The sequence below is a fragment of the Leuciscus leuciscus genome (genome assembly GCF_965113295.1).
Source record: "Leuciscus leuciscus genome assembly, chromosome: 9".
In the NCBI taxonomy this organism is placed as follows: domain Eukaryota; kingdom Metazoa; phylum Chordata; class Actinopteri; order Cypriniformes; family Leuciscidae; genus Leuciscus; species Leuciscus leuciscus.
In genome coordinates, this window is record NC_138733.1 from 16,712,450 (window position 1) to 16,856,628 (window position 144,179).

Consider the following 144,179-nt stretch of genomic DNA (forward strand, 5'->3'; position numbering starts at 1 on the left):
AGTGATAAGCTTTTGTTTCTGCAAAAGATACATTTTAAATTACTCATTATTTTGTGCATGCACAGTTTATGGGTTTATGGGCCCCCAAGACAAGGAAGTTAATCTCAAGTTTACTTAGAGGTAACTCTGTGGTTAGCCATTTTCAGGGCTGTCACATGCTTTGTGTGGTCTTGAAAAAAATAAAAAGAAACCACAAAAAACAATGCACTTATAAAGGCAACTTATAGTTTTAACTGGGGTGGTGCAGGGGTGTTTAAGACTATTGTGACCATCCCAACCACAATTGGATAAGAGAAATTTGTCTTAATAATTTTTATTTTATTTACAATAATATGAGGAGAAACTAAATGGATAGTTCACCTAAAAATGAAAATTCTGTCTATATCAGGACACATTTCTACCATTAACTTTCATTGTAAGGACAAAAACACAAAGAGATTTCTCAAAATATCTTCTTTGTGTTCCGGAAGACACAAAGTCATACATGTTTGGAAGCATATGATGGTGAGTAAATGATGACACAATTTTTTGGGGTGAACTAGCAATTAATGTAATTATAGACAAAGGCAGCTCTATACTAAGGAGCAGTGTAAGAGAAATGGAAAATGACAGTAGTAATCTACGGAGCCCTGCACATGACATGCAGAAAAAAAAATAGTAGGCTAAATCGTGTGCACGATTTACTAATTCGTTCCCTCGATTTATAAATTGTGCGCACAAACTGGGCCTCATCTGGGCCAACTATGGCATATATGGCTCAGTTCTGGCAGCGGCAAAGGTCACATGGGCCACATCTGGGCCACACACAGCAAGCCACACTCACACAAAAACAGAACATACAGTATATAAATGGCTAGTATTTCGGATGCTATCTGGGTTCCCTCGATTTGCTAAATCGTGCGCACGCTTTATAAATCGAGGGAACGAATTAGTCAATCGTGCAAACGATTTTTCTTGGATGTCATGTGCGGGGCTCCGTAGTAATCAATAATTGTGTGTTGTACTCACTTGTTTTACAACCAGAAAAATGGTTATACCAATAATAACAAATAAACACTTCTTTTGCAGTTATAGAGAGCTGGGCTAAGAAATCACACCTAGATTGTCACATATAGCGTGAAAAGCATTGTGTGCGTGTGTGTGTGTGTGGTTATACCGGAAATATCAAGTGACTAATAGACTTAACAGGTTCTTTGAAGGAGCCTTCCATTAGTTCTTGGTGGCTTCCAAAGACATCTTGCTTGACAAATATGGCACACATTTTACAGCTTTGGATATTTTTTACTGCTCTGGTGTCTTCAAATGGTAAGTTATAGATAAAACTATTTTTTTCAATCTCCATATCTATAGATTTACCTGTGAGAGATGAAAAGTTGGATCAGTCACAGTTTGATGCTCTTCCACTGTTCAGGTCTGGACCGCTGGAACACAGGATGGACAGAGGTCACCATCAGCGCCTCTCTGAAGTCTGAAGTCTTTCTCCCATGTCACTTTAATATAAGCCTTGACAATGAAACAGACACTGTAAAATGGAGCCACAAATCCAATGGAGCTACTCTTCTTAGGATCATGAGTAATGACAGTCTCTACTTTGATAGAACAGAAGGACGAGTGAGTGTTTTTCCCCTTCTGTTCAAAGAAGGAAACTTCTCCATCCTCATCCATGATCTGAAGCCTTCAGACGTCGGCCCGTACTTTTGTGAGCGGAGCAGTGAACGCTGGAGAGTGGAAATCATAGAATCAGAGCCTCCAGCTGAGAGTAAGTTCAGTCCCTGCATGGGAAAGTCTTTCAAATTCATTTAGAGGAGGAATCACAAAATGGTGTGAGGATAACAATTTATTAAAGATAAATATTATAATTATTATGACATCGATCATTTTACATTTCTATTTGTGGCACAGAAACTGTGGAGTTGAACTCTTATAACTCCTGGTTATTCTTTTTTGCTGGAGCTGGACTTTTCACTCTTCTTTTTATTGTATTCAATCTCACTGGTGAGCATTATACTTTTCATTCATTATCCAAAGTAAAAATTCAATGAACCAGTATTTACTTAGAATTAATGAACTGACTCCAATTTATTTGTTTGTAAAACAATATTCAGGCTTAAATAACCGTTGTATGAAATGTATGAGATCATCCAAATCTTGCTTTATTAATGAAGAACACAATGAAGGTAAGTTCAGTAAAAATTATTTGAATGAGATTTTAAGATCTTTGTTTGTTTGTTTTTCTGAAGAACGGATTGATAGATTTATTAATGGCACTTATGCCAGTTGATACTATGTTTATACAAAATATAATAAAATATGACATTTTCTTTTACATTTATTTACATTTAATTACAGTTTCCAAGTATGTTTCCAATTGCTGCTAATGTGGTTTGAAAAAAGCTGATAATGCAATGTGAAATTCCTGTTGATAGCCTATATTAATGTTGTATATATTATGATGTCATTCTCTTTTGTTTTTCAAGAACATGATTCTTCAAGTCAAAATCCAACAGAGTATTGATGGGCTTAGAGTGGTGCAGGTATGACATCACTTTGTAGGCCAAAACATAAAGGTTGTGTACATCTGTGATAATTATCTTGATGGACAAAACGTGCAAGTATCATAAACTTTTGTTAATCACAGAGCTTGTTTTTAGCGATAATCCAAAAGCCTATGGGAAAATCCTATTGGGTTTTTGTCGAGGGAACCAGTGTGATGCTAACTTCTGGTTGGCCTACAAAGTGACATCATACCTGCACCACACTACTGAGCTCAAATATTCTAATTAAGCAAGCTTAAAACATTTTTTTATTTTTTTATCAGCATTCAGAACTCCAGATCCAAAGGACTCTACCATAACTACGGTATATGGTAATATATAATGTATGTTTGGAAAACTGTTTCTATCATAAGGACGAGAATAACCTGCAAGATTGTTAAGTCAACCAGGCATAAAACTGCAAATGAAGAAATGCTGATAACAGTGGGAAATAACAACAGGATTCCCTATTATAGATGATCAATCATGTCATCTGTTTTGAAATATTTTTCTATTTATTGATTCTACTTTTAAAAAAGGTTGATAAAAAATTTAATAAATTTGTAAGCCACATAATGTAAATTGATGTGCAAATGAACTTTTCCTTTGTGTAAGTGCAATGTACAAATCATTTAAATGCAAACAAATAAGAACACTGTTCGGATGTACGATATTTTAGGTTACTGTATAGGCTATTAAATGTGTCAACTTCTCTATATTTTAGTAATCTTTGTCTACAATTTTTATAAAGGTTATTTTAAACTTGAGACTCGGGGGAAGCTGTGAAAAAAAAAAAATGTGTAGGTGAGGTGTTAGGTTTTGTTGCCTTTTTGTTTCCACGTGTTTGTCTTTTGTGTTTGCAGTTCAGTTTAGTCTTGATTAATCCCTAGTTAGTTCCCTTAGTTACTAATTACTTTCACCTGTTGGTCATTTTCCCCTCATTATTTCTTGTTTATTTAAACCCTCATTGTTTCCTCTGTTCATTGTTCTGTGTCAACTGAGTTTTAAGTTGTTGCTAATTCTTCTGAGTATTCTTGTTGGGGATCATTGAATTAAAGACTGTTTTTGTCATATTTCCCTTTCCTATTCACTGTAGCGAAGCACAACAGTAGGCTACATTTATTTAAAGGAACACGCCTACTTTTTGGGACTTTAGCTTATTCACCGTATCCCCCAGAGTTAGATAAGTCCATACATAGGCCTACGCTTTTCATCTCCGTGCGTGCCGTAACTCTGTCTGACGCACCCACCGCTAGCCTAGCTTAGCACAAATACTGGAGGTAAATGGCTCCAGCTAGCATACTTGCTCCCAATAAGTGACAAAATAACGCCAACATTTTCCTATTTACCTGTTGTGATTTGTATAGTCACAGTGTGTACAAATAAGAAGGTCACATGAGACACAGCCATCTTCTAACCGTATACATACTGGGAACTATGTTCTCAGAAGGCGAAGCACTGCTACTTCTGCGGAGTGATTTACTCCCAACTCTGAGCGAACTCTCTGCTCCTCACCACGGGGCTTCTCAAGTGCAAATCACTCCACCCAAGTAGCAGTGCTTCGCCTTCTTTGTCATTTGGTAATAAGATTACGTAAACACAACTTTATTCATATCAAATTTTCTATCACATATATTAAAGTAACGGTTTATGTTCTTATTTTCGGTCAAAATCTCATTTCCCACTTTACCTGAAATCTTCTGTGAGGACGCGTACTGGTACTGACAGAGAAGCATATGTCCTTTGGCTGGCATGGCTGCAAGTCGTCATTCACATCTGTCTACATTACTTCATTAGACCAAAAAATAAGGAATTTAGAGTAGGCTATTGCTAAAAAGAAAACATGCTGAGAGAAAAACAGGCTGAGGTGTCACATGGATATTGCTTGACTATTCTGTCCAGTAGGTGACGCTATTACTTTATATAGCCACAACTTTTAGCTTCAAGCTTTAAAAGGAAATCATGTATGCTAGGCCTATCTTAAACAGTCACTACATGAGGTAGAAAATTAAGTTTAAATAATTAAAAATAATAAAAAAATGCATTCAACATAGCTGCATTTTCTGAGAATTTATTCAGCAACATCTGACATGTAGCCTACCTTCTTTCTCTCCATTTTCTGAGATTTTATTCAACAACATCTGGCACCTCCTTTCTTCCCTCTTCTCATTCCATTTCATGTCTCATCTCTCTCTCTCTTCTTTATTGTTGGTTCATTAATATTAAACAAATTATTAACATACTGAGAGGAAATGTCAGTTTAAAAAGTAGTGCCTACTAAGCTACATCTCAGGATAGTCAGGATATCTTTGATCTGAAAAGTTACTAGTTGGCTTACCTAAAAAATAAGTTTTAGAGTTCTATTTTTTTCTTGACTAGTAATGTATAATTAAACACTATTCAATGAATTACTAGTATCTAATAAGAAGGATCTAATGAATCAGTACTGGTATCTTTAAAAGAGTAGACTACAAGTCAAGTCACCTTTATTTAATACACTTTATGCAATACAGATTGTTTCAAAGCAGCTTTGATAACAGGAAAATGATTCAGTGATGCAAACATTGATCAATGTTCAAACAGAGTTTATTTCAGCTGTACAGCAGCACTAAAAGAAAATAGTGTCATTGTTCAGCTGAAGTCAGCTAAGTGATGATTCAGTTCTGTTGTAAAGATGATCAATTATTAAAGTAGTTCATTTTATTTCAATAGGTACTACCTAATGGTATGGATATAGCTAAAAAATAATAGCCTATATTTTAAGGATTAAATGTTAAAATAGATTGTTATAAAACATGATTTATTTAGATGAACTTGTATAGTGAAGCATACTATAAAGAAAGGTAACAAGAAAATAAATAAAAAATTTATTTAGACTTGGAGATTTTTAAGGTCATTTAGAGGAAACACTTTCACATGCTCATGTCGCGGTTGTTGCAAGCGGATCTTAAAATAGCTTATGCAAAACATGCATACAAACACCTGCTGTTGTGGCTGGGGCACAATCCTCATTTTAGTCAAATAACTATGTTTACTTTGTTAACTTTAATGCGACAGCAAATGTGATTGTTTAAAATCAAGGAATTATTTTTGTGTTTATGAGGATGTATGATAGGTCTAAATGAAATAATTTGCAATCCCTTTACGCAAATTAAGGCTGAGATTGCATAGCAGTTATCCAACAAGATGTCATTTCTGTCGTAAGGTAAGTATAAACTATAGCCTATGACATCAGTGATGTCAGTGATTAAATGATTTGTGAATGAGTTGAACAAGAATCATCTCTGGCATACCATACTCAATTAGTGCAATTAGTTTTGCAACAGGGCATCCATCTAACTAAGAAGTTGATCTTACTTTGACTTTGCTACAGGATGTGGTAGTAGAAATGGAAACCAGGCAAGTAGCCTTGTGTTTGCAGCCTCAAGACACAATTATGTGATTATAGATTATAATCTATCTACCCTCAGCCTTTAATGTTGTCAAATCTATTACAAAACACATTATTCACTGTTTTGTCTTAGTTACATCACTAATCTGATAGTAAAATTATATTATATGCCAGTTACAGCATAAATGTCAAGTAACTTGGCTGTGAATTTGCAGCTCTAAACCACCACATAAAAAGAGGCTGTATGTGTGAACTTACAGGAAATAACATGTGAAGGACATCAGCCTACACTTTCTCTACCTCTGACTTGGTATTGCAAACTTTGACATCTTGAATGACATGCATCATGTACATTTCACATCTTTGGATATTTTTTGGTGCTTTATCTTCACATGGTAGGTTCAAAATACCAGTACTATCGAATATGATGTAGCATAGGCTAATATTATGGGCAAATTATTAATATTATCAATAATGATACAAAAGAAAGTCTCATTATAGCAGTTCTGATATATTTTTACATGTATGTTTTTAAATAATTAAAATCTTTATTTATTTATTTTTTTTTTTTAATTGATGTGTTGAACCAGACATTTCTTTAGAAACATTCTTTAGAACAATTTTTGATAGCAATCAACTCTTAAGAGATGAAAATGTGTGACTGTGTGATATGATACTGAATCAGTTATATTTCGCTGCCCCTACATTTTAGCTCTGGACCGCTGGAACACAGGATGGACAGAGGTCACCATCAGCGCCTCTCTGAAGTCTGAAGTCTTTCTCCCATGTCACTTTAATATAAGCCTTGACAATGAAACAGACACTGTGAAATGGACCCACAATTCCAATGGAGCTACTCTTCTAAGGATCATGAGTAATGGCAGTCTCTACTTTGATAGAACAGAAGGACGAGTGAGTGTTTTTCCCCTTCTGTTCAAAGAAGGAAACTTCTCCATCCTCATCCATGATCTGAAGCCTTCAGACGTCGGCCCGTACTTTTGTGAGCGGAACAGTGAACGCTGGAGAGTGGAAATCATAGAATCAGAGCCTCCAGTTGAGAGTAAGTTCAGTCCATGGAAATATATAAGAATGGAGCTTATTGTGACTGGGGGAAGTTGTCACAAGTATCTCAATGTAGAACAGTTATCACGTGTTTAAAGATGCAACTCTGTAAAAAAACAAACAAACGTTATAAAAAAAAAAAAAAAAAGCCATGTTGCCAGAAAATCACTAAAACATATGGTGGAAACAATATTTCAGGTATTACAGGATGGCGTATTGCTGCCTGTATAACTTAAAACAGTGTCTTTCATCAAGTGTTATAATGTTAATTTGCCAATCTACTTGAAACGCATATTTTTTTACATTAAAATTAACTGATGACTACCATAATTGGTACAACATAGAGCCACATCCATGATGAATCAGAGTTCATTGCAAGTGGCTTGTACATAAAACATGGCCAACACAAAACACCTGCAGGGCAACCCACTTGATGCTAAAATAATGCAATAAAGATTAACTAAATAACGGAAAAACACAATCTACATCACTGATAACAAAACTAAGAAGGACAAAAATATTTACCAAATTGAAATGCATGATAAAAAAATGATATAGTCAGTAAGTCAAGGCAACTCATGTTTTACATTACTTTAATTTAAGCAATTATATGAGATTGAGCTCGATTTTTAAAGTCAGTTTCATATCATTTAGATTACTTTTGATTACTTCTTGACTTGATGTATTCCTTCTGTAATGATTTGTATTTTTCTTGTATTCTGTAAAGAATCTTGAGAAGCTTGCTTTAAAGGTGCTACATGTGTCATGCAGGCACCTCTGGGAATGTCCTTTTACTGCTTTTCACCATAATTCTGGTAATTTAGTTTTTACTTGCAAAAACATATATTTGACAGCATTTTAATGTAAATTGGTGTTAAACGGGTTTTTACTTTGTCCTTTTTACAGTCTTTTTTTGGGGGGTAAAAATGACAGCCAGTTTTTGGTCACACTTTATATATCTTTAATTTATACTAACATTGTTATGTACTTATTGCGTTCATACTTTTGAGGTGGGATACGGATAAAGTTAGGGACAGGTTTGGTGGTATGGGTAGGTTTAAGTTTGGGTTAAGGGGTAAAGGAAGGATCAGCTGTGTAATTATGCAATTACAGAAATTAATTACAGCTGTAATTATATGCAGGTATTTAAGTACAATGTAAAAACATGTATGTATAAGCGCATTGTATCAAATTATTAATTTCAATGTTTTTTTGTTGTTGTTTTTTTATATATATATATTTTTTACAGTGTTTCATAAATGTCATACTGTTTGCATTTTGCTGAAATCCTCTAATAGGCTGTAATTGTCCATGTAGGAAGACCTGATGAGTTAAATCCCTGGCTCTACTTCGCTGCTGGAGCTGGATTGTTTATTCTCCTTTTTATTGGATTAAGTCTGTTTTCAAAATATTGTGGTGAGCAATGGTTCCTTAAAGTATAATTCTTGTATTTACACAAACCAATGTTACAATATCAGCTCTGTTTAAAAGTATTCTTTTCTTTTGGACAGCAAAGCACATAAATAGATCATCCAAATCTAATCCTGGTAATGGAGTTCAGAGTGAAGGTGAGCAGAGACGTTCAGTGAGTGACATTCTGTGGAGTTTATTGACCTTTATGAAAACCATTTGACTCTTAGGTAATAACCCCCCTGAGGAAACACAGAATACAGAAAGAAGTGAACAGAGAAACAGAAACAACCGGGGTAAGAAACATCACTTAAATGCTTTACCCACATGGTTTTGAAACACACAAGGTATACACTTAAAAAACAAGAATGGCATTGCATTATAAGAAATATCAAATGTGAAAAGATCTAGAATCATTTGTTTGCCACTTGGCTTGATGTTCGTTTGTGCGGGGACAGAAATATAATACAGATACAATACTAAACATGTTTGTCTTGATCCTATTTCTGAAGGTCTGAGACGGGGTTTCACAACTGTTTATGGTATGTGTTTCTCTTCTGTTCACCGTTCACTATAGTGACAAACTTGTGCAAACTGTAAGATTTTACATTAGCCTTCATTTTCAAGTTTGTTTCAAATGAATTATTTTTTCATTATGATTTTGGGTAAAATTATATAAATGTATTTTTTTTCATGTCAAGAAAATGATGTACCTGCTCCTCCAAAACGAAGTCCTGCTGTGCAGCAGGGGCAACATCCTCAGAGAGGTGACTCATCGATTCATTTATTATTACTTGATAAATCTAAGATAAAATGCTACAAATCTATAAAAAAAATAATAATAATTTAAATTCAGCTTTTAGAGCCGTTCCTGATCCACCTGCAAGTCATCTTTCAGATGCAATACCATACTATGGTAAGACAATGTTTGTGTTTGGAAAAACAGATTAGCTGTATATGTGCTAAGAATGGAAATAACCCAAATATCTGTTTTAAATATTTCAGTCAACCAGGCAGAGCTCTCCATTCCAGGCAATGTTGGCAAAAAACGGAAAAAACAAAAACGTAATTGTTCATTGTTCAGTTTAAAATGTCACTTGAATGAAACAAGGTGTATTGTGTGGCACTTTTTTAAGCCAAAATATCTTAATTGTCATTTTCTTGATTTTCTCTGGCAGATTTTCAGTTTAAAAATCCAATATATGGAGACTGCCCTGATTAGAAGTCAGATGACAGAATCCAGTTCCACAGAATCCACGTTTCAGTCTGTTTAACTGTTCATTTCAATCATTGCAAACAGTTCAATATCTCAATAAATGCTGATGTTTGACACTGATTAATGGAAATCATTCATTTCATTAAAACAATGTTAAGTGACATTATGAAATACTAATGCTTCAAATATATTATCCTGCTACCTTCCTTGTTTTGCATAATACAGACAGCAGTTGGTGCATTTTAGTATCAGTTGTTCAGAAAACATATTGGTGAGAATTGTTTGTCATAAAAAGCCAGGTCTTCACATTTTTAAGGAGTTGTAATATCAGTTTCCTGTTAGGCTAACAGATAGCCTATACACTGTTGGATATCTTAACTGAGGTCATTCGTTTTCTGAACATAATCAGTCATCATCATTTCAAATCATCAATCAAATTTCATCTAATGTGTTGCAAACAAAATATAGGCCTATACATCTAGCATTCCTTTGTAGTCCAGTCATTTTATGAAAAAAGGTTGAACAAATTGCAACAGAAGCAAACTCAACTGATTTTGTATCCTCAATATGTCCTGAGTAAGGAAAAAAAAGTCCCGAAGAATCCCATTAGGGGAAAGTTTGGAAAAAGACCCAAATATAGCCTATTCATACGCCTATTCATTCTTTTTCTCACGTGAATAGGGTAAAAATTAACCTTTAGATATCACCATGGAAATTACTGAGTCGATTACTTACATCAAGACAAACAAAAATTGTATTACAAGTTTTTTGAAATTGTTTGTTAACATGGACAAACGGAAACGGTGCATAATCTAATTATGTATGTGCTAATTTGCATAAATACAACTGATCTAAACATTGGGTATAGCCAGGTGAAAATGTCTTGTTGAATCTTGTTGACATATAACAGTAAAATACTTAATGTTAAAGGTTGTATCAGCGATTTCAGGCCCAAACATAAATGATCACATTCATCTATCTAGGCTCTGAGATCTGCACACAAAAACAATTGGTTGACCACTCAAAACCAAAATAAATAGTGTTCCAACCAATCACCGACACAGGCCGGGTGTTGTGAGGTTTTCGCGTGCACAAAACCTCACAACACCCACCCCCTGTCGGTGATTGGTTGGAACACTATTTATTTTGGTTTTGAGTGGTCAACCAATTGTTTTTGTGTGCAGATCTCAGAGCCTAGGCTGGCTACAGAGACACGTTTTTTTGACGGCCTGCATATGGGGCGGGCAGCTAGCGGATCGTATAGGAAAGATTATGAATGTGATCATTTATGTTTGGGCCTGAAATCGCAGATACAATCTTTAAGGTCTGAATGGAACACATTTAGGCTACCCATGAACATTAATACATAGAGGCAGGAAGAAGTACTTTAAACCAGCCTTTATTAATTATTATTGCAGAGATGGGGCTTGGGGCTGGGTCTGTGGGACTGTTTCTGGGGATTCACTTTTTATTTTACTAACCTGCATTCTCCTTACCATTGTCTCCTGTTCTTCCCTCAGACTCGTCCCCCAGAAACAGTCCCACTGACCCAGCCCCAAACCCAATCTCTTAAAAATGAATAAAGGCTGGTTTCTAAAGTAGCCTACTTCTTCCTGCCTCTATGTATTAAAGTCGACATGAAATCAAAATTGACCCTATTTACTTTGTTAGCGCATATTACTTGCACGGATTAATTGTTCACCACAAGACTAGTAAATTACTAGTCTTGTGGTGAACAATTAATCCGTGCAAGACAAGTTAATACACAGAAAAAAATTGTTTGCCGTGGTAATCTTCAAAATCAAAATCTGAAAAGTTACTTCCGGTCTGGAATGGCGTTCCTTTTCTGATGACGTCAGTTTGACGGCTTGGGTTGAAAATGCTTAACCACTCCCCTCAAACCGCTAGTCTGCTATGAGGAGAGATGGAGAGGAGGTGCGCTAAAGTAAAACCCTGCCCTCTGTTCAATATTCCGTTTCACTTGGAAATACGTCACAACACTGGAGAAAAGTTGTTTGCAACTTCCGGTTCACGCGGACTTTAATGCTCATGGGTAGCCTAAATGGGTTCCATTCAGACCTTAACATTAAGTATTTTACTGTTATATGTCAACAAGATTCAACAAAACATTTTCACCTGGCTAGACCCAATGTTTAGATCTGTTGTGGTATTTATGCAAATTAGCACATGCATAATTAGATTATGCACCGTTTGTCCATGTTAACAAACAATTTAAAACTTGTAATACAATTTTTGTTTGTCTTGATGTAAGTAATCAACTCAGTAATTTTCATGGTGATATCTAAATGTTATTTTTTTTACCCTATTCACGTGAGAAAAAGAATGAATAGGCGTATTCATAGGCTATATTTGGGTCTTTTTCGAAACTTTCCCCTAATGGGATTCTTCTGGACTTTTTTTTTCCTTACTCAGGACATATTGAGGATACAAAATCAGCTGAGTTTGCTTCTGTTGCTTCAAGGTTGACCCCCATTTTGGCTTAAAATGACTGGACTATTAGGCTAGGCTGCAGTAGCCTATATGGTTGTGAAGAAGTGCTTTAGTATTCTTATCTGTTTTATTTGTATTTATTTGATATTTTATTGTATTTATTTTGCACATACATAATATGATGCACTCCATAGATACTGAATTATAAAGATTTATACACATCGTTGATTCGTCGTGGACACACCATTGAAGAACCTCAGTGAACAGAGCGGCCTTAAAGGGATAGTTCACCCAAAAATGAAAATTCTGTCATTATTTACTCACCCTCAAGTTGTTTCAAACCTGTATGAAATTCTTTTTTCTGCTGAACACAAAAGAAGATATTTTGAAAAATGTCGGTAACCAAACAGTTGATGGACCCCAATGACTTCCATAGTAGGAAAAAAAAAATACTATGGAAGTCATTGGGGTCCATCAACTGTTTGGTTACCGACATTTTTCAAAATATCTTCTTTTGTGTTCAGCAGAAAAAAGAAATTCATACAGGTTTGAAACAACTTGAGGGTGAGTAAATGATGACAGAATTTTCATTTTTGGGTGAACTATCCCTTTAAGTCATCATCCTGTGCAGAAGGGGGCGCTAATGCGTTTTCATTAGCTGTGAGTAAGAACAGATATGAGTTCAAACGCTCAACTAACAACTTGTAAACAAGATGAAATAAGGTCTTCTGCGCCATTAATACGACTTATTAATATTCTTCTGAGCTTTTAAAAATCGTTTCAAGAGCTGAAATAATATTTCGTTGGATAAATAGCACGTGAACGGATAGACATGTCAAAAGCAGAGAAGAGCAGTGAAACGGAGCATCATGAATCAAAAAAGCTTCCTATTTATCAGCAAAAAGACAAACTCATTCAGGCTGTGAAGGAAAATGCCTTCCTGATCGTAACGGGAGAAACTGGCAGTGGAAAAACAACTCAACTCCCTCAGTACTTGTACAAAGCAGGTATGTATGTTATTGACAGCGAATGAACTGGAAAGGACGTGCATGTTCGTTCATTTACTGTGTATTGGATCTATCGTTCCTCTTCAGGATGCCTCTGTTTCTGTTCAGGTCTTTGCAGGAAGGGCAGGATCGGTGTGACTCAGCCCAGGAGGGTTGCAGCCATCACTGTAGCCCAGAGGGTGTCTCATGAATTGGGGGTCAGGCTGGGTGAGGAGGTGGGATACCAAGTGCGCTTTGATGACTGCTCAACACAGGTAACAAACACATGCTATCAGTGTTATCACCACTGTGTGTTATTATCACACACGTTAACACTATGCAGAAATCTCAATATACACTACCGTTCAATTGTTTGGGGTCAGTAAGATTTATTTTGGTGGAAGAGATAAATTTTTTATTCAGCAAGGATGCATTAAATTGATCAAAAATAATTGTAAAAATATTTATAATGTCACAAAAGATTTCTGTTTCCAATAAATGCTTCTTTTGAACTTTCTATTCCTAAAATCCAAAAAAAAAAAAGTATCACGGTTTCCACACAAATATTAAGCAGCGCAACTGTTTACAACATTGATAATATTAATAGATGTTTCTTGAGCAGCAAATCAGCATTTTAGAATTTATTTCTGAAGGATCATGTGACACAGGAATAAATTACATTCTAATATACATTTTTTATTGTCTAATATTTCCTAATAATATTTTTTTTTTAAATTGATCAAATAAATGCAGCTTTGGTGGGCATCGTCTTTCAAGTGCATTAAAAAAGTCAAACTTTCCATCGGTAGTGTTAGTGTACATCACGAATATCATTATATTTCACATTGGGATATCTTTGTTATTGATGCTGTGATTCTTTTAAATTAAAATCTGCATAATGTCAAGGAAGTACAAAAATATATTACCACAGTTCTTTAAAAATATTTAATATTTTCTTAAATAATCTTTTTCACATTGTGGTACTGTCAAAATGATTTTTTAAATTTTTTTATGGAACAAACATGTTATTTTATTTGTTTTATTTCTTACACCTTTATTGATTTTGACACAAAGTAAATTGAAATAATATAGTATTTTGTATTTGTTAGAGTACATAGTCTTGGTTTGTGAAAATAGCCTCTAACCAACAAGGTATGTGTAATTAATTAGTGTCATTTTTAATGAGTTGGGGGTTTTTTTTCTATCAGGACACTGTGGTTAAATACATGACAGATGGCTGTATGCTGAGGGAGATTCTTGCAGACCCCAGTTTAACACAGTATAGCATTGTGATCCTGGATGAAGCCCATGAGAGGAGTCTGAATACAGTATGTGGACTTTATGTGCAATTTTGTGCTTTTACTTGTGAAATTAGAATTAGTTTTTTTTTTGTATTGTGGTCTTCTTTATAGTTTCCACTTACAAAAAAAGCACTGCAGTGGCACCATGGTACATTGATTGTGTCAGATTGTAACAACATGGTACTCCAATGTACTTAAAATAATACTATAGCATTACCAAAAAACAATATATAAAAAAATAAACCTTGGTAATACTGTGGTACTTTGGTTTTATTGCTAGTTGCAGCTTCATAAAATGCAGAAGATATTTCACTAAATCTTTAATAAAATTGTTTGTTTTTCAGGATGTTTTGCTTGGGTTACTCAAGAAGACCCTGTCAAAAGGGTCCCATGGCCGCAAAACACCCCTCAAAGTGGTGGTGATGTCAGCAACATTAGAAACGGAAAAGCTCAGCTCTTTTTACGGACACTGTCCCGTATTCACTATTCCTGGGCGTACATATCCGGTGAAGGAGAAATTCTGTAATCTGATTGGTCCAAAAGACAAAGATAGTTCTTTCTATGTCAAAGAGGTGTGTTGTGACCATATACATTATTACAAACTTTATTACAAATAGTATGGTTGTAGGGAAACTTTATGTTTGAAACACTAGAATCTTCAAAGACTGTATTATGTGTTCTGTTTGTGATCCATAGGTGGTAAAGGTGGCTTTAGATGTGCACACAAATGAAGCAGCTGGGGATATTTTGGTCTTCCTAACTGGTAAGCTCAGCAGAGATGTACACTATTGTTCAAATGTTTTGGGTTTCTATTTCAAATAAAGGCTGTTTTTTCTAACATTCTATTCATCAAAGAATCCTGAAAAAAAACATATAACATGGTTTCCACAAAAATATTAAGCAGCACAAATGTTTTCAACATGGATAATAATAAGAAATGTTTCTTGAGCAGAAAATCAGCAGATTAAAATGATTTCTGAAGGATCATGTGACACTGAAGACTGGAGTAATGATGCTGAAAATCCAGCTTTGCATCACAGGAATAAATTACATTTTAATATATATTACATTTAAATATATTTAAATAGAGTTAAATGTAAAAATATTTCACAATATTAGCCTATTGTTTTGATAAAATAAATGCAGCCGTGGTGAGCATAAAGGCCCAGATATACCAGAATCGAAATCAAAGAACTGGTGTGACATCATTTCAAACATAATCATGAAGTTCATTTTGGGTTTGTTTCGGGACTTCGAAACTGCTTGCCTAAGCTAACTTTCCAGAAAAGTTCACTCCGGCTGGTAAAAACATGAACGCACTGGAGAGTAGAAAATGCTTTAAAAACTGCTTCATAGTAGAAAATGAAGTCATTCTAATTGAAAAAGATACTGATGCTGTTTTTTTCAAGTTTAATACTATAAAGCTGATTGCTTTTAAACATTCTATTGTATACAGTGAAGTGAATTTACTGGAATGCCGAATTGCAGAGATCGTGCAAACATCCACATCGCTGTGATAAGATGTTTTCTTAACTTCTGTTTTCTTTCACTGCTGTCATTTTTGTTGTGCGTTTATTTTGTTGAAAGGAAAGCGCGGAGCACATATTAACATATTCATCTAAACGTCGCCTACATCAGTATGGGAGGCGTCGGGATGTTCCCGAACAGTTTGCCGCTGCGCACATATTTTGAACTTCTTTTTACCTCAAAGCGAAGAACGAAAAAGAACTTCACCATGTATACCGTGCCCTTAAGAGACTTCTTTCAAAAACGTCTAAAAAAAATTTGTAATGGGAGTGTACAGTATTTATTTAAGAGTTTTACAGTAGGTTTGCAGATTTTCAGTGGTTAGAATACCTGTATTTAGGATATTTCCAATATTTGTCTTTAGTTTGTAGCTCTGTGCTTGTGTTTTGAACAGGACAGTTTGAAATCGAGAAAGCCTGTGACTTGCTTTTTGAGAAGGCTGAGATCTTAGACTACCGTTACGATGTCCATGACCAAACTGTTGAAGGCCTTCTCATCCTACCTTTGTATGGATCCATGCCAACAGGTTAGCCTGTCTTAAGATTTGTCTCAAAGCCAAAATAGAGTGAAATCTTGTGTATAATCATAAATTGATCAATACATGTTTTGTTATATTTTATGTTTTTTTTTTTATAGATCAACAAAGGCAAATATTTCAGCCTGCACCAAAAGGTGTGAGAAAGTGTGTGGTAGCGACGAATATTGCTGCAACTTCACTCACAATTGATGGAATCAGGTAGAAACAAATCTCACAGTATTACACAAGCATCAGTTACTCAATAATAAAACAGCAGAAATCAAAATTGCATGATTGTGTTTTGAGGAAATATTGCACTTTTTACAATTAAACTACTAAACAACAATTATTTTTTATGTTGTGTTATAGATATATCGTTGACAGTGGATTTGTGAAACAACTAAACCACAACTCAAGAGTTGGATTGGATATTTTGGAAGTGGTGCCAATTTCAAAGTATGTGTCATGGAAAAAAATTCTGAAATTTAGATTTTTTAATTAAGGTTTTAAAAAAATAATTTTTCATTGTTTATTCATTTTATTATATTTTATTATCAGTATAATTATTTCATTATTTATTGCTATGAATATAACTTTTGATGCTGATACTATGAATGAATGTATTAAATTAATTCATTAATTTCTAAATGAGTGTGGGTTATGCTACTTGTAAAAAGCTGTTTAGTGGGGTATTGGCTAGTTTGTCCAAATAATGAAAAACAGTTCCGTTTGGTTCCACTTTTATTCTGTTCTGATAATGTTTCCACACAGAAGCGAGGCTCAGCAGAGAGCTGGCAGGGCTGGACGAACATCTGCAGGAAAATGCTTCAGGATTTACAGTAAAGACTTCTGGGACAAATGCATGCCAGACTACACCATTCCAGAGATTCAACGGACCAGTCTTACATCTGTCATTCTCACACTGAAATGTCTCGGTGTCCATGATGTGATTAGGTAACACCGGGCTGCATTGTTTTTTTTGTATAGTTTAATCAGTTTTCTAAGAATTGAAATTAACACTTCTTTTTTTTTTATTATGGTATATTTAGATTTCCTTACCTTGACTGTCCAGAGGAACGGTTTATCCTGACCGCTCTGAAGCAGCTGTATCAGTATGATGCCATTGACAGGTGAAGTGATACTCTCCCACAAACTATTACCTGTTATACAAGTACATTGCAAGAAACCGTTGAGACTCTAGAATATGTCTTCAGCATTTTTCCAGAAGCCCATCCTAACCCCAGTACGGCTGATATTCACATTCACATGACATGTCAATAAAGGCACACACTGTTTATTGTTCAATGTGTCAGGTCTGTAATCCGAATTAAATACAATGCTAAAATCAGCTTTTTGTGACAGGAGAGGTCACGTGACCAGACTGGGGCGGTTAATGGTGGAGTTCCCTCTTCCTCCTAATCTTACTCGTGCTCTACTCAAAGCTGCCGCTCTCGGGTGTGAGGACATAATGCTGCCCGTGGCCGCCATGCTGTCAGTAGAGAACATCTTCATTCGACCAGGTAATAGTTCCTGTATGTTATGTCACTTAAAATGTCTGTCACTTAAAATTCATGTTTTAGATTTTGATTTAATCTCCTGTAGTGTTTAATCAAAATGTTATATCTCGATCTTCCGGTGAAAACTACAGACTTCTCTCTGGTGACGTAGGAAGGACTTCTCCAGTCATTTAGTCCTCTTAAACCCTGCCCCTTTCTTACTATAGACTGCAAGCTCATTTCCATTTTTGAATGCAACGCCCAGATGTCAAAATCCAATCAACAACCAATGCATAGAACCAAGTTCCCGCCCTACATACATTTTTTTCGACAATCCGTTTCAATTTGACGTACGCCACAATACAGAAAAAAAGATGTCGCAATTTCTGTTTCATTGTGAGTTATAAGTAGTTATTCCATGTCACATAATCCAGTCAACTGAGCATTTATAATGCTATTTTAAAGGCTCCTAATTTTGTTTTGGAGGTCTTCTACAATTGGTTTACATGTATCTGAGACTTACATTTTCTCATAGTATACATGGCATCATCATCTATTTTCTCACAGTGTCTGAAACTTTCCCATATCTACTCTGCTCTGATTGGTCAGATGGGCCAGTCTGTTGTGATTGGTAATCGAGTGTCGAAAACAAATTAACATTAATATCTGAAAAAGCATAGCACTGATACAGACTAATTATTTTCATATTATGGCAGAAAACCAATAAATGGCCCATATTAAAATCTTCTACTATTTGTCTAAATAAATGAAAAACGAAAGACAAATTAAATGCTACATACCCAGGGGGCAAAGGGGGTTTAGCAGACATGGGCTGCTGTAAAAGGTTGTCATATAAAAATGAAATCTATGATGTCTGAGGATCACAACCTGGGTGGACAACCCGGTCAACAAGCTGCTGGAAACTTGTAATTAGGGTCAAAACAATGCTACCTCAAATTCTGCTTTAACCCCTTATGCCCTGAAGGCATTTTTAGAGTTGTTTTGTCTGAGTGACACACACAAAACTAAAGACTCATAACTCCAAAACTATAACAAGGAAAGTCAAAAGGTAGGTATGGTTTGATAGAACTCTCTTCAAATTTTTTGAAAATATAAATTACATTACATTTGGAAATTCTCCTGCCGAGAAACTGCTGATAAATACAAAAAAATATATATAATTTTTATTATGATTTTGCATATCTCTCTTGTTTGACATGCAATAACTCGGGAAGGAAATACGGTGGTGGAAAAATTCTTTTTTGGGGAAGTCCCTCTACACATGAGCTGCATCTGGATACAATTTTGTGGTGATCAAATAAAGTAATCAAAAGTTACAGCATTTGGAACCAATATAGCCTTTTTGTTGAGACCTTGACGCCCCCTCATGGGCATTTTTTAAATTGTTTCACCATGAAGAATATCTTGTCATAAAAGCAATAGATTAAGTTCATTTTGGGCTCATTTTAATTGTATTAATATGCTGTAAAAAATTAAGTGCCATTTTCAACGATTTTTGAATGTTTCATGAGATGTATGATGTTTTTGACACATTGCAGTACATAGTACAAAAAAGTATTTTATAGATTATAAAAATTAAAAAAATCTATTTATCAGCAAATAACTCAGCAATACTTAGGAGTTTTTCAAATTGGTTTTCAAGTTTTTCATTCACTGTAAAGTTCAGACTCTAAGCTTTGAAATGATACCTATTTTGTGTTGTTCCATTCAGTGGTTGCTTAGTAATTTGATTATGAATTTTTTTCACGGGGGGGGTGTCCCGCCGGCGGGACATTTCGGGTTAACTCCCCAGTATCACCCAATGAATTAAGAGGCATTGTTAACTCTTACATTCTAATTACAAGTACAATCAAGGCATCAGATGAAAGCTTATCTTCCACTCTTTTGAAAGGTGTGCTCAGTTTGTTTCTAGCATAAAGTATCAGGGAGATATTTCTCAGGATTCATGAATATAATTAAACCTTTTTAGCATGTTTGGGTGATTCCGGGGAGTTAAAGCAGAATTTGAGGTAGCATTGTTTTGACCCTAATTACAAGTTTCCAGCAGCTTGTTGACCGGGTTGTCCACCCAGGTTGTGATCCTCAGACATCATAGATTTCGTTTTTATATGACAACCTTTTACAGCAGCCCATGTCTGATTTCCTAAAAAACAGGTGTTTTGCCCCCTGGGTAACAGGTGAAATTAGGCATCACAATATTATAATGTATTGTAGGCTAAATATATATAGAGATTTTCACCATAAGTTATATGGTAATTCATACTTTTCCCACAATACTAAGAATATTTTACAGTAAAATTAAATGTCCTGTCCCATTAAATCTAATATCGCCTAATACATTAGATAATTCCAATATTTCCTTTTTCTTTTTTTTTTAGGTAAACCAGAAGGACAAAAAGAAGCAGAGATTCGACACAAAGAGATAGCAGCTTCTGTTGGCGGATCCAATGATTTCCTCATGCTGCTCTGTGTCTTTGAGAAGTGCAGAGCAAGGTAGACCATGAAGTTTGAACGAATGACTAAATAAATCCAGAACTCTTTATGAAAATCATGTGACATGCTGGTATTCATTCTTATTTTGGTTCTTCTAATAGCGACCATCCATCCGCCTGGTGCAAAGAGCACTGGATCCATTGGCGAGCAGTGAAGTCAGCCTTCAGCGTTGAGACACAGCTGAGCGAGATTCTTCAACGTCTGAAGCAGGTAAATCAGATTTTCTCTACAACAGTAATTGCTCTTACTTTCATTATTTGAATTCTTACGACTTGTTCTTTGACTGTTTATGTAGCAGAAAGACTTTCCACATGAGACGTTTGAGGGCAGTAGGAATGAACTGCTGCGCCAGTGCCTTTGCCTGGGTTATTTCACCAATGTAGCCAGGCGGTGAGCGCCACACTGTCATTTTATTACATAAAATGTATTTATTAAAGCCAGTATTAAAGTGTTCTGTTTTCCTCAGATCTGTTGGGAAATCATTCTGCACCATGGATGGACATGGGTCCAGCGTTGTTATTCACCCTTCATCATGTGTAAGGAATTAAATCCATCCAAATGTTCATCCAAAAATGAAAATTTATTATTTAAAAAGTCATTATTTACTCACAATCATGTCATTTCTTAGCTTGTTTACATTTGTGTGTGATTATTTTAACCTGAAACCACTTTAACTTCTTGTATTCAGCTCTTTGGTCAAGAATTGCAGCTGGACTGGATCATCTTCCATGACGTGTTGGTCACCTCACGGGTGTACGTGAGAACAGTTTGCCCCATCCGTTACGAGTGGGTGAAGGACCTGTTGCCGAAACTGCATGAAATCGATGTCTATGAGCTGAGTAGTGTCGCAAGGGAAGAAGTAACGGATGAAGAGATGGACAAATGGGAAAAGAAAGAAGCAGCAAAAAGACAAGCAGGTGCGTTTGAAAAGGCTGTGCTACATTTTGCTTGTCATATATTTGTTTATATGACTTATTTTTTTGTTTAAATAGAGGCCACAGAGGATGCGGCAAAGAAGCTGGAGAAGAGGAATGATGAAAGCTCAATCACAGAGGCTCGAGCTCGCTACTTGGAGCGAAAACAGCATCGGCTACCAAGAAAGGGTACATGAGAGGATAACATTTTCACCACAGATTCTGAAGCCGCTGAATACAAATATGAAAGACTTTTTAATCTCAGATTTCAGAACATAATCCTGCCACAGCACTCTGGTCCTGTGGATTTTGATATGGCTTTTCAGTCACAATGTGTAATAAACACATATTTTAAATCTTTTACGTAAATAAATGTTTGTTTTTTTAAAAACTACTTTTTGATATTGGGTGTTATTTTATTACATCTTTAGAATTCAGACTAAAGATTTTAAAGCACAAAAAAAGAGAAATTTTTGATTCGTCCCAAAGACCCGAATCATTTTAGGTTTAAATTTGTGGCATTGAAAGGGGCGTTTCATGTGACCATGGAGGAAACACTGATCTGATATGTTCAAATCAGATCAGTCAGAAGAAATCAAGTCTGTAGCGAATGGTGTACAGAGAATACGCAACTTTGACAGTTTGCTTTGTGTACCAAAAACATTTAGATGTAATATGATGTTTAAATAAATGATAGAAATTGATATTTTTCATCATTTTGAATTCAGGTGCAGTTATTTACGTTTATTGTTCACATTCTTTGGTTTGTTTAGACTACTTTTATGTTATGTTTCCGACTTTAGTGCGTGACTTGTAATAACGTTCGACAAAATCGGAGAAATGTGTTTCTCAGGTCCACTTGAAGGCTGTATTTCTTTTTTACAGTCAATGGTCACAACCCGAATTAAAAAATTAAATGGTCTGCGATACTCAGAAAACGATTCAGTGAAGGATTCATTCACTTAATAGATTCATTTAAAAACAACGATTCGTTCACGAACGCACTACCACTAGAGCGTAGCCGGAACTGACGTACCTAAAATATGAAGAACTGAATGATGTGGCAAAAATGAAACGAATTATTTAACATTTTCTAGACTACTCATACTGTCGCTTATAAATCAAATCTAAATTATTAAATGTCCAAACGCTTACATACACCAAATCAGTGCCCCATTCATCGCCTGCTTGATTAACTAAATCCCTGAAATCGCGAATGTCCTTCCGCCGCAACGTCCGCGCTGCTGCTTCCGGATTGTCATTCTGAGCTGTTTCCGCCGCCATTGCGGGTCTGAGCGAGTCCCATCCGTGCAGAGAGGGGAGGAAAAAAACATCAACCAGCTGGCGGATTGGCTTGACACGACGAAAACACGACACTTGCATTCCCTGTTTAATATAACCATCAGTCCTGCATTTGATCTGTTTCGAATCGAGGGTGTCAGCGGAGAGGAGGTCGTCGCTCGCTAAAGCTAGGGAGAATTTTTGCGAGGAGTCCGGCCGGGAGGATTGAGAACAGAAAGCCCAAACCATGGCCCAGATCCTTCCTATCCGCTTCCAGGAGCACCTGCAGGTGGGGTTTCACTACAGCTAAACATTAACATTTTAATATTCGGTGGCTTTGCTGTAACAGAGGTGACAGTGCTAGTTAGCTTTAGCGCTAGCTCAATGAATGACCTCCCATCCATTTCAATGGCTGTGTCTCAAAAGCTCGCGAGCTGCTGAGCAACATCTTCGTATCAAATGCGCCTGTGGTTATAAAAATACTGTTTGTTCGAATCAAAAGTTGGAACCCGCAATTGAGACCCCGAAAATTCTAATGTTCATATCGAACGAGTTTATATGGTACTCAAAATATGAAGTATGGAAAGGCAGGTCACTAGGTTTTTTAGACACAGCCTATGCAGGTGGATTCAGTGATCGGTGAAAGGATTAAACCAGCTTTATAAAGCGGCATACATGCTGTGATTTATTTTGTCGGTTGAATAAAACTTGACTTTGATTGTCCACATTTACCGCTCAAAAACATTTCTGTTGCATGTCTGTTTATTGACAAATCTTTTCACCCTTAAAAACCCATATATAAAACGTTTGGTGAAAATGACGTAAAATTAGACGTAAATATGGCTGGGTATTGCCACAGATTTCCCGAATCGATGCTGATTAACAAGATCTTGTTTCGGTTAAATATCTATTCGTTTGGATAAATAAATTAGGTAACGTTACTCTCCATAGTAAACTGTTCCTTAAAATAAACGAACCTTTCGGAATAGTGTATAGATGGTGTTTATCAATATTGATGTATATATTTTAAGGGTAATTGACAAAGGTGTTTTAAAAAACTGATGAAAAAGTCATGATCAATGTGTTTACACAAATCTCAGTTGATAAATAACATTTATAAGTGTTTAAATAAATTTTAGCCTGTTTTTATGTCAGGTGGCACAACCAAATATTTGTATGTAGCCTATATACTGTACATGGAAAGTGTACCAACCTACTCATACTTGAAATTAGCTGTTTTTACCAGTATTTGAGAGAGATCTGCAAACCTTTTCACTCTGCTACAAGGATCATTTGGATGATGCATCATTGCGTTCACTGTTATTGCCTCGTCAATTCATAATAAAATATCCATGTTTGCTGTTGTGCCACCCTGACATTTGAATATACAAATTGCGGGACACATTTTTTACAATTATCTCAACCGCTTTAAAACTACTGTTATTTATTTAGTTTTAAATTTTTTTGTTTTCTTAGTCTGTTAAATTTTTCAGACAGTTGCGTCACCTGACATTTTGGGGATTTAACATAATACATATTTATGCATTATTTAAATGTGCTAAAAATGGATAAAACTAAACAGGTTTTATAGAATGGAGTCAATATAGGCTATGTCATGAATTTATCAAATTATTTTAAAAAGGAAATAATGCACTTGGACACAAAAATATGCACGTCATGTCGTTGACCCTAAACATTTGAATGCAATCTCATGGATAATTGTTGTTTAACTGGCTTGACTGGAGTCATTACATTGTATTGTGTCATTGCACATGTGCATCTCAGTGGGGGTAAATGATGGGGCTTGTGAGATTGTGCCCATATCTCCTTTTTTATCCCCCCATAAACATTGAAACAAACTTGCAGCAGACACATTTAAGACCTCCAGGCTGTGTATTAAAAATAAAGACAGTATTTTGATGCATTTTTGTACCAAAAAATGCTGTCTAGGTAGGCAGTTCACTAGGTTTTGAGAGACACCCTTCGTTTATAAAGGCTTCCAAATCTCATGTATAGAAGACAATACTAGTGCTGTATCTAATATTGATACATATTGTCTGTCCATTCTTCACAGCTCCAGAACCTGGGCATAAACCCAGCAAATATTGGGTTTAGCACCCTTACGATGGAGTCAGATAAGTTCATCTGCATCCGGGAAAAGGTGGGCGAACAGGCCCAGGTTGTGATCATTGACATGAGTGATCCCAACACTCCCATCCGCAGGCCCATCTCTGCAGACAGTGCCATCATGAACCCAGCCAGCAAAGTCATTGCTCTTAAAGGTAAGACACAGGGGGGCTTGAACAGTGGGGGGGACACGTTAAGGCATGGATTTTTGAAATGTAATGATAATTTTTGGGATGATATAGAAATTTCCATGTGGTACTTTTTCTGCAACCCCCTCCCACCCACTGAATGTATTTGAATGGGTGTTTCTCATTGAGACAGTTTAGTGTAACATAATGTATTACTTTTGTCTCGTCAAATGACATGGTTATCGTAAAATACCCTCCATATTTCCAACAAATAGGTTCATATTCTCAGCCATCTCTGTCTTGTTACAAATTAAAACTTCTTGTTGTAATTTTTTGGTTAAGAATAGCCTTTAAAATGCTCATTGGAAATGTTTTGCCGTCATAAATGCTTTGTCTGTTCTTGCTTGTTTTTGTTCTTTTTTTATTTTTTGTTTCTTACTGCTTTCTTATGTTTGCAGACGGTGAGTTCAATTTCATCTATCCTGAGTTGTGGGATTTGAATTGTGAAATGTGGGGCAATCTGAATGCATTTGATGTTGAATGATAGGTTAGCCATATATTAGTAGGGGGACGGGATTATGTAACATGCATGTAACTTGGCAAAAGCCTGTTTTCCTCTTGTTTAGCGTAAAATTAAATCTAGTTTGTTGTTGTTAGTTGAAACAATATACAGCTGAGCCCTTTAATTTTTGTTTTGGCACTTGTCAGTCTACTGTTAATGCAATGCAAAGGTCTACTATGTCTGTAAAGTGATAGATGTGCAAGGCAACGTTCTAGATATATTTAACTCTGCAAGTCAACTGTAAGAATGAGAAGTGGATTATGACCTTGAAAATAGCAAGATCACAATAAATACTGTATACTGTAAGATTGTCTTATAGTTGGAGTTCTGATTTGTATTTAATTATTATAATGATTTTGGAAATATTGTATTTAGCCAGGCTATAACGTATACACTACTGTTCAAACGTTTGGGGTCAGTACAAAAAAAAAGAAGAATGCAAGAATGCATTAAATTGGTCAAAAGTGACAGTAAAGACACAAAGTTACAAACTATTTCTATTTCAAATAAATGCTGTTTTTATTATTCATCAAAGAATCCTGGAAAAAGTGTCACAATTTCCACAAAAATATTAAGCAGCACAAATAATTTCAACATCGATAATAATAACGTTTCTTGAGCAGCAAATCAGCATATTAGAACGATTTCTGAAGGATCATGTGACACTGAAGACTAGAGTAATGATGCTTAAAATTCAGCTTTAACATGACAGGAATAAATTACATTTTAAAATATATTAAAATAGAAAACAGTTCTTTTAAAATGTATTATATTACAATATGACTGTTTGTACTGTATTTGTGATCAAATAAATGCAGCCTTTGTGAACATAAGATACTTTTGAACTGTAGTGTGTGTGTATATATAGATAGATATCGCACTGAGCACAGAAATTTAACTTTAGCTATGAGTTAATATAATATAGGCATACATTTATTTCACCGTAATGTGTCCTCCCTCAAGATATAATTGCTTAATGCTTACCAGGCCATATGTTAAAAAAATTTAATAAAATAATAAAATAACTAACAATGGTTCACAAAAAATTAGATAAAATATACAGTGACCCCAAAAAATATTTGGACACTTAAAATGTCTAAGGGCCTGTTTAAACCTGCTAGCTTCATGCGTTTCTACTGATCGGATAGCTATCTGATTTGTTAAAACGGTCCTATTTACACTTGGCCACATAAATGTGTCTTCGCAAAACGAATATAAATCCATCTTTAGTTCCCGCGTTACATGCAAATTTAACGGAGTTCAGTTCACGTCAACGAAAACAACAGATATGCGCTGCATTTTATTTATCATCAGCTAATTTCAAGATCAAAGACCGCAATAGGAGAGAGCGGCATCAGCACTGGTAAGATCATTAAGTCTCACTACTTTTAATGAAGATGATTGTGTGTTGAACATCTGGGACTTACTTTCAGTTTCATTTGCGGCAGTTTGCGCGTCGACTGGCTGAAGAGATACTCAGATACTCATCTGCAGCGTTGCGTGTTGCAGTAGCGATGTCATATCTGGCTATAACATGTGAGAGCGTGTTATAGGCTATATGACATGTTTATCTTTTAACATTTTGGGAGGAGTAAAATGTACATGTATGGTTTCAACAACCCGATACATTTACACTTGTCCAGTTTCGTCTGGAATGCATGTCAGACCACCTGAAGTGGTTTGAGTGATCCGATTTTAATCCATTTCGGAGTGCGTTTACACCTGGTCTTTTCATGATCGGAAGTGACCAGGTGTAAACATTTTACATTTGACAACCAGAAAGTGTCCACATACTTTTTGTCTTAATTTTAATTACATCAAATTATTTGTGTTGATTCTATTTTTTCTTTAAAATAAATATGCCACTTTGATATGTTAATATTTTTTGCAGTGAGATTGATACATTAAGTGTGGCTTTTATGTGTCCTAATACATTTTGGGGCCACTGTATCTCGATTAAAAAGTATAATTCAGATCTACAGAATTCAGCCAATTATTGTACACATTTTAGAAGAGAAAAAGCTTTTAAACATGTTTTTACATGTTTATCAAATTTTATTCCCACATACTTGAGGTAAGGTTATGATTCATGTTATTGCAGATGGGAAACACATTATGGTTTTGAGTTTTTCCCCTTCAAACAATCTGCATTGCATTTTTAGAGTAGAGACAGTTGTTTACTAATTAATAATTGATAAGCGTACTAGGTTTAGAACATTAGTAAAATTGTCAAACTAAGGGCAGATCAAAAAAACTCGGCTTGATGTTTGTAAATGTTTGCAGTGTTTGTCTTATAGTTGTTCCTTTTGCATTGTAACCGCTTTGTCATGTTTTCCATATTTGTCTTTACTTCACAATTACAATTTAACATACACATCATGTTATTAGCATTAAGCTGGATGTCTGTATGTTGACTAATTTAAATCACACCATTTATGATCTCAAAAAAAATATTGCTGTTTTATTAAAATGACCTCTGTTTCTGAATTTCAGCTGCAAAAACCCTTCAGATTTTCAATATTGAAATGAAGAGCAAGATGAAGGCCCACACCATGACCGAGGATGTTACATTTTGGAAGTGGATCTCTCTCAATACCGTAGCACTTGTGACTGACAATGCGGTCTATCACTGGAGTATGGAAGGAGACTCACAGCCCATCAAAGTCTTTGACCGACATTCCAGTTTAGCAGGCTGTCAAATTATTAACTACCGCACTGACGCCAAACAAAAATGGCTACTTTTGATTGGAATTTCAGCACAGGTAAAATAACGAATATTTTGTGGATTTAAATGGTCTTGTCCATGCGCAGTAACCTGCAATGTCAATGTGGTTATCGTTTTCCTGCTGAAATGCCTTTTTTAAAAAACCCTTTCCTGTCAGCAAAACCGTGTTGTGGGCGCAATGCAACTTTACTCAGTGGACAGAAAGGTGTCGCAGCCAATCGAAGGCCATGCTGCTGGATTTGCTCAGTTTAAAATGGAGGGAAATGCTGAGGAATCCACACTTTTCTGCTTTGCTGTTCGGGGACAAGCTGGAGGAAAGGTCTGGTTATTCGTCATAATGAACGTCAATGTTGAAGTAACGCTAATTATGTTTTAAATGCCACTCTTGTGTTTTCCCCCCCCCCGTGTAGTTGCACATTATTGAGGTTGGAACACCTCCGACTGGTAATCAACCTTTTCCAAAGAAAGCAGTCGATGTATTTTTCCCTCCAGAGGCTCAGAATGATTTTCCAGTTGCCATGCAGGTATACATATTTTAAAATATTTAATAAGTCTATTATTCACATTAGTCTATTGGGGCAGTTAGGTTAAACCACACAATTTCTATGACCAACAGAATACAACCCAGTTATATATATGTATATATGTGTGTGTGTGTTACAGTAACTCATTTTTAGTATTGGAGACTCACTCGTGTCTTTCCTGTCTTGTCTTATTCTAGATAAGCTCCAAGCATGATGTAGTCTTTCTCATCACCAAATATGGCTACATCCACTTGTACGACCTTGAGACGGGTACCTGCATCTACATGAACAGGATCAGTGGAGAGACCATTTTTGTCACCGCCCCTCATGAAGCCACATCTGGAATAATTGGCGTGAACCGGAAGGGACAGGTACCGACTATTTTATCTGCTGTTGTGGACAGTAAGACAAAAGTGGTGCGTTGGCTTTGTTTTTAGCTTTAACATTAAGGGTTGTTTAGTCAGCACGTTTGAATGGACCAGCCGAGCTTGTTCCAGACACACACCAGGGGTTTGTTTCCAGATAGTTGGCCCTGGTTTTTGAGCTGCCTTCGACATGTGCAAACAGACTAGCTTGTGTTCTGTAATCTACTGTAACAGGATGCCATCAGTTGATGAATTATTTTGGAACTCAGACCCAAGTCACATTAAATATGCAGAGAGAGCGTAGAAATGTGATCTCTACTCATTGTTATTCTTCCGTTTGTTTTCCCCTCCTCATTAGAGAAACCTCCCTGGTCAAACCACAAGACTGTCAGCACAAACTAGGATTGGTTGATATATTGAATATACTGTATATATACAGTATATAGATAGATAAAATGACATGGTTATGAATTTTGTGTTATCCAAGCCTGGAAGATGCAAATATTGTCTAAAAATAGCAAAAATATTTGTGTCTATTTGTTTTTGTTTTTTTTATCTGTATTACCTATATCACCCTATTCCATCCTAAGCCTTTGTGTGGATGCAGTCTATAATGCATTAGGATCCTATGAAGGAGTTCCTGTAAATAACAGTGTTTGTTGATGCCTTGACACGTACAGTGAGAGAACAGCATGTGACACTCAGTAGGAGGTAGATATAGACGCTGTAATCCGCTTACCGAGTCTGCGACGTGTTCGCTCGGCTTCGGTCGCTGACTGATGACCGCTTCAGCTCTGTCACAGGCTCTGCTGCAGACTTAAATAAGTGCATAATGGGATACTGGCCCATTCATCTTACCCTGAGGGTCGCTTTAGATGCTTATGGGTCCAGAGATCAGCATTATTTGGAGCCAATCAGTGCATAATTAGGTGCTTATAAATAGAGATTAGCCAGCCTTAGAACTAATGTGGTAATGCAACAGAGGTTATGGGCTGGTCTTGGCACAGAGATTTGTGTATCTCAAGAAGCCAAACAAACTTAACAACAAACATTACTGATACAGGAAAGACACGTAATATACAGAAAGGTAGCTCAGCAATTGCTTGTGGACGTATATTATGGGTGTTCAGTTAATGCATAAATAAGAATGTCATTGATTAAGCCTTTTAAATTATTGTGTTTTATTACAAAAAAAGTTAAACGATCAATTTCTTATTCTAAAAATGCTTCTTCTTCCCCCATCACCAATCTTTCGGGTTTTCTCCCTGAAATAAATACATTTTAAAATATATTAAAATTGAGAATAAATAATTTTTAAATTGTAATTATATTTCATTATTACTGTTTAAAAAAAAAGTTTAGTACTTTTGATCCAATAGATGCAGCCTTGGCGAGCATAAGAGATTTCTTTCAAAAACATAAAAAAACGACCCTAAACTTATGGTTGCGTAAATACAAAAATTCTGTTTAATTTGTTGCGTGACTGACACTGTCAGTGTCTGACACATTATGTTTGTCGTCTGCTGTTTATCAGGTACTGTCTGTGTGCGTGGAGGAGGAAAACATCATCCCTTACATCACTAACGTGCTGCAGAACCCTGATCTAGCCCTCAGGATGGCCGTCCGCAACAATCTGGCAGGTGCCGAGGAGCTCTTCGCCCGAAAATTCAACAACCTGTTTGCTAGCGGCAGCTACTCTGAAGCTGCCAAAGTGGCTGCCAATGCGCCAAAGGTACAGCAGACTGCATCACAATACCAGATGCTTCATTAGTCTTTGTCAGGCAAATATTGAGGTTTCTGATTGGCTGTTGGGTTCTTGCAGGGGATCCTGCGCACCCCAGACACCATCCGTCGGTTCCAGAGTGTTCCTGCCCAACCTGGTCAGACTTCTCCCCTGCTGCAGTACTTTGGGATTCTGCTGGACCAAGGCCAGCTGAACAAGTTTGAGTCATTGGAGCTTTGCAGGCCCGTCCTGCAGCAAGGCCGCAAACAGCTCCTGGAGAAATGGTTGAAGGAAGACAAGGTACATCCTCCACTGAAAATAAATATGTAGCAATAATAGATGATCCAAAGTATTGTTAAATACTTTATTGGCATGATAGTTAAACAAGCGGTGTTACCAAAGTATCAATACATCAAAAGCAGATATAAATAAATGACAGACAGATGTATCTCTTAAAAGAATAGTTCACCCAAAATTGAAAATTATCTCATAAAGTTCAGACGAACACAATCAGAGTTATATTAGAAAATATCCTGGCTCTTCCAAGCTTTATAATGGGAGTGAATTGTGCTCGAGTTTTTGAAGCTCCAAAAAGCGCATCCTTCCATCATAAAAGTAATCCATACGGCTCCAGGGGGTTAATAACGGCCTTCTGAAGTGCAGTGATGGGTTTTTGTAATACCCATATTTAAAACTTTATAAACTATAATCACTGACTTCTGGCAACGGCCGTAGTCACGTTCATGAGAATTGAGTTCCTGATTCATTCTATTCAGGTTCAATCAGTCTAAATCCAAATGATTTTTAAAAATCGATATCCTTTTATCACAAACAACCGGAAAGGTCAAGGAAATTAATTTGTCAAACCCCCTGATATCTTTATAACTAATTTAATTTTTGTTTCTCTTTATGATTTTGGGATAAAAACCTGCTGTTTTCGCTTTTTGCAGCTGGAGTGTTCTGAAGAATTGGGTGATTTGGTGAAGTCTGTGGATCCAACTCTCGCTCTTAGCGTTTATCTCAGAGCCAACGTTCCCAACAAAGTGATCCAGTGTTTTGCAGAGACCGGGCAGTTCCAGAAAATTGTACTGTATGCAAAAAAGGTGAGTTTAAATGTGTTTCCTGGCGCTATATTTTACACTGGTCCATAAACAGCTTTATTTGTGTGAGAGATTTCAGTTTTGAGCTCCGTCCTCTAATGCGTGGCCATCTGTGTGCAGGTTGGCTACACTCCAGACTGGATCTTCCTGTTGAGGAACGTCATGCGGATCAGTCCAGAACAAGGCCTGCAGTTCTCCCAAATGCTCGTTCAAGATGAGGAACCTCTGGCTGACATCACTCAGGTCTAAGAGCATATTATTACATTTCCTCTGATGTATATCTTGTATTTATTTAGTTTTATTCAGTTTTTGATTATGACTGGATATAATTACGTAACGTGAAGGAAATAAAATGATTCTTCAAGGCTCCAGACTAACATTTAAGAGCAGTGGCACCAGTGCCATCAAGTATCTACAGATGGTGGCACCAGCACCTAATTTGGTAGCACCTCACATGTAATATTAATAATGTTGCATGTTTAGCATCTCAGAAATGAAAGTAGCTTGAGTTGACAGTAGAGCTGTAGCGGTGCGTCGATGACGTCGACGCGTCGACGCCAAAATTACGTCGACGTCATATTTTTTGCGTCGACGCTTCTTTATTTATTATCTATTTATTTTTTTGCACCATTCCCGGAGGTACAGCTCGCCACACACACACGTCTCCTTTCTCTGCAGAATGCCACAAATCCGCTCAACCAATCACAGCACACCATTCCACGCATTGTAAACAGTAACGGTGGCGCTCTGACACCCGGCATCCTAGTTTTCCTTATCTACTTTGCACTTTTTGATCAACAAACAAACAAAAAAAATAATACATTGATGAACCTGTGGTGGATTCTGCCGTAGGGAAGAAACGTAAGCCATCGAAATCTAATCATTTACGTGAGGAGATTAAGAAGATGAGGCACGCGGGAGGAAGAGAAATGCCGACTGATGCTTGTTCTCACACGACAGCGTCAAACTTCTGTCGAATGCTGACACGTTAACCCCAGGGGATCTTTTAAAAAACTTTCAATTCTTGTACTCAAAGTCAACGAAAACCGAGCAGGACCTAAGCCATTTTACAGCTGATCGCCGTCAAAAAAGAAGGTCGCCGTCGTTCAGAAGGTATTTCTAGCGATGGCTGATTGAATGTAGCCTATGTTTAGTCCAGATTAGTATTGACCGAGTTCAGAGGCTGTCATATGTGGATCAACTTTCTTTGTTGTGTATTTTCAACAGTTTCAATGTGAAAATTAACTTTTATATTGATTCAATGGATTAATTGCATGAAAAAAAAAAGGATTTATCACATTTATACTATATTATTCAGAAGTAAACATTGTAGCTGACAGTGTGTTTATGTCAGAATGTTTATTTTTAAACCACAACCTTCTAAGTGCTTCTTTTACCAATATATTTAACATATCTTTTGCATTTCTCATCCAAACAACGTCAAACTTGGCACTGCACTTACTCGTGCCCAGACAGCTGTCGAGTTTGAAATCCATCGGAGTAACGGCTCGACAGAGATATGCGAATAACAGACAGGATAAATAATTCCAATTAGTCGTTAGATTAGTCGACTAATCGATAAAATAATCGCCCGACTAATCGTTTAATTAATAATCGTTTACCCCAGCCCTAGTTGACAGTAGCTTGAGTTGATAGTAGCAGTAGCTTGAGTTCAATGTGGATTTTTTTTCATTAAAAAACACCTGTAACTTAAAATTGGTCTTCCATAGTATCATACATTTGTAGATCATGATAATCACAGGTAAAGCCACGCATGGCTTTAATAAAAATGTGCAAAAATGTATATAGCTTTATAAAAAGTACAGTTTTTATATTCCATTACTACTTTAAAGCATTTAATACATTCTACATTAATATAATAAAATTGAATGTGAATATCCCACATTCCTGGCACAAAACAATGGTTATAGTTAGTGGTACTACATTAACACCATGGTAAATGTTTGAAAAGCCTAACTGGATCTTTGTGGTAGAACAGAAATGGCAGCGCTTATAAATTAGGCAAATTGGTAGTGCAACAGTGCAACAATTTCTTTTATTTACTAAAAGATTTTTTTTAATCCTACAGATTGTGGATGTGTTTATGGAGTATAACCTGATCCAGCAGTGCACTTCTTTCCTGTTGGATGCCCTGAAGAACAACCGCCCCACCGAGAGTCCTTTGCAGACTCGTCTGTTGGAGATGAACTTGATGCATGCCCCACAGGTGCTCACTACAAACAGCAGCAACGCACACCTCGCTTAAATATTTTTGCAAAGCTTTGTATCACAACATGTTTTTTGTCATTATATTTTCTTATTCAGGTGGCAGATGCTATCTTAGGGAACCAGATGTTCACTCACTATGACCGGGCCCATGTGGCTCAGCTGTGCGAGAAGGCAGGTCTTCTGCAGAGAGCTCTGGAGCACTACACTGACCTGTATGACATCAAACGGGCCGTGGTTCACACCCACCTGCTCAACCCAGAGGTTAGGCCTACAGTCTGCTTGAGGTTTTGGACCTGATGCTACTGTATCATTCATTTGGATACATTTCAGTTTTCTCTCTGATAATGATGGTTGTCTGTAACATATCTGGTTCACGTCTGATCATGGTGTTTAATGGTGGGTAATATGTTCTGCTCTGGTTGCAGTGGCTGGTGAACTTCTTTGGCTCTCTGTCTGTGGAGGACTCTCTGGAGTGTCTGAGAGCCATGCTATCTGCCAACATCAGGCAGAACCTCCAGATCTGCGTCCAGGTGGCCTCCAAGTATCACGAGCAGCTCTCCACCCAGTCCCTCACAGAGCTTTTTGAGTCCTTCAAGAGCTTTGAGGGTAACAATGCTAAAATCGGTTTCAATGCATCACAATTGATATGTTCTGAAATTAGGACAGGATAATATACATATGTGTATATTTTGTTATATAGGTGGATACTTTTATTAATTTTTTAACCAGGTGAGACATAATTTTAACCAAACAGCTATTTTTGCCAAGTAAACAAATATTATTATAATTGTTTTTACTATGGAGACATGGTATTTATGTACAAAATTGGTTATTAGGGTATTCAAGATTCTTTAATTTATCGGTGTTGTTTTATATTCTGTATTTTATTGTGTGTTTTAATTTCTCCTTGTTTTATTATTTATAAAAAATATTTTTGATATCAGACATTTATTGGTTATTAGCCGTAACATGATGGCTTGTCGGTATCGTTCTGAATTTTAATATCGGTACATCCCTATTTTTACAACATTAAACACTGGCGGAGTGAGTTTTAGTGATGACACCAACAAATCATTGAACAATTGTTTTAAATTGATTCTTTGAAATGGACAGTTTGAACTGAATCATGGAAATGAATCCGATGTCAAGCTCAGTATGTTCTATCATTAACTCTGCAGGTCTGTTCTACTTCCTGGGCTCCATTGTGAACTTCAGTCAGGATCCAGAGGTTCACTTCAAATACATCCAGGCTGCCTGTAAAACTGGTCAAATCAAAGAAGTGGAGAGAATCTGTAGAGAGAGCAACTGTTACGATCCTGAGCGTGTGAAGAACTTCCTCAAGGTACGACACCTGAAGGGCTCTTGAATTTCTTTTAAGGCTTTTAACAAGCATCTTAATAGTGCATTATGTTATTCAAAACAATCATTTACCTTGTCTTTAACAGGAAGCAAAACTAACCGACCAGCTGCCTCTCATCATTGTGTGTGACCGCTTCGACTTTGTCCACGACCTCGTGCTCTACTTGTACCGCAACAACCTGCAGAAGTACATCGAGATCTACGTTCAGAAGGTACTTGAGGCCTGATTATGACAACGATCATCTCAGCTCTCTGTTCCTGTAGCAGTGGGTAATGATGACTGACTGATTGAGTGATAAACCGTTTTTGTCAGGTGAACCCCAGCCGTTTACCCGTGGTGATTGGAGGGCTTTTGGACGTGGACTGCTCTGAGGACGTCATTAAGAACCTTATTCTGGTGGTCAGAGGGCAGTTCTCCACTGATGAGCTTGTGGCCGAGGTGGAGAAAAGAAACAGGTTCGATACGGCTGTTTTAAGACATCAAGTCACTGTTTAGGGATTTTTTTTCCTCAATGTCCATCATGTAGACAACAGGGTGGCCAATATAATACAGATAAATTCATAATGCAATTTAAATGATAACAAATGAGTAAAATATTTTACACAATGCAATTTATGGAAGTATAAAAAAAGTTCTAGAAAAAAATTATTGGAATTATTCGCTTAAAAAAAGAAGAAATTATTATTATTTATATAAAAGTATCATTTTATTCAGAAAGCCTTAATCATTAAAACAAGTGATAGTAAAGACATATATAATGTTTAAATACATTATTTTTATATATCAAAGAATGCAAAAAAAAAAGAAAAAAAAAAGAAGCAGCCCAAATGTTTTAAACATGGTTAATAATAAGAAATGTTTCTTGAGCAGCAAATCAGCATATTATAATGATTTCTGAAGGATCATGTGATACTGAAGACTGGAGTAATGGTGCTGAAAATTCAGCTTGGCCATCACAGGAATAAATAATAAATATATTAAAATAGAAAAGTTATTTTACATTGTTTAAATAATACAATTTCACAATATTACTGTTTTATCAGTAAAATAAAATCACTACAAATGTAGCCTTGCTGATCATAAGAGACTTTTTTTTTTTTTTAAACATTAAAAAACAACTTTTGAATGTAAGAGATAATAATTTTTTTTAAATAATATAGTGACCAAAACCAATATGATCAGTGTTTTATATTGTTGACGTTGATTTTGGCTGTTGTTTTGATCTGTATAACAGACTGAAGCTGCTTCTGCCGTGGTTGGAGGCCCGCATTCACGAGGGCTGTGAGGAACCTGCTACCCATAATGCTCTGGCTAAGATTTACATCGACAGCAACAATAACCCTGAGCGCTTCCTCAGAGAAAACCCCTTCTATGACAGCCGTGTGGTGGGCAAGTACTGCGAGAAGAGGGACCCCCATCTGGCCTGTGTGGCTTATGAGAGAGGACAGTGTGACCAAGAGCTCATCCATGTAAGGAACAAAAGCACTTTTGTTTTAGCGTTTGTTGCAGTGGAATATTTTTGTTCTGAGCTTGTTATTTGCATATTTAGTTTCTAAAACGGAAGAAAATTGCTATAAATATTTCTTTCTTTTACATTCGTAGGTTTGCAATGAGAACTCGCTCTTCAAGAGTCTGTCCCGATACCTTGTGCGTCGTAAGGACCCCGAGCTGTGGGCTAGTGTGCTTCTGGAAACCAACCCTTACAGGAGACCCCTAATCGATCAGGTGCAAATTAGAAAATGACAGAGAAGTCAACATGAAGCTCTATTCACAACCCATTTTATCTCCTTAATGTCACATTTCCTAGTAGAATGGGACAACGTAACAAAATATCCATTGAGAATTGTTTGGATTTTGAAACATGTGTTACACCCCAATAATGTAACCAAATGGTTGAAAGGGAGGGGCTAAAAAATAAGAGGGATTGGTGATCTCATCAGAAAATCATTGTTTCAGCGTGTTTGCAGAAAGACTAGGAATAGCATTGTTAATAAGAAAGAAAATGGGCCCAGTTTTGATTTCTAGTTGACTTTTAAGTACATTTATGAGTTATAATGGCAAAAAGTGCTTTAAAAGTAAAGCTTAAACCCAGTTTATCTTCTCACCCACAACAGGTTGTGCAGACTGCACTTTCTGAGACCCAGGACCCCGAGGAAGTCTCTGTTACTGTCAAAGCTTTCATGACTGCTGACCTACCCAATGAACTCATTGAGCTCCTGGAGAAAATCGTCCTGGACAACTCCGTTTTCAGCGAACACCGGTAATTTATTCTGGTAGAAACATTTGAGAGGTGACAGAACATACAATTAATTCCATAAATGCCTTTAAGGTTGTTAAACGTTTGCTTTTCCATTATTTGTGTCCCAGGAACCTGCAGAACCTCCTGATTCTGACGGCCATCAAAGCTGACCGCACACGTGTCATGGAGTACATCAACCGCCTCGACAACTACGACGCCCCGGACATCGCTAACATCGCCATTAGCAATGAGCTCTTCGAGGAGGCTTTTGCGATCTTCAGGAAGTTCGATGTGAACACATCTGCAGTGCAGGTACATCTTATCTCTTAAATGTCATCTGTGGCCTATCCTACAGAAGGACATGAACATAATTGCATAGAGTCTTACTTTTTGCTTCCTTGTTTCAAATCATTTGTTGTTTTTCTTGACTGTAGGTTCTTATCGAGCACATTGGGAATCTGGACCGGGCCTATGAGTTTGCTGAGCGCTGTAATGAGCCGGCCGTGTGGAGTCAGCTGGCTAAAGCACAGCTGCAAAAGGGGCTGGTGAAAGAGGCCATTGACTCTTACATCAAAGCTGACGATCCCTCAGCCTACATGGAAGTGGGACAAGCTGCAGCCCAAAGCGGTAAGTACCACAAAAAGTGCCTGCTTTATGACTAAATCCATAACGTTCAAGGTAAGGTGTTTATAAATATGGAAAATGGTCTAGTATTGAACTAATTGTTGTTTTCTCCTCAGGAAACTGGGAGGATCTGGTCAAGTTTCTACAGATGGCTCGTAAGAAGGCCCGTGAATCTTATGTAGAGACCGAGCTGATCTTTGCCTTGGCCAAGACTAACCGTCTAGCTGAACTGGAGGAGTTTATCAATGGGCCAAACAACGCACACATTCAACAAGTAAGAGTCTCCTACTCTTGTTGAGCTGATGGTTTAGAAATTAATGGGGCCGATTATGCCTCCAAAAGTGACACACATGTCTCTGAAATTCAAAGTGGGTCAAAATGACTCAATGAATTCATTTTTGTAATTTGCAATTTTTGGGATGTTTTGATATATTCAGCTGTTATTGTAATTATTTAGATATAAAGGAAAAAAATGAATTCTAATAAGAATAAAAGTATGAAAATATAAGGAAAAAAATAAGCCCTTCGAAATAAGGTAAAAAGTAAATATTGCCCTTAAATAAAAAGTAAATTTCTTGCACTTTTAAAAAAAATGTCTGATTGATAATGCCTTTTGCTCTTTTTCTGTCTAGGTTGGTGACCGATGCTATGATGAGAAGATGTACGACGCAGCTAAACTACTTTATAACAATGTATCTAACTTTGGCCGTCTGGCCTCCACTCTGGTGCATCTTGGGGAGTATCAGGCTGCTGTTGATGGGGCCCGCAAAGCCAACAGCACGAGGACCTGGAAAGAGGTCTGGTTATACATTTTGAGAGGATTTCTTGCACTTTCCTACTGTAACAAAGCACATTTTCAGTGGCAGGTTACCTGCTTTGTCTTTGAAAGTTTGAATCCCATTTGCTTTGCTTCTTATTATTCGGTGTTTTAGACATTTGTGATACATTAGCGACAAATATGTTCTCTTCTCGTAGGTTTGCTTTGCCTGTGTTGACGGGAAGGAGTTTCGTCTGGCTCAGATGTGTGGATTACATATTGTTGTTCATGCTGATGAACTTGAGGAGCTCATCAACTACTACCAGGTTAGGCTGAGAATTTGGCTATTTCATTTGGTTTGAGATGAAATATTAACCTGATTCCCACAGTCATGGAAAACCTGGAAATATTAAGGAATGTTCTTTAGTGAATATATTTTTTTAACTATAATATTTACTATAATAGTTTTCAATTTAATTTACAAACATAAAAAAACTATAAATACTATAGGATTACAAACAAAACAGAATGTATTAGTATAATAATTGCCATGATGTTTTTTTTGTTTAAAACCCTTATCCAGTAAACTCAAACAACATGAAAAACCATGGAAATGAATTTGCCAGGAGGAACATTTTAGTTTTTGCTTTCAGAAGAACCTTGGGCTGGGCAATATGGCCAAAAAATCATATCTCTGTATTTTTTGGCTGAATGGCGATTTACGGTATATATTTCGGTATTTTCTACATTTTTCTATTTGGATAAAAATAATAATAATCTGTATTTACTTAAAAAATGTTATTTCACATTCTGCCCAATGTTGTTCTACAAACAATGTTTTATATTGAAGGCTGTGTAAACAAATAGTCAATGTAATCATGTGTACAAAAAGGGTTAAAAATCACGTAACATTCTAACAACATTACAATCCACAAACAAACAACATTATTTTTAAAGCAGATGTTAAATCCACTGAACTAACAAAAATACAGACAAAATTTTAACTGGTAAGAGGAACACACATTCACTCATCTGAGCTTATAGTTACTATATTAGCCTTCATTTGATTACCTCATTACAATAGTCACGAGAGTTACTGCTAACATAAAAAATACACTTACTTTCAGGTTTAAAATTCTACAAATGGCACTTTTAATGTCCATCAACAAATATTTGAGCAAAATGTATATTTTAGTCAGAATTATTGCGCTCTATTCTGTTGCGCTCCGTGCGTTTGGTGCGCGTGCGCGCGGCGCCGCCCGTTCACTGAAGTCTGTGAGGTTTAGCGGAGACTTGCTTGCATAAGGCTCATCCAATCCTGACAGCAAAATGGAAATATTTGCATGACTTTCTAACATTTACAGATAGAGAATATACCTGTGGAATTTAAGTTATGCACTGAGGAAAACACCACACCTCAAATGCATGAAACGGCACAAGTATCTGTTAGAGCTTCTGACGGGGAAAGCCACGCTAATCTATATGCGATAACTATATCTTATGAGCTATTTTGAAGCCCTTAATATAAAGCATGTCTCATCATGTTTAGGACAAATTGGATTATGCGGTTTCCGCACAGCAGCTCGCTCCGTGTCCTCCGCTATTTTTCAGATGCAGTCATAATATCAAGCAACTGTATATCGATATAAACGGAATTTGCCTCATCCTATATTGTTTATAAAAAATATTGAATATCGTACAAACTTATACCGCCCAGCCCTAAAAGAACCTCCTGAGTGTACAGTATCTGTCCATCTTGGAGTCCAGCAGCGCTGATTGATGTTTGTTGTTGCTCCACCAGGACCGTGGCTATTTCGAGGAGCTGATCACCATGCTGGAGGCGGCGCTGGGGTTGGAGCGCGCTCACATGGGCATGTTCACAGAACTGGCCATCCTCTACTCTAAATTCAAACCGCAAAAGATGAGGGAGCACCTGGAGCTCTTCTGGTCCAGAGTCAACATTCCCAAGGTCGGTGAACTAAAACCATTCTGTAAACTCTGAAATGACTCTGCTTATAATATATATTGATCGATGTATATTGAGTTTATGTTTTTGGGGCCGAACAAACTATCATTAAAAATAGCAAACGCTTAATATCCATCTATTTAGGCACTCTCTATGTATTTTGCATATCTCAGTATTGATTTGATGGAGCAAATTACATTTGATGTATCTGTTCAGGTTTTGAGGGCAGCTGAGCAGGCTCACCTGTGGGGGGAACTAGTATTCCTGTATGATAAATATGAGGAGTATGATAATGCTATCATCACCATGATGAACCATCCTGCAGATGCCTGGAAGGAGAGCCAGTTCAAGGACATCATAACCAAGGTATTGTCTCACTTTACTTAGAGTTAGCCTTTTGTTCAAACTTTGTTTGCTTGCATTCATTTCAAAAAGTCGTTTTTTTAAATCGGCCACAGCAGCAGGTTAAGGAAATTAACTGTTTTCGTACATTTTTGTTGCAGGTGGCTAACGTTGAGCTGTATTACAAAGCCGTCCAGTTTTACCTGGAGTTTAAACCGCTGTTACTGAACGACCTGTTGATCGTACTGTCCCCACGTCTTGACCACACTCGTGCCGTCAATTTCTTCAGCAAGGTACTGCGTACAAACTTTTGCTTACTGTTACAACCAGTTGGTTGTTTTTAGCCAGGAAAGATCCAATCATTTTGATCTGTTTCTTTTAGGTCAAGCAGTTGCCATTGGTGAAAGCTTACCTGAGATCTGTACAGAACCACAACAACAAGGCTGTAAACGAGGCACTAAATAATCTCTTCATCACAGAGGAGGATTATCTGGTATATATCAATGGACAGTCATTTTATAAACAGTCTCTTGGTTAGCAGCTTTGTAATCTGTCGTCTTTTTTGTTTCTTTTTTTCCACAGGCTCTACGCACATCCATCGATGCCTACGACAACTTCGACAACATATCTCTGGCTCAGAGCCTGGAGAAACATGAACTCATCGAGTTCAGGCGAATCGCCGCCTACCTGTTCAAAGGCAACAACCGCTGGAAGCAGAGCGTGGAGCTCTGCAAGAAAGACAAACTCTACAAGGTCTCACCCTTAGCCAACCATCTCTTATACCAGGGATTTTCAGTATTTTAGATGTCATGAACCCCTGAAAGTGATTATATGTGAGGGGCCTCCAAGCTAAAATTTAAGATATATATATATATATATATATATATATATATATATATATATATAAAAGAAGGTTTTGGGTGCACCCATATATATATATATATATATATATATATATATATATATATATATATATATTTAAACATTTATATTACATATATTTGGAAAATATTTGGTTTCAATTAAGTAACATTATTATGTTCTTTTTCTACCTATAGTACTGTCCAGTTATGTTTGTTTATTTAATAACATTTTCATTTTAACTGTTTTTATTTATTAAAAAAACAAAACATTTACACTGTTTTACACTCTGCTTTTCTACAGACCTCCTAGCACTCCTTTTTAGCCCCCTGACCCCAATATGAAAATCCATGTGGGCCATTTTTATTTTTATTTTTTTTGCAGGACAGTTAACTAAATCCTTTTTTTTTTTTTTTTTTTTTGCTTTTCCACAGGACGCGATGCAGTACGCTTCAGAGTCAAAGGACACAGAGCTGGCCGAGGAGCTGCTGCAGTGGTTCTTGCAGGATGACAAGAAAGAGTGTTTTGCCGCCTGCCTGTTCACCTGTTACGACCTGCTGAGGCCCGACGTGGTGCTGGAGACCGCGTGGAGGCACAACCTCATGGACTTCTCCATGCCCTACTTCATCCAGGTCATGAGGGAGTACCTCTCCAAGGTGAGCCCCCATCTAGAGGATCCGCTGGGTCTGATGGTGGTCTTCAACGTTTTTCAGGGCAAGGACCCCTTAGGCGATAGAGACATGGAGCAGGGGCCCCCAATACAAAATGTGTAAAACAGAGCTACATATTTGGCATATAGCCTTCGATATTAATAGAAACAACCATATTATGATAGTTATTTTATGTTAAAGGCCCTTTCACACCGGACGCGTAACGAAAAAGCGAAACGAAAAAGCGATTAGTTCGCGTCAAAACCATTCACATCAGCTGTGACGTGAATTTGCGTCGTCTGTGATGTTCAGAGCTTCAACATTCCAAAACTTTCGCGCCAACAGCTGACAAAACATGGACACTTCATCATCATCATCATCATCATCATCATCCAGTGAAGACGAGCTTTTAATTTTCTTTAAAAGACGGAAAAGAAGGTTTTGGGTGCACCCAATCTGCATTATGCTAATGTCCACTTTCAGTTTCCTTTTCCTCTCTCCTTTTTCTCACATAGGTGTCCCTGAGTTTTTTCCACAGTTTTTTTTGCGTCTTCAACTAAACACAGTGCGTTTTGTAATGTCAATACACATTACATGTAACACACGAAGTAACAAGTTAAAATCATTCGACTAGAAACTAGATATCACACAAAGAATGTATAGTATACTAAAAGCAGCCCTAAATAGTCTCACTACATTTTTGTTACATTTTCAAAGTAAACACGGTCTCTGTCTCTATCTTTGACGATAATAGTGTTAGCTTTCTATCCCAAATGTAGTTTAGCCTGCTAGCCTACACAGCACAGGACTATACAACGACTAAAACTATCACACAACATACTCACAGACAGTCGTGATAACCCGAGTTGGTTGGCAATGCTACGCCACACATTGTCTTTCAAATCGTTGTCCTTGTAGTATGTGATTGGCTGAAGCCTTTTCTGTCGCCGCAAAAGTAAAAAAAAAAAAATCGACATTGAAATGAAAAAAATAAAAGTAGTTTTTTCGCCGCAGCACATTCACATTCGGTGTGGAAGCACTCACTACACAAACAGCTGATCAAAAAATAAACCCATCGCACGAATTATTCGTGCGTCAAAATCGCGTCCAGTGTGAAAGGACCTTAAGACAGTAGATTATAACTATGCATGTTATTGTTGTTGCACATGCATCATTGTCTGTATATTACTTTTCATTGTTAAAAATTAGATTTATGCATCATAACAAGCATAATAGAGATAAAAAACAAACAAAAAAACTTTAATTCAAGGTCATTAAAAATTCATATTTTAGTTTTACTGTCAGATGGACAATTAAACATTTACTTGAAACTTAGCTTAAAATTTACTAAAACTAGAAAGGGACAGTTAAGAATTAAATCACTGAGTATGTGAAATGTGTGTGGGTTCTCTAGTAATGTGCAAATGTAATTTGTAAGCAAAGCTGCCACCATAACCACAATAGCAATGCACAGTGAGTCATTACTTTTACAAAATAATTGGAATGGAATATCAAAAATATATTGATATGATTATTTATTTATTTATTTATCTATTTATTTATTTATCTATTTATTTATTTATCTGTTAGTCTGCATTTACTTGTATCTGTTTGGACATGCCATGTTTTTGTCTCGTGCTAGTCATCACTATGTCATTTGCAATTTTGAGAGTAAATCGCACATTTATATGTAGATTTCACTTCCAAAATTTTGGGCTGCCAGTCCTCTTAGCAGCATGAAAAATCAAACTTTAATTCAATGGATTATATATAGCCTCGAAAGCACGCAAAGACTGCTCCCTTTACAATCACTAAGAAGCTGTCACTCATTTCAGTTCACGATCTCCATTAAAATCAATACATTGTGTCTTTGTTAAAGGGTTAATTCCCTCAAAAATGACATTTCTGTCATTAATTACTCACCCTGTAATGTCTTTCCATGTCGTTCCAAAGCCGTAAGACCTTCGTTCATCTTCAGAACACAAATTAAGATATTTTTGATGAAATCCGAGAGGTTTCCGAACAAGCCATAGGCAGCAACGTCCTTGCAATGGCCGAAGATGAACGAAGGTCTTACGGGTTCGGAACGACACGAGGGTGAGTAATTAATGACAGAAATTTCATTTTTGTGTGAACTAACCCTTTAATGAGTGGATTCACGGGCGTGCTGAACTCATTTCTGAACAAAAAATCCATCATTTTGAGCGGTGAGTGGATTCTGACTAAATATAACGTCTCTGATTGGCCAGTGTGATCAAGAGATCAACAAACATGACTAATCTGTTTTGCCAGTATGATATTACAGTATCAACTGAGGGTACTCTTGTTTTAGGGTGCTTATTTAAATTTGATGTTTTTACCCATGTTTTAATGTAACAAATGATTTGTGATCAAACATTAATTGGCGGACCCCCTATAGTACCACTGCAGCCCCCCAGTTGAAGACCCTTGCTAGAACACACCCTAAAGCCCTGTTCCAAAACCTAGTGAGCTGCTACATGGAGCGGCTTCCTTCTAATAAATCTGACTCGCAAATTATTCCAATAAAGTTTGACGTTAGAATGCGTCTAAGCTACAAACACAGTATTCTAATAAACAAAAATACATAGCACCCTACCTGTTGGCTAAAAATAAACATTTCTCTTGAACGTTTCCCTCTTTTTCTCATCTTTTCCATCTTTATTTTTCAATTTATGATTGATAAATGACTAATATTACAATATTGTATTATTTTCTGTAAGTAAATTAAAAATAAAACACTTCAAGCTTCAATAATTTGTTTAAAATGCCACAAGTGAGTTTAGGCATCACAAATGTACAGGATGAAAAATGGATCTAGAGGGTATACACGTGATGTCACTGCGGTTACACACACTGAGTGGCAAAAAGAATGAGTTGCAGCATTGGTGTTCGGTGTGAATGCCGCGAATAACACACACAAAACACATCTAAAATGGAAAAGAACTGTGCGATTGACTACAAATAGATTCAACAAGAAATGTTGAATTTGCAGTTACATCTGCAGTTTGTGTCAGAGATATGTTGAATTTTGGGGTAAAATCATACCCTAGGTCATAAATTGTATTGACAATTCATCAATTAAATGCTTACCATCTTATATTCTGCGTAACTAAAGTTTTTGTCAGTGTTTATTAAAAAACATTAATTATGAGCCTTGTGTTCTAAGTTTCTACAAAATATATTGAAATAACTAGAATATCCAAGCATGAAGTGTGACCAAGCCTCAAATTTATTTGTATAGCTGTTCAAAATACACATTGTTTCCAAGCAGCTTTACAGAAAGTCATAATGTTATGTCTATAATGCCTTAGTGCTTTAACAAGTTTTAGGGCAGGGCAATATGACGATATATAACAACGATATAGTTGTATTTATAGTTTTGTCTAGCAAATTTTTTTTTATTTTTTTTTTAATTGTATTGACCACAAACTTTTAAATGATAGTGTATATGATGCCTTAAAATGCTGTCTAGGTAGGCTGCTCGCTCCTTCTTTCCATATTGAATAATTTGATGTTTTCTACATGCTACTGCATGTTAAGTTTTATGAAGTGTTAATTCTTCTATCATTCATGAACATGTTTAGACCAGACATTTATTCATAAAGAATATTTCATCACCATAACATTTAAAGTTTAGATCCATAGTTACACTAGGTAATGATCATTCATTCTTTTTAGACAGCTAATGGAGTAACAGGGAGGACATTTGATTTGTATCTTCTATGATTTCCCGCTGTAAATTTCTTTTAACATTTGTGCTCTACCTGCTTTTTGCAATGCTGGACTGTTAAGTTTGCTTTTTTTCTTAAGCTGCCACTCTTAAATTTCCTTTCAGGTTGATGCAATTAAGGAAAAGGTGAAGGTTCACTCTTATTCCATCTTTAACCCTTGTAGTTTGGAAGACTGAAACTTTGAAGAATCTGCATGAGTTCTTCCCTCCCATGTCACTCTGCTGCTTTTAAATACACACTTTAACTAGACTTTCCTTGAGTTTCTTCTAGATTACTGGCCATCCGTTTGCCAGACGCTGTGGTAGTTCGCCTCAGACCTGTAGATGGTAGAAAGCTGGAATTAGCTGATGAACGCATCTAAACGGTCCTTTCATAGATTGTCTTTGTCAACCATAGTTTTTTTTTCCCCATTAAATTTAAAATCATAGATTGTTAATGTTCATCAGCTAATTCAGTTGTAGGTAATTAATTAGGTTAAAAGGCGAAAAGAAGTGACCACATTTTCACACTTCTTATTTTAATACAGAATTGAATGTTATTTGTCTCGGACTGAGATATGCATGGCGACAGCTATGAGAAAGTGTGGTCCTTCACTAAAATAAAACCATTGTTTGCTGTAGATGCTTTACAAGCATGTGTTTTACCGTGTTAGTAGCACCCTTGTACGGTCAGGGATCGTGGCTGTTGGCTTTGCCTGCCTCTGGAAGCCGTGAATGGCTGAATAAACCATTTCTCACCCCGTCACACCTTCACTCTTACTCTGCCTTTCTCTCATGCACTCTTTTTAACATAGGAATAACAAACTACACCTGTGGCATGATTTCTCCCTCTCAACGAAACTTCGACCTACCGATCTCTTTTAAGCCTACTCAACAACAGAATTCTTTAACTTTTAAATGTTGACACCAGCTCTATGTAGAGAACTGAACCCAAATGTCTTTTTAACTTTTAAAGGGATAGTTCACCCAAAAATGTAAATTCTGTAATTATTTACTCACACTCAAGTCATTCCAAACCTGTGATGTTTATTTCTGCTGTGAAATTCAAAAGGAGACATTTTGAAGAATAATCCAGCTGCTCTTTTCCATAAAATAAAATGTACAATTGAAGTTAAATTTGGGTCCGTTCCTCATACAGAGTTATTGTCTGATTTCAGAAGACTTTTAAAATTATTTTTTGGAGCTCAACAACCTTTATTATATGAGAAAAATCAGCTTGAACATTCTTCAGAAGTATTCCCTATGTGTTCCATGGGGGAAAAAAACGGACAGATTTCAAACGAAATGAGAGTGATAAATAAGGACAGAATTGCACTTTTTAGGTGAACTGTTGCTTTAAATCATAATTGAAATCACTCAAGGATTGGTAAGACTCTAGCATTTGTAACTTGGCTTTTACTTGCTTATTGGTCATGTTTATCAGCCATATCAGATTATAATTTTTGGTTATTTTATGGTGGTAAGACACCTATAGGACTTTAGTAAGTTTTCTTTTATATCGTTTTTGCAATGACTTCCTTTTCCTCGCAGGGGCATCTTTCACAGAACCTGTCCAATGAGCAGCATCCTCCCGTATAAATATTCACTCTGCATTTCTTGGCACATAACATCAAGTTAGACCTTCGGTTTGACTAAAGGTGCGGTCACATTTACTGTTATTCGGCGAATTTCGCGGACGAAATCCAGTCATATTAATAGGAATCTATGCGTCTAAGTGAGGACGAAAGATTTCCCGACACAGATTTCGCATTAGGTCTAATTGGTCGTTAGAATTCACTGTACTGACCAATAGCTGCTTAGTTTATGTGTGAGCTGTAATTTATGCTTTGATACACTTGACAATGGACTCTTTCCCCGTGAAATTTCCCCGAAATTTTGCAAATGTGACCGCAACTTAAGAGGGTTCTGTTTTCTACATATGCACTGTTAAATAATAGGATACTGACTGACTGTATGGGGGACCATCTACTATTAGTACCATGTCTTTTGTTACTGACTGAATCATAGAGGACATATAAAGCCATAGTGTCCATGATTACATGTGAATTGCATAGACTAGTAGTACGTAATAGGATGCTTATTTCAGTGGTTTGTCGTCGGGTTTGGAGTGCCTTGGCAAGAAGCTTGTGCCCCGAGACCTGCTTTGAAAGCGTGTGCACCTTGTATTAAGCTTGGCTTTATGCATCTCCCATGAATGGTCCCATCCATCAGTCATTACCCCCTTTCTTCAGGGTATTTATCTCTTCTCACTTTTCCTCTTTTCTCCTTCTTTCTCACTCTTCTTCATTCAGGTTGATAAGTTGGATGCTTCTGAGTCTTTGAGGAAAGAGGAAGAGCAGCTCACGGAGGCACAACCCATTGTCTATGGTAAGACCCTTGTTGTGCTCCATCTAATTAAATTTTTTTATTTGAATTTTATATTTAATTTACATACTTAGTGTAATATTTCACTCAAAAATATCTGCAGTAACCTTAAAATACCAAGTATGCACAGTATCACTAGCTAGATTTACATGGACAACTTTTGTTTCAATCAGATTGAAATCATCCGACTGATGAATCTGAATGTAGTGTTCACATGAACGCTAAATAAGTTGATATTGAAGGTGATGTCTTGTTTATCTCACAAGCTTCAAATCAGTTTAATCTTTTGATGTGCGCACTGCACAGTACAGAGTTTCCTGTGGTTGCCACATACTAACCATTATCCTTTTTCTTTGTTTTAAAAAGCATACGTTTACACGGCACCAAAACATGCGTTTTGGCTGTTCATTTACATGACAGCAGCGTTTTGGGGGGCTGAAAACCCAAATGATTGAAAACTGGTTTCAAACAAAATGCAAGTTTTTTTAAAATGATACAGTTATTCGCTCAGTGTAAACTACAAAAACGGTGATGTCATGCACATGCATATTACATGTTCAGCCTATAGGTGCGTAGTTTATCTATACAAAGTGACATCGCCAACTACTGGCCTGGCATGAATAATACAGTGTTTTTAATCGTTTTTGCAAATCCGTGGACTGTGTTGAACGGGGATTGTTTTGACAAAGTTGTCGCCTGTATGCGAAAAACGCAAAGACAACGCAAACCGTTTTTAGTAGATCGTTGTAGTGTAAACGTACCCTTAATATTTATTTTCCGGTTTCTAATTGGGTGACAACTTTGTGCCATTGTGCTTATATCTATCAAGCAGTAAAAACACCTGTGGATTAGAGTCCAAAGCAAGCACTGGTAGGACGTTGTCCTGCTCCACATCACAAACGATGAGTGGAAAGAACAGCAGCAGCTCATTCTGTGCGTCACACATCATTACACATGCGCAGAACTTTCCAGTTTCAGCTTTTAATCCGATCATGTTTTTACATGTCCTGTCAAACTGAAAAGGTTTAAACCACCTCTTACAATCTGAATGAAATTGAAATCAGATTTGGCCAATTCATTCCGTTTTACGTGCTTACATGTGACTTTTTTTTATTCCAGCTGTGCTACTAATCCGATTACAAACGGATTATTTGGGTCCATGTAAATGCAGCTACTGTTACAAATGCTCAGTAGTCTGATACTAAACATTTTAAAAAAGAGGATCAACCTGATGTAGATTGTTTTTGTGATAATGCTCAACCGTTTTTCATGGTGTTTAATAATTTTTCCCAGGCACACCCCAGCTGATGCTCACTGCAGGTCCCAATGTCGCAGTACCCCCACAGCAGACTTACGGCTACGGATACCCCACGGCACCTGGCTACGGCCAACCCGCACAGCCAGGCTTCGGCTATGGCATGTAAAGCCCTCCTGCCCACAGCTGTCCATCCATCTCTCCTTAAGTTCCTTACTAGCTTATTGTGGTCTACACACAAGGTTATATAAAGTAAAAAAAAAAGAAAAAAAAAGTTACGCGTTTTAAATTATTTTCCTTAAAATGCAATGAAGGACTTCATTTTTATTTGTATTGTCAAAGAAAATAATCGGACCACATTTGTTTTATTTCACATTCCATATATTTAAGGCTACTTATATCACTAGTTTTTTTTTGTGAGCTGATTTTTTTTTTTAAGGGGGCAATGGGTTGTGTATGTAAATGGAGTGTTGAGAAGAGCAATTAACCTTAAAAAATGTCGTGAAGCATCTGATTTGCACTCTGTCGTGAGAGGAAACTAATGTAGAATCTCTTAATTTTGATGTATTGTATGTGAAGAGCTTACACTGTCAGTCTGTTTAATGCATTTCATTATTGTATATTATAAAAAAAGGTTAAAACAATATTTGAACATGAACGTATGCATCCATGGGTACATTTAGCTAACACTAAGTAATAATCTGATATTCTACACAAATATGTAGCTGTATGGACATTTTAAGCGCATACAGACGTAAATATAGTAAACGATTTTAATCCCTTAGCCTAAACGGGTTTCCCCGATTGACCTCGTAGTTGTTAACATCTCATTCACTCCATGTGTAACAGGTGACCTTTCCTTGTATTGAATACAGTGCTCTTTCTTGTGTGAGTCCATTTCCATAAATGAGCAAGGGATACATTGATTCTTCTGACTTCTGTGTTTACTCATTCAATTCTTTGTATTGAGGTTTGTGTGTGCCAGGTGTCGTGCTGTTCTAGCTCATTATTTGGAGTGTACAGAAGAATGAATACACAAATGGATACCAATGCTTGTCCACCTGTAAGATTTGTGCGTGATCTGCAGAATCAGAAAATAGGGAAATAAATTCAAAGGATTGTGATTATTTTGGTGGCTTAATTGTAAATTCGCAAAGATTAAAATGAAACTCATCCATTCTCCATCATATATTTTGCCACTTTATTTTTCCACAAAACACACAGTAGCCATTAAAGATCTGCAGTATTTTGTCCCTATGTTGTGCTGGTCAATATGGCAGACATCTTGGAAGAAATACCTAGTTAGTCATTTTTTTTATTCTGCAAACAAATGATATTAATCTGATCATGTGATCTCACCACGGCAGCCCCCATGAGGTGACCCCCCCTCCATGTATAGCAGATCCTAATGTGAGTGGGATCTTCACATCACTTACTACATATTTTTATATTTCTTTACAAAAGTGTTAATTTCTTAAACTTTTTTATAATGAGGGAAAATTACCAAGTGCACCTTTAAAATTGTATAAATTTGTAACTAGATATTTGTAAAAAAATGAAGACAAACCTGCTTGTTTGTATCAGTATTAAAAGATAAGTATAAGAAACGTTTAAAAATCAAAATACATTTTAGACGCCTATAAATAAGTCACACTGAAAAAGGACAGTACTTCTCGGTAATTCAATAGTACGGTGGTAGTGAGAAGTCTGCTACTCTACTGCACTATCTTGGCAGCGTAAAAGACCAACTTCGAAGAAATAAATTGCTTTCAGGGTCATCCTAAAATATCCTTTCTATTTTTGTCTCATTGAGGAAAACGATATCGACATAATCCAAAGCTGACGGGTAACGTTAATATGTTAAATTAAAGTATAATAAAAAAAAATGTCTAGGAAACTCTTGATAAGAGCTTGGTGAAAATGACGTCAGCATAAAGCTCGATGAATTTTAGTGTTGATGATCAAATCGTCCAAGATGACAGTGAGGCCAACCGGCAGTCAGCAAGGTCTTTTATTTTGAAAACACTGCACTGCTATACAGCTGAGCATGAGTCATTTCCTGTGGCTGTTGTTGTCGCTTATTGCTGCTGTCAGGACGGAAGAGTGGTTGCAGGTATGCATGTGTCCCTTCACTTTACCTTATCTCTGTTATGACACTTTTAACTCTTTTTAGCCTAAAAGTATGTAAACATCACTATGTACTCGTTGCCGAGTCTGAAATCAAATCTAAACAGCGGTAGTGGACTCAAAGCTAACCTAGACCGCTAATTCTTGCCGGTTCATCACTCACATGGGCTTTTTTAAATGAAACAGTCTGTAAATGGTATCTGAAAATGTTAATTTGAGATATTTATTGGAAACCAAACGAGAGCTAATAATTATCATATATTATAAACCCCCCTTGCTCAGTTGGTTAATCTTTTACTATGAAGTTCTGGCTTAGTTAGGATAGCTTAAGTGCTAGTTAAAGGTCCCAGTACAACATATATATAGGTGATCAGAGTCCTGTTGTGGAAATAAATTAATATACTGGTACTAGAACATATTATATCCTATATTAGTCAATACTATTGACAGTGCTGAGCTGTTTATGACCTTCAGATTTAAAAAAATATATAACAGCCATTCTCTAAAGATTAACATATAAGCCACTTAATGTTTTTTTGGAGAAGATTAACCACCATCATTACTTTTAAAGTTTGATTTGGCATGTTTATCTGCCTACAGCAAACTTACCAAGATCTCACTGAGTAACATTATACGTTTGTTTTATGTGTGCAGGTGTTTGAACTGTAAATAGTTGTGGGAGATGGATGCAAATGGAGCAGAATGTGAACAGCCACAGAAAAGACTAGGACCTAAAGACAAGCAGAATGGCAGTTCTACAGGTTTGTTAAGCTGAGAGGAAGCTGATGTAATTATCGTCTGGCAGCCACCGTGTAAGCCTCAGATGAACAGATCAAGGGTCAGGACCAGAGATAAAACGTCCTGTGGAGATAAACAGACCTGCCATCATCACTGATGGATTCGTCATTGATCTTAAAGTCCGCGTGGAATGAAAATTCACCCTATCTTTTATCTAAAGAAAAACATTTTGACCTCGTCTAATAAAAATTGCATAACAGCCTTGCATTCACCTCCACTTTTGAGTGCAACAGCTCATCGCAAAATCAAACCAATAACAGATGCATAAAACTATGTCCCCACCCTTCTTTTTTTTTTTTCAATAAGCCATTACACAGATGTATGTCACAATATGGAAGATCTGTCGGTAATTCTGTTTCATCTTGACTTTAATCATAATGACAAATCATACACCTTTATAGTATGTAATATTTGTTTTCACAAATAGTTTTTTGCTTGATGATGTTGAAATAATCAGTAGTGTTTGTGAACTCGCTTTTGTACTTGTTGCATGTTGTTTTAAAACATATAATAATGAAATCATAAGTTAAAAGCTTGTGTATTGTACCCACAGATTCATCTTTGAGAGAGAGAAAGCAGCAGGACAGGGAAGAGCGTCTCTCTTTAGTGTTGTGGAAGAGGCCTATTATCACACTACAGTATTTCTTCCTAGAGACCCTCGTTACCCTGAAAGAATGGACGTGGAAGTAAGCAATCAAACTTTTATTGTACACTCATAATTTAATTTTGAGTGTCTTTTTAGGTAGTTTATGGGAAGTTTAGCTAATGTATTTGCATCTGACATTGTATGGTGAAAATAAGGGTACGTTTACACATCAACCATGTACTAAAAACAGAAGTGTTTTTACTTTAGGTTTTTTGCGTATAGACTGAACACATGATATGCATGCGCATGGCGTCTCCGTTTTCACAAATTCATGTTTTTGTAGTTTACACGGAGACCATAACGGTGTCATTTTCAAAAACTTGCACTTTGAAACCAGTTTTCAAAAGATCAGGCCCCCAAAACACTGTTGCCACGTAAATGAATGGCTAAAACACAAGTTTTTTGCTTTTAGTTGAAAACAGTGTCATGTAAACGCCCCCTAGACGAGTAAATCAATGCTAGACGAGTGAAAAAATGTGATATTTTACAAGTACCATTCAGATTCTTTACTTAAAAGGCAACTGAATGCAATACACATTACCGTTTAAAGAGTTGGTATGATTTTTTTTTTTTTTACCTTACTTAGCAAGGATGCATTAAATTGATAAAAAATGACAGTAAATACATTTATAATGTCTAAAAAGATTTCTATTTCAAATAAATTGTTCTTTTGAACCTTCTGATTATCAAAGAATCTTGAAAAATGCATCACGATTTCTACAAATATATTAACAGCACAACTGTTTTCAACAATGATAATAATACGAAATGTTTCTTGAGCATCAAATCAGCATATTAGAGTGATTTCTGAAGAATCATGTGACACTGAAGCTTTGCCATTATATATTAAATAACTGTTCTCTATTTATATATAAATAAATAAATAAATAAATAGAGAAGTTATTTTTAATTGTAATAATATTTTACAATATTACTGCATTTATGATCAAATATATGCAGCCTTGTTGAGCATAAGAGACTTCTTTTAAAAACATTTAAAATATCTTACAGAGCGTTGAGATACTTCAAAACATATGGTTTATTGTGATTTTAATTCATTTACAGTCTTCATCACATCCACCTTTTAATAATGCATATTGCATCATTAATGTTAATTTATTTTATTGTATTTGTTTACAGGCTTTGGCAGAGAAAAGGTGTGGTATTTTTGACCATAGTCCTTTTTTCATTTTTCTCAATGGCTTACTCAATAGAAGGAACGCATCAGCAGGTGAGCTCACTATTTGCCTGTTGGTCACAAATCTGTTGCCAGAATCATGATTTTTCTTTCCTTATGATCACTTTTTTACAAAAAGCTTCTGCAATGTAGTAATTTAGCAGTTCTGTTTTGTTCACATGCTCTAATAGAGTAGCTTCTTAGCTACTCTTTAATGTGTTTGCCATTGTTTGTAGTATGTACAGTACCTGGAGAAGAAGTTCCTGTGGTGTGCCTACTGGGTAGGCCTGGGTATTTTGTCTTCGGTTGGTCTCGGAACTGGTTTGCACACGTTCCTCCTGTACCTGGTAAGAGTTTAAACAGTGGACGGAAATTTCGACTTAATTTCTCATTCTAGGGAGTGTTTTCTGGGTGTTGATGAATGTTTGTTTGATTTTTCTCTAAAAGTAAACTTTTACTGTATATATGTGCCAAAACACACAACAAAGCTAATAAACATAAAAGTCAAGTTTTGACTTTATTGGGTCTTTGAATACAGTAACGTCGGGTATTCCCCTAGATTAACTGTCAGTTGCCCAGTGCTCTGTCAAAAGGGAAGAGTATTTGTGCTGGATGTTCCACTGAAGTTTATTAATAGTGTGACAGTGAGAGCATGTGCCTCTCTCTGCTTCTCTGCAGCAGATCGTGTAAGCAGAACCTTTCAGCAGTTTCCACTGACTCAGATTGAACTGCTAGACAGCGGTCAGGAGTGTCCACTTCCACTGGCTGTGGTGAAGTCACACCCCTCTTTTGTCACTGGGGAATTCTAGTACTTTGCGCTCGGTTTGTGTGTCTATGGGTGGCATTGTGAAAGAATGGGATGTGAAAGTGCAAATACGCACAATGTTTCGCCATCAGACTTTTGTATAAAGATGAGCCATTTTTTTCACACATCAAGCTCTATTTTTTGTCTTTTTAATTGTTTATAGGACAAGATCTTGTAAAGGGGCTGTCAAAGCTAAAGTAACTTAAACCGTTCTATAATAATATTTATTTGATCAATTCAAAATCAAATTTTTTTTTTTTTGCCTTTATACACCTAACATTACTTGAGTTGTGGGAAAAAAGAGGCACCCTTACTATAAAGACAGTATTTTCTAGATAGTATTTTAATAATGTACTTTTTTATTTTTTAGTAGTGAAGTAGTTATAGTATATAGTAGTTATATAATAGTGAAGTATTTATTATGTCACATGATCCTTCAGAAATCATTCTAAAATGCTGATTTGCTGCTCAAGAAACATTTATTACTATTATCAATGTTGAAAACAGTTGTGCTGCTTTTCACCCAAAAATGTAAATTGTCATGTTGTTCCAAACCTGTATTAAAGAAACTCATACAGGTTTGGAACAACATGAGGCTGAATTAATGATGACAGAATTAAACATTTTGGGTGAACTATCCCTTTAATATTTTTGTGCAAACCATTATAATTTTTTTTTTCAAGATTATTTGATCCAAGTTCAAAATAACAGCATTTATTTTAAACAGATTTTAGTTTTTCTTAAAACATTTGTAGCAAAAACGCCAACGCCTTTTTTTTATTTATTTTTTTATCAAAACTACTTATCATCTGCATCTAATGATTGAGTTAAGGAAGTGGCTTGTGTCAGGTTTCAGTGCCTGGGAAATAAACTCAATTGCACTGAGTAACCAGATAAAACAGTTGCTGTTTTAGGCTCTTTGCTGTGACACCATCATGAGCTCATACCTCTGAATGTGATTAACCAATGGTGGTCCTGACTGGCTGACATCACATCTGACTGTAAAGATCCCAACAGTCAACAGAGTAACCTAAGACCCCCATACAAATTTAGACTGGGTTTAGGTTTAACAGGCTTTTTAGTGCAGGTCTTGGATATCTCTTTGCATTCTGTTCCTTATAAAACAACTTTTGATGTGACAATCTAAAGGTTTCTCTATCATTTGTTGCATCTGTGTAGTATTTCTTATTAGATTATGATTGATTTGGATAGAGCCATCCACTAAATGGTACCACCTGAGTCATTTGTGCCTCCTTCGGTTAAAGAAGGTTAATCAGAGGTTAAAAATGCTAGACATGGTATATTGTCCAGTCTCCTCTCCCACATATATTCTCCCACGGATCGACCGACTGTGGGAAGGTATGACATCACTGTCTGTTTTCACTTAGTAAATGAATTTTCATTTCGTCTTTGTGGTTTGTCCATCGCACTACATTGAGGTCACAAGCTTTTTGCAGTTGCATTGAACCGCACAGACATATGTGGTAGTTTTACGTAGTTGGTAAGCAAACCATTTTTTGCAAACAATTGTTTTTTTAAAAACAATTGTTTATTTTTTACAGTCGGTATTATCACTGTAAAGCTGCTTTGAAACAATTCATATTGTTAAAAGCGCTATATAAATGAATGTGACTTGACTTAACTCGTGAGGTACTATTCTTAGAAATGCATCAAGCTGTGCATGTGACAGCGCTAAAGCAAGAAATGTTCATGCTCACGTGAACATCTGTAAACATGTGATTGCATCATTTCCTCCAGGGTCCACACATAGCTTCTGTCACCCTGGCTGCATATGAATGTGGCTCGGTGAACTTCCCTGAGCCGCCCTACCCAGCTCAGATAGTGTGTCCGGAGGAGGAGGTCCTAAAGGAGAGCATCTCACTGTGGACCATCATGGCGAAGGTCCGCCTGGAGGCCTGCATGTGGGTGAGTGCTTTCACACCACAGTCTTGGCCCATTACACACAATGCTCTAGCTAATGGAGCTGTTGGGTTTCAGTAGAGCAGGGTTCGAACTAAACTCTGCTGGAAGTTGACCTTCTGGAATGGGATTCAGCTGGCTGAAATGGCAGCCAAAAAGTGTAGGTCACTCACACTAGTTTTTGAGCATGTGTACATATTCCAGACCCTGCAACAAGTACAATATTATTATTATTATATCAATATTATATATATTTTTTAATACATTTAAAATAATATAAATGTATGTATTGTAATAAATATAGATTTTTTTTATGTAATAGATTTATAATATAATAATTATAAATAATTTAGAAGAATATGCATATAATTCATTCTTAATTTAAATGTTAATTCTATCTTATCTATCATAAGCTTACTATGTACTGGGATCAATGCAGCTTCTTGATTGAAGTTTGCATTTTTTCAAAACATTTAATAATATGAGACTGCCAAAATGAGAAGATCCTCCATGTTTGGTCTTAAAGCTACAATATGTAAGAATTTTGTAATAAAATATCCAAAAATCACTTGCACAGTGTGATATATTTCCTTACAATATCCTAAAAGTTCCCAAAGATTTTTAATTTCAGAGAAATTCCAATTTTAAATAATGTCCCTGTTCACTTGTCGCCTGTCAATGGCGTAATATCCGCGTTATCCCTGGTTTCCGCTTGTACCGCCATAGTAACCATGGCGACAGACGCGTCATGGAAAGAAATTACATGTTGTAGCTTTAAGATGTTTTGATCCTTTGCTATGACAAACTTCTTTTTGGCATATAAATTGACATTTGGAATGGAATGGAATGGAAATTATTTTATTTGAAACAGGGACAGTGCACAAATAAACATTAAACTTGTTAAACAAGAGAATATGTCTTGGGCCAGGTTATAGCAACAATTGCTAATTTCCACCTGTAGTCCCTGGGCAGGTATGACACATTTAAAAAAATAACAATTTTAAAATAGAAATTTCACAGAATTATTAATAAAATGATGTTTACAAACAAACAAGTTTGAAAAAAAAACAGAACCAGGGAGGCCATCAGCCCATTTACTCTCTGTCTCCTCTCTCTCCAACAAACACACTTGAACAGTTCAGTAGCATCTTAAGCACACACCCACACCCACATACCCACACACCCACACACAAGTTTGTTGGGATGGTAATACTTTCAATTTCAATTTCCAAACCTGAACTATGATAAGCAGTGAAAGGCTTCTGCGTATTTGCGTGTTCTCAAAAACCTAGTATTACCATCCCAACATAACGTCTTGTGTGTGAAGACTTGCACAACTCAGAAGCTGTTGTTTATGATAGATCACACTTTTGTCTTCTTTAGGATCATAATGTGTGACTGTGTTTGCAGGGTGCGGGCACGGCTATTGGAGAGCTGCCTCCTTACTTCATGGCACGGGCGGCACGGCTTTCTGGAGCAGATCCTGATGATGAAGATTATGAGGAATTTGAGGAGATGCTGGAGCAGGCACAGAGCGCACAGGTCTGGATTTCATCTCAGAATCTCATGTCATTTACTGGACCCATGTGTCCAAACTAACAGTTAACCTTCATACGGACATGAGCTCATTAGGAGCTCCGGTAGATGTTCAAAGCTCAACTAACTATTTCCTTCTGGTGGTCATGCCTTTATGAAGCTGACAGTGATGCCCCCCCCCATGATGCAGCAGATACTGTATCCTGTTGATGGGAGGGGTCCTATCCTATTCCCATGAGTCCCCACTATTGTGGTTCACTTATGCTGGTCACATGATTTCTTGGAAGGGCTCTCCCCTGACTTCCAGTAAACCCTTTGAGCAGCGGGTGACTCAGAGTCAGAGCTTCCCTTTAATCATTGCCTCTTAGTGTCTAAGTGGGACCCCACATGGTCTGCGCCTTCACACAAGACTTTTAATTGGTCATCTTTAACAATGTTGTATTCCACCTCAAGGTCTAGTGATTAATGCCACCCTTTTTAGATATCAGGTTTTTTTTTTTGAGTAATTTTATATGACTGTTATTTTAGGCATAATGTTAAATGTTTTCTTTGTTTTTGCCTTAAAATATTGTAGAATAGCTGAAAGCTGATTCCAGAAATTGTTCTACTAAAATGATATAAAATATATTTTATGAAAAAAAAAAAAAAAAAGAGTAAATGTATTACATTAATGTTTGTATTATAATATTTTACCATATTATAATTATATTATTATTTTAAATTATTTAATATAATATTTTATGTTTTATATAAACACATTTTTTAAAACAATATTAAACCTATTTTACAGTATATAACAGTAAAAAAAAGTTGTAGAGATTTAGTCCTTGCAGACTTATGATCAGTTTTCCATGCCAAGTCTACATTTTTAAATTGTCACATTTCTTACAGGATTTTGTATCAAGAGCCAAGCTTGCAGTGCAAAACATGGTGCAGAAAGTGGGATTTTTTGGAATTCTGGCTTGTGCCTCTGTAAGTTTAAAATTTTTTTTTACTTGATTTCTTAATCATTGCTTGGTTTGTAATTGCAGAATTTAAATGGTTCACAGCATAGGTGTAATTTGATAGGTGACAACCCCCCCCCCCCCCCCCCCCCATGGAATTAATAATCAATTATATAGGCTACATCGCACGTTCAGAGCTTTTATAAGCGCTAAGTTCCCGTACGAACTGAACGAACCAATCAGCCCAATATGACAGAAGCCTGGTTTATTTACATATATTATACATGCATTACATTGTGATAAGTTGCACGAGTCGCTCCTATTGTGACAACGATGATAAAAATGTGCGACCCATTTGAATTCTGTTAACATTTATTAGAAATCTTTTTAAACTACTCATGATCACCCTTACTAGAATTTATCACATTATATTTTAGCTATTTATTGTGGTAAATTTTGATTTATAATAGATAATCTGTTAAGGGAATAGATTTTTTTTTTTTTTTTTTTACTGTAGATTTATATTACAACTGTGGCATGTTGTAGCTTCTCAATGTTTAGGTTGATATTTTTCATAACAAATGCTATAGATAAAAAAAAAAAATAAATTCTACATTGGCCTAAGCATGGTAATGAGGAGCTATCAATGGTCTTACTGTAATTATAGCCTTAATATAACAAATGCGACAGTTAAACAAGAATTATGTTACTTTTTCATAAGGGCAAGCGCAACATAGAATCAAGAGAATCAAAAGACTGGACCTTCTTGAATTGTTGATTAAACAATCACTTTTCCCCATGTGTAAAATCTGTGCTCTTCTAATGATGACTGATGTTCAAAAAAACCTGGCCTTCAGAAATTCTGAGATGACAGACTCATTAAGAGCTTGGTGAACTGTTAAGAAGTTGTAAATAAAGTATTTCAATATAAGAAAATCTTCCCATGGCACTTTGAAGTTGAACATTCTGTCAAACTGATAAGGTTCCAGGTGCTTAAATAATATAAATATATCCTGTAAACAAGTAATTGTTAACTATGCTATTACTTTTTTTGCAGTTATGTTATCAACCAACTTTGCATGCGAGGATGGTACCACAAAAGACCATTTTGCAAAAAAATACATAAATCTCATGGGACTATGCACTGGGACCCTGCTAACATGAGTTAGCAGGGTCAATCCCCCCCCAATGTTGAAACCAAAACTATGCCCTTTGTTCACAGTAGCTTATATAATAAATGTGTTATATAGTTGATGTTTAATGTACACTGGGTGTTGTAAGAATAGTTTTTTCAAATGCATTTGTCAGATTATTGTCTTTTGGTGCTTACCAGTACTTATGCATATCTGTTTCTCAGATCCCAAATCCCTTGTTTGACCTGGCTGGAATCACCTGTGGTCATTTCCTGATTCCATTTTGGACCTTCTTTGGAGCGACTCTCATTGGAAAGGCCGTTATTAAGATGCACATTCAGGTATACAGAGAGTAAAAAAACAAATGTTAAGCCCTTTTTGAGTGTGTCATTCCTAAAGAGATGATTCCCATTATTCTCAATGTATTTTGTCATTTGATCGGTGCCATTAGATCATCAAAGACAGATCTTTGCATGTGGCTCTTTTGAGTTTTAAATGTTGACTCAGCAGATTCTAGACAGCGGTGCATCTGATGTCTACAGAGCTGCTCATGTCATCCAAATGATCAAATCATGAGCGGGAGTGAGTCAGTGATCTCACCAGGTCTCCTAAAGACACTGTCTGCCTAAAGACACAAAACAAATCTGCTACACTCGCCTTCTTGAGGAACATCCCGTTGATTCATTGTCTGACAATGTTTATCCACTCTTTGTTTCTCTACAGAAACTATTTGTTATCATAACATTCAGCAAGCACATAGTGGAGCAGATGGTCTCTCTGATCGGGTGAGTAATGACACCACCGTGAGGTGAATATGGACACCCTGTGTAAACAATGGTAAACATTATAGTGAATAAACAAGAACTACATGAATCAAGAACACCTGAAATTATAGCAGTCGTGCAAATATTGAAGATGGTTTTGTTCTTATTTGGTTCGATGAGTGGCAATTCAAAATGCTTTTTAGATATACCAAAATAAATATATTATTAATCATTTAAAAAATTGTTTGCATGTGAATTACTTGTCAAATAGATAATAGCCTTGTTCCATATGACGATATTTAAAAAAATCGTACCAACCCTAAACTTTAAAACGGTAGTGCATAGATGAATAAAGAGTTTTTTTTTTCTCAGGAAGAAACAAATGTCATTGTAACATGTAAATGCACTAGAGGAAACTAAAAAAAGGATCTAGCAGAGTTTATTGAACTCTTTCATGAACTGTGGGCTGCTCAGCGTTACATGCAGACTCCTCTCAGACAGTCAGATGCTTACCATTGTTTATTCTGAATCATCTAAAGAATCGCATGTAGTTTCTGTTCCTTTATACCACTATATAGGACATGTGAATGGCTAAATATATCCAGGTTACATTTCACTCCAAAATCAGTAAGAAAGAAGATATGTTTCTTTATCTTATTTTAAGATTGAAAAGATCTTATCTTATTCTTTTATTGTGACATTTATTTTGACGTTTAATAGGTGTGTTCGACTTGAAGCGGCTCTGTGCAGACCGATTGGTGTATGACATCAAGCTGGTGGCTCCATATGCTTTCCAAGCCAAACACACCTAATGACAGAATTTTCCGTCATTTATGACAATGCTTCCCCGCCATTGACAGAATTTTCTGGAATTCCATGTTTTCACTGTTATACGGTAGGGGGTGGGCGCTATTACACATCTTCTGAAGTCTTCTGGATGAAAAACACAGGCGAAGGAGGAGCAGAAACCAGCGATAGAAGCATTGCTTAAGCGCATGTAAAATAATGCGATCATTAAACGGCATATAAATCAAAACTGCATAACATTACCGCATGAAATGTCAACCCAGGAAGAGGTAGGCCCGATATAGGACTGTGCAAGCATTAGGGGTGTTGATGGACTCAATCTATTCATCTAGTTAATTTCTTCTGATATATTGCATGTTCAGATATTCAGACAACAAAATATTCTGGGGGCCATGAAAGTTTTGTGAAAATGATCAAAAATGCTGGCGTTGGCGGGGAAAGAGTTAATTGTCATTAAAATAATGACGAAACCCTTAAGACTTTATTGCATTAAATGTCCTTATTAACCATGTAATGTTTTATGTTTGTTTTTAGGGTGAAATGTGACCATGTGATTGACCTTAACACTGTTATTACCACATACTGAGGCCACTTATTAGTAAGCCTGAGAAGTCTTCACCATTTATGGTGATGTCTGTGCACAGATAGTTTAGATGATGTAGCACAGTGACTCAAAAGTAGAGATGTGGTCTCCATGTTGGCACTTTCAACGGCACTCAAAAGTAAAAATGAAATGACTGTTCATCTTTGAATGAGGCACAATTGCAGCTTCATAATTAAGCCACATCGAAAGAACTTCATAATTACGATCTAAGAAGGTGGTCTACATGTTTCGTCACCAGCAACGTTCAGAATTTTTATTGTGGATCCTTTCAGTAGTATTTCTTTGCTTTTTTGATGTAATAAAGACATGGTAATTGCACCTTGAACTGGAAAGATGTGTGGTGCAGAAATATTATAATTGATCCTACATGATGGTTTGGTTTCACTGACATTCACACCCCCCCAAAACTGGGCGGTTCTTCCTCCATTGCAGTGATGACACAATATTGAGTCACTTCCTCATTAATTGCTTTAGAGCAGTTCCTACAGAAGTCTCTCTGCTATAAGTGAGGGTTCAGAGATCTGGTGCTTCATTCTTCTGGAGGCTTCACTGATGGAAAGCTGTTGTGTGCTTTGGGAGATCTTGTTGACTTCTGGCTGCTTCCATTCTTGGTAAGACTTTGCTAATCATTTCTTAATTGTTTTGGACAGTATTATCCCTGGAGTTGGAGCATCTCTTCAGAAGCCTTTTAGGGAGTACTTGGAAGCCCAGAGAGCCAAGCTTCATAATCCAGCCGGCGAAGGAACTGCAGCGGTAAAAATCTATGATCTTTTTTTTTCTTTGTTTACTTCTGCAATTTATTTTTTGTATTTTACTTTATTTTAACAAGAAACCAAAAATAATAATAATAATATTGAAGAGTTCAGATGCAAAAGCCTCTGAGTGCCATCTGAAATGTTCTTCTAGAATTATCATTTTTAGCAAGCTCGTATATTTAAGTTCAGTAATTTCACTTAAATGCCAATGAAAATTACCTATTAATTGTCATTTAAGTGAAATTACTCAACTTAAATATACGAGCTTGATAAAAATGATCATTCTAGAAGAACATTTCAGATGGCACTCAGAGGCTTTTGCATCTGAACTCTTCAATATATATGTTTGAAGTTAAACCTTGCTTATTCCACTTTTTTATTTTTGTATTTATTTTTCTTATTTTATTTTAATATAATATAGGTTTAACATGGCCTAGAAAAACACCTTATTTATTAAGACAAATTTAATTTGGCCTTAAAATCTTGTAATCTTTAAACCAAGTAATTCAGAAATTAAAAATTTAATTTTTATATACGTTTTTTTCCTCTCTCCCCCGTGCAGGGTGAAAGCTGGCTCTCGTGGGTATTTGAGAAAGTGGTGCTGCTCATGGTGTGCTATTTTATTCTGTCCATCATTAACTCCATGGCACAGAGCTACGCCAAGCGTCTCCAGCAGAAGAAGTACACAGAGGAGAAAACAAAATGACGGACTCACAGAAAAACATCTCACGCTCCTGTTTTGGAACCTACTAAATATTTAAGCTAAAACTGCAACATGAGCACTGATTTGTGTGTGCTTCTGTATGTTAACATTCATTCAGATCCCTTTAGTTACGTGAAGTCCCTCTTCATTTGTCTGTAGTGTGCTCTACTATTTAAAATCAGATTTAACATTTATAGAGAATTTTGTCTTTACAGAACCAAGGCAGTCTAGCTTAATAGGCTGTGTGGAGTCATATTTGTTGCAATGCCTTATGCAACATTTGGAGGTCATGCTTCCATTGAAGTGAATACAGTTCTTAATCAATAGATTGACTTATTTAATTTCTGACATACAGGTATGGATGGGCAGGGTCTGTTTTGCGAGGTGTTGTGATTGGAATTTTCAGGGATAGTTTTTTTTAATCAATATTGATGTCATTTTGTATTTCTTTAACTGTTTAAAAAGAGGATAGCAATATCAACTCAGATCATCGTGGTTTCTAAATAGTTCGCACATCTTGTAAATAATGTTTTGACTATACGCACATGATGTTTATTCTCCGGAGATCTTAAACCAAAATGTCACAAAACTAGTGGATGTAACTTTTAACCCAAGAAACTTAAGATGTGATATTTACATTTGTTTGTGCATTTCAACCTTTGACATTTTAACTAAAACCACAAGTTGATCCATACTTTCCTCTTTTCTTATTTTGGGCTGAAATATTTGTGTGGCTAACTATAATTTCTCTCAGAACCAACATTAAATTGATTAATACATCTGCTGTGTCGCATGCGCGTTTTACGTTGATCTGTGAATTATTATCCTTCCCAAAAAAAACTATGAAAATGTATTTCTTTGGGCTCGGACCAATGGGTGACCAGTTGTAGGATACAGCCCAAAAGCAGGTATGTGAAAGGCAATGAAATATCCATCTAACTCATTCTATCTGTTTATCGTTCTGTCTGTCTATCTGTCTGTCTATCTGCCTGTTCTACTTGTCTGTCGTTCTATTTCTGTTTCTCTCTCTCTCACACACAGCTTATGTACTCAGATGTAGCATGTTTTAGTATGCTGTGCTCATACAGCCACAAGTGTCCCATTCTGTCAGGTAGCTTATCAGACTGGTGTTGGCTGTCATTCATATGGCAACAGCAGTCTAATAGGCTGCCTGAAATTTTGGGTTTTGTCACCATCTGCATGTTTTCAGGGCTTAATTTTGCGCCAGAAATGTTGAACTGAAACAATATTTACTAACTGGTGAATGTTCTCTCCAGTCTGATGGGTCTGAGCATTTAATGGATTATCTCCTGGTTTGTGGAGGCAGATAGATCGCATGCAAACATATTTAAGTACAAATATTTAGCTTTTTATTGTAAACCAACTATAAATGTTGTGGTAAGATCAATCACTCTTCTTTTTCTCATTGCATTCAGCTATTTCTTTAGGAGAAAGATGTCAAGGCCAGTTATATATTTTACATTTCATAATATCACAATAAAAAGCATTGTGTTTGTCACACGTGTTTGAGTTTTTCCCCACTGATTAAAAAGCACTTTATAGTGTTAATACTGTTTTTTCCCCTCATAGTTTGTTTGAACCATCAGCAACAAAGCATAACAGTTGGATGGGGGCCATATGGGAACACTTCAGTGCGAATTCAAAAGCGTCATTAGGTTTTTTTATGGGGCCCTTTTGTTTGTGACGGGTCGTTTTTCCACTGCACTTTTAGATTAATTCAGGATCATGCAGATTCGATCCATCTATCGAAGTATTCCACCCTCTGCCGAACAACTCGAGTGTTCATTATCTTGTTACGTAATGCTGCAGAATGTATTTACCAGAGCCGTTGAACAATTGTGAAACTGCTGTCTATCCTGTTTTTTCAAAGAGATTGACAGCGCGGAGCTTTTAAACCATGTGACCGCGTGGCGGTTAAATCAAGATCAAAACATGTCGCAACTTTTCAACGGCTCTGGCTCAAGGTGAGCATTTAAAATAAAAAAAGTTACCATATCGAAATGAATCAAAAGACAAGACAGCACCAACTCCCCAAATCACTACTGATGTGATGTGTAATAAATTACATAGAGATGTGATATGAGAGGGCATAAATTAGGGTAATAAACAATCAGAGACAAATAAAAAACAGAAAAATGGTTGGCAATACTAATGAAATGCAGGCAATCTGTCATCATAAGTGGTAAGGTAATCATTAAACAAATCAGATATCAGATACTAGTAGTAGTAATAATAAAATAAAAGATCAGCACTAATTCTAGGTCTTCTAAATTATGGCCAGATGTTTGTGCTTCCGTTGAAGCTCAAGATGCTCTTTGAATCATTTTCAAATCTTGCTGGAGAAAACCCCCCAGGGGCAAACTAATACATTTTGAAAGTCTTATTTTTTCCAGTTCAACTTTCTTATGCTGACACTGCAGAATGGGTATTCATAAGTGGCTTGAAAAAATGAATAACCATCACAATTAAACATTGCTTTTATTTCATTAAAATATATTTCAATTATTCAAATACTTATAAATGATCCATGGAATAGTTAGTTAGAAAAATATTTGTATATCACAAAATGATGAATTTAACTTCCCTATTTTAACAAATATATTTCTCCAGAGGCCAGTTAAGTCATATAATATGGAATCATATGAAATCAGTATTGTCAAATCTTTATGATAGGTGTGTGTAGCTGGAGATGATCTGCTCTAGTGCAGTAAAACTGTCCAGAAAATCCTCCTCAGAGATTCCAAACTTTGTATACTGATGAACATAAGCCCTACAGGAAGAAAAAAAAAAAAGTATTAAAAAAAAACAACAAAACAAAGACACTACAGAAAATGTTCCAGTATTAATGCAACAGTATTTCTCACCTTGAGGCAAACATGTTCCAAGCCTTCCTGACTATATTGTCCAGTGGTTTTAAAAGGTACTGGCTGTTACTGACCAAAGTGGCAGACTTTTCATATCCATTGAAAGCTACAGGGGAGTTCCATGTGCTGAAACAATTTTCTGTTTTAAGCCACGGCACATATAACGCAGGATCCTTAAAACCATCTGTTGATTAAAGTATTTTTCATGTTAGTTTCCTATCCACCTTATGTGACCAAAAAAGTTTGAGAACCACTGTCTTACCCTAAATCACTATGGTAATCCTATTATAAGTGTTTATATTTTAGACCTGACTGGACTGTTTTCATGGGAAATTGTGCACATTCGTCACTTGTCCGTGCGTGTCTCGTCATATCTGTAAATAGAGAAAAGTTGTTCTGGCTACTTTGACGCGTGTATGATGAAGTGGCATAGTTGTCTAAACGAGACGAGCGAGAAAGGTTGACATGGAGCAGCTAAATCTCGAACCTCCGGGGAATCACACGTTTTAAACAAACTCAGAACAGAACAGAGGAGAGTCTGCTGGTAAAAAGAGAAAGCGACAGAGCTTGTAATAAAACAAGAATCAACAATGGCTTGGTTTTTCAGAGATGAAATGAACTGAGGGATTTGAAATGTTGTAAAAGCGACGTGGAGATGCCGTTTTTATTACTCAAAAGTTAAAGTATTTTATCATACAGATAAATTGCCAAATGTAGCTCTCTTAACAGATTTCATTGTAAAGCATTATCTATTGTGAAGGCTCATTTTATTATGGTTGTTGTAGAATTGTGCTGGAATTTATTTTCAAGAAAGTACCGTGTCTATTAAAGGGGTCATGAACTGGTTTTTTCATTTTTTTTATATTGTTGTCTGAGGTCAACTTATGATGTTCGCTTGGTTTTTACATTCAAAAACATCAAAATGAATAAGTAATAGGCTTTTTTCTACCCTAGTTTTGAGCAGGTTTTTATGGGCGTGCCGCATTGAAGACTTGGAAGTAAACACCCACTGCTATGACTGAATAACAGTTTTACATATTACAATGAGTTTCATTTAATGCGCTAATTGGTGGGCGGGGCTAAACAGGCAGTGTTGAAGTAGGAGTTGATAATCTTCTGCAGAGGCGGTGTTTGATACCCTTTGACGTCATAGATCCCCACTTGGAAAAACCTGTCGTTCGCAGTGCCTGGTGTCAATAAAAGCTTTTATTGGACTAACAAGGACGTTTTCAGTTCTGAAACGTACAGGATATTCTTGTAGTATGATGACCTCTTATATGTCAAAAGCTCAAGGAAAATTGTACTTCTCAGTTCATCACCCCTTTAATGGGTAAAGCTACAGTAACATCTTCAGTCAGCTTGAGATCCTTTTCATCTAAACTGGTTATATCTCTTAAGCCTAGTAGTGAATGTTTTATGAGCAGTAGGATAACCATGTTCATCTGCACAGTCACGCAGAGCTGAAGCACAACCAAAACAATAGGGCCAAAAGTTAGTGTACCTTTAAAAAAATGCTTGTTAAAGGAAGGAAGTACATTGAAGGGCTGCTTGCCTGTAACTGCAGTAGAGACGTCTTTCCCCCGCAGTATTAGAAGATTAGCAAGTGACGAATTGAAACTTTTATGCCTACTGTTTGTCACGCTCTCTGCTCCTGATGTGACGTTTACTGTCCAGTCAATTCCTTTAAAAAATAAAGCATTTTAGTTCCACAAAACCATTAATGTAGACAATCAATTAAGTAATATTTGCATTTCTTCTTATGTGTCGTATATAAAGCATCCTTCCAAACATTACATGAATATGTGACATCACAGCACTCACCTTCTTCCATCCTAGCGCTGGCGATGAGCATTTGACGTAAATGCTTGAGCAGACCAGGCCAGTTAAACACACTGTAGGCCAGAGACGTGCTGGACATCTGAGGAATGTTACTCAAGCTGAGCAGTTTGTACTCGGGGTGACACACCAGAGAACTCAGTAATTCCCCTGTAGACAGCAGATAAACACTGGTCATTTTTGCCTGATGACTCTCTGAAATTGTCAACTGTGAGGCATTTGTACCTATGGGGTTTCTGTTGTAATGGCAGGGTGAATCAGCAGTATAAGCGGGCTGAAGAACGCTGCCCAGCTGGTGAGCGATCACCTTATTAATATCACTGATGGACATGTGTTTGATGTTCATCAGATGGCTGCAGATTTTGTGCACAGTGTCATTCTCGTGAACCAGGATAGCATCAGAGAGCTGGTAGAGATGTGACAGCGTGAGCACAGAGTTGTAGTTTTGCACGATCACCTGGAAAGGAAAACAGAATCACAAAAACGGCGATTAAAATAAGGATCAATGCCAAATAAGAGTGTCCATGATAAAAAAAAGGAGAAAATCCAGTTCCAAGTTCTTAGAAATTCACTCTTTGTATTCATGTTGGTTTAATATAGTTTTGATGGCAAGGCAAGACCCCACACTTCCCAAGTCGATTAATCAGTACATTAAGATTTCTTTATTACAAGTTTTCTAAAATGTTGTTTAAATATGCAAATGCATCATTATCTAATTAAATATGCACTCATTTGCATACATTTCCAGAACAGACATCTGAACATTGGATGAAGCCAGGTTTAAAGTTCTTGTATTATTTTGTTTACATATTAGAGTTAAAGGTTTTTACAGAGGGGGATTTGGGATCTATGTTTATCACCCCATATATATCCATATATATATATATATATATATATATACATACACACACCATATATCAGAAAATACTGTAAATTCACCATGTTTTTAGGAATAAAATGTTATGTTAAATAAAATTAGTTAATTCAATTACTAATTAAATTAGTTATATTAAAAAGCTATAAATCAGGTGAATGATATATGAACAAACCACTGTGTAATAAAAAGTTACAACATAGATAAGAATAAAACAGTTTGGTGTATGTAAATGCAACTGTACTGTATTTGACTGCAATAAAATCAACACTTAATTTTAATTTGGATGTTTTCTTTCCATTAGTCTGAAAGCAGGCATGGAAGTAAATCTCAGACAGCGTGCGAATGCTGAATTGAGTTCTCTCTCACATCTTCTTGCAGTTGAATGGACAAATTCACACAAAATTAAGTCAAAATGCCCATATTGGCAAGTATCCTAGTAGCCTTAGCATTGAGACTGGACTATGCTAAACTACTTAATTTTTTCTTTTCAAGACTTTCATTCTTTTAATAAGGCTGTTTTCTTCATTATGATGTCATGGCAGTTGTTTCACCCTGACATTAAAAAAATAAAAAAAAAATAAAAAAAAAATCTAAATTAATTTTAATTCATAAATAAAAACATGTTTCAAATATAAGGTCTATTTAAATCATTGAATATATGGCTTACATTTTAAGGCATTTCTAAACAAATTAATAGATCTCTACAAAAACAATCGTCATGTCAATGACCAAACCCTCTACTACATCAATTATACATTAAAATACAAAAAGCTCACTACCTCACCAGCTCCATAGGGCCATGTTATCTGATTTAGGATGAAGGACTGGGGGTACAAGTCCCTCAAACGTTGAGTGATGTAGGTACCCACACCAGAACCGGTGCCACCAGCAACACTCATCATGGTGAAAATCCCTGCAAGACGATCACATCGCTCGATCTCCATCCGCACCATATCCTCTACAGCCTCTTCATGACGAGGTCCATGAACACAGAACCTTCAGAGAAGAACAGTAAACTGAACTCACACATGAAAAAACACACATTAAGAGCTCAAACTAAGAGCTGGTCTTCTTCTTACCCATTTGCCCAGTTGTTTCCAGAGCCCTGCTTCTGTGAGAAATGTGCTTTGTCTCCATACCTCCATCTTCCAGATTTTGAAGCCTTGGCTATTGCTTGAGAGATAACCTTGGGCTCCATATCAACAAGTACTGACCGCGCCACAAGTTCTGTGAGACATAAACATTGGGAACTTAATAGATATCATATTACAGAAGTATTAGAAAACATCAGTGAGTTGAACCTACCTCCAGTTGAGCTTTCATAAAAGAATCTCTCATCGCTGCATTGCTTGTACTTCTTTCTGTTCGGTCCATTTGAGTCATCGCTTATGACACTGAAGAGCTCGTGTCCGATCTGATTCCCACACTGACCCAACTGTAAGCTTACAACTGACATATCTATCTACGGGCTCTATCTGTCCACATTACCCATGAAACGATACGACAAACATCTCACACGATCTCATAGCATTATGTGAGTAGCCTACAAAACTCCCAGAAGTGTAGCTATAGCAACGTTTACCTCATGAGACAAATTCCCTGGATGTCAGTTTACTGTACGGAGAGTCGAAACAAAGCTATTAAATACACAACATCAAGTAGCATTAAGTCACTACTTTACAAAAAAACTTTTACAAAGTAAAAGAAGATAATTTGTGCCTACAGTTGAAGGCGGGTGCAGGTTTGTAAGCGTCGGAGACTGATGCATGATGGGACTGAGAGCTACAGTGAAATACATCTCTACAACCATCAGAGGGCGCACAAAACATACCTTTTGTGGGCTCCCTTGTTCTACTTGCGTACTATGTTAGATGTCACGAAAACACTGCGTTTAAACCATGTTGAAATTACTGTAATTTCGAGGTTTCAACTTGTAAAAAGCGTTCACGTCTTTGTAGAGCTCGTAATTACAGCTTGTAAGATGGGACTTTTCTGAGAGCTCCTACTTGTGTACCACGTGACCGCTGTACCATTGATTGTGGTCTGATGATCGCCATAATAGAAATGTGATCAGCTCCGAATAGAACGTCACGTGTTGTCATATCGAGCCTACCATAGACCTGCCATAGACATATACAATATTAATGTTGTCTATTGAGCCTACGGTAATTACGATATGGCTTGAACGCCCGCAGCGCATCTTTATGTCATATTTCACCACAAAATCAAACTGAAAATTAGATAAATAATATATTTGCAATGCATAAAGCATAAGATTTGTTAAATTGATAAAATGTGATAGCAAAGACTTATATTGTGGGAAAAGATTTCTATTTTGAATAAATGCTGTTCTTTTGAACTTTTTTATTCATCAATGAATCCTGAAAAAAAGCATCACAGGTTCCAACAAAATATTAAGCAGCACAACTGTTTCCAACATTGATAATAACTGAGTCTCACATCAGCATATTAGAATGATTTCTGAAGGATCACGTGACACTGAAGACTGGAGTAATGATGCTGAAAATTCAGCTTTGCACCATACAAATAAACTATATTTTAAAGTATATTAAATTGTAATAATATTTCACAATATTACATTTTTTTTCTGTATTTTTGATCAATAAATGCAGGCTTAATGAGCATAAGAGACTTCTATCATAAACAATAAAAACAGTAGGCTAATGTGTCCAAACTTTTGACCAGTACTATATATATTGTGTTTTTACTTATTTATTTATTGGACGTGTTTTTTGACAGCTGCCTAAACAGTTTGCAGTCGAGAGAGAGTATTTTCCACAGTCTGTGGTATTTTCCCGCATTCCTCCGCGCGGGGGTGTCGTCAGTCAGTTTGCGCGTCCATGCCGGTCATGGCGACTGTGCGTTCATGTCCATGAGGCGGGAAGCGCGAGCTCCTCACGCGGTGTGAAGTGATACCAGACGGCGAAATCAACGATGGCTGGCGTTTTCGACATCGATCTGGACCAGCCGGAGGAAAATGTCTCCGATGATGAGCTGGAGGAGGTAACGGCCGGCCGGTTTTGAAGTAAACGGCACGCGGGAGTGTCTTCCACCCCGAGCAATGTGTGCAGGCCTGAGGCCCGAGGAATACGCGTCAGGCTGCTTTATGTTATGCTAACAGGCTAACACGATTAACGTACAGTGTGCTTTGTGTACTGAATAACTTTGATATTCTGCATGTCATCACATGTGTCAGAGATATCGTAGTGTTACTACCCGAAATGTGTCTTATATGTACTAGTCGAAGATTGGAGCTGGAGATAATAGGGTTGTATTTAAACTTACTAACGTTACTTGACAGTACAGTGTACAGTTAAGGCCATTTAAAGGGCTGGACGTACAGTGTTGCCTTTCACATAGGATGTTGCAGTGCAGCGCACCTTAGATATATTTATTTTTGCATGCATATCGCTTTAAATCGTTTACTGACTTTAATAAGTCTTGTTATATTTACTAGGATCAGTCAATTAGGAGTTGCAACGCCATAGATGGTGCATGTCACCTTTTGGGATCTCTGGGAATAGTATTGCGAAATCCGATCCCTTACGCTTTCATGTTCAGACTAGAAGTGCTGCCAACTGTACAACTCTTCGTGTACCGATCATCTTCCACCCAACATAACGCTGTTCACCATTGCAGTGAATTGAGCTTTTATTGATCATGCATTTAATGCTTCTCTTCTGCAGGCTCAGATCAATGACCTTATAATGGATCAGTGCAGTGGCTTTGAATTGTGAGTATATGTAGTGGTTGCAATTGAAATTTTTAATTTTTTTAATATTTAAACTTAAATTATTAAACTAAGTTGCGGATTGATAGATTCTAAAAAAAAGATTACACTTGCAAAAACAACAACATCAATTGTGTTGATGATTGGAATAATGCACATTGTCATTTGTCATTTTTGGTTCGTTCTTATAGTAACATGGACGACTGTGAGAAGATCGAGATATCGGAGGACAATGTGAACCAAGGCACTGAGAACATCCGTCCAGAGTGCTTCGAGCTTCTCCGTGTGTTGGGGAAAGGTGGTTATGGAAAGGTATTTTTTTAAATTAAACATGGTTATTATATACCAACTAAAACTATTAAAAGCTCTTTTGTTAATTGAAATAAAGCTGAAATAAAATACAGTAGAGGTAAATTAAAGGGTTAATTCACCCAAAAATGAAAATTCTGTCATCAATTACTCACCCTCATGTCGTTCTAAACCCGTAAGACCTTCGTTCATCTTCAGAACACAAATTAAGATATTTTTTTATGAAATCTGAGAGCTTTCTAACCCCCCAGACTGCAACGTTATTACCACTTTCAAGGCACAGAAAGGTAGTAAATGCATCGTTAAAATAGTCCATGTGACTACAGTGGTTCAACCTTAAACTCTTAGAAAGCTCTCAGATTGCATCAAAAATATCTTTATCTGTGTTCCGAAGATGAACGAAGGCCTTACGGGTTTGGAACGACTTGAGGGTGAGTAATTAATGACAGAATTTTCATTTTTTGGTGAACCAACCCTTTAACCAAACATTTGAGATGTTGCCTGAAAATAAGTTTGTTGAAGCAAAAAAAAAAACTGGAGATTAAAAAAAAAAACTGAAATTAAAATAAATTGAACCTAAATATTAAAATTTAAAAAGAACGGAACCTAATAAAAAGACCAAAGCACATTACAAAAATACAAAAAATTAAATAAAATGAAATTTAAAATATAAATAAAATATAATACAGAATACTAAAATAACACAATTTTATCTTTTTCTGTTTTTTTATTTTATGACATTTTTTATAGGTTTTCCAGGTTCGGAAAGTATCCGGTGCAGAATCGGGAAAAATCTTTGCAATGAAAGTCTTAAAAAAGGTTAAACAAATTCCTTTCATTTGAATGCAATAGTTAACATTTGTCGCAATGTCTCAGTGTCACCTTATTCTTCTTGTAGGCTATGATTGTACGCAATGCCAAGGACACAGCGCATACTAAAGCAGAGCGGAACATCTTAGAGGAAGTCAAGCATCCTTTCATCGTTGATCTAATCTATGCCTTTCAGACGGGCGGCAAGCTTTACCTCATCCTTGAATACCTAAGTGGTTCGTGAATCAAGAACAACCTTTGTTTCTTGGAGATAGAAAACTTCTCATTCCTTCCACTCCCCTCCTGTTGCTGTGGAGTTGCTAAAGAATATATTCTGCCATTGGTGGCATTCCTACTTTGAATGTCTTTTTGTTTTAGTTTTTTTACATAGAGGGAATTTGTTTAAATTTGCTTGCTAATGTTAGATATGTTAAAGTAAAACTTTTGCAGTGCGATCTTGTTTTGAAATCTAATGTGGTAAAGCTTTACTATCAGTCCATTTCCCGTGTTTGCTCTTAAAACTGATGTTTGTGCTAAAAACATTTTTTCTTTTGCAGGTGGGGAGCTTTTTATGCAGCTTGAGCGAGAAGGGATTTTCATGGAGGACACAGCCTGGTAAGATTGGTTTGTTCGATTTATTTTTGTAAAACATTTTTCTAGGACACATGAACACAGACACATGCATTCAGTAAGCCTTAAAATCAACATGATGAGATGAACAAAGATTATCATAATGATGCTCAGGGCTTTTTACATGCAGCTTTTACTTGGCTGAAATCTCTATGGCTCTCGGACATCTGCATCAGAAAGGCATCATCTACAGAGATCTCAAACCTGAGAACATCATGCTCAATAACCAAGGTTTGGGCGCTTGCCGCGCTTCTTTTTATAATTAAGAAAGGAGTAAATTGACAATGGAAGTAAAAAAATGTTTAATTTTGATAATCTGTTTTCTGTCTTATCACAGGACATGTAAAACTGACTGATTTCGGGCTGTGTAAGGAGTCGATTCATGACGGCACAGTGACCCACACTTTCTGCGGCACAATTGAGTACATGTGAGAGACGTTTAAAGAAGTCCTTAACATTCTTGTAATGTCTGAGTTGCTAATTTCCTGTTTTTCAAATGTCTCTTCATTGCCTGACATGCCCGTGTGACATGCATTTAGATGAATTCTACAGTAGCGTGAGAATTCCTTTATTTCAGGGCTCCTGAGATCCTCATGAGAAGCGGACACAATCGGGCTGTTGACTGGTGGAGTCTGGGGGCTTTGATGTACGACATGTTAACAGGAGCAGTGAGTATAGGCTATGGTTCTTGTGAATGTGTCTTAGTGCAGTGCACTTGTTTTTCATATCTGCATTCTGGCATTTTAAGTTCCATAATTAATTTACAGTACACTATGTATATTTTGGCCTTCTAGTAGTTAAAAAACAAAACTGTTTTGGTTGTTCTGTGATTGTGCAAATGAATGTGGTTCTTTCACATAACTAGAAAAGAAAAGAAAAGATTATCTTACTACTCATAAAATATTCACTACTTGGCTTAAGAGATAAAACCAGTTTAGATGGAAAGAATCTCAAGTTGACTAACTGAAGATGTTACTGTAGCTTTACCCATTAATAGACACAGTACTTCCTTGAAAATAAATTCCAGCACAATGGTAAAGCAACCATAATGAAATGAGCATTCACAATAGTTAATGCTTTACAATGAAATCTGTTAGAATTTATCTCTTCAAGAAAATACCTTACTTGAGTAATAAAAACGCATACCTCAGTTCTCGCCATTACCGAAAAGCAAAGCCAATGTTGATTCTCGTTTTATTACACATTTTGTCGCAATCTCTTTTTGCCAGCAGACTCTCCTCTGTTCGACGTTTGTTTAAAACGTGTGATTCCCCGGAGGTTCGAGATTTAGCTGCTCCATGTCGATCTTTCTCGCTCGTTTAGACAACTATGCCACTTCATCATACACTCGTCAAAGTAGCCAGAGCAACTTTTCTCTATTTACAGATATGACGAGACACGCACAGACAAGTGACGAATGTGCACAATTTCCCATGAAAACCTGAGTGTCCTGTATATATAAATATAAACGCCTATAATAGGCTTACCATAGTGAATCAGGGTAAGAAAAAAAAAACTTTACAAAGTATACCTTTAAAGGTGCCATGTGGATTATCTGGCAAAAAAATCAAGTCATACTCCACATTCCATAACAGATGGGGGCAGTATACCTCCATAAAGTGAATTGGTCTACTCTAGAGTAACAGACGAGAAACGGCATAGTCTCTATGCTCCGCCCCTACCTTCACAACAACCCTAGAGCCATAGCCGAAGCCTAATAGAGGACGTTTTGCCTCCAGAGGAACGTTGTGTGATTTTGAAACATGACATCTTCAAGCTACTCCCCTTCACCTTTACCAGTGAATATGTTCATATTCGTTTTGTTCATATTACATTTTGAGTTGTATATACACATTGTTTGAATTTAAATTAATTTGACAGACAGCATTCTGTCAACATCATTGGTCAACATCAGACAGCGCACGTGAACCGATCATCTCTACTATAGTAAAAAAAAAACACGAACACTGTTGAAAGATACAGTAGGCTACAAATGACCTGTTCGCGCCACAAATTGTTCTGTCCTTAGCGACCGAGTCATTGAATGTGAAACAGCCGGCTGCTGTCGTCAGCGAGCAGCAATATTCAGACAACGAGGGCGCGCGCGCCGCGTTGATGCCTCCGTTTCAGTTTCTCGAACCCGCGCAGTGCGGCGGTCAGAACACGGAGACCATTCTGCCCCTAGCTATGCGTGCGAAAGCATGGGAAGCGATCCCGGGCGTGTCAGAATGGGTGCTGAACGTTGTAAAACAGGGCTATGCGCTGCAGTTCGCTCGCCGTCCCCCGCGCTTTCGAGCCCGGACTGTGACGAGCGGTCCTTTTCTTATCTGATTTGATTTGTGCTTCAGAGCGCGTTTTTTTCCCTGCAGCGGGTGGTGGTGGTAGGGGTCTCTTGCCAAGGGCTTCAGCCATCCTTCCGCTCTCTTCCCTGAATTGAAATGAAGTAGTGGGCTGTACTTTCCACACGATTGACATCAGGTTCAAGTACGCCCACAAGCCGTGCGAGTTATTCGTGTATTGCATCTTTGGCTGGTGGTTATGTTGCCCACATACCGCCTCCCATGGCCGAAACTGGTATTACGACACCTGTCGGGCCGTGGCTAGTAATGCTAATGCTAATTAAGGTTGATATCTCTGCAGAACTATAACTTGAAATTTTTTTAATGACATCATCGCCCTTATTTCTTCTCATTCTTTTGATGCGTGTAGCTCATTTTTTGGATATTTTTACCTCAATTTTTACACATGGCACCTTTAAGTGTGATTCGGTGACTACTTATTTAGGCAACGCACCAGTGAATCCGCTAGGGGGGCACAAGCGTTGGTAGGGGATCAGTGAATTATTATTATTATTATATATTTGTTTTACAAAATATATTTTTAGGCTGTCAAGGTTAATGTGCTTTTAAGATATTAATGAAATATGTTAACAATTAATTCACAAAATGTAATTATATGTAAATCTGTTTTCTAAAGACTGCTCAGAAATACATTGTGATTTTTATTTTTTAAATGTCTTTTTCTCAATTTGTCCTTTTACTAAATATTTAGATAATATTTTTGTTGTTAAAATCTTTGAAGAAACCAGTATTAATTTCACATACACTGTCAAATAAATTCAAAGTAAATATTTTCAATCTAGCATTTTAACAGTTTTAGTAAAATGACAATGTAAAAGCCAGTTATCTAATGTTTAGACCAAAATTTTTATTGTTTAATATTTTTATATTTATCAGCGGGGTTCCTTACAAGGTGATCATTGTATTTGGGGTCCTTGGCATTAAAAAGTTTGAAAACCCCAGATCTAGTCTAAGTTTTTGATCATCCCTACTTTAAATGGATGTGGATGTTTTTTTGTCTTTCTAGCCCCCCTTCACAGGAGAGAACCGGAAGAAAACCATTGACAAAATTCTTAAATGCAAACTGAACCTCCCACCCTACCTCACACAAGAAGCCAGGGATCTTCTCAAAAGGGTAGGCTAACATTTATTTTTATTTTTTATTTTTTTCCCCCCAGTTGAATTCTTTTTTCATTTTTGTAATTATTTGTTCAATTTGTGTTCAGCTACTGAAAAGAAGTGCCTCATCTCGGCTTGGGGCTGGACCTGGAGATGCAACAGAAGTACAGGTCTGTTTACAGCTCATATATCTAGCAATATCAATATTAAATTCAACATGAAATCTTTGCCCTTTAAAGCCTTACATATGAAATAATGTACACCATGTACTCTCTCTCTCTCTCTCTCTCTCTCTCTCTCTCTCTCTCTCTCTCTCTCTCTCTCTCTCTCTCTCTCTCTCTGTGTGTGTATATATATATATATATATATATAAAATGCCCATTTAGTATGATATTGGAGAATATGGGGAATTCTAAAGCGCCTCAATTTTATTCAGAGGCTCAAACTGTGCAAATAGCCATCTGGAGCAGTTGCATAAATTTTCATGACAGTGTTTTAATTAAAATATTTGTATTATTGCCATGATGGACACGCCCCGCCCCCTGAATACCAGAGTACTCGTTTTTGAGACCTGTCAGTACTCGAAGTGAAAAAATAAATGACAAAAATGCACAAATGCAAAATTTTGATCATGTTGATAATTTAGAGGCCTCAGAAATTTGCATATCAAATATGATTCAGTAGGATTTTTTTTAGGGTTAGAGTTTTTGGTGCTTTTAACTGTGATTTTTATTTTGCTTCAATTTGTCTCCTAGACTCATCCCTTCTTCCGACATGTTAATTGGGACGACCTTCTCGCGCGTAAAGTAGAACCACCATTCAAGCCTTTCTTGGTAACTATTGTTGCTTTCTAGCATCTTAAGGGTTAATTGAGTATATATGAATTACATAATCTGTTGACTCATTTCGACAGCAATCTGCTGAGGATGTGAGCCAGTTTGATTCAAAGTTCACCAGCCAGACTCCCGTTGACAGTCCTGATGACTCCACACTGAGTGAAAGTGCAAATCAGGTCTTTTTGGTAAGGCAGATAATCATGATTTTATTGTCCTGTATGGAAGCTTGTTTCTGCCACGGAATGAAAAAGGGTAATTGCGACTTTATCACAATTCTGACTTTTTTTCCCCCACAATTGCGTTTATATTCTTTATAAGTTAAACTGTATTTACGAGTTCGCAATGTTTCTGCCGCTGTCAATTCTGAGGGTTTTTTTTCTTCTCAGAATTGCGAAAATTGTGGGATAAAAAGTCGCAATTACCTTTTGCTTTTATTCAGTGGCGGAAATAAGCTTCCTTAGTCTTCTTGGTCTGTTTTGAAAACAATTCTGTGCATTTCTTACCTGCTTTTAAATCTTACAGGGTTTTACCTATGTAGCTCCATCTGTGTTGGAAAATTTAAAGGAAAAGTTCTCTTTTGAGCCAAAAATTCGTTCACCTCGCCGTTTTTTGGGAAGCCCTCGAACGCCTCTCAGGTAATCAGACTTTTTTGGCTTACAAGTGTAACATTTAAAAAAAAAAAAAATCAAATTCAATTTGAACCTCGCTGTCTTTCGTCTTTCAGCCCTATTAAGTTCTCAGGAGATTGTTGGCCACGAGGTCCCACCTTGCCCGAACCCTCCTCCCTCCAGTCCCCAACAGAGCTCGCTATGGAGGTGTCCACTATGGATCAGATGGATGTTCAGGCTAGTGCCGAGGCCACCGCCCCTCTTCCCATCAGGCAACCCACTGGTTCCAACGCGGGCCAGTTTAAGCAGCAGGCCTACCCAGTCATCTCCAAAAGGCCAGAGCATCTACGTATGAACCTATGACCATTAGTCCAACTTAGAGTTTTCCTTTGCTTTCTCTATTTCTTTTATATGGACACTTGGGGAGAAAAAAGGTCCCCACCATCACTTCCATCTGCTATGTACTGTCCTTCACATCTGATGAGCATGTGTCTTTCACTGAGTTTGAGAAACTGCTACAGTTTCTCACATCCCAAAAACAAAGAACTCATTCTTAGATGATTCCTGGCATTACATATCAAATGGATTATCAGGATTGGGCCTTCTTTTGGATTATCGACTTTTTTTTTTCTTTTTCTTTTTTTACATGATTTTACCATAAAAGGAACACACACACACACACAAAAAAACAATCACAAAAAAAGACACTATTTGCAAATGTGCAGATAAGTAGATGGTCCCATCAAGATGATCAAGTGATGTTGAGGAATTGCTTCCAATGGGATGCTTTAAGTTTTTACAGTATTTCCAAGGAAAGTTGAATTGCTTTCCAGCTGTTAATGAATTGTACAAATCATTGTGGATTGCAAACTGAGATGCATTTGTGGGAGTTTCACCCAGTCGAGGTTCGCAACCTGACTCTGAAGTCTTATACATTTTTAAATGAGTGTATCCCACAGTGCTTTATAGATGATGGATTAATACACGAGCCTCAATAAAAACAAATACATTGACTTTTGTAACTTTATTACATGCTGAGATGTCAAATTAGTTGAACTGGAGAGTTTGTAAGATCTCTGCAGCCGCCAACAGTGGTAATGATGTGCGGTACAAGATCGTGCATTTCAGAATGTTGGGCGATACGTTGTTTTTTTTTCTTATGCTCAGCAAGGCTGTATTTATACAGTCAAAACTGTAATATTGTGAAATATTACAATTTAAAATAACTTTTCTATTTCAATGTTTGAATTTATTTCTGTGATGGTAAAGCTGAATTTTCAGCATCATTAATCCAAAGTCACATGATCCTTGAGAAATCATGCTGATTTGCTGCTCAAGAAACATTTATTACCAATGTTGAACAATAGAAAGTTAAAAAAAAGTTACACTTTATTTTAAGGTGACGTCGTTACCTTGTACTTAAAGGGGTGGTTTATTATGATTTCACTTTTCTAACTTTAGTTTAGTGTGTAATGTTGGTGTTTGAGCATAAACAGCATCTGCAAAGTTACAATGCTCAAAGTTCAAAGCAAATGAAGATTTTTTTAAAGAAAATATTAAGAAAAGATTTGCTTTTAAAGAAATTGTTTTTTAAGGATTACAACAAACGGCTGGTAGGACGACATTCTTCCCGGGTTAGTGACATCACTATGAGCACATTTGTGAGTCTGCTCAAGCTGTCGCATCCGTCTTTTCTCATGCAATACAGTACGTAACACAAATGCAATAGCAGGCCACTCTAGGCATCTTACAACAGTTCCCACACTAGCGATTCATAGATTATCATGACAGAATATGCTAATCAAAGACTTGAAGATAGTTAACTCCACATCAGCTACATAAATTCATCAACTAACCATTCAGAAACGTCCTGTTGCATTCTACGTCACTTCTTCTTGAGTCTCTCCATCATTGTCCGACTCCAATTTAAACATAAAAGGCAGAACAGTTTCTGACATTTTAGTGTGTATCTGCGTGAGGTAATTGGAGCTACACACACACTCTTGAAGCTGTGCCGGGAATAGCATTTAAAGGGACACACACGAAACAATGCGTTTTTACTGACCCTCAAAAAGGGACAATTTTAACGTAGTAAAAAAAAAAAATTCCGAAAAGTTTTTTTACTCAATTCGGAAACAATTCGGGAACATTAATGCATTAGTTATCATGACCTAACAATGTAAATGCTTTAACCTAGATTAATACATTATTTTAATAAATGTATATAATATAGCGGTTACACGCATTCTAAACGAACATGAACAATAATAAAAAGAAATATATATAAAAAATTATAAATTAACCTAGATTCATGTAAAAATTTTCATTTTTAGTTCATAATGCCTAATGAGTTTATTGTACAGTGTTACAGAAGTTTATTTTAAAAGGTTTTGTACATCAGTGGTTCTTAACCCTTTTGACTTCAAGGCTCCCATTGTCCATAACAATTTTCATCCTCGTGACTTTTCCAGTTTTTCATGATTAATTAGATAAGCATTTAAATAAAAAAAAAATACTTTACAGATTATTTGCACCTAATAAAATATTTTAGAGCTTGGCAAAAAAAAAAAAAAAAAAATGTATGTTTAATATCAAATTCCCTGGGAGATTTAGCCTGGGGAAACCCAGACGAACTTCCGGCAAATTTAGATTTGCTCTTCAAGTGAGTCTGGCCAAGAGCCCATTCAAGCCCATTTCCAATCTTTCCAAATCTTGGCACCAATCACAAACATTGAGGCGGGCTTTACACGATGAGGATCGCTCTGATTGGTTTTAGGTTTATCCAATAATTGCGCCTAGAGGCATTTGAGCGACATCCGTTGGTGACACGCCCCTTTGGAAATGGGATGTGAATGAAGCTTCCCCAGACCCACTCTCAGTTACGACTGAGAAGGGTCTGGTGCCAACCATGCTATGGGAGATTATTAATTTACGTGACTTTTCCATGTCACAAATCTTACTTTTAAAATAAGGCTTTCTCGTATATCCAGGTTTTCCAAGACCTTAGGAATCTTGTTTCTTGAAAGAAAATACTTAAGGAGGTGAATTAAAATATGAAATCTTTTATTTTTAATTGTTTTAATGCCTGTTTTGTCTTATTTTAAATAGTTTTAAGTCATCTTGATTCTTCACTCTTAAAAATAAAGGATCCTAAAGGGGATTTTCTTAGCGATGGTATAGACAAACCGTTTTTGTTTCCACAAAAAACATTTCAGTGAACAGTCCTTAAAAGAACCATTTGTTTTTAATGTGCAGATCATTTTTAAAATCCTTTTATGGAATGGAAAGTTTCCATAGATGTTCCATGATTTGCATGGAACCATCAAAGCCGGAACCTTTATTTTTATGAGTCTTTAGGCCCTCTGGGGATCGAGATTTTCCCGATCCTCCCAGCAAATACAACTGAGCAATGACTGATCATAATGACATTTAGTTGGTGTAAATCATTTGAATATAAACACACAAAAAAATGTCCCTCAGGATTCAGCTGTTGCAGAAAAACTCTTTTGTATCAACAGAGGACACACTTCAAAAAATTGTACCTGGTGGAAACAGTCTCGAATAGCCGTATCTGTGTGTTTGGAGGGGCGTATTGAGGAATGGGCACATGTACATCACTTCTGTGCTCTTTTTAGTCTGAGCCAATCAGAATAATCTGCATTATAGGTCACTGTCCAGCTGGACGGGATTCAAATAGCATTGCAGGACTGGCTGGATCAATGAGTTCTGAAAGAAAGTGGCCCTGTTTACCCCAATTCACCCTATTCATCATAAAAGCTGCGCTGTTGCTTTAAACGCTTACTGTAAGAATCATGTGATGGCTGTAGAGGAGAATTCTTAGTTGCATACGCAAAATATGTATTTCAATCTTGTCTGTTGCTTTCACAGTCGATTAGAGGAAGTGCAATCTGGGGAGAACAATAATGATATTTGCATATGACAAACTATATGGTTATCTCATCTGCTTTTTCGGGGGATTTCCTAAAATTTACAGCATAACGGAAATAACTGTCTGTTTCTGAGGAACATCAGTTGTAGAAGGCCTAACAGCTTTAACAGCACTGGATGATTCATCCATGTTCAAATAGGCAGCTGCGGCTGTTTTCTGAATTATGATTTGGGACTTCAGCTCAAGGTTAAATAAAAAGTTAAATAAAAAAAGAACATATATAATAGAAAATAGAAATTGTTTGCAACAATATACACTACCATTCAAAGGTTTGAGTAGTTACCATTCAACTTTCTTTTTTTGAAAGAAATTAATACTTTTATTCAGCAAGGATGTGTTAAATTGATTAAAAAAAATGTATTGTAAAGATTTATATTAGAAAAGATTTATATTTTGAATAAATGCTGTTCTTTTTAACTTTTTATTCATCAATGAATCTTAAAAAAAGTATCACAGATTCCAAAAAAAATATTAAGCAGCACAACTGTTTCCAACATTGACAATGGAGACTGGAGTAATGATGCTGAAAATTAAACTTTGCATCACAGAAATAAATTACATTTTAAAGTATATTAAAATAGAAAACCATTATTTTATATTGAAATAATATTTCACAATATTACTGTTTTGTTTCTGTATTTTTGATCAAATAAGTGCAGGCTTGATTAGCATAAGAGGCTAAAGTATTCTTAACCTGTACTATATACAGTATATTGATTGTAGTTCATCATGGTTTCCACTAAAATATGAAGCTACAAAACAGTTTTCAACAAAATAAAAATAAATGTTTCTTGAGCAGCAACATATTAGAATGATTTCTGAAGGATCACGTGACACTGACGACTGGAGTAATGGCTGCTTTGCCATCACAAGTATATTCATTTTAAATTGTAATATATTTCAAAATATTATTGTTTTTACAATATACATACTTACTGTTAGCCAGAATGACCGTCTTCTATTCACTGTCATTGTGTGGGGGGAAAATGCAGAGAAAGTGAATGGTGACCGAGGCTGTCACTGCTGTGTTGACGCAGGGCGCTGCAGGGATCGGCATGACCTCTAGAGGGCGACAAATCGCTGAATGCAGTACAGCATCTGACGCGGAGATGACGAGGAAGAAGCTGTCAAAACACTGCAACAAGGCCGTACGAGTCGGCGTTTTAACATGAATTGGTTAGGCTCCAAATTTGCATCTTACATCTACCGCCTATGTTGTTGAGGTAAGTTAATTTTAACTCAGTAATGTTTCATTGTACCATATATTGCATAATCTTAAGTAACGTTACGAAACGCCAGCTTGATAGGCTAACGTTACCCATCAAAACATACAGTAAAGACATACAAAATTGAAGTCATGATAACTAGATTAGTTAAACTAGTCATTTCTGTTTTGTTTTTTAATAATTTCAACTATATATCTACTATTTACAGTTTTTATTTTTTTTTGCATGAAATCGCTGATCATTAGACGCCCCTTACAAACAACTGTCATGGTAACCATAGTTAAAGGTTAACTTACCTGCTGTAAAACCATGATAAATTATTTAATATTTCATTAATATAACTGTTATATTATAAATCAATATTTAAAGATGACAGTGGTGGCTACTGTCAAGTTACTTCAGTTTTATTGTAGTATAGAGACGCGTGACTCCCAATGTTAAGAATACCTGTCCATCAATTTAGGCCCTATGCTTTTTCATGAACCGATTCTTAAAGAAACAATTTTCCCCTAAAAATGAAATTTCTGTCATGATTTACTCACCCTTATGTTGTTCCAAAACCGAATGACTTGCTTTCTTTAGTGGAAGAAGGAGATATTTTAAAAAGGTCATACAGGTTTGGAACAACATGAGGGTGAGTAGATAACTTAGGCCGATGGAGGGGGTACTTGCAGGATCAAGTAAAGGACTTTGGAGTCATTTTTGACTCATCTATCATATTTGATTGACAGATAAAGACGGTGGTTCGTAATTGCTTCTTCTATTTAAGAGCAATAGCCAAATTGAAACCAATTATCTCAGCCAGAGACCTGGAAAAAGTTGTCCACGCTTATATTTTTTCCCTTCTAGATTATTGTAGTGCACTTTATGTCGGGACCTGTCAAACACACATTGCCCGCTTGCAGCTAGTACAAAATGCTGCTCTAAGGTTGTTAATGAATGCTGGGAAAACGGATCATGTTACTCCCTTGTTATCTTTTTTAGGTTGGCTACCAATACATTTTAGGATACAGTATAAGATTCTGATATATGTTTTTAAAGCAATAAAATAAATACTTAGCTGAGCTTATTAAGCCCTACAGTTCAGGCGTAAGACTAAGATCATCAAACAAGTTTCTTCTAACTATTCCTCGTGCGGGTCTCAAATTGAAAGGTGATCGCGCTTTCTCTGTCGCTGGTCCTAGATTGTGGAATAATCTGCCATTGGATGTTAGATCTTCCTTGACTCTTAATGTTTTTAAGGACCGCTTAAAATCATGGATGTTTTATGTTTTGTCTTATTGTTCTGTTGATTTTTATTGCAATGTACAGCACTTTGGAACTACAGTGGTAGGTGCTATATAAATAAATAAACGAAATTAAATTAAATTAAACAATGTAAATGATGACAGAATTTTTTATTTTTGGTTGTCCCTTTAAACATTTACATTTGGTCCCTCAAGTAAGGAGTATTTGACTACATACTTGACAGTAATTGTAGAATACTATGGCTATAGGGTACTTTTGTAAAAAATGGTGCGTTTCTCCATTTTTCCTCACAGAAGCATGTAAATCTCTGCAATGTCTCAGCCTGAGCTTCTCAACCCGAGCCCCTGGGGCTTGTCTGAGTTGTTGGTCCAGAAGAGGCTTCTTGGTTTTGGGGCACTGCTGGCATGGATGCTCTTGTTCCACCTGCTGGTCAACGTTTGGCTCCTCTGTGTCTTCACAAGCCTCTTAGTGGTCTTAGGCGGTTGGCTGGGTTCCAAGGCTGTCCTGGACTCAGACAGCGTTTTTCATCTGGAGAGTTTTTTTAAGCTGGAGGAGATCCCACATAGTGCAGAGGGCGAGCAACAACTGGAAGATGAAATCCAGAAGACAGTTGGCAAGATCATACGTGACTTTGTCACCTCGTGGTACGCCACAGTTTCCAGAGAACAGGAGTTTGAGGATGAGGTGCACAATGCCATGATCTCCATGGCGTTGGAGCTCAAGGGTAGAGCGGCAAGGGTCGACAGGAAAGCCTTAGCCCAGAGGGTGTTCGATCTATCTGGATGCCACCTTCAGTGCTACTTCAGTGCCAAGGAAGGACAAAAGGTGGATAAAGATGGAGATCTCTGGGAGGCGTACAGTAAACTCTGCCCGCCTCATCCTGCTCTTCAGAGCTCTGCTGTCGAGGTGAATTACGTACGGGCCATTGTAGATCTCCTTCTACATGCTCTTGTACCTCCTCCACATTTAGAAACCCGAACAGGTCGGTTTGTGGTGGGCGAACTTATCACGTGCAACGTTCTTCTGCCATTAATTACAAAACTGTCCGACCCAGACTGGCTAAACTTGTTGATTGTAAGCATCTTCACTAAATCCAGCGAACCAACCCCAGAACCAAAACCAGTCGAAGTTCAGGCTCCATCTCAAGTTGTATATACTCAAGAAAACGCACCACAAGAACTTAAGGTTCCTTGCGTTCTGACCCTAAAAGTCACTCCAGAGATGCCCACAGTAACGGAGGCCCCAACGCCAGAACTTGCAGCTTATGATGTCGTTGATTCCACTGAACTTTATTCTCCACACAACCTGGAGGAAGACGAACCACGGCTGACAAAACCGTTTCCGTTGGGTTTTAGCCCCAGAGATTATTTGCGACTCGGCAAGCCCAATCCGTTCTATCAGGAAACAGACTCTGATTTGGAATCCCCTCTGACGGACTTCAAGCGGAGCTCTCTGGAATCGCTGGTTATGATTGGCACAGAGGAGACCCTTTCGGAAAGACTCACCGATAGCACCACTCCAGTCGACACTGTGTTAGATCTCGAGGATGAACTTCCAACTTACACTAATTCAATAGATAAGGAGCTATCGGTACATTCTGCCGGTGTACCCGTGGAAGAGTCATCTGGACTCTTTTGCACTCTTCAGCCATTGGAGAAAAGTAACTCAAGTGTAGACCAGCCTGGCCTGGTGAACCCCACTGAGCTGGCTTTGACTGCGCCCATCCAGGTCTCTTCACCAGCTGGGATGGCGTCACTGGCACCTTTCAACTTCGAACCCCTCGGTAGCCCAGAGGGTCCTGTCATTATCCAGAACCTCCGCATCACTGGCACCATCACTGCCAAGGAGCACAGAGGCACTGGCTCACATCCCTACACTCTCTACACTGTAAAGGTGAATTAGCGCTAGCTTTCCTTTTTTGGCTGGTATTAGATATTTAATTGTTTATGCTCATTTCTCCAAATTTTACATTTATATTCCCTAATGCTGTCATCTAACGCTCACTCAAAGTTCATCTTTATCGGCCATAACATGAAAATAATTAATTACTCCAGTCTCTGCAGACAGATAGGACAAGGTATCCAATACATTTTTAGCACTTTATGAGCACATTTTAGGGGAAATCATACTATGAAAATCATGAAAATCTCCAGTTCTGTAAAGCTTAGCAAAAAGTCATTATAATGTTTAATGATGATGTGTTTGTCTTGCAGTATGAGACAGCTGTGGACTCAGAGAATCCAGAATCTTTGCAGCCCTTTGCCTATCACACTGTCAACCGACGATACAGCGAATTCCTCAACCTTCAGACCCGTTTGGAGGAGAAACCAGAATTACGCAAAATTATTAAAAGTGAGCAGAGCAAATTAGTCCTTTCGGTGGCAAAGTTTTCCAATACAGTGTTTTGATTAGTTGTCTTGTTTTGCCAAATGTAGATGTGAAAGGACCAAAGAAAATCTTTCCTGAGCTTCCATTTGGAAACATGGACAGTGACAAAGTTGAGGCCAGGAAAAGTCTTTTGGAGACATTCCTTAGAGTACGTTCTTTGAATTTTTTTTTTATTTTAATATAAATTATGTAAACCTGACAGTTTTTAAGTAGTATTCCATTCCACACAACTTATTTTAAGTGGTTATTCCTGTCTTATTTTATTATAGCAACTTTGTAGCATTCCTGAAACGGCCAACAGTGAGGAAATGCAAGAATTTCTCGCTCTAAACACTGATGCAAGAATTGCTTTTGTGAAGAAACCTTTCATTGTTTCACGTATTGACAAGGTACTTTTCAAAATGCACATTGGATGCTTTGACTGAAATACTTACCAAAAATACCTTTTACGATTTGTTCAATACGTCACTTGGCAGATTGTGGTGAATGCTATAGTGGACACCCTGAAGACGGCCTTCCCTCGCTCAGAACCACAGAGCCCTACTGATGACATGGATGCAGAGCCTGATGGGAAATTGTCCACTGACAAGAAATCCAAGTATGGCAAGAGAGCTGCTTGTTTACTGTCTTTCTGAATGTTCATAGCTGTAAATAACAAAACACAATTCTCTCTTCATTTCCAGGTCTAGAATGAGGTTCTCTAGTAAAATTTCCCCTGCTCTCAACGTATCCGACATGAAACCCAAAGTGCTTTACTGCTGTGATGATAGCAGCACTGTAAGTAGCAGTCATTATTAATTGTTCTTTTTAAGAGCAGGAAGTGAACAAGAAATGGAAATGTGCTTTTCCTCAATTCCACTCTGATGCTGTGCAATAACAGGGAATATGCATTGATTTGCTGTTGTTTTTGAAGATTTTCAATGGTTTGTCGTTGAATGGACTGGAGAGCTTCATCTCCGAGAAGGAGCGATTCGAGGTTAACGCACCAGGGTTTGATGCTGATGCAGAAAGAAGCGGAGGCCTGGGACCCAGATGGGATATGAAAACCTGCACATGTACCAAAGCACAGTTACAGATTGAACCTGCCTTCTGTGACTCTGGTAATGACTCTTGCATAAGAGTAATAATTATGATTATTATAATAATACTTGAGGTCAACTCGATGTAATGATGTAATCACAGCTGTTCTTGTGTTAGCGGCTTACTTGAGAGGTTTTCTCAAACAAAAACCACTTATATGATACTTTTGCTGTTTTTTTATAACTCTCCTTTTCTATTTGAAAGAATAAATTTAATTAAATATTTGGAATGTCATGAGGGGTTACTAAATGGTTGACTTTTCCTTTAAGCCAGTGGATCTCAAGGTTTATCTCAAATAACCCCCCACCCCACCCCCTTTTAACCCTCAATACTCCCAGAAATAATTAATTTTGTGACTCTAGAAGTTCTTCTAGAAGAACTGTGTGTTTACAATAAAAATTATTGAGATGAAAAAAAGAGATATGATTTAATTTTATATCTCCATTGTGTTTTTTAGCATTTTAAATTAGATTAGGGTTAGATTATTTTAATATACTAATAATAATTTATTCATTTAAATACTGAACCCCCCTTGGTAGTTTGTGGAGGTGGAGAATCACTGCTTTAAGGACATTGTATAAGTAGAACTGATCTGTGATATTACAGTATGGACAGCAACTCTAGATGGCAGCATTGTACTTTCATGTGTGTCCCTTGCATTGACAAAAACTGACACAAAGCTTTCATAGTTCTGTTCAGGAAAAACAGTCATTTCATGTTCCATTTTAAAAAATCATGTTAATGATTGCATCTGTATGTGTCCATATTTTGTATTTTAGTTTACTCGTTGGACATGGAACAAGCTGTGCTCTTTTTCATTCATTCATTCTGGAAATCATTTTGCAAATACATTTTCAAAGATTCTGACCGACGTCTCTCATAGTCATTTCCAGCTGTGACTAATTAATTTCTATCACGTGTCGTGTACCTGTGTGTTTGTGTACAGTTAGTGAGACGGCTCTGTCTGACCAGGCCCTGAATATCCTGTGCATGCTCTTGAAGGATCAGTGGAGCTGGCTCTGCACAGAGAACATCCAGAGGACCATCAGACTGCTATTTGGGACCTTCATAGAAAGGTGGGTCATCCCTAATAATTCTCTGTGTCATTAATCTTTGGTCAATCTTTCATCAGCTGAGGACGTTCAGTGCATTCACCCCCCCCGACCAGGATCATTTTAGGCCATGATTGGCTCGAGGCGAACCTTTCATTAAACCTTTAACTCTATAGACTGGAAACACTGGCTCATTCAAAGAAGTTTTGCATTCTGCTGCGTTCAAAGTTGGTGGAAGTTTGACTTCTTGAATTCAAAGAAAACAAAAAATTTAAAGTTGCAGGTGTACAATGTTGCAGGAAAGTGGAGTAGATTGTATATTTTTAGTTTCAGATTTATTGTTATATGTTTATTTATGTTTTAAAAAACACATGTGAGATCGTTCATTGCATTGTCAGAAGAAGTTTTACATGCTTAAGTCTAGTGTGATTATGACACAATGTTTGAAATAAAAAAATGGCTTATTATTAACGTTATACATTATACATTACCGTTTCAAAGTTTGATCTGTAGGTCTGTAAGATTAATACTTTTGTATGTCGTTTTTTTAAAATAATTTATAATTATATATATTTAAAAAAAAAAAAAAATTTGTGATTCACTTTTTATTGAAAGTTAACAAACATAAACATAGACAAAACAGCACTCAAACACTGACGGTCACCACAATAAAAAAACATATGTACACACTTAATACCAGTAACATAAAAGACAAAAGAGAAGATGGGCCTATAAAATTAAAAAAGAAAACAAATAAACACATGTTATAGTCCTCTAAGGAGCATATTCAGTTCAACAACCAAATATCCCCAGTCCGACACAGTTTGGGGCTTTGCATTTAAAAAAATTATTTAACAGTATTACTGTTTTTTGTTTTGTTTTGTTTTTTACTGTATTTTTGATCAAATAAATGCAGCCTTGAGGATCGTAAGATACTTCTTACAAAAATCTTACCGACCTCAAACTTGGCTACTATTTAAAAAATAATTTTGGGAAACAGAAGGCATTATTTTATAAAAATTTTGTAAATCTGTAGTATGCTAGATTATAAGCATCCACTTATCTTGGAAATAAAACGGTTCTTTAGCAATCCAATTTAGTATAAAAATGTCTTCACGGTTGGCTGTCCGATCAAATAATTAGTCAAGAGAGAGATTTCATGTAGTATTCCACGCAAGTTTGTTGTATACTGCTTATTTTGGTAAATATAGTAGGCCATCCTTATATTTGATGCATATTTAATGTATACATACTGTGCACATACTAGTCTGCAGCATGTAGTATGATGGATTGTTTTTCTAAAGATAGCCACGACGCTCAACAGGGCCTAAAGACAGACACGGCCGACAGATGGATTGACTTAATGAGGTGTCACCTGAAGGCATCACTCATTCCGTCCCCAAACTGCTGTACAATTGTGTGATCATTCTTATTTTTAAGCATGGATATAAATACTTTATTAAACAAGTTGTGTTGCGGGGACCGATGACAACTTGATGTAGGAAGTGAGAACTGTGTGTTTTAAAGCTGTCAACAGGTGGCTTTCCCCCATCCTCTTCTCCACTTCTCCTGGAGTTAATAACAATCACGGGACATCCCACAGAGCCACCTTCGGTTTCAGCTCGCTGTTGTAGCTTTCTTCTTTCCTTTAATTAAAGCTCTTGGAGTTTTTGCTACTCTGTTTAGCGATGACCGCATGTCTGCGATGTGCAGATTTATCCCGTGGCACTGTAATGCCTTTCTAATGCAGAGAGGTTACTGAAACCTTGTGCTATAAAAGAAACATTTTTTTCTTAGTTTCTTTGAAACCATCCCGTCCATCCTCGAGGATTCAAGCTGAAAGGTCAGGCCTCACATTAAATCACACACGCAATCCCTCAGCTTCATACGCATCTGTTTTGCAGATCCTCGTGGTGTGATGTCTAGCCATTTCAAATGACTCGTTTGTGCGGCGGTGTATTAAACACCTGCTAGCAGACCGGCTTCCTGCAATGTTCTGATGGCCAACAGCCATCAGACGGGAAAGCTGGAGTGAGACCCGAGTCTTTCCTAAACAGTTGGATAGACCCAGTGTCTCAAAGGTGTGTATTTTGTGGGTTCAAGCTAATCAGTATAGTGGTTATTTGTTCTCTGTTTGAAATCAATTTTCACAATGGTGCCATTTATTCCAGATATGAACAGTGTTTTTTTTTCTTTTTTATCAACACATTTAATCTTCATTCTGCTTTAAACCTGGGTTTCTTCAGCCTTTTTTCAGGACAAGGACATTGGTGGATCACGTGTCTAATTCAGTTGCAAAGTTTTGTGGAAGTTTGTGTGGTTCCTTTTCTCAAACCAGTTTAGCACAATTCTGTACAGCCGATTCGAAAGATTTCATTGGTCATGTCAATCTTAGTGCTGATTGCCTACGCAACGCTGAAACGAGTACTAACCCCTAACCCTAACCTACACCCTAATCTTAGTTTCCACCTTATTGTGTACATTGAGCAGGCCATTTGTAACTTGATATGCGAGGCTTCAATTGTCTTCTTGTAAGCTGTACAAAAATAGTTTGTTATGCTGCTTGAAATTGCAAACTGGTATTTGTATGTGTTGTCGTAGTTTTAAACACACTGGTTTGTAGTGCACAGTTTTACCCTTTACTGCAGTGGTTCTCAACTCCAGTCCTCGGGACCCGCTGCCCTGCACATTTTGTATGTCTCCCTTATTTAACACACCTGAACCAGATCATCAGCTCGTCAGGAGAGACTCCATGAACTGATTTGAGTGTGTCATATAAGAGAGACATACAAAATGTGGGTCCCGAGGACTGGAGTTGAGAACCACTGCTTTACGGCACGTTGTTACTTCTAGTTGTTTACCTAACCCAATTTCCTAAAACTTATATCTGAACAAAGTAATTCCCCTATTTAATTATTATGTTCATCAGATTAGAGCAGGTTTTGGACAGAGTATCTTTTTGTTCTTTTTTTTACCTTTGGCTTGGTTTAGACATTGACCTTTTGAGTTCGATTATTTGATTGTAATAATTTGTAACTGCCATAAGATCAGTTTAGAAAATCACTACTAATTCACTTGAACACCTTAACCGTTTGGTCCTGCAAGAATGTGCAGTTACTAACAAACTAGAGACATGTAATTCTGTTGAGCTTTAGTATGGAATCACAGTCATGTTGTTGAGCTTATGAAGACACATTTACGTCAATATTTTGTTTTGTATTTGGTAAGATTAAAGCAGTTGCCAATTTGTGTCATCAAAATTATGCACATCTGCATTGTGTTTACAGTCATTACTTGTTACACACATTACTTTCAAAAACTAGAACATTCTTGAGCAATTCCCCATTATTGTTTTTTTTCCCGGAAGCGTGTAAAAATGTTTTTATTCTGTTGTTTGTGTAGGAAAAAATGCATGGCACATGTGGGTGTAGCCATTATAGAGGATCAATTTGAAATGTAGTAACATTGGTGTACATAACATTGTTTTTTGTTAATGACCTGCAGAATTTATTGACCAGTTAAGCAGAATTAATCATTAATATTTTCTCTTTGCTGATAGGATTTTGAAATCTGTGAAAGTAGGCTCAGAGAAAAGATCTTTTATCAACATTTGATACATTTCATATTATTTATATTATTTTCTAGTTATGGGTTTGGTATGTTTTGAACCCTGTTAAGTTATTGTTAAAAAAAAGTAATTTATTATTTATGAATACATTTAAACCAATTTTTCTTTTTGTAACTTTTTATTTAATGTGCATTGATAGAAATGATTTAAAACACAGAAATCAGGGGTTTAAACCATATTGAGGCATGTCCCTCATTTTGATAACAGGGTACAAAAATACAAATCTTATATAAGATATTCAAATAAAAGTAGAAAAAAAGAAAAGAAAATAGCTCGACTTCATGAGGTAGACAAGCATCATTTTCTGAAGATTAAGGACCTCCTCGTGACATTTGCCTGGGAAAAGAATTACTTAATGTAAGTCAGGGGTGTCCAACCCTTCTCTTGGAGGGCCAATGTCCTGCAATTTAGCTCCCACTTGTTCCAACACACTTGCCTGGAAGTTTCTAGTAATCCTGAAGACCTCGGTTTACTGGATCAGCTGCGTTTAATTGGGATTGAAGCTAAACTCTGCTGGTTAGTGGCTCTCCAGGAATAGGATTGGACACCCCTGATATACGTTTCTTAGCCTCAGCTATTTGTTTCAGCAATACAAAAATGTCCTGAAAGATACTGTACTTCCGAAAAAAGCAGTCCCACAAAATATTCAGGTACTGGGCACAGTCTATCAGACAATTTTGCTAAAATCGTTTAAAAAATCACCCCCGCCACGTGAATTGGCCCACATATTAGATGACAGATTGTGTGCAGTGACACTACATGCCGGACAGGTCCTGTTGAAATGGCAGCGTGTGATTGTGTGGATACAAGGGAGACACGAGGGGGCCAGCTGCTGCTCGTGCCTCGGTGCAAACAGACACATCGGACATCATCTGAGGGAAAGAATTAGTTTACTTATCCGGCGTCTGCGGCTCTTCTAGCACCGAACTGGATGTCTTTGTCGGGGCAAGCCATTTCCAACTGGAAATTTACACATTTTGCCACACAAACCTCGGGTGATGAAGGCAGCTGATATACATTTTTACAAAGTGACCCAGAATGAAAGGAAAAGGACCTAGATGAAACATTGTTGCTTTTATTAGCAATAGCTCAATTATCATTTCAGTACAGTCACACTATGGTTGTGGTTATATCATTCAGTTGCCTGATGAGAATTATTTTTAAACATATGCCTGTGCCCTTGATAACAGCAGTGGAATGCTAACTATGATCGAGATTATTGATCCCTTATTTTAGACCGCTGCTCGGAAATGACTGCAAAAAACCCACACCGGCTTTGACTTAAAGTAACTCCTGAGACAAACATGTGAACTGTCTGTTCTTATATAATGGATTCCTGCTCCAGCACTAACACACCTGTCTGTAATTTTCTAGCAGACTTTAAGACCTTGATTATCCGGCTAAGGTGTGTTTGATCTAAACTTTGCATGAAGGTTGATCTTCACAAGAGGAATCGAGCACCGTCTGCTTTACATTAGTGATCATGTGTGTAATAAAACCACTTGGTGGCAGTATATACTGTCAAATGCTGATTGAAGATGTCAAGAAATGGTTGTAGAATTTATGTTTTGATTGGCTGTTCTCAAATGTTCTTTTCACAACATAAATGTCATATGTTGTGATAGTTTTACAGGACATGTTCACGATAGATGATTTCAGTTGCTATTTTTTATAATGGTATTACATGGAGGTTTTCCATAAGTTTTCCAAGGAATAGTTTACCCAAAAATTAAAATACTGTCATTATTTACGTAACTGTTCAAAAGTTTGGGGTTGATAAGTCTTTTTTAATTAAATTCAGCAAAAATAATTATTCAGCAAGGACACATTCAGTTTATCAAAAGTGACCGTAAAGAATTAATACATTTTACTGAACAGTAGTGTACTACCCTTTATTTTTGGCTCAAACCTGCATGACTGAAAGAAATGAGAAATTCAGGAAAAGTCAGTGTGGTTTTGGATTTCCATTATATGGACAAAAACATATTTTAAAGATTTCTTTATTAGCATTCTGCAGAAGAAAGAAAGTCATACAAGTTTGTAATGACACATGCATGCCTTTTCATTTTTGAGCGAACCATCCCTTTAAATCTCTCTTTCTTAGTGTACCCTTAAATAAATAGTTCACTCAAAAATTTAAATTATTTACACATTTTTTTCACCGATTTTAAACCTGTTTGACTTGCCTTCTTCTGTTATATAAACTACTTGGATGGGGCTTTTTTGAGTGTTGTGAAAAAGGCTTTCTTATGACGGTGCTAAAGATGCTATGATAGATTGTTCTGCTGTGCCTGCCTATATTTATTTCATAAACAGGGATTTTGGAAAAGGCTTGAGGTAAGAAAGGCTGCCAACCATGGTTTTATTGCACAGCAAAACATTTGTCTTTTGCTGTTTCGTTCTCTTCCTATGATCCATCATTCTGCAGACTTTAATTTTGGCTGGTTGTACTGCACACTACTGTACTGTAAACTACCCGCAGTCCATCCTTGGGTTATGCTTGGTTATATCCATATTAAACAGGCAAGACACGAAAACACAGTCTGTCAATCGTTCCTGTTTTTTAAACAGTCACTCAAGCTTCCGATCTGATTTATTTCCAACAGCACTACAGACTGTCCATCAATAAATGTATGTACAGTCATGGTTTCTCATATTTTTTATTTTTCCCAAATGTGGTGGCAAGAGCTTCATAATTTTCTGATTTGTGATGTATTGTTTTAGATTGAATATTCTTTCTAAAATCATCTATAGTAGGCATAGTGAGAACATGTCTGTAACAAAGGAATTTTTTCCATCCAGGTCTTCCATAACAAGACTGTAAGGAAGAAAACAGTGTTGGTATTGTACTCTTTGTGTACACTCAAAAATATCTGATTGGAGATATGCAAGTTCAGTCAGTGCCGAAAGAAACTGAACATCTTCACTGCATTCTTACAGGATGAGGTGGATTGATTAGAAAAGCCAGCATTCATCATGCTCCATCATTACAAGATGCTCACGGCACGGTATAGACGGATCTACAGATCACTTAGAATATGAAAGATTATAAATATTGGTATGACAGCACTTTATGATTCTTGCTGAAGATATAACGCCAACATTTTTAATGAACCTATCAGTAGGCCCATGTGGAAAAAAGACCACACAGCCTTGTTATCGTGTCCCTATGGAAAATCTCAGTGATGACACCTTGATCTCATCTCACATCACATCTCATCTCAGTTTATGTTTGTCATTTTTTTTCTTTGGTAAATTGCATTAGAGATTATTCTTTACAAACAAATGTACCCGTACAAGATGCTATCCGTGCCAAGAAACTATTTCTAACTTCTGGCTTCCGAGGTGAAAGTATTTGCTTGTTTTGCAAAAGTTGTGCATGGAGATGGATTAGTCTGAGATAAACCAGTTAATTTTGACTTGAGAAAGACAATTTGTTTTGGTCCAACATTCCTCTGCGTTTTGAAACAGACTGCTAACTTGTAATGGCTTGTTTAAAAAGCTGGCCCACAACCCAGAGCATTTGATTATTTCACAGCGCAAATTGATGCAATTTCAGCTCTTGGCTGCTCATAAATGTCATTATGTTCCATTTGGTAAGAAAGAAGGAGCTGAATTGGTCTCCTTGTTACCTCTATTTGGACAAGAATCTCTGAATAATCAGTCTGCACAGACACCTGTTACAGACACCTGCACTAGAATCAGTTTCTGTCTCTGCTATTTCATGATCTTAGACTTTTTAAAGTAAAGATTTAGCTTAGAAAACAAAAAATATTTAATATTTATGTCTGTTATATTTACCTTTTTAAATATGTTTTAGTTAGTCATTGACAGTTTATATGTGATAGTTGAAAGTTACATAGTTGGTAGTATATATATCTATCAACTAACTTTTAGGAACTAAGCAACTACAAGGTGATCTAAAATAATTGTGAATCTCCTGAGTATAAAAAGTATTCACCCCTTTTGATATGATACCCCTTAATTATTACTAGTGTAACCAACTGGTTTAAGAATGCACAATGTTTTCTGTTGATTATAAGATAAATGCACCTGTATCTGGAAGCTCCAGTGACTGGTGAGGCAGTATCGCGGCAGAACTTAAACTGAAAAATTATTAAAACATATCAGTGAAAAAATGTAAAAGTAGTACAGGGCATGGATACAAGATAATTTCCCAGTCATTGATCCAATATCCATTGGAGCCAAGTTAAATCAGTAATTAACAAATGGAAAGTCACTGTGTAAGAAGGAGACTGCTCAGGGAGGCCACCAATGACAACTCTGAAGCGTTACTGGCTTTATATAGAAACCACTTAAAACTACTGCTTCACCAGTCACAGTTTAATGAGTGATTGGCGAAGAGAAAGCCACTGTTGAAAAATGTCATATGACATCTCGGCTACAGTTGGCAAGAAGGCATGTGGGAGACTCTGAAGCCAGCTGGATGAAGATTCTGTGGTGAGACCAACATTTATCTTTTGGCCATCTGACTAAATGGCATGTCTGGTGCTGAACATAAAAACACATCATCCTGACTATGAAGCATGGTGGTGGCAGCCTCATGCTGTGTGGATGCTACTTTTCAGCAGGCCCTAGAAGGAATATGAGAGTAAAATAAACAGGGAAATCATGGAGGAAAATGGGATGGGTGATGGAGACTGCTGGAAACCTGTGATTTCGGAGATTTGTTTTCCATCGAGATAGTGCCCACAATCATAAAGCCATGGCTTCAAAACAATGTTAATGTCTTGGAGTGGCCAAGTCCGAATCCAGTTCTCAATCCAATTGAAAATTTATGGCTGTCCGCTCACAATCTCCATGCAATCTGACTGAGACAGTTGCCAGATGTGCAAAGCAGAGACACGTCTACACAGACTCTGACTGTCTATCAGTCAGTCGTTCTATCGTTCTGTACATCATTCTGTCAGCCGTTCTATCAGTCGGTCTTTTTTTTTACTGTTAGGAGCTTGCCAAGGCAGTGTTAGTTTATAAAATTTTTTGGGATATCCTAAGGTTATAATGTGGTGTCTCTTGATCTGCTAGCAAATGTCTTGTATTGTATAAAATACAACCTCTTCATTCATTGTCTTTGTAGGACCGCAATTGTTGTTTTGTTTTTTGTTTTTTACTTTTTACATCTGTCTCAGGTAGCACAGTCAGTTTATTACATCATAATTAATGCTCCATGTAAGTTCAGTTCCTACCGAGTCTTCCAGCACATCAGTTTTTCCAAGTTTATTTGAGATGCAGATCAGGCAAGGCTGTGAATGGAATATACTTATCATGTTTATATTTTTGGAGCGTCAGAAGAAATGAAGGCTCACAATAAAACCTGAAAAGGGTAGTTTAAACTTAATTGGCTCCAGTGAGCTCCATGCACCCTTGTTTTCCACTCCTGTTGGCTTGAGAAATGTCTTCCTCCACTAATGCTGCACGTCTCCGTCAAAGGCCTTGCCAGTCCACATTAACTGCCCTTTATAATGGCAGAAATGCCATTAATGGAATAAAATACTCCACTTGTTGTTTTGGAGCAGCTGGTTTTTGTTCCATCACCTTACATCAGAGCTTCTCGAGGATTACGTATGTTCTCAGTCAGACCGGTGCAAGTCCTTTCAGAAGCTCTATTAGATCCGCAGGCCGACTTGGTACTCTTGTTTTGGGGAACAAGCTCGAATTTTGACCGAAACATTTATAGAAGTGAGCCTTGAATATCATTCCAGGAAATAAAACCTGTTCGACTTAATGGCAAGCCTGAAATGAACCTGTTCGATGTAAAATCTACTATTTAAACCTACTGCAGGCTCTAAAAATATCATTTTGTCATGGAACAGAATAGCAATCCTGTGTGCAAACACTGCATATTGATGGTTTTGTACTATTGAGACTTTTATCAACGTGCACCAACATGCAGTCCATAAAAAATCTCTGCTGTAGGTAAATATCCCTATATATTCCTCAGACAGGCAATGCAAATGAAACTTGTCATGTTGTTACTGCATGGGTCATTGAAATTTGACCAGAATTGTAGTTTAATGGCCACTGGGAAATCCATCATTCTGTTTGAGAGTCTAAAGGGAGCTGCTAGACACTGTAGTAGCCTTGAAGTAGAGCAGACTTTGGCATCCATATGTCTTCCACACACACCGTGATAATTCCCTCTGACATAAACATAAGATATATGCATTTTGGACTGAAACCCCCATTAGGGACAGCTCAGATACTTCAGATACTTAGGAAACTGATTTGTTTTTTGGCATTGAGTAAGCATGACCATAAGAGGTTCTCTGGATCTCAGACTCTGTCACCAAGTAGCATCTGTGGCATTTCAAAGAGTCAGGACCAAAATAAACCAGCTATGTAATCGAAGAGCAGGACAGATTTAAATCAATGACACAGGAAATTCCTGGGTCCACTTCATAGTATTCATGAGAGGAGAAAACCCTCAGGTGAGGGCACATGCTTTACCAGTTGGTTATGTGATTTGAGCCCTGATTGGGTTATATAATTATAGCATTATAGATTTTCTGACTATTTGTCACTTGTTTCCAACATAACTGTTGACTGAAGTTGCTCAGTTGTTTTTCTGCTGCATTAAATCACCTGCTTATAAGACACAGAACACTTCATTTATAAGAAATGATTGTAAAACAAAACAGACACTAGATAGTCATGTTTGACTGTTGTACTCATATCTTTTATATATATATACATATATATATATATATATATATAAGGACAATTACTAAAACTTTAACTAAAAGAAAAAAATCTAATTCAAAATGTTAATAAAAATTATAATAGATTATCAGTGATACTAAAATAACACAGGATAGATCATCATATCATGTAATTATTTTTTATTAATTTAAATTAATCAAATTGCAATCCTAGTAAAATGGACATTCTTTTCCAGCCTATTGGTATTCTATTTATTTTTTTATCCTATCAGCCTCTCTCATTAAAATTGAATGCCTTATAATACTTTTTTCCACATATTTTTCTCAGTTCTTTTTGTTATGCTGACTCTGCCAAAATGGTAGTGATTATTAAAAGATTGAACAGTCTCATCCACAGTAATGTCATGCAATCCCTCAGTTATCCGAAAGTAATTTTGCAGAATTGATTCTTTGAAATGAGATGCTATTTTTAAAGGATAAACTGTATCCATATGTGGCCCGTCACAGATTTTAATCGGAATAGACAAAGAACTTTGCAGTGGCACATGTGAACTGCGACTTTGCTGAAGGACGTTCGTGAAAGATGGAGTCCAAACACATGACGTTCTTTTTGATTGCTCCTTTCCATTTGGTAGAATTATTAAATGTATTTTGATCACACATGGTTTGTAGCGTGTTTTCTGCTGTTTGCATGCAGCACATCAATTTGCAAGGGGGGATTTACTTGGAAGTTTTACAACGGAAAACTTTTCATGCGTTTTGGCCGTCATTTACAAGACAATGATGTTTTGGGGGCCTGAACTTTTGAAAACGGGTTTCAAAGTGCAAGTTTTTGAAAATGATACCATTATCGTCTCCATGTAAACTACAAAAACACCAATTTGTGAAAATAGTGACGTACGTTATGCATATTGCCTGTTCAGGCATGTGCGAGTACTTGACGACAAATACAACAATGGCAAACTACAGGATCATGTTTGTGCTGCACAAGATACTGATTTATGAATGCTTCTCCAGCAAAGTGTAGATTTACTACACCACTACTACGACCTGGGAAGATGCATTATTTACATACATTGAATAATGTGTTTGTGCAGAGGTGCATGACATTGCCAACTATTGGCCTGGCATGCATAATACACAGTTTTTAGTCGTTTTCACAGATCCGTGTGAATGGGGATAATTTTGACAACATTATCACCTGGCCAAACTTTTCAAACACGCAAAGGAAAAGCTTCAGTTTTTAGTACATCGTTGTCGTGTAAACATACCTAAAGTGGATTTCATCAGCAATCCTGAATTTTTGTTCTTGTTGCATAATATTAAATTCTTTGTGTTGCTGTGATTGGCCTATAGGTGGCTAGAGGTGGGTGTGGTTAACCTGACCTGTACGCAGTATTGGGTGATTTATCTGCGGGCACTGCAGGAGGCCATCTGGCCTGGAGGAAGTCTGCCGGCTCAACCCCGACCCCTACGCAGCCCGCAGCAGAAACAGGAGAGCAGAAAACAGGCTCTGCAGTGCCTTATGAAACTACTGCCAGGTGAGACGCCTCATAATATTCACACATACTCGCTTCAACGCGTCTCCAAAACCACACCTCCTCCAAAATACATGAACGAGCACAGCCAGAGCAGAGTCTGCAAAGCGTCACTAGGAAATGCATTAAATTACCTCATGTCTCAAAGCACATAACTTTACTATAATAATGCACGTAAACAACTTACAGAGCTCTTACTTGTATCACCTGACTGCTGCAGATTCATTTCATTGTTGATAGTGTTGACATAGAAATGCATAAATCTGAGTCTGAGGACGTGAAAACAGCTCAGAACGTCACGGGTTGCCAACTCGTAATTACGGTTACGACATGCTGTGAATGCAGAATAAGTTCGTTGTCTTGGTTCAGGAGGAACTGTAAAAGCTGGCTTCAGTTTGTTTTTGGCACTCGGTGGCTGTCTGTCTACAACACTGCATAGCCTAATGATGACGTGGGATGTCTGCGCGAGCAGGGTGCACGGAGGTATGGAAATATATATGTTGACAGGCAGGTAGGACATCGTATCAGACGGAATGCAATGATGGGACAGAAATTTTGTCCTGAGATTTCCACAGAAGATAAATGTACGTTTATTATTTAGATTACATCTATTATTGATTGCTGTCAGGATGTGAAGAGAGTTTCAACCAGCATAACAAAAAGTGTTTATAAAAAATTGCCTACCCTACCTTTAATTTCTGATGGATGATGTGACACAGAAAATTCAGCTTTGCCACATGTATATATTACATTTAAAAAAAATTTTAAGATAGTAATACTACTTCACAATATAACTGTTTTTACTGTATTTTTAATCGAATAAATGAAGCCATGGTGAGCGTAAGAGACTTCTTTCAAAAAAGAAAATCTGTACAATTACAGAACTGAATGAATGAATGAGTGAGGCATTTATATAGTGCTCTCATATGTACTACTGTACATCCAAAGCGCTTTACAATTGTATCAGGGAATCTCTCGTCAAGAGATCTCCACTGACACACAATTAAAGGATAGATCAAATGTAATTGGCATAATCTGAGATGTTTTTCACCTCTTTTCTAAGTGACTGACAGATCAGTAATTGATTGATCTATTGGTTTTTCAATAAAAAGGGAACTGGGTGCATTAATGTGGTGGTGCAATGGATAAGACACATGCCTTTGGTGTGAGAGACCCGGGTTCGAATCCACTGTGAGACACCAATGTGTCCCTGAGCAAGTGTCCCTGTGTCCCTGAGCAAGACACTTAACCCCTAGTTGCTCCAGAGGCGTGCGACCTCTGACATATATAGCAATTGTAAGTCGCTTTGGATAAAAGCGTCAGCTAAATGAATAAATGTAAATGTAATGTGTTAAATATGAAGAAAATTAAGAGATTAATCACGCTTAAATATTTGTATTGATTGATTTGTAACTTTTGAGTGAACATTTTCGATTTTGTATCTTTTTAGCATTTAATAATGTGTTTTGGATGGAACAGGTAAAATTTGACCTTTGAAAAATAGGGTTTACGAATAATTGTGTGATTGAGACAAAAAACTGTTCAGTAACACCATTGCTTTGAAGCTGAATCAAAAAAGTAAGGGAAGGTCAGAGGAAACCACCTCAACAGAAAAGGATTGTTCTTTATCAATAGTGTAGTGTAGTCTAGCAGATCTTCATCTCTGTGTTCCTTGACTGAGTTTATTGTGTGTTTTTGTGTTTTTACAGATCTGATCTGTGATATGCTGGGCTCTGAGAAGTACAAGATATCTTGGCAGACGGTTTTGGATTCTTTTCAGGACCCCACCATAAACAGGTGTGTTTGAGCACTAAACACAGATGAAGATAAAAATCAGCACCGCAGCCATTTATGCAATGTTCCTGTATGCATATTTACGAGATTAATAACATTGATTAGAAATTCCAAATTCCGTGGAAATGTCAGGACGTAGATGAAAATGTAGTCAGAAATATATTGTAGCATCTTGTCATCACTGTTCAACATTTTGAACTGTTTCTAGCAGCAAAAATCACATAAATATTTCATGAGGCAAGCAGATATGGCCTAGTGAACATATGGCTTTAATGGTTAAAGTGGTCAGGTTGTAATTTACTTGACTATTGTAGGAAACTCAGAAGCGAAGACCAGGAGACTTGGTTGTATCTTCAGCAGGAGTCTTTATTGAGAACACGAGCTATCGGTAGCTGCAGTCATCAAGTCTGACTAAGGGAACTTTACATGGTATCTTATAGGCATTCAGTGGGCTGTCCTTAAAGGTGCTGACATTCTTTGAACGTGTTTGATCTTACACAGCCTAAGAGGTGACCACTAAATCAAATCATCTAAAGACAGTACACATTCAGTGGGCAGTCCTTAAAGGTACTGACCTTACACACAGCCTTAGAGGTGACCCTTGAAACATATCATTTAAAGACAATAGAGACAATTACCCCTGACTGAAGATAATGGTACCCCCCAAATTGTATAAACATCACATGGTCACAAGAACTAAGACTATGTAATCAGTCACACATAGTTTGACTCTCAGCAGGAAGATCAAAGACTTCAAAAGGAAACTATAGTGACTCTAATCAGTAAATTGATGCCATCATGTTCACCTTGAATGCCCAATACAGTGTAGTTCACCTTAGTTTTTCATGTGATGTTATGTAAGCATGTAGGATCAGCAGATCTTAAACATATTCTTAAATTTGTAATCCTACACTATTAACTACTTTACTATCATTCTTTTTATGGCACAGTAAGTAAGCAATGCCGATAAAAGAATGCAAAAATGTGCTTTCAATAGATACATCGCTGTGTTGTGTTATCAGGACACCTCGTGACATCTTTGTAGACTGTTACCACAGTGGGGATGCATGATTTATTCTCACCAGCTTGGGTTTTGAGAGCTGCTCTTTGATTTACTAGAACATGCTGTAGTCTGCTGTAGATATCCAGATGAAGCAGATGCTGTTACAATCAGTTATACATTGACTTAGTATCCTTTGCTTTATGAGCTGTTTGTGCTGTATAAAGAGGGGGGAAGGCAACAAGGAATGTCCAAATCCAGTGTCTGCGTGACATCCTGTTTAGGATTTTGAGGTTTTTGATAATACAGTGTTGTTGGATCTGTGTGCAGGATGTACTGTAGCAGTGCTTGTGAACTCCTGTGACTGTTTTTTTTCAAAAAAAAATTTTTTTTTTGCAGACATCTTGTGTACTGCATCTGGGATCTGCTAATCGAGTTTCTTGTCCCTGAGCTGTCTGACGAGGACTTTCTGAAAACACTTCTGCACAGCCTGTCCAAAAATGCTGAGAAGCTTCCACCATAGGTGTGTGGAGACATAAAACCGCTTGCATACATACATTCGTATCGCATACAAACGAGTGTGAGGTCCGTTGCAGTGTTAGGTGGAAATACAGGCAGGAATATGCGATCAAGAAAGTGTGGATTTTATTCACTTTAGCCTGTGTCTGGCACCAATTTGGTCTCCCTGTTTCTGGGACACACTACGTACATCCGGATGAGCATTGATTAATGGACACCTGTTTTGTGTTTTATCAAACCACAAGTCCGATCTCAAAAGCCCTACATACCGGATCTGAATTAGTCGCAAGTTCTCCAACTTTTATCCACCGTGTTCTCACTTCAGCTTTGGGCAATGCTCTTACAAATGGACTGCACAGATCATTTCCACACCGTTCCTATCACTTGTTTATTGCCTTTCAGTCGTGTTATACCTTGAGTTTACACACATTCCCTCCCAATGATTCTTCAGACGCTGTCCCAGTTTGATCTCTTTAGCCTTCAATTGGAGGAAAGCCTCTTTGAGTATGAAATTTTGTCACATCTGCTTCTGGTGTCACGGTAAAGTTGTACGTGCTTTGTGTGTTTTCAGCCAACTTATGAAGCCTTTAAAAATAATGTCACTCTTCACAACTTCTAATTAAGTGGTTGGATGCTGACAGAATGCCTCTAAAGAAAAGATCATGTTGATTCATCAAAAACGGCCAGTTTTCAGAACATTTGTCTTAATATTTATTTACCGTCTTATTGAAGTATGTAAGTTATCTTAAAGTGTTAATTCACCCCAAACTTGAAAATTCTGTCTTTATTTAGCCTACTCGTGTCATTCCAAACCTGTATTACTTCTTTCTTCTGTGGAACACGTAAAAGAGGTTTTGATAAATGTCTGAGGACTTTTTTTGTCCATATAATGGAAGTCAATGGACATCAAAACTATTGGGTTACCTTTGTTTTGCACAGATAAAAAAAATATATATATATCATACCAGTTTGGAACAACATGAGGGTAAATAATGACAATGTTTATTTTTGGGTGATCTATCCTTTTAAATGTTTAATTTATTTAAATGTTAATTTCCTTGTATGCACATTATAAAAAGACAAATTGAGTTTTAACAACAAATAATAGAGATTTACATGGTGATGTCTTTATTGCCTTAATGTGTGTAAATAATCTAATTCAGTTAAAAATCAGTAACAAATGAATGCAGATGTGATTCTTACCGTCAGTTTTCATGTTTTATTAGTGTCATCTTGTCACCATTCTGCTTGCACAAACTACCCAGTATTTGTGTAAAACGATCCTGTCCTTTCCGTACGTGATCATGTGAGCTGTGTCTCAATGCATGCTGATTTAGATTCAAGTTTTGCACTGTAAGCCCTGTTGCCCAAGTATGCATTACAATGGCTTTGTTACACTGTACTCGTGCGAAATGCGCTGAATGTTGCACTATTTGTAATTTTGTAAGTGATCTGGTGTGTATATATTGTAGGCCATATGTTGTTTTATTGTATATTGAAATAATAGTATAAAGCAGTTGATATTGTCATTGAATTCAGTTGTCACTTATTTACAAAGTGCTTTCAGTTTCGGGTTAGCATGTTACACTTGTTTGAAACAACTTACTCAACGTAATTGTTATTCAATTTACATTTAAAACAGGAAAACAGCTGGTACCAAAAACATACTTGGGATTTATATATTAAATGATGCAAACAAATCTACCAAAAGAAGCTTTCTGCTTCTTTAGGTCACACAGACCCACAGGTCACGTTTAGTTGAGATGGAATGGAACCTAACGGAAAATGATGTGTTAAAAGAATGAATAAATGACATCAACAACAATGAAATCTAAAATTATTGACTTGTTTTATTAAATATTTCGACAATATGATCTATAGTTGTCAGTAATTCATAAGCTTCACATGATAAAAATGAACATGTTGTGTTGTGAATAAGTGAAGTTGAGTGAACTGTGATTTTAAACAGCACTTCTCAACTAAAAATTATGTAATTCTATTGGCAGCATTTTTATGAATAGAATTTGTTAGCACTTACCCTACTGCTAATTCTTTATTGACACGCTGTCACTTTAATGGACCTGTCAGTGCTTTTATTCCATCGAATTAATACATTTGTTTCCGTTATTGAAATGTAACATTGTGTCATCATGCTAATACACGTGGTCGGTCGAAAAGAACAAGGGGAAGCGTTTGCCAAAACACATCACTTGCTACAGTAAATCCTCCTCATGCTAAATAATTCTGCACTGCTGTTTCTATGATGTGAGATTACAAGCACGGACATCTTGGAGCTAAACATCCAGATTTTCCTAGAATTTGGTGGAAAACATCTCTAAACCTTTGTTCAAAGTTTTTGCCCTTGGAAAAATAGGTCTATCTCCAAAATCAACAGAAATGGATTAACAAAGAGACGTTGGGTTATTGAAATCAGATCTAGTATCTGGGACTAATTCAGGGGTCGACACAATGAGTCTGGCAAGTTGGCGAGTCTTCAGCGTGTGTAGTCATCATGACCCTTTACCTTCTCTGATTTCTGTCACAACAAAAAATACTATCCATCTATCCATCTATCCATCTATCCATCTGTCTATCTATCTATCCATCTATCCGTCTAGCCGTCTGTCCGTCTGTCCGTCTGTCCGTCTGTCCGTCCGTCCGTCCGTCCGTCCGTCCGTCCGTCCGTCCGTCCGTCCGTCCGTCCGTCCGTCCGTCCGTCCGTCCGTCCGTCCGTCCGTCCGTCCGTCCGTCCATCTATCCATCTATCTATCTATCTATCTATCTATCTATCTATCTATCTATCTATCTATCTATCTGTCTGTCTGTCTGTCTGTCTGTCTGTCTGTCTGTCTGTCTGTCTGTCTGTCTGTCTGTCTGTCTGTCTGTCTGTCTGTCTGTCTGTCTGTCTGTCTGTCTGTCTGTCTGTCTGTCTGTCTGTCTGTCTGTCCATCCGGTCGTCCGTCTGTCCGTCCGTCCATCTATCCATCTATCCATCTATCTATCTGTCTGTCTGTCTGTCCATCCGTCTATCCGTCTATCTATCTATCTATCTATCTATCTATCTATCTATCTATCTATCTATCTATCTGTCTATCTGTCTGTCTGTCTGTCTGTCCATCCGTCTATCTATCTATCTATCTATCTATCTATCTGTCTATCTATCTGTCTATCTGTCTGTCTGTCTGTCTGTCTGTCTGTCTGTCTATCCCGTCCATCCGTCCGTCCGTCCGTCCGTCTGTCCGTCTGTCTTTTTTTTAATGCAGACTTCTACTTTATTACATGATATCAAAAGGAAACCCTTTAAGCTTTCAACAGGTATGACATCATTTGGTGTACAAGCACCAAATATCATTATCTATTAAGTAGCCCTTTCTTAAACTTGCATGAGTATCCAAAATGTTGTTAACTGGCTAACACTCAGTGCCACTGGATCGCATAAAGGAAAACAGGTCAAGTGCTCTTTAAAGGACATTGGCACTAACCTGAAAATAACTTAGCTGGAAATAACAGAAATACAACCTCATCTCAGAAAAAGTGGAATTTTAAAAGATTAATGATCCTTAAATCATTCTGTGTTCTCTTCAGGAACTAGTGATGTGCTCATGGAAACTAGAAAAAAAAAAAAACTAAAAAGACCCCTAATGCTCAAATACAAGCAAATTAAATGAGCAATCCGACAGGCTTGTTTTTATATTAGTAGTTTTGAATGTGCCTATTTAAAGTAATCACATGTGACAAAATTACAAACTAACAATTTAATTTGTAATAGATTAGTAATTATTTTACTATGTTATATTAGATTAGTAATTTAATTAGCCTAATTGTAAGCTTTGTAAAACCGTGTTCTTTTGAATGTGCAGTGTGTGAAATGTTTATATGCCAGTAAATCCCACACGCAGTTCCTACAAATATTAGGAAACACTCAACAGAAAGGTAATGCTGTGAGGTTAGACCACAGACAGAGCACAGGAATGTTCCCTGAGGTGCTACAGACCTGGAACTGCTCACAGACTTAGTCATCAATGACATCTAGCTCAATGAAAGAAGCAGGCCTGTCAATATCCAACGTTCACAGCACGCTTGACAAATAAAACAGATGCAAATGTTTCATATTTAATGTTTTGCACTAGTTTCTTAGTAATATATTGTGGAGTGATATGGCCCAGTGGTTAAAGATTTGGGCTGGTAACTTAATGATTGTTGGTTCAAACCCAGCAAGTTGTAGCTGTTCATTTCCACACAGTGAAAGTCAATGTTGACCAAAGCTGCCTCACAGGATGTTCGGGTTTAAAGCCTGTTTAGGATGTGCTTACAGCCCTATGTGTAAGAATGTTCATGTAGGCTATTAATCGCTTTTTTATTGCCAGTGTGTGAACAGCTTGTGACAAAATTTTATAAAAACCTGAGAACTTCTCTGACTTCCTAAAAGCCTATATAATTTTTATTGTGAAGATCTGGACGCTTTTGTCAGGGAAATCAAAAGAATGTGACGTTAATGCATGCGCTCCTGAGAGCCTCTTTCGTTATGACCAAACTCTGTATATAAAGTCTTTATGACATATGAAGCGAAAGCTTATGTTCAGGATAATACCGAAAGAGCTGGCTGCAGTTCACTTAGCGGCCACCGGTGTCGCTAATAACAAGGATTTCTGAATTCTACATATTAAATCCCCTTTAAAGCGGCAAAGAATATTTTGAATACTTTTTTATTCTTTTCTTTTTTTTTAAATACAAAGAAAGTTGTTGTTTTGGATCCCATTAAATTTGACTTAATTTAAACACTTCAAACCCTTTTCAAAATACACTACCATTGAAAAGTTCAGGTTGGCAAGATTTTTTTTTAATGTTTTCAAAATGAGTCTCATGCTCACCAAGGCGGCAATTATTTAATAAAATAATTATTACAAATTAAAATAACGGTGTTCTATTTGCATATATTTTAAATGTAATTTATTTCTGTGATGACAAAGCTGATTTTTTTTCAGTATCATTACTCCAGTCTTCAGTGTCACATGATCCTCCAGAAATCATTCTAATATGCTGATTTGCCGCTCAAGAGACATTTATTGCTATTATCAAGCATTTTTGTTTGTGCAAGTGTAGGCTATCTTGTTTTGTGCTCCACAGAGGAAAGTAAGTCATAAAAAAGAATTTAATTAATACATTTTTGGGCAAACTATCCCTTTAAAATTGCAAAAATATATTAGCTTATTACTTCAGATAACTTAGTGCAAAAGTTGCAAAGGCTACTTTTATGATAATTATTAAGTAGCCTACTTATTATGTGCTTTTTATCCATTTAAGAGCTTGACAGCTATTGGTCCCCATCCACGCTCATTGTATGGAAAAGAGGAGCTTGGACAATCTGTTAAATATCTCCTTTTGTGTTCCATAGAAGAAAGAAAGTCATATGGTTTACGCTCCATTTCAATGCAAGACAGGATGAAAATGTCAACACCTTAGAATAGGTAAAGATGAAGAGAAACCTGATGGTGTGTCTTTGATTATTTCTGGCTCAGGATATCGATATTTTTGAGTCATTTCAAAATATTTTCGTTAGACTACATATTATGTTACATCCTGCTCAAGCTGGCTAGCAGTAGCGTTCACTTCATCCATGTGGCGCGTGAGGGCTTCAGTAATTTAAACCAATAAATCATCAGCTGTACTTCATGACAAAAGGACACTGATAAATTGATCCTGCCTTTTTGTATCTTTGGCCATGTTGAACATTTTGGCCCTGCACATATTTCTTTAGTAATAACTGATTTCACAAGGCCTCGGTTTTTTTCTCTTTGTAAACTTGTTGAATAATTAAAGATTAACATGAACTTCAAACCCATCCACATCTATGTTGAAAACACATGGCTTCACTGAAGATATGCAATCATTTGCTGAACGTTTATTCTCTAGGACCGTTTGACATGCTTTAGTTTTGGCAAAAATGAGATGCATATTTTTCTATATTTCTTTTTTCCCCCTCCCCCTATCTTATGCAACAAAAAATACAAGCAAGCATGCGTTCAATTAAGACACTTGTGTTGAGCCAACGAAAAGTTTCATTTGGTCTCTGGTTTGTGTTATCCCGCGGCTTTAGTCGTGGCCAACAAGACGTGTTTAACACATCACTCACTGGATATGTCAGGTGCTTTTAAATAGTGTCTTTTTATATTTGTAATTATGCCGGACAGTGTAATGTACTGTCTTGTATTAGGGAAGAATTTTTGTGATGTAGTTCTCTCTCACAGTGCCTCCTGGTGATCATCCAGTTCTTACTGTATATTCAGTATTCGCTCATGTTTATATATAGTCAGCAGTGTGAAAATACTCAGCAATTAATCTTTCAACTCGCAGTTGTTTATTCAGTGTATACTTGAATTTACAGAGTTCATAGGCCTACTATAGGCCTACTCTTTTGTTCTAGTTCTGCCAAAAGAAGGAGCCCTAGAGCTGCTGGGATTTTTAGGATAGTTTGGTTTTCAACCACAAGGTGGCAGTATAAGCAAAGACTAAAACGTTTAGTTGAGGTAAAAAAGACCCCCCAACACACTTTTGGACACTTATACCACACTTAAAGGACAAATGTCATTCTTTAGATAACAAAATATCAAACCAAATGAAAACAAATGATGCTATAGCTTTTCTCAGGTTTTTATTTATTTATTTATTTATTTATTTTAACCAGTATTTGACAACCACGGAGTGTCCAAATACTAATAATATAATATATGCAAGACCATTCACAAATTTGAGATTAGTATAATCTTTTTAAATGTTTCTGAAAAGAAATTCTCCTCACTAAGACTGCATTTATTTGATGATAAATTACAGTAAAAACATTGAAATATTGTGAAATATTACAATTAAAATAACTGTTTTCGATTTGAATGTATTTTAAAATATTATTTATTCTTGTGATGCGAAGATGAATTTTTTTTCAGTGTCACATGATCCTTCAGAAATCATTCTAATATGCTGATTTCGTGCTCAAACAAATTCGTATTATTATCAATGTTAATGTTATTCTTATTATTATCAATGTTAATAATGTTAATGTTAATTGTTGCTGCTTAATATTGTTGTGGAAACTGTGATAATTTTTTTCAGTGTTGTTTGGTGAATAGAAAGTTCAAAATAACAGCATTTATTTATTAATAAATGCCTTTCCTTTCACTTTTATCAATTTAAAGCATCCTTGATTAATAAAAGTATTATAAAAAAAAGAAAAGAAGGTACTTACCCCAAATGGGAGTGAACGTGTGTTTGTGTGTGTGTGTGTGTGTGTGTGTGTGTGTGTGTGTGTGTGTGTGTGTGTGTGTGTGTGTGTGTGTGTGTGTGTGTGTGTGTGTGTTATCATTTAAAACGTAAAACAAGAAGTAGATTATGAAGTGTAATTGTGCTATCACTTTTCAAAATGTGATATTTTGTTATATATATTACTAAGACACTGATACTTTTTAAGTGTGGCTTAAAGGGATAGTTCACTTTGAAATTAAATGTTGGTATGTTTTAGCTTACCTCAAGGGCATCCAAGATGTAGGTGTCTTTTTTTCCGCAGTAGTTTCAATTTTGATATTTTTAGGTCAAACCGTTCTTGTCTGTCAGTCATATAATGCAGGTCTATGGTCACCACCTCAAAGAGCATGCACAGAGTCCAAATTAAAACAATTCCCCGTCGTCCAAATTAAACAATTCTCCATCGTAAGTACACATTGATGGCCTAAGACACGAAACGAGCGGTTTGTGTGAGAAAACGAACAGTATTTATATCGTTTTGTACACAGCCACGTCCAAGTGATCTGAGAGCGCGGGCGGGTATAGATATATACAATAGAAGTTCCCTTGGCTACGGCAGTTCATTGGAACGAAACCGTAGCCAAGGCGACATCTAGTGTATATATCTATACCCGCCCGCGCTCTCAGATCACTTGGACGTGGCTGTGTACAAGAGGTAAAAAACTAATCTATATTCATGGGTTTCATCAGGTCCCTTTCCACAGGTGTATAAAATCAAGCACCTAGATTATGAATGCAGACTGCATTGTGCTTGATTAATACACCTGTGGAAAGGGACCTGATGAAATCCATGAATAAATACTGTTCGTTTTTTCACACAAACCGCTCGTTTCGTGTCTTAGGCCATCAATGTGTACTTACGATGGGGAATTGTTTAATTTGGACGACGGGGAATTGTTTTAATTTGGACTCTGTGCTTGTGTTTTGAGACCGTGACCATAGACCTGCATTATGACTGACAGACAAGAACGGTTTGACCTAAAAATATCAAAATTGAAACTACTGCGGAAAAAAAGACACCTACATCTTGGATGCCCTTGAGGTAAGCTAAAACATACCAAAATTTAATTTCAAAGTGAACTATCCCTTTAAGTTTCCAAATACTTTTTGTGGTCTCTGCTTGTATATTTCATATTATCACCAGCTGTATTTTCACTGACCTGACCTGACGATCTTTCAGAATCTCTATTTATATCCAAACCTTCAGCTGTAGTTATATGCACAAGGTGCCATTGATTCGTTTCATTAGCATCAGTTAACTCTCCCACTCTTGATGTAAACAACATTGAGAGTAGCTTTGAATCCCAACTGATTGCGTTACTTTTAGATCAATGACTTGTTTTGAGTGCAGGAAACACAACGCGTCCAGATCCTCGCAAACACGGACTTGAATGTGCTTGCTTGAAGTCTGCTTTAGGGAATACAGAAAACAACATTAAATCATAATCTCTGCTATCCTTGCAGTTAATATAAATCTTTATTGTTTTTCTCCTTTTTGCTGTCCCGAGGGAATTTGACCTTTCTTTTCTTTCTCCAACATCTCACCCCACACCTAAATGAAAGCTCAGCTTTCATGATGATGCATTCATTTTTAAGCAGAACCACACTGAACTCACGCTGGCTAAGAAATATGAAGGCGTCTAATAGTAGAGGAGTGTTATGAGAATAGGGAGGTATCCAAGTACCTCATGACATGTCTTGGACAGCGTGTCCCTAAATGACTGCGCTCTTCAGGTCAATATGTCTCCGTTTAACACAGTTTAAAGGGGCCGTGATCATGCTCGGATAGATTTTTTCGGACGGCCCCTGTCTGTACTGTGCTTTACATTGGCGCGTGATCAAAGGCTGAACCTGTTTTGACCTTCCATGTTATAGGGGACATTTACATAGCAGCATTTACAAGCAGATTGAGAGCAGAATTAGCCATTATCTGCTGAGGGGCTTGTAGGGGCCGTTCCAGGATACGGACACTGTGTTCTGTTCTGCTCTTCCTGCTTTGAATTCCAGCAGAGCCTTTGGTGGTCTTTGTGTAATAACAAAAGAGCGTTCTTCCATTACAGTAAACCATACAGATGTTATCAGTGGAAGCGCAGACAGAAACACGGTGGAGATATTGCGGATGATTTATTACCACATGAAAGTTATCCATTGTGGTATTTTATTTATTAGCCAACCCCAATTAATATGGTCTAGTTTTGCGCTGCAATAGACGCATGTTTGAGTCATTTTCAAAAACACAAGGTCACATTGACATGCTAAGCAAAGCTAATTCAAGACAAATTGATGTTAGTCTAAAAGCTGAATATCATCTAAAGCAGTGTTTCTAAACTGGTGGGTCGCAGAGTCAAAGAAACAACATCAAAATGTAATTCTAAATGTTTTTTCTGATTCGAGACTTTTATTTTGAAAGACCTGCTGATTCAGTAATATCTGCGGTCAGACGAAATGTCCAGCTAAGCTATATGTCTGGCATTATTCTAACGTTATTTTCGTAACTTGTTATGAAATAGTCTCGTACCTCTGAAAACGAACTTTCCCTTCAGTTAATTAACTTGTCAATTAGTTGCGAAAACATGAAAATACCAAAAAGTAGCAGTCATTTAACTGGTACGTCGTGTTTTATCTGGGAAGGATTTGCATGCAGGTACGATGATCAGTCTATAATGAGGGTCCCATGGCTAAACCATGGAGAACCACTGATCTAAAGCAATCTAATTATCATCAATTTGATGGTTTTTCACATTTAAGCTATATCTGAAAATCAACATTATTGCAAATGTGAAATTGCTTTCATAGAACAATTCTATAGTTCTAACAAGAATTTAATAGTGAGTAATAAACATTTCAATTACATTTTAGCAATCAGTTTTCCATATGTATTGTCCATAAACATTTTTACTAGTATTATTTTATCTTTTTTTTTTTTTTGTCCCTGTACTACTTTAATTATTTAGATTTTTTTTTGTAACAGCCATTGTATTAGCAAGATACAACATGAGTATTGTAGCCTAGTTGGTGATTTCGTATGAATTTGTGCAATCTGACTCATATAAATAACATATGGTTTATCGGTAGTGTTACGTGACTGTGGTACTCAGAAATGCTCATGACGAAGGAAGACTTTAATGAACAAACACATTGGAACAAGGGAAAACACAACCAAACGTTAACGAGAACCGACAGAGACAACACAGGGTTTATGTACATGAGACAAACAAAGAGAACTAATGAGATGATTAAGGACACAGCTGAACCAAATGAACTAATGAAGACGGTGACCATGGAAACAAAGGAGTGGCGGGAAACTGAACAAATGCAAACAGAAAGTGCAAACACAAACTGACATGTAACAGGTAGGACGTCACCCCTAAACCTCAAAAAAAAAAAAAAAAAGTATGATTGAGACTGTATGAATTCATACAAAATTGCTAACAATTTCCAAAACGTAAAATAATTAAATGATTTAGTTCATTTTAGAGTTGAATTATTTTGTTGTTATTTACTTTTTTTGTTAATTATTTAGCTAAAGCTAACCCTCAATGAGCAGATAATAAAAAAGTGTGAATGAGACTGTACAACTTCATACAAAATCATAAAATACTTATGAATAGTCAAGTGACTGTGTTGGCATGATAACATAAGCATGCTTGTGGACTTACAGTCTTTTTTGAAAGGCATAGTGTGTATATCTAGTCTATCATTCAGGAGAGGACTTTCATTTCCGGAAGACAGCTGGTCAGCTGCGGAAAAAGCAATTGACAATACCATCTGTTTGAGAGGAAAGTTTCTCAGGAATCTGATGGAATGTGTTTATTAAATTCCCAATTAATAGCAAACTTCTCAGCTGCAGCTGCTGTTTGGTTCAATCATTTTTTCGTTCAGTAATTCTCTCTTTGTTGCTCATACACAAACAAAAAACCCAGTCCAAGAGCAGTCTGCACTATTTGTCTTTTCTTTTTTTTCTTATTCTTTTTCTTTTTTTTTTTTAATACATGTAGTTAGTTCAGCTAGTAGTGTATTTCGTAACAGAATGTGAAATAGTGTCCTAGAACATCTTAATTCAGCAATAAATCTTTTTTATCCACACAAAACCACCAAGCCTTGTTTCTTTCCCTCCTCACAGAGCGTGAAACAAGATTTGTAGGGTTTGCCGTCTGATTAAAAACAAGTGCACGTCTTCCATTAGTACTTCTCAGTTAAAAGCCCCCCTAAGTAAGCCGAGGTGTAACCTATTTAATAGTTTTCCAGTACAAAAGCAGGATATTAAAGCAATATGAACCAGTCAAATGCTTATATTTATTCAGGAAAATGAGGAGATTCTCAAGAGTTTAGTTGCTACAACAAAACTGTATTTATAATCATTTCCTGTAATTTTCCTGTAATAGTTTCATACCGTCACAGTGAATAATGGATGTCAGGTTTCACTGAATGTATTGTTATGGCACTTTGCTATTACAAGGAACATGAGAACACTTAATAACGGTCCACGGCAGAAAGTTCTAACGCTACAGTATGTTACAACATTCGCAGTGACATCATGCTTTCTTCGGGAAGGAAACAAAGGCTGTCAGATGTTTCAGTGATTAGCGATCCATCTCTGGCACATGTGCAGGGGAACTTTGGTGCCTTTGCATCACTTTTGCATGGATGTGCTGTTTTTTAGATGCGTGAGAGCGCAATGGAGATGTTACTCTGATTACTGAAGAGCGAGAAGCGGAGCTCCTGAGAGAGGAACACACACACACACACACACACACACACACACACAGATGCAGCGCTCCAGCACGTTACATTGCTGTGCAGTGAGGCAATGAAAGACAAGATCCCTCACAGCCAGGTTTCAGAACGTCAATTCACTCATCAGTTTAAAGGCAGTATGTTTGAGATGCCCTAAGAGGACAAGAAAAGAAGTAATTACGTATTTCTTGTGCTTTTTTTTTCTTTTCCGGTTCATTTTGGTCTTGTATTGCACTAATCAGTTCAGCATATTTACAATATACTGCTGTTGTATCATTGTGCCGGTAATTATTGGAGCTTTGAAAGGCTTAAAGGAGATTTACAATTTTTACACAGAAAAAAATTAAATACATTTAAAAAACAAGACAAAAGAAAATATTTTAAGAATGTTGGAACAACATTGGACACCACTGACTTTCATGGTATGTGGACAAAAAAAAAAAAAAAACACATACATTTTCCATAATAAATGTCACATAAAAATTCCACGAAGAAAGTAAGTCACACAGGTTTTGAACAACATAAGTGTGAGTGAATGATGACAGAATAAAAAAAAATGTGGTTGAACTAAACCAATAGCTCAAATATTTACTTGATGTTAATATTTCAATAATTTAACAACACAAAATATTTATAGATAACATGTTTTTTTGTGTTTTATACATAGTCATGGTCAGAGTTATTGGCACCCAGATATGAACAAAGCAGCTTGTAAATATAAATCCTTTTGATCTTTTATTTAAAAAAATCACAAAAATCGACCTTTTCATGGAAGTAAAAGAATTGAAAATGTGGGGAAAATCTCTTTATGAAATAATTTTTTCTCCAATACACATTAGCCACAATTAAGGGCACCCTTTTATTCAATATTTTGTGCAACCTGCTTTTTTCCCAATTTAACACTTCTGAGTCTTCTCCTATAATGCCTGACGAGTGTGGAGAACACCTGATAAGAGATCAGAGACCATTCCTCCTTACAGAATCTCACATTCCCAGATCCATGTTGATATGCTCTCCTCTTCAGTTTCTATTGGGTTCAGGTCAGGAGACTGGGCTTTCATGCTCAGTGACCCATTTTTGTGTAGATTTTGATGTTTTTGGTTTTTTGGGGGTGGGATCATTGCCCTGATGGAAGATCCAACCACGGTCCATTATAAGATTTCTAGCAGAGGCCGTCAGGTTTTGATTTTTTATCTGTATAATAGAATCAATTATGTCATGTATCTGAACAAGATGTCCAGGACCTCCAGCAAAAAAACAGGCCCACAACATTAAAGATCCAGCGGTATATTTAACCGTGGGCATGGGGTACTTTTTATCCCTGTTTGCCCCAATCCCATCTGGTGTTTTTTTGTTTCCTCTGACCATAGAACCAGGTCCTGTTTGAAGTTCAAGGAGTGTCTGACAACTGAATATGCTGGAGTTTGTTTTTGGATGAGAGCAGGGGATTTTTTTCTTGAAACTCTCCCAAACAATATGTGGAGATGTTGATATTTTCTTAAGGCTTTCTGACCCCAAGACTCAACTAATTTCTGCAAGTCTCCAGCTGGGATCCTTGGAGAGTCTTTGGCCAACTTTTTACCACCACTGGGCTTACAACCACTTTCTAGTTTGTAAAGCTAAACAATCTTTTGCTGCACATCAGAACTAATATTCTTTGGTTTTACTCATTGTAATGGATGATTAAGGGGATTTGGTCTTTGTGTTTCCTCATATTTATTCTCCCGTGAAACAGGAAGTCATGACTGGATAATTTCATGTTCCAAGTCATCCTGGTGTGCTAAAAAATGTAAATATGAATGGGAATAAAATTCTGAGATATTTTATATATTTATCCCACTTTCAATTATTTTACTTCAATGAAAGGTTAGATTTGAGCAAATTGTTTTGAATAAAAGATCAAAAGGATAAACAATGCACATTTATTTTCACAGCCATCTTTGACCATATTTACCAGGGGTGCCAACAATTGTTACCATGATATATAGGCCTGCACGACTTGGCCAAACAAATATATTGTGATTATTTTGCCATATCTTGCAATTGCATTTTGAACATATAGTATGAAATGCCATAAAAAAAAAATCTCATATTGCTACTGCTGAGACATCCAGACACAAAGAACAAATACAGTATTCTACTGCTAATGGTAATAGTTGACACCCAAGTTTAATCTTTACAAGCACCAACTATATAATACTACAAGGTCCAAAACAAATATTTATGTCTTAAAATACTTTACTTTCAAACATTCAAAGTATTTATTTATTTGTGAAATTCTGTAAACTGTCCATGAAAATGTTGAAAATTATTCCAATGTGAATATTCCCGTAAACAAACGGGAATCCGTAACAAAACAAAACTCATCCGTAAACAAACTATGTCGACTCGAAATTGGGGAGGTAGAAATTGAAAGGGTGTATGTAATAACGTTTTTGGGAATTAATATCGATGATAAGTTAAATTGGAAAGCGTATATAAATATACTAAAGACTAAAATTTCAAAACTTATTGCTATACTGTGTAAAATAAAAAACTTTGTGAATCAAAACACATTATATATACTGTACAATTGCCTCATCTTAGCTATTGTGTGGAAATATGGGGGAATACCTATAAAACTAATATACAACCCATTTTCTTATTGCAGAAGAAAGCAATTAGAGTGATTAGCTATGCAGAATACCTTGCCCCAACAAATCCACTTTTTATTAGACAAAATATATTAAAATTTCATGATCTTGTTGATGTTTACACAGCAGTTGTGATGTACAAGGCCCATAATTTCATGCTTCCTCACTGTCTACAAGAGATGTTTCAAACTAGAGAATCTAGATACAGCCTCAGAGGTACTGATCTGTTACAAAAACCCATGGCGAAGAGTAATACTAAGAGGAGGTGTTTATCAGTTAAAGGAGTTGTTCTCTTACGAGAGGTCTCTCGTACTGCCTAAGATATCTTACGCTAGGGGAAAATCCTTTTTCCGCGAGATATTGAAGCCAAAAATTATCCTTAATTTTGTAATAATGCAAAACGCGTTGCAGCAGCAATGCAGACATAGGCGAGACAGCTCGCGCGCCTATTGGCTGCTCTGCGGCAACTGCAGCAGCCTATCGAGCGAGGCCTGGCGTGACGTCAGACCCAATCAGGGCACTTCGCGCCCGCTGCGTCACGTCCCGCCGAAATGGGCGTGGTCTAGGCCTATAAATATCGCTCGCAGGCAGCTATTATCTGATTTTTCATCCTTCAAGCGAAGCACACGCATCGCTGGAGCTGGATTAGGAGCCGCGCCGTCGAGAGAGAGCACCTTCAGCGGGACGAGTCACTGAAGTCGCTGGCCGCGCCGCCTTCCTGCCTTCCTGCTGCGCTTTCCGGCGCTTATATCCTTCTCTTTATTACACTGTATTTCTGTGTGTGTGTGTCGCCGCCGACACACATTTCTAAAAGAGCTAGCGTCTTTTTAAAGATGCCTTCCTGCGGCTCGTGCAGAGCCACACTCAGCGACGGGGACCGCCACGTGATCTGCGTTTCCTGCCTGGGTGAGGAACATGCAGCTCTCGCGCTCGCTGACGGCGGATGCCCTCACTGCGAGCTGATGGCAATGGCGACTCTGAGGACTCGCCTAGCCGTCTTCACCGAGACTGCTCCCCCGCCCGCCGCGGCGTCGCGCCGTAAAAAGCGCCGTGCCCAGCGGGCCCCGGAACCCTCCCTCAGCCGCCAAAGCTCGCCGGTTCGCCCGCTTGCTTCCCCGGCTTCTTCTGTTTCGCTTCCTGACGGACAGCGGCCGCCGTCTGCCGCCGCTTCCGTTGATATCGCGGATGAGGAAGCCCTGCTGGGAGAGGATGATTCCTGCTCTATCCTGGCGTCAGGCAGTGAGGATTGGGCGGGCTCTGAGGACCCCGCGCCCCCTGCCCGCACTTCGTCAGGCAAGAGAGCTTCCATCGAGACGGAACTCATGCGAGTACTCGCACAGGCCGCGGCGAGCCTCGGCCTCGAGTGGTCTTCGCCTGAGCAGCCCGCTCACAACCGGCTGGATGGATTTTTCCTGCCTGGGGAGCGCGCTTCACCTGTGTCCAGACCGGCGCCTTTTCTTCCTGAGTTACACGAAGAAGTCGCCAAGTCCTGGAGCGCCCCCTATTCTGCTAGAGTGCGTCCTGCTGTTTCTTTGGCATTCTCCGCCGTTGACGATGCCAAGAACAAAGGATACCTCTCGCTGCCGCCGGTTGAAGAGGCGATAGCGGCCCACTTATGCCCGCCCTCCGCTGGACGGCGCGCTAAGCCGGCCCTACCCTCTAAAGCTTGCCGCACGACGTCGAGCTTGCTCCACCGCGCTTTCTCCGCCGCCGGGCAAGCTGCGTCAGCGTTGCATACCATGGCAACGCTCCAGATCTTCCAGGCCGATCTCCTCCGTAAGCTGGATGAGGAAGGACCTGACGCGATCTGCGTGCCGGACTTAAGGAGTGCCACGGACCTCGCCCTTCGTGCTACTAAGTCCGCAGCGCAAGCCATTGGACGGACTATGGCTTCTCTCACCGTGTCTGAGAGACATCTATGGCTGACGCTCTCGGAAATGGCCGAGTCTGAGCGCACCGCGTTCCTCGACGCCCCGCTTTCCGCCGCAGGCCTCTTCGGATCCTCCGTCAAAGATTTCGCGGAGAGATTCGCAGAGGTACAGAAAGCGTCTCAGGCTATGAAGCACTTCCTCCCGAAGCGCTCCAGCTCTGCAGCAGGCCGTGCGAAACCGTCTGCTCAGAGCTCACAGCCACAGCCACCGTCCACCGCCTCCACTTCACAGCGCCGCCAGGCCAGAAGCGCGAGACCGCGCTCCCGCTCATCCGGTCGCCGCCCCGCAGGATGCGGCCCGCGACCTAAGGTTACGGTGAAGCCCGAGGCCCCGAAGTCGTCCTAGCACAGCTAGGAAAACGACGGTGTTCCAGTCCCGCTGCGGCCGGACTCACACCAAAGCTATTCGCTCGTCCAGTTCCAGAAAATGTGACTGTTCCAGTGTTTTCTGCAGCCAACAAGTCGGTTCTGTCACCCGCTTGCCTGCACACAAATGCCGTTTTCACGGCTACCCAGATAAATCCCCAAAAGAGCGTATTTTCTGGTGTCCCGGCCACGGCCGATGGTGTTTCGTGTGTAGTAAGAATGCCCACTGCCCAGTGCCCATCCCTACACATAAGCACAGCCTGTCACACAGGGCTCGCGCACATAAAACCGACTCAGGTCGGTTGCGCTTCAAACATGGTGAATGTGCCCACTACCCAGTGCCCACTAACACCACGTTATGCATGTCTCACGGTTTCTGTAAAAACGAAACCAACGTGCACTCGCTTCACGCAAGCGAACGATGTTTTCGGTGTGATAAATGTGCCCGCTGTCCCGCGCCCACATCCACACATAGACATGACAGTTCCCACGGGAACCGCCCAGCCCTCCCCCTCGCGGTTAACCACCGTAGAGGAGTCGAGCGCGGGCAATCTGCCCGCTGTCATCAGCGCGCCCCATGCCTCAAATGTCACGAGCGACACGCTTGTGTTACAGCACACAGAAGCTTCTCCATCGCTGAGCGAGCGGAGCGCGCTTCGTATTCGACCCCTAGCTATCCATGCAGACGCATGGGCAAAGCTGCCCGGGGTTTCGAAGTGGGTGCTGAACATTATAAAAAGAGGCTATTCGCTGCAGTTTCGCCGACGCCCTCGCCGCTATGTGGCGCGCGTCGAGACCACGGTAAAAACAGAAGTAGCACATCTACTTCGAGCCGAAGTGACGAAACTATTGAGAAAAGGGGCCATAGAACCCCTCTCTCAAGATCAGAGCGAAGGAGGGCTATACAGCAGATACTTCCTGGTACCGAAAAAAGACGGGGGTCTCAGACCCATACTAGATCTAAGGCAACTGAACAAAGTGCTTGTGAAGCGACAGTTCAGGATGCTCACGACCAGGCAAATCCTTGTGCAGATTCGCCAAGGAGATTGGTTTGTGTCAATAGATCTGAAAGACGCGTATTTTCAAATACAGATAGCGTCACGTCACAGGCGATTTTTGAGATTCGCCTTCGAGGGCCAGGCATATCAGTACACAGTCCTGCCGTTCGGTTTGTCCCTAGCACCCCGTACATTTACGAAGTGCATGGACGCGGCGCTCGCACCCCTCAGAATGAGAGGCATGCGAGTGCTGAATTATTTGGACGATTGGCTGATTCTAGCGCAATCTCGCGCAGTGCTCATAGAACACACGACCATTTTACTCGATCACCTCGAGGATTTGGGTCTGAGTGTCAATTGGGCGAAGAGCTCCCTGTCACCCAGTCAGAAAATATCTTTCCTGGGCACAGAACTGGACTCACTATCCATGATAGCGCGACTATCACAACAGCGCGCGGTAGACATTCGACGCACAGCGAACTCTTTTCGCTGCGGCGCGTCTGTCCCGCTCAAAAGATTTCAGAAGATGCTAGGTCTCATGGCCTCAGCATCGTCAGTACTCCAGCTGGGTCTGCTCCGCATGCGCCCGCTGCAGTTTTGGCTGAAAGCGCGAGTCCCACGCAAAGCGTGGGCACCCGGTTTGCTTCGCCTCAGGGTCAATCAGAAATGCGTTACAGCTCTGAAACCCTGGAAAGCGAACGACTGGTACCAATCAGGTGTAAGCCTGGGGACTTCCTCGAGGGTGAAAGTGGTGTCCACGGACGCGTCCACCTCGGGATGGGGAGCGCTGCTCGAGGGCAGACCGTTCTTCGGCCAGTGGTCAGAACGGGAGAAGCTCCTGCACATAAACTGCCTCGAAATGCTGGCAGTAGACAACGCGCTGACGCGTTTTTGTCCCCAAATAAAAGGTCACCACGTCTTGGTCCGCTCGGACAACATGTCTGTGGTATCCTACATAAATCGCCAGGGCGGCATCAGATCCGAGAAACTGTACAGGCTGGCAGAACGCCTCCTGGTATGGGCTCAGTGCAACCTGCGCTCGCTCAGAGCAGCGCACGTGCCAGGGATCATGAATATAGGACCAGACAGACTGTCCAGGAACAATGTTCCGGCAGGCGAATGGTCCCTACACCCACAGACAGTCCAACTGCTGTGGAAGAAATTCGGCAGAGCGGAAGTGGACCTGTTTGCGTCTCAAGAAAACGCTCACTGTCAAGAATTTTTCTCCAAGAGCAGGAGCGCGCTGGCCCATGTGTGGCCCCGCCGCCCGCTCTATGCTTTTCCCCCCGTCTCTCTCCTGCCTCAGGTGATAGAACGGATCAGGGAAGAAGGATGCTCAGTACTGCTGGTAGCACCGTTCTGGAAAAACCAACCTTGGTTCCCAGCCGTGATGCAGTTAGCAAGTACTGCCCCGTGGCCAGTACCAGTGAGGAGAGATCTCCTCTCACAGGCCCGCGGCTCGATCTGGCATCCTCACCCGGATCTATGGTCCCTTCATGTCTGGGCCATCAACGGGTACATGTTGGACTCCCTAAAGGAGTATTAAACACGATCACGCAGGCTAGAGCTCCGTCTACAAGACGACTCTATTCTTCGAAATGGTCAGTGTTTTCGGGCTGGTGCACAGCCCGTGGTGTGTCACCCACAAATTGTGATGTGACGGAGGTGCTTTCCTTCCTACAAGAGCTGTTGGATGGGGGCAGGGCCCCCTCCACGCTCAAAGTTTATGTGGCGGCTATAGCAGCGTTCTCAGAAACAACGCTTGGTCAGTCAATAGGAAGGAACGATTTAGTCATCCGCTTCCTTAAAGGAGCTAAGAGACTGAATCCTCCCAGACCTCCCTCAGTCCCCGTATGGGACCTTTCTACGGTTCTGGAAGCCATGAAAGGTGCGCCATTTGAGCCTTTACAGTCAATCGATTTGAAACACCTGTCTTTCAAAACGGTGTTTTTGCTGGCTCTCGCTTCGGTGAAGCGCATAGGGGATCTGCACGCGCTCTCTGTGAGCGCGGCGTGCATGGAGTTTGGGCCCAATGACTCAAAAGTTATACTCAAACCTAAGCACGGTTATGTTCCAAAATCCCTCAACACACCGTTTAGGGCGCAGATTATCTCTCTGTCAGCCCTACCGGTCCCTGATGAGGAAAGAGACGCGAGCCTCCTTTGCCCAGTCAGGGCATTACGAGCTTATGTGTCTCGCTCGTCTGTTTTCAGACAGACGGAACAGCTCTTTGTTTCGTTTAGCGGACGTTCTAAGGGACTAGCCGCGTCGAAACAGAGCCTATCCAGATGGATAGTTGATGCTATAGCGCTGGCATACGCCTCCAAGGGCATGCAGTGCCCTTTGGGTGTCAGAGCGCATTCCACAAGAGGCATGGCCTCTTCGTGGGCTTGGTCGAGTGGGATTGCCTTGCAAGATATTTGTATGGCGGCAGGCTGGGCCTCCCCGTCTACATTTATAAGGTTTTATAACCTAGAGGTTCCCGCCCTGCAGGCCAGGCTGCTGTCGGTCTAGACTACCAGTGTTATCTGACCTGATGCGTTCAGCTCAGAATGCTGCGTTTACTGAGCACAGCTCAATTTTCGACAGTTTAAAGCTGGGCAAACTGTGTAAGACCCACATTTTTTCCCATCTGTTCAGGCCGTACCCCGCCCTGTCTGTATGATGAAATTTGCGTCCCTTCGACGCTACTTTATGTGGAAAAGTGAGGCTGCACCCCTCCTTCTTCCCGGACTCTCTGTGAGTTCACTGAGTGTTTGTGCACTATATGTACCCCGGGCTTTCGCCCTTGGGTCTTTGGTGTCAGATCTCAGCACGCACGGCGTTTTACACTGGGTCCCCTAGCGTAAGATATCTTACGCAGTACGAGAGACCTCTCGTAAGAGAACGTACTCGGTTACTAACGTAACCTCGGTTCTCTCTAGAAGAGGGAACGAGTACTGCGTATCTTGCCGTGCATGCACACGCTCTGGTTGCTTCGATGATGAAAAACCAGATAATAGCTGCCTGCGAGCGATATTTATAGGCCTAGACCACGCCCATTTCGGCGGGACGTGACGCAGCGGGCGCGAAGTGCCCTGATTGGGTCTGACGTCACGCCAGGCCTCGCTCGATAGGCTGCTGCAGTTGCCGCAGAGCAGCCAATAGGCGCGCGAGCTGTCTCGCCTATGTCTGCATTGCTGCTGCAACGCGTTTTGCATTATTACAAAATTAAGGATAATTTTTGGCTTCAATATCTCGCGGAAAAAGGATTTTCCCCTAGCGTAAGATATCTTACGCAGTACTCGTTCCCTCTTCTAGAGAGAACCGAGGTTACGTTAGTAACCGAGTACGATTTATGGAACAGTCTTCCTATTCAACTTAAGCGCTCTAAAACTATTAATGCATTTAAGAAAATGTATAAGTTAAATATTATGGAAAAGTATAGAACACTTGAATGAAGTACATTAGATAAGTAGTTGAAAGTGGATGTATAATATAATCTTGATTGTTGAAGTTTAAGTTCTGTGCTTATATGTTACCATCGCTGGAATAAGAGAAACTGTATAATTGTGTCATCTTTGGATATAGTGTTTCAGTTGTAAAAGGGGTTAGGCAAAATAAGTCTTGACTTCAGCCTAAACCCCTTCGGTCAGGCATAATTTAGCATTTAAATTCCTAATGTACACATTTTGTATTTATCTTTCTAATGTACATATTTTGTTTTTTTTCTTTCTTTGTTTTTTTTTCTTGTATTATGTACAGGATCTTTGAATTACATGTGACTAAAGATTTAAATGTTCATAATGACCGAAGAAAAGAAATAAACTACTACTAATAAACAAAGTGATAGAGTTGGAGAGATAGAGTTTGTGAGAAGCCACATCTCCAAACTGCTCTGAAAACATGTAGATGAACAGTTCCGTGCTTTACTATGAAATACACAGTGCAACAGAGTATATACTTTATTAAATTGCACTGTTTGATTTGATAAGACATATTGCTCTTTTAGTTTTATTTTGATTAATTGTGCTGCCCCATTTGTTTATATTAATGTTACATTCAATTTATTTAGTTTTTCATCAACTCATGATCCGCTTGCAGATCCCCAAACTGTCCCTTTAAGACTTGTCCCTTGGAGAACTTCTTTTGCGCTCCTGGAGTCTGTGTCGGTGAGTAGGCAGCAATGGGCGACCAGATGAGGTGATGAGGAAAATTCGGCACCAAACTCATTTTATCCAACAGGCAGAACAGGGAATGACACACTGCTGACCAAAGCCAAAGGTGTATAATTAGCTGATGCTGTCATTTAGTGTTAAAGGTTTAGTTCAGCCAAAAATGAAAATTCTGTCATCATTTACTCACCCTCATGTCGTTCCAAACCTGTTTGACTCTTTCTTCTGTGGAACACAAAATGTGTGAATATTAAAGAGTACATGATGACAGAATTTTCATTTTTGGCTGAATTCTCCCTTTAACAAAAAAAGTTAAAATGAAATTATTTGCAGTATGTTTTAGATTATTGTTTTATTGTGTGATTCGTGTGCTGGATTTGTCAGCTGTATAAGACTTTGTTTTGGCATGTCTTGGTGAGGGCTGGTTTCTCTGAGACTTATTAACCTTCAAAACTAAAATCCAAATTACAATATCTCTACGGATGTCTGAAAATAAACATTAAATTTGCTTTTAATGATTTAATTATTATTTAACTATTTATGTTCTTGTTGGTTTTGAGCAGAGTATGTTGTAATTGGGTTAATTTTCGATCACATTTAATTATATGACCAGTTTAAAACCATCTAGAACGCAGTCAAGGCCAGGTCCAGCTGCTATACTAATGAAAATACACGTTCCGTTCATCATAAAACTTTCGTTTACCTTCGAAACACAAATTAAGATACTTTTAATTAGACTTGAGAGATGTCTGTCACTCCATTGAAGTTGATTCACATTATATGTGAATAAAAGCCTAAATTAAATATAGTCATCATATAAAGTGATCGTGTCTCTTCAGACGATTTGGATTAAACCGTTGAATTCTTAAGGATTTCTTTATGATCTGTTTACAAACATTTTGTGTTGTCTAAGTTTTAGTGGAAAGACTTTCAATGGAGGGACAGAAATCTCTCAAGTTTCATTAAAAATATCTTCATTTGCTTTTCAAAGATTAATACAGATGGAGCCCCTAAAGGCGCATGGTGATGGAAAAAAGTTGAGATGGGAGGAAAAACTTATGTCAATGCTTTTGCATTCTCTCGCAAACCTTTTGAGTTCTTTGCAAGTACACAAAGTTACTTGGGTGAAACACAAAACTTTAGTGAGAGAAATATGCCAATTTTTCCCCCTCCCATTTCATATTTTTTTCCATCATGTCCCTCTAGGGGCTCCATTTTAATGAAAGTCTAATTGGTTTAGAACAACATAAGGGTGAGTAAATAATGACAGAAGTTTCATTTTTGGGTGAACTATCCTTTTAATTAGCAACTGAGCATGCATATTCTAATAAGGTGTGATTCATTGGTATTGAAGATGTAAGAAGGCTGTTAAAATATATCTTGATTATTTAGGTGTGCATCTGTCAGGAATGTGATGTGAGGAGAAAGAGTGAATACTTGAATGTTTCTATAGGTCTGTCAGCACTGAATTTGGTAAAAGAAAATTCAATTCAGTTTTAAAGGGATACTTCACCTCTGGAAAGATGAATGTGTATTTAAAATGGGTCATTTATGTAGAAGAAATGTGAAATTATTTTTGAATTTGGAGCTTTCTAGACTGAGAAAAGCCAGAAAATTTATTTTTGGCTTATGTGGATGAAAGACAACAACTCCCAGAATGCACTTGCTTCGCTGCCCTAGGAGGCCACTTCCAAGCCACGCCTACCGGTAAGAGAGCGCAGTTTAAAACAACAAGGCTAGGCTACTAGTGAGTCTAAACGGGATTTTGAGATCGCCCAAAAATGTCCTGGATTCGGCTTTTGCGTTCTACAGTCGCCATTCATTATGTTTACTGTGGCGAGCAGGACGAGACTGAGGGCCGCGGGAGAACGGCGCGAGGCCGGTGGCGTGATTACTGAGACACACCGGTCTTGTATCTCTCACGGAGGAGCGGGAATTTTCTTAGCAATGTTAAAACGCACATCAACCGATCACTTAGCGTTCATGTAAACACTACATTCAGATTCACCAATCGGAATGAATTCAGTTAGATTGAAACAAAAGGTGTGCATGTAAACAATGAATGGCGACTGCAGAAAGCAAAAGCCGAATCCCGGACATTTTGGACGATCTCGACGGCCGGACATGTCCGGGAAAAAGAGGATGGTAACCCCTACTACTCAGCTTTCTCCACAGAACAAGAGCCTGTTAGCTTAGCTTCCAAAAAAAGATGGCTGACACTATGTGTACATTCTGTGAGTGAGATCCCACCTCCTATTGGCGGGTTGAGAACATGCGGGACAGCCCCTCCTACTGGCTGTAGTCTTTGGCCTCTGGCCAAAAAATCCTCCGATGACGCAAAATGACGATTTTTGCGTCATCTGAGGATTTTTTCCAGACAAAAAATACATAAATCTCTCCTCTCAGGGGGATATGAGGGTGGAAAGCACGGTAATTCGAAAATACTACAGGTTTTCTACTAATAAAAAGCTTAATGCTAAATCCTGAAGTATCCCTTTAATTTAATTAGTCCAGAAGTTAATTGGACACACTCACTGATTTAAACATAATGACAATGTTATAACAATGTTACATGTTTAAATTAAATAACACCTTACTGTTTTATTTACTTTTTCTAAATTGCAGTCTAATACTGTGCACATTGTTTGTTATTTAATAAATAGTAGGCTTGTATTCCATTACAAACACACTATATAAACTAAAGAATCTTCCACTTTGATGAAGAATGATTAATGATACTCATCCGACTGTTGCTCAAGTCATTAGCAAACACCATTAGGACAATATAAAACCTGATCCTAGAAGGAGAAAGTCCAGTTTTTCCTTCAATCAATTTATGTCAACCGCACCTGTTCCTCCTCCTCAGCTCTTTGGTGGGAAAAACGCTTTTATATTTTGTCATCCTCCTCTGGGAGAGTCTCTGGTAACTGCTGTAGACTTTCATGAGAGCCAAAGCTTGGTTGTTGTAATCACAGAAGGCTCCTAGGAAATATTTACATGATAAATTCTGTTACCTTAGCATTTTAAAGGTCACGAAAATTTCCTGACAGCGTGATTACACTGAACATTTGGTCTGAGTGAGACCAGGTTTTGTGGCAAAGACCTAAGAAGCATTTATAAACAATTAAGTGACAGTATTTCCTAATGCGAGTGTTGATGTGTATCGCTCTATTATTTGAAATGTTCTTGGCATCATGTCACAGGGCAGTTCGTGAAATAGAAATACAGTATCTGTCGTGGTCTCACATGCTCGGTCAATGAGGTAATGTGATCTTGCACAACATCAGTGCCCTCCTGACCTGACTTTACAGACTGAGGGATGCTGGGTGTTGATGTGACTCTAGGCACGTATCCTCCGGTGTGGCTCAGGTTTCAGCTGAATGGTATGATTATATCGGACTCAAACAAACTTCCCACCATGTGCTTTGAATCTTGACAGCATCTATGCGTGATTTTGCCGTGGGAGACTGGCTGGAAATGAAGTGTCCTGTACTGCCAGTTTAATGATAAGTTTCTTGAATCCTGAATGAAATAGGATGGGAGCCGTCTCTCCTCCTCAGTCAACAGGAAACTTGCAAGATATAATTATCACACATGAAAAATGATTGCGTTAGTATGACTCACCTTTCAAGGAATTTGCCATAAATTATTCCCATTTCAGTGGATCTCAGATACAAGCACCATATAACAATATGTATGTTTAACCATATAGTGTATGTATTTTGCTCATACTTTTTCATCTAACTCGTATGTGTTACACACCTGAGTGATATATCAAATCATGATATTATTTCTCAAAACAGCCGGATTTGACTAACAATTTTTACTTTGTGAACAATTTTAACAAAAGATTTGCCCATCATGGTGGGAAGTTTTTGCATGGGCAAGTAGCAATTACATTTTACTTTAGAAAATAAAAAAAATGTATGCATTAAAATAGTTACATCATAATAATGCTTAGATTGCTTATATTAAAATTGTTTAATATTATTTTTAGATTCACTAATATTCTTATAGTATATTCATTTGAATGCACATTAACTACTGCATGGATACAATGCATTATATAATATGTTTGACTTAAAATGTATTTTATATATATATATATATATATATATATAAACACCATATATTATATTGTTATATCATATATTATTATTATTATTAAAAATATATATTTTTTAATGTTAATGACTTAATGTATTTTAATTCTATTAATTATTGTAATTAATAGAATTAATGACAAAGTATAATATAAAATAGTATATTTATTGTAATTTATTGTAATAATTACTTAATGTTTCTTAAAGTTCAATTAAAATATATTAAGATATTAATTTTATACATATACATTTGTAACAGTTTAATATAAGGTTCAATTAGTTTACATCAGTTAAGTACATGCTATAAGTTAATTGAACCTAATTGTAAATGTAGGCTACTTAATTATTTTGTGTCTTTTTTCTACTGCATAAGTTTTAGATAAGGTTGAGGTGTTTGTATGTGCAATAACACGCATATTCTTTCCATGCTCTGTGGTGTGAGCGGAGCAGGCATGTTTTGCTCTTGACAGTCGTGTTTTCATTGCGCCGCTGTTCTGTAGGACCGAGAGTATAGTCTAGTTTCTGCCAGACCCCTGCACCTGTGCTCACACAGAGAGACAGGCAGGATCCCTGCTCCTTCTGGACACATAATGACAACAGTGACCTCATCTCTCATGACATCATGGGAGAGGCTGGAGGGAAATGTGCTTTGCACAACTGTCACACAATAAGGAAACAGCAAAAGATAGAAAAGAGCAGTATTCAAAACTTTTACAATTGGACATTAAGTGGTCACATTAACACTACCAACAAAATTCTAAAGGACAAAAGTAAACAAAAAAGAAAACTTTTTTTTTTTTTTTTTTTGAGAACCACTGGACGCTCCAGCCCACCCGGTCCACTAGACCACCTCTACTTGTGCAATTACCATAAGACCACCAAATCCTCAAAGCACTTGCTGAACTGAGCATTATATGTAATCTCTGCACATGCTTTCAATTTTCATGCGTAAATGAGTGCATTAAAAAATCATTCTGAGAGGAACTCTTGTGAGATAAGGTCAATTCTATCCCGCCAAGCACAATTAAATGAGATATTGTTTTCATTGCTAATCTCCATAACCGTATGATGAAAGCATTAGCATACTCATATTCTCAAATATGAGCTTAAAGGACAGGCGATAACGGACTCTCAGATTTCATTATCGTCCACCACACCTTCTCCCTAGATGCTCGTTTAGTTCTTCTGAACCGCAAATGACCATAATAAGCATTTCTGCTAGAGAGGCAGAGAATCCATAGCTGAGATTGATAATGCGTCTCAGAGGAAAGGTTGTTGTGATCTTAGCTCACATCATTATCTAGGTCGGTATGGTTGTATCAAGATGGTTACTTTTATTTCAGTCTTTGGCTTTAGAGCTGTCATTGGTCCTTCTTATTTAGGCACTGAATTAGTCCATCCTGAAGCCTGAGTGTATACAATTCTAAGAGTAAGTAGTTTAATAGAATTGAAATTGAAATTAATTCATCATGTGAAAAAAAAAATAATCTTTTTTTCATCACACTGCTGCCATTATTATAATAGTCTAGCAAAATACTTCTAAAGGATAGTGGTCTCAAGTTCCACAATCATATACGCCACACAAAATACTATATTTTACTAAATGGGCCTATAGCTTTTTTGAATATTACCTTTTATGTAGTGTGTAAAATAGCTATTTGTGACTGTAAAAGGTCTGCGAAGTTTTAAAGATCAAAGTGCACAAATAAAGTTGTCTCCTAAAAGAAAGAATTGATTCTGAACTGCCTAAATGAGTCGTCAGCAAATCCTATTCTCACTTCCATAATGTATCTATGTAGGTTTGAATCAAATTTGCATAATGCCAGCCTATTCATTGGCTGCCCGTGAACAACGTCGATGACCCGCCCTCAAACGCTGTAGTTGTAGCTGAGAAGCAACATGTTGTATAGCAACATGTCGTGTTGTCGATATGTCGAGAAGACACTGTTTCTGTACTGTGAATCCACTTTGCATGTACTTCTAAAGGATGAGAACCCATGATTACTGTTCCTATCACTGTGTATCAAGCACTGAGGAAGCCTGTGGAGCTGAAATTCAGATATGGTAATTGGCGTTTCTACACATGCTGTAAGCGGTAGGTCAAACACAACAAACTGGACCTTCTGACCAATCACAGCAGAGCAGGCTCTCGGAGAGGAGGGGTTTAGAGAGACAAAATCCTTTATCGAGTCCTTAATTCACTTTGAGAAAACAGACGATGCTGCAATGTGTATTATGAGTAAATTAAAGGGTTTTTTGACCTTGGATGCATGTAAACGAATTGGAGACCAATTAGGAACCTTTTAAATAGCATAATAGGGGCACTTTAATGAAAAAAAGTACAAAAGACAAAAAATAATAATATTTCATTTTATTATTTTTATTGAAAAAACATTTCAGATTCCTATAATTTCCTATAGTTATAATGCATGCAGAATATAGCACACAGTAGGATGGACTACTTTTATTACACTCTTTTTATACTTTATGGTAAAAAGCAGCTTGAAGATTCTCCCAAAACCAACAACAACACAAAATCTGTCTTTTGTAAAGACGGAAATTACATTCGAATGACACAATGGTGCGCAATTTAAAACAGAATTATAAATGTTTTGCCTTGGATAAAGTGATGTGATCCTCCAAATCGAATTGAACATAGAATCTGAATGTGGTTTGAATACAGTACAGGTGTGATGTAGTTTTGGTTGTGCAGAATATGTGCACAATAGCTGTGAGGTTTCTTCATGAGTGTTGCCAGAGCACACAGAGTACCTAAACTCTGAAAACCTGCTGGAAAGATTTGAATGACCAAACTGCACTGGCATGTCATATGTGGCAGCTTGTCCCTTTTCGTTTACATAGAATCACAGGCAGGAACCTGGACATTCCGTGTGAATGACGTAATGCAGATCATGTTAGGAGGGCCTTCCTTTGACATAATTAAAAACATACATGTGAAATACGAGCACTAGATGCTTAATCGCTGTATTTGTTTAATAACGACTGTAAATGATGGTGCAGTATTACATATGAAATCATCTGTCTGTTTAAACTTCGCAATGACATAATTGGGACCATAACCGGTGGAGAACTAAAACAACACTTGATATACCTTTTTTTGGTAAACACACGTAACTGATGTGGCGAGTAATGAGTGAGAAGTTTGGCTGCGTTGTGAGAGAGACAGGTGTTCAGTTGACCTCCAGCATACATCTGCCAGACATCGCTCTCTTCTGCTATATAAACTCCCTCTCCACCCAGTCTGAGTGCTGAAACACTGGGTTGCCATGGCTTTTTCCCGGAGCGTTGGGGAAACAGGCCAGCCCTGTTCAGGCACGAGTCCCACCTTCCAGCTCAGAGATTACTGGCCTCTTTCTCCCTGCATTCCTCATGTGCTCTTGCTTTTTATGACATGGTCAAAGAAGAGCCAGTGAGTTAGATCATCTAATGGAGGAGAGCTGGTGGAGCTCTGCTCTGCATTGTGAGTGAATGATATTAGGGGTGAGTCATGTCTCATAAATGCTCAGAGAATCCAAATGTATTAGTCATCTGCAAATCAATCGGATCCGTCACATGAGTGCTTATCTCAATACATCATAAGAAGATACTCTGTTAGAAAATAACAATGTTTAGTTGTTAAGGGTCTATTTTAACTTGATGCGACTATAGCAGTATTTTTTATATATATTTTTTTATATAGAGAACCAACGCTAATGTCAATAGAGAACATTTGATTGCACAAAAATCAGTTTTGAGCAGGATGTGTTGTCCTCTTTTTGGTCTATTTTCCTAGAAATATAAACACTGCCTACACACACACACACACACACACACACACACACACACACACACAAAGTCGGTTTGGATTTGAATAGGCAAAATGCTTAAGAGTCTATGTTTGGATCATTATTGCAGTTATTATTATGTTTCTAGTATGTTATATGTTTGGCAACAGTTCTTCTAACCCTAATTGATGGAGTGTGTAGCTTTTCTTTTCTTAAACAACCATTTTGGAAGACACATCATGGCAAGGATGAAAATGTCAAGATTCATCAGGCTCAAAAAGTGAAAGAACGGTTGGGAGGGAGCATGAAGAACTTTTTAATATATATATCAGGATTATTCAGTCGTATTAAATAATCCTTTTTGACTTTAATAAATCTGTTAATTTAGATGTTACCACATAAAGTGCATGTTGGGTTTTTGACAGTGTAAGTGTTTTACAGTTTACAGTGTAAATGAGTTGGAAAATCAAGTGGTCTGATTCAATTTGCAGTCATCATTGTAAATGATGAAGAAATATAAATATGTTGATTTAGAAAAATACATAGTTAGATTTATCAGTTTAAATGTTTACAGTAAACACTCATTTGTTATGCCATTAGCAGTGATGTTTGGTTTTACCTTTAGGGTTCTTAGCATAATTGAGTGACACTAATGGCCCATGTGACCTCTCTCATTCCCAAAGGCCTTGGATGTTTAACTATGGCTTTTAAACGGTCTTATCAGCTTACATGATCAAAACAAGGACAAAACACGAGTGCTCAAGCTTATTTATGTTCCCTCAAAGTGAAGTGGATTGAGTAGAGGAAAAAATGCCAAATTGTTACTTTTAAGCAAGTATTTGGAGCCAAAAACAAATAGTTGAAGCACATTGTCATTCTGTATATTTTAAAGTCAATTATTCTTGAATTGTTCACAAGAGGCATGTAAGGCACGAGAGGGCCTATTGTAGGATCCACAGCAACAGACATTAACCAGTGCACATGATGATAAATCAAAGTTTTTTTGTGTTTACTCACTGAGCATACTTCATGACTGTTGCATGACTGTTACAGGCAATTTCTTTCCAAAGCGAATTCACAAGTCACTGAATAAATAACTTTAACTGTACAATTAACAAATCTTTGTTGGCTGTGCTTTTGTTAACATTGATAAGGTGGTCTAAAACTTCAAAATAATGTTTGGCTATAACACATCATTCCTGCGAGAGGCCGTCAGTCTCCATTCACTCATTTTGCTGTACGCTGAAAAAATTAATTGCTTGCAAATTTTACAAATAATTTCACAGAAACAACTAAAACTTTGAATTAGACAGGACTTTCTGACATAGTATTTTCTTGAAAAACGTACTCTGAAGATCTCCTTTATTTACAACTTCCCATTTTTTTTTACAGTTTTATTTAGGAAGACTTTGTCTTGTGACCATCTCGCACTCAATCATAAACATTTCTGTCTGGTTCACTAAGCAAAGCAATTCCTCTTTGCTGTTCCTTTTTTACGGTATATCTGTCAAGAACACTATGGCTTTGCTATGTGTTTGGTTAGATATCTCGCTCTTTGTATGCAATCTTTCATTTTCAAAGGCTCACAAACAAATTTGATATTGTGTTTTTTGACAGAACATTTATTAATATGTCCAGAAGTATAGCCTACGCCCTCAAAGGCTGATATGATGCATATTTCGCATCAAAAGACAATTCCGTTTCAATAAATATGAAGTACTAAGCCTTTATGAGTTTAAGCTGTGGCCTTTATTGTACAGATCAACGTATTGCAGGTATTCAGCCGTTACACATGTCTGCATTTATGTGAATCTGTTTTCATTTTTTTTTCAAGGGCAGAACATGGATTTTCCCTAAACACATGTTCTCATGCAGATGAAGCTAATGTTCTTTATGAATGATCCAGAACAGTGGCTCTCTATGAACGACATTACATTCTGGATAAAATGCTTCTTCCACTCTGGCCATTGAAATGTTGAGGCCGTAATGCATGCGTCTTCACGTTTTTCAGCGAATTATCCTGTCTAAATCGAGGTGTTGACATTTAAATGAGAAATGCTGGTGACATGTAAGAGAAAGGTCAAGGGAAAACTGCGAGCGGATCTGCATGTTGTCACCTTTGAGAATGTTGCTGTTCCACCATCTGAAGGCTTTATATAATTAGTGACCTCGGGGAGGCACATGGTTGTATTAGCATAGCTGTTTTGACAGCTTTTAAAACATGTGGCCGAAGCTTTTTTTCGTGTGCGAGCCATGCTTATATTTTAGAAAAGGAAATTCGCTTTGTACCCTTGCTAAACCTCTTACAGATGTTGAGGAGATATGATCGTCTTTGAGTTGCTTGTGTGTATTAAAACAATTACTATTTATGAGAACTTCACAATTGAACAGGCAAATTATGTTATTCTTTGAAGCTGAGCACTAATACTGGTTGAACATCAAAGACTAACGGAATTTAACTGTATATTAATACTCTGGGGTTTTTCTTCAACTTTTATGTCCCAGGGGGTCATTTTTATTAACAGGATTCAATTTTGTAAACTTTTGTTTTTATTGCCTAAATGATTTAGTATCGCAGAGCAGTGAAAGAAAACATTTTAACTATAGTTCATGCTAACTTGTGTACATTTTAATGTGCAACCATATTGACATGTTAATGATTCATTAGCTCTTTCCCTGTGTGTGTGTTTTTTTTTAAGTTGCAAGCCAGCGCCAGCATTTTTGATCATTATTCATGGACCTTATTGAACTTTCATGGACCTTCATTTTGTTGTATGAATATCGGAACATGCAATATATCAAAAGAAAGAGCAGTGCTTCTTATTTTAAACAAACAAAGAAATGAAAATAAAAAAACTTTTTATTCTAGCTTCATGCATTTTTTTTTAAATCAAAACCTGAATGTGGGTAACATTTTGAACAAAAAGCTGAGAAAACGGCATGTTTGGTCAAAGACAACAACGTGCTCCTATTGCTAGTTTCTGCTTCTGTTTCTGCTTGTTTCAGTGTTTTGATCTGGAGATTGTGTGCTCTTTCAGATCATGTGTAAAAGCGCCCCTATAACAGTGAAAACATCGATTGGCAGAAAATTCTGTGAATGGCGAGACGGGGAAAGCTGCAGGTCGGAGTAATGGGCGTGCTGCAACAGAAACTAACCCCTAACCCTACACCACACCCTGACAGTGGCTACGTCCGACATCGCATACTCTCTTGAGTAGGTACTTTTGAATTTTTAATGAGTAATTTCTTCACCACCGGATGTACCTTCTACATTCACCAAGCTTTCCTTATCATGTGACCTATCAGCGTCCGTTACGTAGCTTCACTGCTATTCATAAATCCTCTCCCGTGGCCTCATGGGATAGTAAAGTGTCCATCATATGCACATCTGGGCACTTTTTGCCTACTCTAACATTAACATTTATGCATTTGGTAGACGCTTTTATCCAATGCAACTTGCATTGCATTTCAGGGTACACATTTTACATTCTTATCAGTTCTTGCTTTTCCTGGGAATCGAACCCATGACCTTGGTGGTGCAAGCGGCAAAGCTCTACTGTTTGAGCTACAGGAAAGAATTTGGGCATAGCCTAGTTTTGTCATATTCTGTTTTTCACCTAGAGTATATTATAGTTAAATTAATAACTTTTTTACAACAGAAATGAGCCATCACTGAACTTACTTCAGCTGGTCTATGATGCAATTTTCTTAAAGATTTGCTGTACAGCCAAAACAATCTTTGTTGCATTATTTTCCTGTTATCACTGTAAAGCTGCTTTGAAACAATCCGTATTGTAAAAAGCGCTATATAAATAAAGGTGACTTGACTTGACTAGGGAAGAATGCGATTTCGGATGCAGCCAGACAGCTTTCGCGATTAATGATAAAGAACTTCCTTCATGTCTGTACATTTCAACACGCCCCAACCTTTCATTACTCCAACCTGCAGATACCCACACTTGTAGATGGTGGCGAAAGAGTTAATAACAGTGAACAGGCTACAATGCTTCCATGGATGAATTACCCTAACATCATGCACTTAAAGGTGAACTAAGTAATTTTTTTTACCTTAACCGAACAGCTTCGGAGTCATTGGAATAGTTATATGACTTTTTTCGGGTTGAATGGTGGTCGTCTCGCACCCCCCAAGCGCCTGTGAGCGGAAATACACCCTTGCAACTTTGAGCCGGCGAGCCGCCGGCCGCCGGCCGCAGCGTCTGGAAATATCGCCTGATATCAGGTCTCGCGATGTAACGAATTGCATTACGGCAAAAAAAAAATCTGCTAAAATTCTGTCATTATTGCGCTCCCTCACGCTGTTCGAATCCGTATGAAGACGACGTTTTAAAGAATGTCCCGTCTGCTTTGATGTCGTTGATCTACTAGCCTCTGGTGTCTGAGAGTCGGCAACGAGTTTTTCGACAGTGTTGTCAAATATCTACTCCGAAGCTGAAGGGGGAGCTCTATAGAGAAACCTGCGAGCAAAAAGCGAGAATACAGCGAAGAAATTCCCGAAACTGCATAGCCCTGCTTTAAACAACTACAAATAAATGAACTAAATAGAAAAAATTCTCCTTTGGCTGATTTGTTTTCTCTGGTGATTGAAATTTGATTGCATTAGTTAATATATTTATTTATATCGGACGATTTATAACAAATCTCTGCATGATGAGCAGTTCTGGGTAGTAACTGATTGCATGTAATCTGGATTATGTAATCAGATTCCAAAAAATAAGTACTAATTAGATTATATTACAGTTTGAATGACTTCACATTTTTCAAGTTGACATCGACTAGTTGCTGATGACGTTATTAATGAACAAATAAGCCTGAACCTCAGAATCAGAATCAGAATCAGAAAGAGCTTTATTGCCAAGTGTGCTTGCACCCACAAGGAATTTGTCTTGGTACTGAAGCTTCCAGTGCACATATACAAATACAAATACAAATTCAAATACAACAAGAACATGGTAATACAAATTCTAAGAATAAAATATATAAAAAAAAAAAAAAATTGTATACAAGTAAAAAAGTAGGGTCACAGTTGGGTTTAGTCCGAATAAACATTTACAGATTATGAACATATTTACAGTATTTTGAGTAGTAGGAATAATATAAATATAAATATCACCTGAGTTAGAGAATATTACACTAGACAGTGGGAGTCTAGTGCATGTTACAGATTATGAACATATTTACAGTATTTTGAGTAGTATGAATAATATAAATATAAATATCACCTGATTTAGAGAATATTGCACTAGACAGTGGGAGTATTGCACTTACAGGCATATGCCTTGGGGGGCATGTTAAGTGTTCAGAAGGGAAATGGCCTGTGGAAAGAAACGGTTCCTGTGCCTGGATGTTCTTGTGGCCAGTGATCTGTGTCGCCGTCCTGACGGTAACTGATACTTGAACTGAATCTCGAACGCGGGTCGCCTTGTGCAGCTATGGCATATGACACAATGCTTTGTCTTTGGGGCGTTACATTATTCACAGATTTTCTCTCACTCTTAATCAGATACAGATAAAGTAGCACAGTAAATATTATATTTATATAAATACATCAGTGAGAAAGCAATTGTGTGTGAATGAATTCTACCTGGCAGCGTTTCTTTACTAATAGTGAAGCTGTGGGTATTGTTACTAATATATACTGTTCAGTTTCTAAGCTATTTGATAAATCACCAAACAGAAGTGTTGACAATACATTTCTGCTCTACTGAATGTTTCTGTGTGCGCGATCTGCACGTGATGTGCGCGCTACTGTCTGTATGTGTGTGTTAGAATGCAGCAGCGCATTAGTTTAGAATGACGATTAACTTATGTCTACAATAAGCTGTTCAAAACGTGCATTCACCCGATCAATTTTGAACATCCAGATGGTATCAAACATATCTTGTGGATCGCTCTGTGGATGCATTTATTTGTCTTTTTTTTGTCTTTTTTTTTATTAGAAACGGAGCGTAAAAGTGGACTTCAAAGATTTCTTATCCTGTTGCGCCCTATATAGGCCATGACCAGCGACTAGTCGATTTCAAGCTTAAAGTGTCATGGCAGAGCATTAAAGTCGACTAGTCTGTGGAACCCCTATTACGTTTTAAACTACTCATAATCAGAGTTACTTTTTTATGATTACATGTTATTCTCACAATGGCAATAAATTGATCATAATTCATTGATTCTCCCTACTTCTTATCTTTTACTTTCTAAAAAAGCCTACTGCTTATATAGCTTTTACAGCACTGGATTTACAGAAATCATTTAACTTTTAACAAGTGTTTTCCATTTCAGGGGCGGACAAAATTACAATTTAAAATCAGCCAACAGAAATGCATCTTCATATTTACAAGTAAAGTATATTATGTGGAGGCTTAGGCTACTTTCTATCTGACCCCTCCACACATCTAGTTTTGAGTTTTTTTAAGAAACCTGAGCTGATCCTATAATCTAATAAAAGTCTGAAAATGCATTCACAAGTGATTTTATTCTATGGGAAAATTTAAATATGACCATATACACAGTTTCTCTTGAAAATAGTCTTCAAAGAAGACCTTTTCTCAGGCAGTTCCTAAAAAGCTACATGTTAAATTCTGCTGAATGCAGCAAAGAAGTGTAGTACCGAAATGCCATGAATGCCCTAACAACACTTCATTATGTCAAGTCTGAAAGGACATTGTGAGCAGTGAATGAATATGTGCTCTACTCCGAAACACAGTTTAAGGATCTTGCAGAATCACTCCCTTGAGCGGCCAATTAGAATATGATGGATGAAAGAGCTAAATGAAAACAGCAAGCCTATTATTTTCAGCATAGCACAGATTGGAATGTCAGTGGTCTTAAAGGCTCTTATAGAAACTTCAGTGTAGTTCAGCTCTTGATTAATGACTCAGTCCTGTCATGTAGCGAAAGGTTTTGAAATACCACTTCAATATACGTGTATGTGAATAACAGTGATCCGAGCTCTCCCAGGAATCAGTGGGAAACACCTGAGTACATTTCCAACTGCAGCCAGCTGGTGCGGAAATTCTACAATAGTAATTGTTTATTAGTTATTCTAATAAAACATAATGTGTGTGTAGGTGGTTAGGGGGTTAAACTTTT

General features: G+C 37.5%; 7 protein-coding genes and 3 long non-coding RNA genes across 14 annotated transcripts; 8 read left to right on the forward strand and 2 right to left on the reverse strand.

Annotated features, from left to right (window-relative positions):
- The first annotated feature begins 1,138 nt into the window (after positions 1–1,138).
- On the forward strand, positions 1,139–9,733 carry LOC309506998 (uncharacterized protein). Of its 4 annotated transcripts, none has more exons than XM_082181056.1 (11): positions 5,473–5,739; positions 6,186–6,320; positions 6,638–6,985; positions 8,305–8,403; positions 8,499–8,555; positions 8,628–8,693; positions 8,910–8,939; positions 9,099–9,164; positions 9,254–9,313; positions 9,403–9,462; positions 9,576–9,733. In XM_082181056.1, exons 2-11 carry the CDS (start codon positions 6,260–6,262, stop codon positions 9,617–9,619), a joined length of 891 nt encoding a protein of 296 aa, XP_082037182.1. In that variant the 5' UTR covers positions 5,473–5,739; positions 6,186–6,259; the 3' UTR covers positions 9,620–9,733. The 4 variants fall into 4 exon arrangements, with proteins under 4 accessions (XP_082037183.1, XP_082037182.1, XP_082037181.1 ...); XM_082181058.1 differs by having other exon boundaries at positions 5,477–5,739; positions 6,186–6,235; XM_082181057.1 differs by lacking the exons at positions 5,473–5,739; positions 6,186–6,320; positions 6,638–6,985 and adding exons at positions 1,139–1,305; positions 1,412–1,759.
- LOC309507018 lies at positions 1,890–3,252 on the forward strand. The gene is made up of 3 exons (XR_014208994.1): positions 1,890–1,995; positions 2,106–2,177; positions 2,819–3,252. It is a non-coding gene; the product is annotated as an uncharacterized lncRNA (long non-coding RNA).
- Positions 9,734–12,494: 2,761 nt separating the features above from the next.
- Positions 12,495–22,035, forward strand: dhx40 (DEAH (Asp-Glu-Ala-His) box polypeptide 40). Of its 2 annotated transcripts, XM_082181025.1 has the most exons (17): positions 12,495–13,071; positions 13,180–13,325; positions 14,259–14,378; positions 14,696–14,923; positions 15,048–15,114; positions 16,273–16,404; positions 16,515–16,614; positions 16,765–16,851; positions 17,167–17,349; positions 17,445–17,525; positions 17,758–17,915; positions 20,291–20,405; positions 20,507–20,615; positions 20,701–20,795; positions 20,872–20,941; positions 21,094–21,322; positions 21,398–22,035. In XM_082181025.1, exons 1-17 carry the CDS (start codon positions 12,897–12,899, stop codon positions 21,514–21,516), a joined length of 2,214 nt encoding a protein of 737 aa, XP_082037151.1. In that variant the 5' UTR covers positions 12,495–12,896; the 3' UTR covers positions 21,517–22,035. The 2 variants fall into 2 exon arrangements, with proteins under 2 accessions (XP_082037151.1, XP_082037152.1); XM_082181026.1 differs by lacking the exons at positions 12,495–13,071; positions 13,180–13,325 and adding an exon at positions 14,058–14,086 and having other exon boundaries at positions 14,237–14,378.
- A 510-nt stretch (positions 22,036–22,545) lies between these two features.
- On the forward strand, positions 22,546–51,178 carry cltcb (clathrin, heavy chain b (Hc)). The gene is made up of 32 exons (XM_082180993.1): positions 22,546–22,889; positions 24,675–24,882; positions 27,911–28,179; positions 28,300–28,461; positions 28,553–28,666; positions 28,864–29,037; positions 30,566–30,763; positions 30,854–31,054; positions 31,705–31,857; positions 31,975–32,097; positions 33,944–34,081; positions 34,180–34,344; positions 34,509–34,689; positions 35,262–35,425; positions 35,529–35,654; positions 35,756–35,898; positions 36,678–36,912; positions 37,046–37,168; positions 37,558–37,703; positions 37,811–37,994; positions 38,117–38,309; positions 38,423–38,580; positions 38,939–39,103; positions 39,282–39,389; positions 40,865–41,032; positions 41,246–41,395; positions 41,533–41,664; positions 41,754–41,864; positions 41,954–42,124; positions 42,667–42,888; positions 48,925–49,000; positions 50,291–51,178. Exons 1-32 carry the CDS (start codon positions 22,848–22,850, stop codon positions 50,419–50,421), a joined length of 5,034 nt encoding a protein of 1,677 aa, XP_082037119.1. The 5' UTR covers positions 22,546–22,847; the 3' UTR covers positions 50,422–51,178.
- A 1,041-nt stretch (positions 51,179–52,219) lies between these two features.
- vmp1 (vacuole membrane protein 1) lies at positions 52,220–65,750 on the forward strand. The gene is made up of 12 exons (XM_082181049.1): positions 52,220–52,365; positions 53,034–53,140; positions 53,731–53,863; positions 54,964–55,054; positions 55,237–55,347; positions 57,564–57,731; positions 59,136–59,267; positions 60,153–60,233; positions 61,563–61,679; positions 62,062–62,123; positions 64,164–64,266; positions 64,831–65,750. Exons 2-12 carry the CDS (start codon positions 53,062–53,064, stop codon positions 64,972–64,974), a joined length of 1,221 nt encoding a protein of 406 aa, XP_082037175.1. The 5' UTR covers positions 52,220–52,365; positions 53,034–53,061; the 3' UTR covers positions 64,975–65,750.
- LOC309507027 lies at positions 54,115–97,808 on the reverse strand. The gene is made up of 2 exons (XR_014209003.1): positions 97,370–97,808; positions 54,115–54,404 (listed from the first exon to the last, which is right to left on the reverse strand). It is a non-coding gene; the product is annotated as an uncharacterized lncRNA (long non-coding RNA).
- Positions 65,407–72,324, reverse strand: tubd1 (tubulin, delta 1). Its single transcript, XM_082181041.1, has 8 exons — positions 71,875–72,324; positions 71,649–71,796; positions 71,349–71,565; positions 69,918–70,149; positions 69,678–69,842; positions 69,409–69,537; positions 67,857–68,040; positions 65,407–67,762 (listed from the first exon to the last, which is right to left on the reverse strand). The coding sequence occupies exons 1-8, from the start codon at positions 72,023–72,025 to the stop codon at positions 67,657–67,659; spliced, it is 1,332 nt and encodes a 443-aa protein (XP_082037167.1). The 5' UTR covers positions 72,026–72,324; the 3' UTR covers positions 65,407–67,656.
- On the forward strand, positions 68,034–69,509 carry LOC309507024. Its single transcript, XR_014209000.1, has 2 exons — positions 68,034–68,539; positions 69,340–69,509. It is a non-coding gene; the product is annotated as an uncharacterized lncRNA (long non-coding RNA).
- rps6kb1b (ribosomal protein S6 kinase b, polypeptide 1b) lies at positions 73,408–81,984 on the forward strand. Its single transcript, XM_082181035.1, has 15 exons — positions 73,408–73,593; positions 74,277–74,323; positions 74,512–74,632; positions 75,380–75,448; positions 75,528–75,675; positions 75,997–76,054; positions 76,200–76,300; positions 76,407–76,497; positions 76,647–76,737; positions 79,436–79,543; positions 79,635–79,697; positions 80,283–80,360; positions 80,441–80,548; positions 80,886–80,998; positions 81,088–81,984. Exons 1-15 carry the CDS (start codon positions 73,525–73,527, stop codon positions 81,332–81,334), a joined length of 1,512 nt encoding a protein of 503 aa, XP_082037161.1. The 5' UTR covers positions 73,408–73,524; the 3' UTR covers positions 81,335–81,984.
- Positions 85,988–108,602, forward strand: snx19b (sorting nexin 19b). Its single transcript, XM_082181019.1, has 12 exons — positions 85,988–86,143; positions 87,688–89,287; positions 89,608–89,746; positions 89,830–89,930; positions 90,052–90,171; positions 90,259–90,380; positions 90,466–90,559; positions 90,696–90,882; positions 91,809–91,938; positions 103,579–103,763; positions 105,470–105,557; positions 106,954–108,602. The coding sequence occupies exons 2-12, from the start codon at positions 87,707–87,709 to the stop codon at positions 107,075–107,077; spliced, it is 2,871 nt and encodes a 956-aa protein (XP_082037145.1). The 5' UTR covers positions 85,988–86,143; positions 87,688–87,706; the 3' UTR covers positions 107,078–108,602.
- The last annotated feature ends 35,577 nt before the right edge of the window (positions 108,603–144,179 follow it).

What these genes read in the sequence shown, in the direction of transcription:
- LOC309506998 (XM_082181055.1), top strand. Translation starts at nt 6,260, where the DNA reads ATGACATGCATCATGTACATTTCACATCTTTGGATATTTTTTGGTGCT. An exon ending in ATCAGAGCCTCCAGTTGAGA is followed by an intron (nt 6,986 to 8,304) that starts GTAAGTTCAGTC and finishes TTGTCCATGTAG; the next exon opens with GAAGACCTGATGAGTTAAAT. An exon ending in GGGGCAACATCCTCAGAGAG is followed by an intron (nt 9,165 to 9,253) that starts GTGACTCATCGA and finishes ATTTAAATTCAG; the next exon opens with CTTTTAGAGCCGTTCCTGAT.
- cltcb (XM_082180993.1), top strand. Translation starts at nt 22,848, where the DNA reads ATGGCCCAGATCCTTCCTATCCGCTTCCAGGAGCACCTGCAG. An exon ending in CAAAGTCATTGCTCTTAAAG is followed by an intron (nt 24,883 to 27,910) that starts GTAAGACACAGG and finishes TCTGAATTTCAG; the next exon opens with CTGCAAAAACCCTTCAGATT. An exon ending in TTGTACTGTATGCAAAAAAG is followed by an intron (nt 31,858 to 31,974) that starts GTGAGTTTAAAT and finishes ATCTGTGTGCAG; the next exon opens with GTTGGCTACACTCCAGACTG.
- tubd1 (XM_082181041.1), bottom strand. Translation starts at nt 72,025, where the DNA reads ATGTCAGTTGTAAGCTTACAGTTGGGTCAGTGTGGGAATCAGATCGGA. An exon ending in GGCCCTATGGAGCTGGTGAG is followed by an intron (nt 70,150 to 71,348) that starts GTAGTGAGCTTT and finishes TTTCCTTTCCAG; the next exon opens with GTGATCGTGCAAAACTACAA. An exon ending in CGTCTCTACTGCAGTTACAG is followed by an intron (nt 68,041 to 69,408) that starts GCAAGCAGCCCT and finishes TTTAATCAACAG; the next exon opens with ATGGTTTTAAGGATCCTGCG.
- vmp1 (XM_082181049.1), top strand. Translation starts at nt 53,062, where the DNA reads ATGGATGCAAATGGAGCAGAATGTGAACAGCCACAGAAAAGACTAGGA. An exon ending in ACACGTTCCTCCTGTACCTG is followed by an intron (nt 55,348 to 57,563) that starts GTAAGAGTTTAA and finishes CATTTCCTCCAG; the next exon opens with GGTCCACACATAGCTTCTGT. An exon ending in CCGGCGAAGGAACTGCAGCG is followed by an intron (nt 64,267 to 64,830) that starts GTAAAAATCTAT and finishes TCCCCCGTGCAG; the next exon opens with GGTGAAAGCTGGCTCTCGTG.
- dhx40 (XM_082181025.1), top strand. Translation starts at nt 12,897, where the DNA reads ATGTCAAAAGCAGAGAAGAGCAGTGAAACGGAGCATCATGAATCAAAA. An exon ending in GAACATCTTCATTCGACCAG is followed by an intron (nt 17,916 to 20,290) that starts GTAATAGTTCCT and finishes TTTTTTTTTTAG; the next exon opens with GTAAACCAGAAGGACAAAAA. An exon ending in TTCACCAATGTAGCCAGGCG is followed by an intron (nt 20,796 to 20,871) that starts GTGAGCGCCACA and finishes TGTTTTCCTCAG; the next exon opens with ATCTGTTGGGAAATCATTCT.
- rps6kb1b (XM_082181035.1), top strand. Translation starts at nt 73,525, where the DNA reads ATGGCTGGCGTTTTCGACATCGATCTGGACCAGCCGGAGGAAAATGTC. An exon ending in CCAGGGATCTTCTCAAAAGG is followed by an intron (nt 79,544 to 79,634) that starts GTAGGCTAACAT and finishes ATTTGTGTTCAG; the next exon opens with CTACTGAAAAGAAGTGCCTC. An exon ending in GAGATGCAACAGAAGTACAG is followed by an intron (nt 79,698 to 80,282) that starts GTCTGTTTACAG and finishes TTTGTCTCCTAG; the next exon opens with ACTCATCCCTTCTTCCGACA.
- snx19b (XM_082181019.1), top strand. Translation starts at nt 87,707, where the DNA reads ATGTCTCAGCCTGAGCTTCTCAACCCGAGCCCCTGGGGCTTGTCTGAG. An exon ending in GCTGTGATGATAGCAGCACT is followed by an intron (nt 90,560 to 90,695) that starts GTAAGTAGCAGT and finishes TTGTTTTTGAAG; the next exon opens with ATTTTCAATGGTTTGTCGTT. An exon ending in ACCTGCCTTCTGTGACTCTG is followed by an intron (nt 90,883 to 91,808) that starts GTAATGACTCTT and finishes GTTTGTGTACAG; the next exon opens with TTAGTGAGACGGCTCTGTCT.